Source organism: Phascolarctos cinereus, unplaced genomic scaffold (assembly GCF_003287225.1).
Source record: "Phascolarctos cinereus isolate Bilbo 61053 unplaced genomic scaffold, phaCin_HiC Scaffold_4;HRSCAF=312, whole genome shotgun sequence".
NCBI classification, from domain to species: Eukaryota; Metazoa; Chordata; class Mammalia; order Diprotodontia; family Phascolarctidae; genus Phascolarctos; species Phascolarctos cinereus.
Window position 1 is genome coordinate 367,580,726 of NW_027555847.1, and position 144,179 is coordinate 367,724,904.

The 144,179-nt window shown below is 40.0% G+C and overlaps 1 pseudogene; it reads right to left on the reverse strand.

The window, feature by feature from the left end:
• Positions 1–12,742: 12,742 nt before the first annotated feature.
• On the reverse strand, positions 12,743–13,770 carry LOC110213865 (aurora kinase A- and ninein-interacting protein-like; annotated as a pseudogene).
• Between the last annotated feature and the right edge of the window lie 130,409 nt (positions 13,771–144,179).

Here is a 144,179-nt window from a genome sequence, read left to right on the forward strand (position 1 = left end):
GGAGAAATCATTTTCTCATATTTCTTCATAGGTCAGCCAATCTACTAGAATTTATTAAGTGTCTACTCTGTACCAGGCACTGTGTGCTAAGCACTGGGGATACAAAAAAAGGCAAAAATCAGTCCCTACTTTCAAGGAGATCACAGTCTAATGGGGGAAACAACGTGAAAATAACTATTTATAAACAATCTATGTGCAGGATAAATTGGAAATAATCAACACAGCATGGGGCAGAGGGAGCATTAGAATTAAAGGAGATCAGAAAAGTTATCTCAGTGACCATCTAGTCCAATCTCATTTTCAGAGGAGGAAACTAAGGTCCCACTAAGTCAAGTGACTTGATCGATGTCTCAGAGTTATTATGCATCAGAAGCAAGATTTGAACCCAGGTTCTCTGACTCCAAAGACAAAGTTCTTTTCACTGTACCAGATCCTCAAAGTCAAGAATGAGTTCAAGGAAGAAAAAAAATGGTGGGATTTTAGCTAGGACTTGAAGGAGGCCAGGGAAACCAGTCAGTGGAGATGAGGAGGGAGGATCATATGGGCAAGTTCTGTCCTAAGTAATTTATGTTTTGTAGTTTATCTAATACTAGATTACTGAAATCAATTATTTGTGGTAATTAATTGCTTTTAAACTAAATAAAAGACTAAGGATTCCAGGCTAAAGTGGAGTAAATGGGCAATCAGACTGAGAAAAATTCACCAATTGTTACTTCACCAGGAAAGTAATGAGCACATGGGAGGGAGGTAGAGCCACTTTCAAACAGTTTCCCTTCCAAGAATTATTTTTATCCTTTCAAGTATCTATGATTTCCCCAGTGCAGGTCCTCCTTCCCGCACCTTAGTCATCAACCAACTTGCAGGTTTCTGTGACCAGAAGAATTCATTACTTGATGGCCAGACTTCTGTGGATGAGCCTATCAAGCCTCATTGGGCTGGTCACTGAGACCTATCCCTAAAGCCTTGTTTACTCGGTAAGACCCGCCAAACTGTGCCCCACACAGTCATAGCCTTTGAATATCTAGAGTCTCTTCCACACTGCAGTGGGGTGTTGTAGTGAAAATAAATTTGAATAACTCAATAAAATAATAGGAATAAAACTGTCAACTTAGCATATCTGACTATTTCATTTTAAGCCTCAATTTTGTGATTTAAATGTTTTAGAAAGCTATTTTTTATAAGTTGTATTTCAAAAATAAGATAATCACTTGTATGTTCTTAAACAACTGATAAAAATATGTGAACTCTCTTATAGAACAGACCACCAAGAAAAAAATATAAACAATTATTAATTTAGAAGTAATATATCAATGAAATTATATGGGTAAACAACTTAGAAACACTCATAGCTGTAAGGATAAAAGTATAAAAAAACCCACCTGAGGTCCCAGCCCTCAACCTTTTCCTAAGTCGTGGCTGGGATTGCCTCATGCATTCCCTACACTTGAGACTCAAGCAGCTGGAGCTGGCTTGAGGGCAGTGCTGACTGACAGAGACTTGCTAGATGACTGACCTTCTAAGAAGGAGACACATGACCTCTGTCTGGGCAGAGAGGACTTTGTCTTGAGTCCAGTATAAATGAAGTTTATCAGAACCTCTAAGAATCAGGTGGGTGGTTTGTTCTTAGAGACAAATATTACTTGCACACTTTGAGAAGGATAAATCTAATCAATGTTTCTATTAACTAGTTAGCATAAAAAATGGTGAATTGGCTATACACATTGCATTACAGGCATGAACAAACATCTTTAGTGGAGATGGAAGGCTAAGAGAAGAAATAATTATTAAAACAGTTGAGACAATACCTTGACATTTTTATAACATCAAGCAACTAGCCTGAACATGGCAAATGTACTTGCTTTTCTTCATCAATAGGTAACATTTCTATTTGTTTCTAAGTGACCTTTTTGCTCACATTTTCATCCAAAATTTTCCTGTCTCAATATTACTACCAATGCTTTATCTTTGTCTTTTGACTGGTACTCTTTCAATTGTAGTACCCTTTTCCTGAAGAGATTTTACATTCTTATCAATCTCTTCTCCTATGGCTCTGAAGTCATGCCCTTCAGGGAGAAACGAGTTCTCCACCAAGGCATTGTAGTTCCATGTCAACTCTGTGATTATCTTGAACAAAACTTATCAGATTATAAATTCCTTGAGTTTATTAGGTCTATTCTTTAATAATAATAATTATTTAATAGTCCTGAGAGATCAGTATCAAGATATGTGACCTGCAGACAAGAGTTGGCAACTCTTCCTTGAATATAATGCAAAGATTGGTCTAGATGACATCAGAGGTCCCTTCTAACTCTATCTCTGATCTTAAATGTCAGAAACCTAAGTCTGGAATATTTTTTCCCATCATCCCATTCTGTTTGTAAAGACTCACAATTCTTCTGGCAATTTCCCAAATAAGGAGCCATGGGCCAGTGCCACTGAGTTTGATAAGCATGCCCTTTGTGATGATTATTGAATAGACTCTATTGCTGTTGTGTTCATATGACAGTCAACAGATATTGTAGAGAGGAGGCCCTTGGGTCATTAAGGCTAGAGTATTAGTTTTTTAACACAAGAATTAGATTCACCCTAAATATTTTTCATTAAAACTGAAGTTTCAAAGCATTTGTTACTACCATCTTATTAGGTTTCAATCTGAAAGCCTGTCAACTGTCCAAGGAGTATCCTGAACCTGTCCTTGTGTTAATACACTTCCTAGTTGTGGATAGGATCACTCAATCTAAACAGGGTCCCTGACTACCACCTGTTCCTCAAGACTGTGTAACCATCACTTCAATGACTATATCCTAGCTAGTCTGACAGGGCAGCCTGGTGTAGCCATGACAATATCAGCTCTGCACAAGGTGGGCAAGTATCTAGGGAAGTGTCTCCACAGGTGAGGCACATTCTGTTGCAAGTGCTCCAATAGAAAAATTGTAAAGAGCTGTATGTATATTTCTCTGTGAATTCCCACACTGGAGCTAAGTTTGTGATGTGCTAATTGACAAGGTTAGTCAAATTTGTTAGGAGATGATCCTATGGTGGCACTATGCAATATAATGCTAGACATGGCAACTAACAAATAGTAGGCATTCAATAAGTATTATTGATTAATTGATTGACCTAGAAAGAAGATAGGACCTTTTTTTGTAATATCCTGTTAAGATAAGGTCCCACTAATGGTTTAAATACTCAGGTGTGTTAATAGTGCTCCAATTTTTTTCCTATTTATCTTGAAGGACCTTTAAGAACTCAAGAATTTCATATTAAGCTGTTCGTTACCTCTTGCATCTGAGATTTTGGAAGCTTAAGAAAAATTTTGGAAGGATTAGGAACCTGCCATAAATTAATAATGAGGCATCTTCACAGGCTGGAATGTCATTTGCCATTCTGGGCTCCTCCTCTTGGCTTCTCAAACTTCAATTATTCTAACCAGAGAATCCTAAGCTAACATTAAGAGGGGGTGGGAATCATCCTACCCACTTACTATGCAACCCAGCAATGAAAGGCTGGCGTTCAACAGCTGTTATTGATTGAACCCCTTTATTATATGGGTTCCTATTCATTGTGGTACAACAACAATAACAACAACAACAAATAACAACAAGCAGCAAGTGAAGGAAATAAGCTCAGAATTCTAATAGCATCTAAGGCAGAGGTTCTTAACCTCTTAACCCGTGAACCCACAGGAAGTCTGTGGGTAGATTTCAGGTATTCTGTGACCTTAGGGGGGAAACACACACACACACACACACACACACACACACACACACACACGCACATCTTTATTTCAATGTAATTGCTTTTCTTTGTAAACCTATGTACTTTATCTTATACATTTCAAAATGGTTTTCTTTTCTCCTGAGAAGGGGTCATAGGCTCCACCAGACTGCCAAAGGGGTCTCATCTGAGACCTCAAACAACAATAGTGCTGACCAGAATGCTAAAAGATAGATCATCATATGCAGGAATCTTCTCATCTGTGAGCTGTGTGTGACTTAGAGATAAGGACTGAACCAAATTATTCTCGGGGGCCATCAGTGGCCATTCTGCCTTAGTCTGACAGAAAAACAGAGACTATAATGTTTGGGGTCTGGAGTTGGGAAGGAGAAATAAAATGGATGATTCAGGGAGACTGATTCACCTTGAGTTATTCTAGCCTCAGTGATTACTGTACTCAGGAGTTTGTCTCCATCGCTTTTATGAATCGGCCCTGCTCTGGAGCAGCCATAAATTGGGGGCAAGGGACATCAGGGTGGAATACTTCTTGATTCTTCATATTGAATCTCTGAGAAAGGAAAGATATTCCGATGTTCATTTAAAATGAACAGAGAAGGGAAAAAAATTGGACCCAACCCATGGGATTAAAAAAACCCAACACCACCTCTGAGCCTAGGGCATAGGCAGGGGTGGAATCTCACACATTAATCTATAGTGACTTGTGGAAACTCTGGTCAGGCAAGGGGGGATATGGGCCACACACAATTCTGCTTCATAAGCTTCCTGCCCATTATTGTACAGATCAGAGGCCCTTTCTTATGTCTGCAAAGGTGTCAATGTGCCCTCTTAGGGAAAAGAAAAGGCAGAAAAGTGATCTCAACAAGCTTCTAGAATTAGAACAAACTATTGTCAGTCTTGACAAACAGAATGGCATAATGAGAGAAAAGAATATGCTGGACTTAGGTTTGAATTCCAGTTTCTGATATTTAAGATCAGAGATAGAGCTAGAGGGATGTCATCTAGACCAACCCTTGCATTTTACAAATGAAGGAAATGTTGAGAGAGATAGGGGGACTTTCCCAGGGTTCCATCGGTAAGACTTTGACTCCAAATCCAGCAGTATATGCCCTTCACGGTGCTGTACAACCATGGACACAACCTCCCTGAGACTCCCAGTTCTAAATCAGGCATTCACTATGTGAACCTGTGTGACTCTGGGAGAGATTCAGTCACTTAATCTCTTCCAGCTTCAGTCTCCTCACTGTAAAATAGAGATAATAATAGCACCCCCCCGGCATGATTTGAAGGACATGCTATAACATTATATAAAGCACTATGTAAATGTTGATTATTGTTATCATTATTATTAGCAACTAAAAGGACCACAAAACTAATTTTCATATATGCTTTTTTGCTTTGTTTTTATTGCTACCTCTTTTACATTGCCGTAATTTCTCTTGATATCTCTGCCCCTTCCAGGGAGCTATGCCATTTGACAAATATTGTTAAAGACAATTTTTACTTTTTTTTCAGGAGATATTATTTTATTTTTTCCAATTACATATGAAGACAATTTTTGGCATTCATATTTTATGTAAAAGTTTGAGTTCCAAATTTTCTCCCTCCCTCTCTCTCCCTCCTCCCTAAAGAGGTAAACAATTTGATATAGGTTACATATGTACAATCATATATCCATATTAATCATGTTGTAAAATAAGAAACAGAACAAAAGAAAAAACATAAAAAAATAAAGTGAAAATAGTATGCTTCGATCTGTATTCAGGCCCCATCAATTCTTTTTTTTTTTCTTTCTGGCAGTAGATAGAATTTTCCATCATGTGTCTTTTGGACTTGTCTTGGATTATTGTATTGCTAAGAAGACCTAAGTCTATCATAGTTGATCGTTACACAATGTTGCTGTTACTGCATACAACATTCTCCTGGTTTTTCTCACTTCACTCTGCCTCAATTCATGTAAGTCTTTCCAGGTTTTTCTGAAATCCCCCTGCTCATAATTTCTAATGGAATAGTATTCCATTACATGCATATACCACAACTTGTTTAGCCATTCCCCATTTGTTGGGCAACTCCTCAATTTCCAATTCTTTGCCACCCCCAAAAGAGCTGCTATAAATATTTTTTCTCATGGAGGTCCTTTTGCCTTTTTTATGATCCCTTTGGGATATAGACCTAATAGGGTATTGCTGGATCAAAGGATATGTACAATTTGATTGCACTTTGGGCATAATTCCAAATTGTTCTCCAGAATGGTTGGATCAGTTCAGAACTACACCAATAATGCATTAGTGTTCCAATTTTCCCACATCTTCTACAATATTCATCATTTGCCTATTAGCCTATCTGGTAGGTGTGAGGTGGTACTTCAGAGTTGTTTTAATTTGCATTTCTCTATTCCATAGTGATTTAGATCATTTTTTACATGACTATAGATAGCTTTGATTTCTTTGCCTGAAAGCTGCCTGTTCATATCCGTTGACCATTTATCAATTGGGGAATAACTTGTATTCTTATAAATTTGACTCAGTTTTCTATATATTTGAGAAATAAGGCCTTTATCAGAGACACTTACTGTAAAGATTGTTTCCCAGCTCTCTGCTTTCCATCTAATGTTGCTTGCATTGGTTTTGTTTGTGTAAAAATTTAAATTTAATATAATCAAAATTATCCATTTCATATCTAATGCTCTCTATATCTTGTTTGATCATAAATTCTTCCCTTCTCCATAGATTTGACAGGTAAACTATTCCTTGCTCTCTTAATTTGCTTATGATTTCACTCTTCATATCTAAATAATGTATCCATTTTGACCTTATCTTGGAATATGGTAGAAGATGTTGGTCTGTACCTACTTTCTGCCATACTGTTTTCCAGTTTTCCTAGCAGTTTTTGTCAAATAATGAGGTTTTTGTCCCAGAAGCTGGGGTTTTGGGGTTTATCAAGCCCTAGGTTACTATGGTCATTTACTGTGTCTTTTGTACCTAATCTATTCCATTGATCTACCACTCCATTTCTTAGCCAGTACTGAATAGTTTTGATGATTGCCATTTAAAATTTAGTTTGAGATTTGGTACGGGTAGGCCACCTTCCTTTGCATTTATTTTCACTAATTCACTTAATATTCTTGACCTTTTATTGTTCCAGAAGAATTTTGTTGTAATTTTTTCTAGCTCTACAAATAAATTTTTGGTAGTTTGGTATGGCACTGAAAAAGTAAATCAATTTAGGTAGAATTACCTTTTTTGTTATATTGACTCAGCCTACCCATGAGCAATTATTATTTTTCCAATTGTTCAGATGAGACTTTATCTGTTTGAAAAGTGTTTTGTAATTGTATTCATAGAGTTTCTGGGTTTGTCTCAGCAGGCAGACTCCCTGGTATTTTATATTGTCTACAATTATTTTAAGTGGAATTTCTCTTTTTTATCTCTTGCTTCTGGGCTTTGTTGGTAATATATATAGAAATGCTGATGATTTATGTGTATTTATTTTATATCCTGCAATTTTGCTACAATTGTGAATTATTTCAAGTAGTTTTTTTAGTTGATTCTCTAGGATTTTCTAAGTATACCATCATATCATCTAAAAAGAGTGAGAGTTTTGTTTCCTCATTGCCTATTCTAATTCCTTCAATTTCTTTTTCTTCTGATTGTTAAAGCTAACATTTCTAGTATGACATTGAATAACAGTGGTGATAATGGGAATCCTTGTTTCACCCTTGATCTTATTGAGAAAGCATCTAGCTTATCCCCATCACAGATAATGCATGCTGATGATTTTAGATAGATATTACTTATCATTTTAAGGAAAGCTCCATTTATTCCTATGCTCTCTAGTGTTTTTAATAGGAATGGGTACTGTATTTTGTTACAAGCTTTTTCTGCATGTATTGAGATAATCAGAAGATTTCTTTTAATTTTGTTATTTATATGGTCAATTATTCTGATAGTTTTCCTAATATTGAACCAGCCCTGCATTCCTGGTATAAATCCCCTCTGGTCATAGTGTATGATCCTTGTGATATATTGTTTTGATCTCCTTGCTAGCATTTAATTTTAAAATTTTGCATCAATATTCATTAGGGAAATTGATCTATAATTTTCTTTCTCTGGTTTGCTTCTTCCTGGTTGAAGTATCAGCACGATACTTGTGTCATAAAAGGAATTAGATAGGACTCCTTCTTTGCCCATTTGCCCAAACAGTTATATAGTATTCAAATTAATTATTCCTTAAATGTTTGGTAGAATTCATTTGTAAATCCATCTGGCCCTGGGGATGTTTTTAGGGAGTTCATTGATGGCTTATTCAATTTCTTTTTCTAAGGTTGGGTTACATAAGTATTCTATTTCCTCTTCTGTTTATCTGGTCAATTTATATTTTCATAAATATCCATTTCGCTTAGATTGTCAGATTTATTGGCATACAATAGCTCCTAATTATTGCTTTAATTTCTTCTTCAATGATGGTAAGCTCCCCCTTTTCATTTTTGATATTAATAATTTAGTTTTATTCTTTCTTTTTAAAGAACAACTTAATTATTGGTTTATCTATTTTATTGCTTTTTCATAAAACCAACTCTTAGTTATATTTGTTAATTCAGTGGTTTTTCTAATTTTAATTTTGTTGATCTCTCCTTTGATTTTCAGGATTTCCAACTTGTGTTTAATTGGAGATTTTAATTTTGTTTTTTTTCTAGCTTTTTTAGTTGCATGTCCAATTAATTGATCTGTTTTTCTCTGTTTTGTTGATGTAAGCATTTAGAGACATAAACTTTCCTCTAAGTACTGCTTTGGCTGCATCCCATAAATTTTGATGTGTTGTCTCATTATTGTCATTCTCTTTGATGGAATTATAGATTGTTTCTATGATTTGTTGTTTGATGCATTCATTCTTTAGGATCAAATTATTTAGTTTCCAAACAATTTTAATCTATCTTTCCATAGCCCTTTAATGTAATTTTATTGCATCATGATCTGAAAAGAATGCACTTAATATTTCTGCCTTTCTGCATTTGATTATGGGGTTTCAATGCCTTAATACATATTCAATTTTTGTGTATGTGCCAGATACCACCTGAAAAAAGTTGTATTTTTTTCTATACCTACTCAATTTTCTCCAGAGATCTATCATATCTTTTTTTTTGGGGGGGGGGCCTAGGCAATGGGGTCAAGTGACTTGCCCAGGGTCACACAGCTCGTAAGTGTCAGGTGTCTAAGGCCATATTTGAACTCCTGACTCCAGGGCCAGTGCTCTATCCACTGCGCCACCTAGCTGCCCCCCTTTTCCTTTTTTTTCATATCTAACTTTTCTAAAATTCTATTCACCTCCTTAATTTCTTCCTTGTTTACTTTGTTTATGTAGATTTATATAGTTCTGAGAGGGGAAAGTTGAGGTCCCCTAGTAATATAATTTTACTCGCTATCTCCTCTTGGAACTCATTTAACTTCTCCTTTAGAAATTTGAATGCTATGCCATTTGGTGCATACATGGTTAGTACTGATATTACTTCACTGTCTATGATACCTTTTATTAAGATGTAGTTTCGTTCTTTGTCTCTTTTAATAAGATCTGTTTTTCCTTTTGCTTTGTCTGAGATCATGATTGCTATCCCTGCTTAATTTTTTTTACTGCAACAAAAGTAATAGATTTCTGCTCTAGCCCTTTACTTTTGCTCTGTGTGTGTCTCTTTACTTAAAATATGCTTCTTATAAACAACATATTGTAGGATTCTGGTTTTAATTCACTCTGCTATCTACTTCTGTTTTATGGTAGAGTTCATCCCAATCTTATTCATAGTTACGATTATTGACTTTGTATTTCCCTTTATCCTATTTTTCCCCTTTTTATACTTTTTCTTTCTCCTTTCACCCTGCCCCTCCTCACCAATGTTTTTCTCCTGCCCATTGCCTCCCTCAGTCTATTCCCTTTTCTATTACTCTACCTTTTTTTTTGCCACCTTCCCCTCTTACTTCCCTATAGGATAAGATGGATTTCTATATCCAATCAAGTGTATACATTTTTCCCTCTTTGAGGCAAGTCCAATGAGAGTAAGGTTCAAACAATGCTCATCTTCCCCTTCTTTCTCTCTACTGTAATAGATCTTTTGTGCCTCTTCATGTGATATAATCTACCCCATTCTGCCTCTCCTTTCCCTCTTCTCCCAGTGCAATCCTCTTTTTCACTCCTTAATTTCTTTACATTATCCCATCAAAGTCTAACTGCTATAACAGACATACAGTTTTTAAGAGTTACAAGTATTGGGGCAGCTAGGTGGCACAGTGGATAGTGTGCCAGACCTGAATTCAGGAGGATCTGAGTTCAAATCTGATCTCAGACACATAACACTTACTAGCTGTGTGACCCTAGGCAAGTTACTTAACCCCATTGCTTAGCCAAAAAAGAAAAAAAGACAAAAAAAGAGTTACAAGCATCATCTTCCCATGTAGAAATGTAAACAGTTTAATCTTATTGATAAACTTATGATGTTTTTTTTTTCTTTCTTGTTTACCTTATGATTCTTGAATTTGAAAATCAAAATTTCTGTTCAGGTTTTCATCAGGAATGTTTAAAAATCCCCTATTTCATTGAATGTCCAATTTTTTCTCTGAAAGATTATGCTCAATTTTGCTGGGTAGTTGATTCTTGGTTGTGATCCAAGCTCCTTTGCCTTCTGGAATATCATATTTCAAGCCCTCTGATCCTTTAATGTAGAAACCATTAAATACTGTGTAATTCTAACTATTACTCCTCAATACTTGAGGAGATATATCTCACTCCTTGCAGTATTTTCTCCTTGACCTAAGAATTCAAGAATTTGGCTATAATGTTCCTGGGGGTTTTCATTTTGGGATCTCATTCAGGAGGTGATTGGTGGATTCTTTCAATTAGCATTTTACCTTCTGGTTCTAGGATATCAGAGCAGTTTTCCTTGATAATTTCTTGAAAGATGCTGTCCAGGCTCTTCTTTTTTTTTTTTATCATGGCTTTCAGATAGTCCAATAATTCCTTTTTTTCATTTTTAAAAAAATTTATTACAGATTTAACATTCAACAAACAATATGGAATTGAATAGCAAAGTAAACCATAAAACCATAACTGTACATTTTTTAAAAACAAACTTTCCAAAATAATTTGCTTTCTCCTTCTGATCTTTGTTCTTAAAGGTTTGTTGTCTTTGTGCAAACTGCACATTTACAGACCAGCATGGAATTGGAACAGAGAAGAGATTACAGTTCTATGTCATACAAGTCTGAAACATACTACTTTTCTAAAGAGACTTTGTACTTGGGACCTGAACCACATTCCCACTCCACAAATCTGATATCATTAAGTATTGTGGCTAAGAGATTCTCATTATAATCTTGCATAGCTGCAAACTGTGTGACTATTGGACAAATCACTACATCTCTATCTCAACCTCCTCTCAACACATGCCCTAATAATTTGCCTCACAAAATTGTTGGGTATGTGCACATTTCCGAAACCCAGCACTTCCTATGGGGCTGCCATAGTCCCCAGCAGTTCAAAGTTCTTAAGTTGTTTTGGTTTAGCCTACAATTACTTTATCTTGTATGTCTCTAATCCCAGAAATTGGTTTATCAAAAACAAATTATAAGAAATAATCATGGACCACACTTTCCACCTGAGTTTCAACTGATCCTCAAAGCCCTAAACTAGTTCTCACCCCAGGATAAAATTAACACAAAGTTCTTATGCCCAAAGGTCTACAAAAATGTGCATACCCTTTAATCCAGCAATAGCACTTCAGGGCTATATCCAAAAGAGATCAAACAAATGGGAAAAGGACGCACATGTACAAAAATATTCATAGCAGCTCTTTTTGTGGTGGCAAAGAATTGGAAATTGAGAGGATGCCCATCAATTGGGGAATGGCTGAACAAGTTGTGGTTTATGAATGTAATGGAATACTATTGTGCTATAAGAAATGATGAACAGGCTGACTTCAGAAAAACCTGGAAAGACTTATATGGTCTGATGCTGAGTAAAGTGAGCAGAACCAAGAGGACTCTGTACACAATAACAGCCACATTATGCAATGACTAATATTGTTAAACTGAACCCTTCTCAGCATTACAAGGATCTAAGACATCTCCAGAGGCCTCAGGATGGAAAATGCTATCCACATCCAGAGAAAGAACTATGGAAGTCGAATTCCTATCATTTATTTTTACCTTCTGTTGAGTTTTGTTTCATCTTTCTGATGGTTCCTCCTATTGGTTTTAATTTTTACTTACAACTGCACTAATGTGAAAATGTTTCACGGGTATGTAAATGTAAAGCCTATATCAGATTGTGCACTGCCTTGGGGAGGGTGGGGGGGAAGAAGGGGGAGAAAAATTTTCAACTCAAAAGCATATGGAAGTGATTGTTGATAAATCAAAATAAATTAATAAAATTTTTAAAAAATTTAATACAAAGTTTTAAAGAGCAAGGCTTCTGGTCTATGCATGAGGGACATACTGATGGAATTACATCCAGGTGAAATCAAATTGTAACCAAGCTAGAAGTTTGACACAAAGCACTTGAAAGGTCTAAGTCAAACCTTGCAGGTTTTGATCACTCCACAGACTTCTTTGAAAGGAAATGACATATAGGCATACACTGAAAAATAACACCAATGATAGGCCACATTCAGTTTTAATATTAGCTAGATTTAGAAGAAGATTCAGCCTATATTCAAATCAATATGGTAGTTCTCTTCAAAGAAGAGCTAAGAGACCAATAATTATCTTAGAAAGGGTGCCTGCCAACCTGTCTCTTTCAAAACACTCCTTCAACAAATGAAAGTGCTTGTTTTATTTACAGTCACAATGAAAAAGCTCATAAATTAAAGTAAAGCTAAACACTGCCTTCATTTGGCACTGCCTCCATTCTCTCAAATCCAGAACTAGGGCCCATATTGAGAACACCACCTACCCTCACCAAATGACTATACAACACCAGGCTAGTACGGTGTTTTTCTGTCATCTGTCACCAAAACAGAAGTTCAAAAGCAGTGCTTGATAACTCAGTTACCTTGAGAGTCCAGGGTAAAGAACGTATCAGGCTGGGAATTTAACTGAGAGGTGCCCAGGACAGACCTACCCTAGCACTGAACCTGAGAACTGAGGGATGTATGCAGGGGCTTTCTTGGAAGGTTGGCTATATCTTGTAGAGGAGTTCGAGGAGGGTGAGCAATGATCCTCTGGCCCTAGGTCTGGGTCATACCTCTCACTATCCCAAAAAAAGGCCTGACTGGAACAGGGTCTTTGTTCTACTAACTCTGTGTCTCCTCCCCTCCAGGGCTGCTCCCTGTTTTCTCACTTCCCTGCTTTGCCTTCTTGGTGGCCTTGGGGAAGGACAGAGAACGGTTTGTTTTCTTTGGAAAATACTGTCTTTTCCAATTCTGCCCTGTCCACTAGGTACTTGGTCTCTTGCCCTTGTTTATAATGTATTTTCCCACTGTCTCTTCCCTGGCTGGCAAACCAAAGCCTTTGGAGTTCTGGGTGAAGGCAAAACCCACCTCAGTAGAGCCTACAATGTCCAACTGGGGCAGAGGCAGTTTCTGATCTTGGCTACTGAGCACAGCTGGTCTTGCGTCTCTGTAACAGCCAGATACCTCTTTGGGAGATGGAGTGGAGCAGATGAGCTCCTGAGGTTCCTTAGTCACTGAAGCAGCTGCAGTTTTAGGTCACTGGGCACGCTCATCCCCAGGGAACAATGGAGGAGGATCCAACCATATCACATCTCTTTTCTGTTCCTTCTTTCTCTGACTTGCTGTACCAGGTGAAGGCCTTCCCTGCCCACCATCATTTGCCTTTCCTGATGAAGTGAAAAATGGTGCAGTGAGAATCTGCCTGGTACCCACACACTGAGCTCTTCTTTGAGTAAAACCAACAATAATTTCTCTCTCACCTCGAGCTGGAGGCAGCATTCTGGTGATGGGATTGGATAATTTAGTCTGCACTTTCTGATTCTTCAGAGCCTCCACATCCAGTCACAGGCCTCAGCCTCAGTGGGGCCCCTTTTCCTCATGGTCACCTAGAGCTGGCCATCCTGGCCAGGTCAGGCCTCGTCCCCACATAGACCTTCCCCATGAGGCCGAGACCACAGCCACACAACAACAGCCGTTTGTATCTCACGCTAGCATGGAAGGCGGGCCAATAATTCTTAAATTATCTCTTCTTGATCTAATTTCCTGGTCAGTTGTTTTTCCAATAAGGTATTTTACATTTTCTTCATTTTACTTTTCATTCTTTTGATTTTGTTTGACTGATTCTTGATGTCTCATAGACCCTTTAGCTTCTACTTGCCTAATTTTAATTTTTAATGAATTCTTTTCTTCAAGTTAACTTTTCTACTTTCTTTTCCATTTGGCCAGTTCTACTTTTTAAGTTGTTTTCTTCAGTCAATTTTTTTGTTTCCTTTTCTAAGTTGTTGACTCATTTCTTTGATTCTCTTGCATAATTCTCATTTCTTTTCCCAATTTTTCTTCTACCTTTCTTATTTATTTATTTTTTTGCAAGACAATCAAGGTTAAGTGACTTGCCCAGGATCACACAGCTAATAAGTGTCAAGTGTCTGAGTCCAGATTTGAACTCAGGTCCTCCCGACTCCAGGGCTGATTCTCTAGTTGCTATACCATATAGCTGACCCCTTATTTAATTTTTAAAATCCTTTTTGAGCTCTTCCAGGATGACTTTTAGGGCTTCGTACCAATTCATATTTCTCTTTGAGGCTTAAGATATAGACATTTTGACATTGTTGTCCTCTTTTGAGTTTGTGTTTTCAACCTTCTATGTTGCCATATTAGCCTTCTACGGTCAGAGCTTTTTTTGTTTTTGCTCATTTTACTGCCTATTTAGTAACTCTTAAAGTTGAGCTCTGTTCAGGGGCCACTGTCCCAAGCTTCTTCTGCCAGGGGACAGGGGCTTGGTCATTAACTTGCTTTGGTGGTTTGCCTATTGGTCCAGGAGCTCCAGGGTTGCTGTCTTGCCTGTTGCACAGAGATCATCTGGCCTAGTAGCACCTGTTGCACTAGACCTCAAGGGCTGGTGGCTCACCTGTTAAATCTGGACTAGAAGCCTGCTGAGCCAGATTATTGATCTGTGCCGGGCTAGAAGCCTCCTGCTGACTTGCAAGAATACCACCTATGCTGGGCTCCACTCCCCTTTTACCCAAGTGAGACAGACCTTCCTTCTGAATTATCTTGGGATGGAAAGTTGTTTCACCCCTCCTTTTATGGATGCTATCACTCCAGAATTCATTTTGAGGCTTGATTTAAAGTTATTTTGAGGGAAACCAGGGGAGAGCTCAGACAACTTCCTGGCTTTTCTCTAACATCTTGGCTTCTAAAGGCAATTTTTGAAAAAGAAGGGGAAAAATTCAGTATAATTTATCAATACATAAAAAATTCTGAAATATGTACAATATGCAATGTGTATGGACCTACCACAAAGAGGTGGACAGATCTTCTCATATCTATTCTTTGAAGTCATGCTTGTTCAACATTGGTTTTTCATTTTTTGTAGTTGTCCTTTCCATTTACATTGTTGTATTTATTGTTTATATTATTTTCTTGGCTCTACTTACTTCACTCTGCATCAATTTGTGTAAATGTCTCTAAGCTTCTCTGTATTCATCACATTCATCATATCTTAGAATGTAATAATATCCCATTATATTTGTGTGCCACAATTTGTTTAGCCATCTCCCAACTAATCTATACTATTCCCAATTTTTTACTCTAACATGAGTACTGCTTTAAAAATTTTAACACATGTGGGGAGATTCTTATCAATATCCTTCTTATAGTAAAAATCTAAAATAGAATCTCTGGTTCAAAAGGGAAGAATATTTTAATCAATTTTATTTGCATAATTCCAAATAATTTTTTACGAAATGATTATCCAGATTCACAGCTTCACCAATAATTACTAGTGTACCCATGTTCCCACAACCCCTCTCACAATGATATTCTCATTTTTTCATCTTTGCCAATTTACAGTTTTTTATTATTATTAATGATTTGGAGTACTCTTTCTTGTGTATGGTAATAGTTTGCAATTTTTCCTCAGAGAACTGATAGTTTTTGTTCATACATAATAATTGTTTATGTATCTTGGATACCAAACCCCTCATCAGAAAAAATTTCCCATTTCATCCCTTCCCTTCTTATCTTAGATGCTTTAATTTTGTTTGTGCAGAAGCTTTTCAGTTTCATATAATCAAAAGTTATCTGTATTATATTTTATAATTGCCTCTGTCCCTTTTTGTTTGACTACATCCATATCTGTGAGAGATTCATGATCTACTTCTCTTCTAATATTTTTATACCCCAATTATTAATATTGTTTATCCATCTAGAATACATCATAGAATATGTTGTAAGGTATTGGCCTAAGTCAAATTTCTGCCAAACTTATTTCTGGGTTTGCCAGCAAGCAAATTCAGAGTTATTTTCTAAATAATTCATGTTTTCTGGTTTATCTAATCCTAAATTCCATTGCTTCTGGTTCCCTTTGGTTAGTCTGTTTCATTGATCTACCACTTTGTTTTTACATCAACACTGTATGGTTTTGATGACTTCTGCTTTAAGATACAGTTTGAGGTTTAAAAGTGCTATTCCACTTTCATCCTTACATCTTTTCATTATTTCCCTTAATATTCTTGATCTTTTTTCTGAATAAGTATTATTTTATCTAATTCTGTAAAGTATCCCTTTGATAATTTGATTGAAATAGTGTTAAAACTATATTCACTTTGGTAGTATTATTTTTATTATATTGGCACAGCCTATTTCTCTAAGGAGCATTTGATAATTTAATTTATACAAGTATTTTGAGTTTTGCAGATTATCACCAGATATTTTGCATATTTTATAGTTCTTTGGAGTGGGTTTTCCCTTTCTCTTATTACATCTTGGATTTAATTATTATAATATTGAAATTCTGTTGAGTTTTTAGGGTTTATTCGTAGCCTGCAATTTTGCTAAAACTTCTCCTTATCTCAATTAGTACCTTTGCTGATTCCCTAGGTTTCTAAGTAAGCCAAAATATCATTAGCAAATAGGGATAGTTTTATTTCCTTTTTATATATTTTATGTCTTTAATTTCTTTTTCTTGCCTTATTGTTATTATTAGTATTTCTAGACTTTACTCTATAATAATGGGGAGAGTGGACACCCTTGCTTTACTTCGATATTTATTGGGAAAGGTTCTAGTGAACAATACAACAAACATTTATTAAATGCCTTCTATGTGCCAGGCATATGTTAGATGTTGAGGGTAAAAGTAAACATTTTAATTAAGTTAAATAAGTGAATTAAAAGAAATGCAGTCTCTATCCTCAAGTGTTGTTTTTTCTTTGTTTTTGAAGACCAATGACATCTTGAAGGTGATGTCTTAACTTGCCCATGAATTGGATTTAAGTGAGGCAAAGCTGTGCAAAGTCATCAGCCTCACTTTCTCCTCCAGAGTCATAGAAGTCCAGTGGCAAGACTAAAGTTAAAATGACTGGAGATGGTCCTGTCCAAGGATGCAGTGAATGACTTCAGCCTTTCTAAATTATTATTTTTCCCAGGTCTGAATTTGTAGGAGGCAGTGCCCATTCAATGACCGAGGGCTAGGTTGTTGTTGTTATTGTTGTTATTGTTGTTGTTGTTTGTCCTTAGTTCTTGAGTACCTTGACATCAAGAAGGTGATGTCATGACTTGCAATCGCTGGGTAACAATTGAGACAAAAGACAGCCTAATTTACCATCACAAAATAATCAGTCTGGGAGGAGAAGCCTCTCTGAGTTTCTGGCCTGAACAGAAAACAATTGCTATTTACACTTATTCTAAGATATCAAAATTAGACAATGAGCCACAGAGTCTGAGGGTTATTATTGGCCATTCAATGAAAGCTAGAGTGATTTGGATTTAAAGGTATAGTCTAGCCTGGATTCAGGAAGATCTGGACTCAAATCCAGCCACTGACACTGACTCCAGGCAAATCATGAAGATGAAATTATCCTGATTAAAAATCAGTATCTATTATCCTGTAATTAGTCTAGGATTTCAGTGTTAAGCACATAGAAGAGCAGGAATTTTTAACCTAGAGTTCCAGATCTTGATTCAACATAATTGGTTTGCCTTGTAATCCTATTTTATTTTATGCATTTAAAAATATTATTCTGTGAAGGAGTCTAATAGGATTCACTAGACAGTCTTCCCCATTACTGTGAGCTCCTTGAAAGCAAGGATCAGGGTTTTATTTTATTTTTTGTCTTTCTTTGTATCCCCAGCACTCATCACAGTACTTGAAATAGTAGATACTTAATAAAAGCTTGTTGATTTGACTTGACAACATAAAAAAGGTAAAGAAACGCTAGAGGCTCTTGATAGAGTGATACAAATACTTCAATATTTCAGAAACCACTAATTTCATTAGTATTGATATTCTATCCATTATGCAGATTGTATTGGCTATGGCTTAGTAGAGGGTCTTGGAGAGTTGCTGGAACCATACAGTGTCTTGAGATCAATCCAGGGATTAGACTCTCTGGATTTAGGCTAGTTTCAGATAGCAGGCATATGGTCCATCATGATCACTTAAAGCCTTCTTCAGCTTGGTAAGACCTGCCAAAAATTTTGTTCTGTTGGGACTGCCTTTGAAATCATAGAGTGATTTCCATGTTGCCATTAGACCTGTGATGATGATTCCAGTTATGACAGTTTCTGTTGTTGTTTTAATGGGGATCTTAGTGATGGCTGAAAATAAGCTTTTGTGTTATTGATGTTAATGGATACAAGCATAGAAGTACTGGTGAATAACACAGCTTCAGTAATCAATATTTATATGGTGACATATTCCACTGTTATGACAGTTTGTAGTGGTCATAAATAGATCTATCAGTAATAGCTTTGGGTATAGTGTCAAGAAGAGGAAATATGGATGGTCATAGCTCATTATTAATGGCTTATTTTATAACAAGGTTAGCTCCTATGATGGTGATATCTATAAGAAAAGTAACAGTGGCAGAGATGTTGGTGACCATAAAGGTAGGGAAATAGTTTTATATATTGGTAATTAGTGAAGAGGTCATTAGTGAAGAAAAGTAGCAATGATAATAGAAGTTATTATATTAAGGATGCTACATAAAAATATGTTATGAATTTATTTGTGACTATGGCAGCTATGAGAGTTTTTTTGATGGAATAAGGAACATTGTGATGGTGGTGATAGCTGTTATGGGATCTTCTGAAGTAGAGAGAAGAGCAGTGGCTGTGGTGTCCACACAGGTAGACTACAGAACAGTGTGTGTGTGGGTTAGTATTGCAATAATTTGAGAGGGGGTATCAGGATCAGATGTTGCAATGGTGGAAGCTGATGTGATGGCCAGTGAGAAAGATTAAAGTGCAGTGGTTGAAATGGTAATGGCTGTTGTGCTTGCCTCAGGCATACTCTCAGGAGAAGTGGTTGGGATGGTGGTAGCTGTTCTGGTGGCCTCTGAAGTAGTTTCAGAAATAGTAGTTGTGGTGTTGGTGGCTGTTCTGGTTAAATCAGAAGTGGTATCAGCAGCAGTGGTAATGACAGTTGTGGTAGCATCTGAGGTGGACTCAGGAGAAGTGGTTGGGATAGTGGTGGCCTCTCAAGTGGTCTCAGAAACAGTCGTTGTGGTGGTGGTACCTGTTGTGGCCTCAGAGGTAGTATTAGGAGAAGTGATAATGAGAGTGGTGGTGTTCTCTGAAGTGGTTGGGATGGTGGTGGCTATTGTGGTGGCCTCTGAAGTGGTCTCAGAAATAGTAGCTGTGGTGGTGGTAGCTGTTGTGGCCTCAGAAGTGGTATCAGCAATAGTGGTAATGACAGTGGTGGTGGCCTCAGAAGTGGTCTCAGGAACAGTAGCTGTGATAGTGGTGGCTGTTGTGGTTTCCTCAGAGGTGGTATCAGAAGCAATGGTAATGACAGTTGTGGTGGCCTCTGAGGTGGTCTCTGGAGAAGTGTTTGGGATAGTAGTAGCTATTGTGGTGGCCTCTGAAGTGGTCTCAGAAATACTAGTGGTGGTGGTAGCTGAAGTGGTCTCAGAAGTGGTAATAACAGTTGTGGTGGCCTCTGAAGTGGTCTCAGAAGAAGTAGTTGGGATGGTGGTGGCTATTGTGGTAGCCTCTGAAGTGGTCTCAGAAATAGTGGTTGTGGTGGTGGTAGCTGTTGTGGCCTCAGAAGTGGTATCAGCAATAGTGGTAATGACAGTTGTGGTGGCCTCTGAAGTGGTCTCAGGAACAGTAGCTGTGATAGTGGTGGCTGTTGTGGTTTCCTCAGAGGTGGTATCAGAAGCAATGGTAATGACAGTTGTGGTGGCCTCTGAGGTGGTCTCTGGAGAAGTGTTTGGGATAGTAGTAGCTATTGTGGTGGCCTCTGAAGTGGTCTCAGAAATACTAGTGGTGGTGGTAGCTGAAGTGGTCTCAGAAGTGGTAATGACAGTTGTGGTGGCATCTGAGGTGGTCTCAGGAGAACTAGTTGGGTTGGTGGTGGCTGTTGTGCCCTCAGAAGTGGTTTCAGCAACAGTGGTAATGACAGTTGTGGTCGCCTCTAAAGTAGTCTCAGGAACAGTAGTTGTGATAGTGGCAGCTGTGGTGGTTGCCTCAGAGGTGGTATCAGCAGCAGTGGTAATGACAGTTGTGGTGGCATCTGAGGCGGTATCAGGAGAAGCGGTTGACATGGTGGTGCCTCTTGTGGTGGCATCTGAAGTAGTCTCAGAAACAAGAGTTGTGATGGTTGTAGCTGTTGTGGTGGCCCCTGAGGTGGTCTCAGGAATGGTAGTTGAGATGGCAGTAGCTGTTGTGGTTGCCCCAGAGGTGGTATCAGCAACAGTGGTTGTGGTGATGGTAGATATTGTGGTTGCCTCTGATGTGGTCTCAGGAACTGTAGTTGTCATGGTAGTGGCTCTTGTGGTTGCCTCAGAGGTGCTCTCAGGAGCAGTAGTTGTGGTGGTGGTAGCTGTGGTGGCGGCATCTGAGGTGGTCTCAGAAGCAGTTGTAGTGGTTGTGGCTGTTTTGGTGGCCTCTGAGGTAATATCTGTGGCAGTGGTAGCAGCTCCCCCTGTTGTTGCAGTCTGTTTAGTTGTTGTGACAGTTGTGGTGCTTTGTGAGAATTGAATAATAATTTCAGGATTTTTAGTGTTGTTACTCCTCACCAGACTCAGTATCAACACTCCAATTGTTGTTGTAATTACACAGGCCAAAAGACATGCCAAAAATATTTTTAACAGTGACCAGTGATTTTCTCTTCCCTGAAAAGAATGAAAATAAATTGATTAACCTAGAGGGAGATCTGTAGTAGAGGTCCCCAGGGCCTTGTAATGTGCTGTCAAATGTGTTTTCCTAAGCATAGATGTGACCATGTCACTCCTCTACTCAATAAACCCTGTTACTCCTTATTGCCTCTAAGATATTAACTATCTAGCTGTTAAATCTCTTTACAATCCTGCTTCAACTTATCTTTCAAACCTCAGTGTACATAGTTCACCTTTCCTCACTCTGCAACCTAGCCAAGCTAGCCTTCCCTTTGCTCCTCATACACAAAACTCCATCTCCCATCAGCCTTTCCATTAGCTGTCCCCAGTGTCTGAAATGCACTGCCTTCTCACTTCCCAATCCTAGAATCTCTCTCTTCCTATGAGATGCAGCTCAAGCCCCACCCATGAAACCTTTCCTGACCCTCTGAACTTCTAGCTCCTCATTCTCACACTGCCTTGTACTTAACCACTTGCAAGTGCCCTCTGTAAGTTCATATTTCTCTTGCGTTCTCTTGCCTCCCTTGTTAACACTTAAGATCCCCGAAGAGATATTGTTTCATTGCTTATATTTGCATTCCCATCACCTAACATAGTGCCTGACACATAATAGGTACTTAACAAATGTGTGTTGAATTGAACTGAACTGAATATCCATGGGCTATAAGGAGACATGACGTATGACATTGCAGAAATGTCAAACATAACTACAGGCTTAATATGGACTACAACACTCCTAACTTTGACCTGAACCAGATTAAAATTTAGTTCCTAGCTAGGTGGTGCAATGGATAAAGTGCCAAAAATCTGGCCTCAGATACTTTCTGGGCAAGTCACTTAACCCTGTTTGCCTCACTTTCCTCATCTCTAAAATGAGCTGGAGAAGAAAATGGCAAACCACTCCAGTATCTTTGCCAAGAAAACCCCAAATGGGAGCAGGAAGAGTCAGACGTGACTGAAAACAACTGAACACTAACAAACTGATTTTAATATGTTTATTTATTAATAAAAAAAGAAATATATAAACATGTGTTGTTTTCTAGGTTAGTTATGTGGCTCACAGAGATCCTTATGTATGTTTTAGTGGTCCTCATTTCTGAGTTTGACACCATTGCTGTAGTGAGTAAAGAGCTGCTCCTGAAGCCAGGAAGTGTTTGTGTATGTGGTGGGGGGAGGACCAGGAAGGAGGAAAGAGAACACTTATTTATTAAGTACCTACTATGTGCCTATGTACTACGGGCCAGGCACTGCTGTAAGTGCTTTACAAATATTATCTTATTTGATCTTCACAACAACCCTGGGAGCTAGGTACTATTATTATCCTCATTTTACAGTTGAGAAAACTAAGGCAGACAGAAATTAAGTGACTTGCCCAGGGTCATACAGCTGGTAAGCATCTGAGGCTGGATTTGAGTGCAGGAGCCAGATATGAAACACTGTCACTGGGCAAACTTGCTACCACTAATTTTTTTTGGAAGAGGCATTTCTAAGTTACTTGGTGCCTCAAAGTATCATGGAAGTGATTCTGAATCCTTGAGATTCTACTACCAGAATGCAACTTCTGTTGTATCCCACTAAGTTAGAAGGGCTTAGATCTGATCACTAACATGACTGCTCAGGTCTGATGACGGACATGCCTGTTCTCTGAGGTTAAGTGTGGTGAAGCTGAGGCTGATCACCAGGTTGGACACCAGATGATTAGTTTTTCTGTCACAGCAACTCAGTAAGATGTCCTGTACACATTTCAAACTCAATATATCCGAAGCACTACTTATCTTTCCCCAAAAACTTTCTCAGCTCTCATACTTTCCTATTACTATCCAGGATATCATCCTATGCCAAGTCAACTGTTCTAGCAACCTTAAGGTCATTCTCGACTCCCCATTGGAACTCACCCCAGTTATCCTACGTATTGCCGTTTCTACATCACAGCGTCCCTTACACACATCCCCATCTCTCCTCACAAAGTTGTCATGCTGGTTAAGGCCCTCATCACCTCACACTTGAACTTACGCATCCTAACACCCTGCCAGCTGGTTGGTCTTCCTGCCTCCAGTCTTTCCCCATTCCAATCTGTCCTCTACTCAGCTGCCGAGGTAATTGTCCAAAAATACAGATTTACCACATCACCTCCACCCACTTCTTTACTGAGCAGGCTCTAGTGACTCCCTATTGCCTTCAGGATCAAACATTAAATCCTCTGTTGTTCTTTTAAAGCCCTTCACAACCTGGCCCCTCCCAACCTGTTCTTTTTATTCTTCATTCCTCTTCATATTCTCTACAACTCAGTGATACTTTGTTGTTGTTGAATTGTTTCAGCCATGTCCAACTCTTCATAACACCACTTGGAGTTTTCTTGGCAAAGATAGGGGGTTGTCATTTCCTTCTCCAGCTCACTTTACAGATGAGGAAACTGAGGCAAGCAGGGTTAAGTGACTTTGTCCAGGTTCACACAGCTAGTAAGTGTACCAGGCCAGACATGTGGCCTTAAGGTCACAGGTTTCCCGCCCCTCTATTCAATGTGCCACCTAGCTGTGCCAACCTTTGACACTGATTTTGATATTCCTCAAAGACAACACTCTTATCTCCTCACTCCAAACCTTTTTATTAGCTATTCCCCATACTAGAATGCTCTCCCTCTTCACCTCTACCTCCTGACTTCCCTGGCTTCCTTCAAGACCCAGCTCAAACTGTACCTTTGGCAAGACGCCTTTCCTCGGCCTCCTCTTCCAACCAACCCCACCACCCCACTGCTAGTGCCCTCCCTCTAAGATTACCTCTTATATTCACTATATACATCTTATATATAAATACTTTTTTTCATCTTTCTCTCCCCCTTTAGAACGTGAGCTCCTTGATGACAGGATCTATGTTTTTTTGCCTTTCTTTGTAAATGCAATGTTTAGCACAGGGTCTGGCACACAGAAGCCACACTGAAGAAATCATGGTTCCTAGAAGTGTTGAGAAGCCAAAGCCTTCCTAGAGGAGATGGCCAGGACAATGAGGGAATCAGATCATGCCATACAAAGGCTAATTGAGTTATTTAGTTTGGAGAAGAGAAGTTGCCTTCAGGGCTCTGAAGGGCTTTTATGTGGGAGAGGGATGAAACATGCCACTCAGTCCCCCGACGTTAGAACTTGGATCAGTGGTTAGAAGGTGCAGAGGAAAAAGTTCCCCACACTTTTAGGAGAGGCCTTCATGGCCATTTGTCAAGGATACAGTAGGAAGGATTCCTGCTCATATAGAGTCAAAGGTCTAGGTTTGAAAGGGAACTCAGAGGACAGCTGTCAAACCACTGCCTTCATACAGATTGAACCTGAGGGTAAGAGAGGATGAGGACTTGTCCAAAGCTATGCAGGTACCAAGTGCCAGTGCCAGGATAAGAACTCAGGTCTTAGAGCTATACGTTTAGCCTTCCTTCCTCTGTACCACACTGGGCTAAATGACCTCTGAACTTCCTTTTCTATAATTATGGGATTTTTCTCATCATCGCAGAAGTAGTGGGATGGTGTAAGATGCCCCTTTAGGACACACATGTAGTACCCTAGCTTAGCACTTAGCACAGTGTCTGTCACATAGTAGGTTCTTAATAAATGCCAGTTGACTGACAGACTCTAGCCTTCACTGAAGCTAACCACAAAGGCTCTTGTGACTACTGAGGCTACTAGGCAGAGCTTTTGTTGGGTGGGATTGCTGGGGACTAGGGGTGTACTAGAAGGACAAAATTAATGTTGAGGAGTTTCATGTCCGATTACTACTCCTCAGTTTATTCTGATATAAAAAGCCTGGGCTAGTTGGCAAAATAGAAGGGTGGCTAGATGGCACAGCACTGACCCTAGAGTTAGGAAGACCTGAGCTCAAATCCAGCCTCAGACACTTTATTAGCTGTGTGACCCTGGACAAGTCACTTAACTCTGTTTACCTCAGTTTCCTCATCTGTAAAATGAACTGGAGAATTAAATGGCTGACCACTCTAGTATCTTTGCCAAGAAAACCCCAAATGGGATCACAAAGAGTCAGACACAACAATAACAATAATAGTTGATAAAATATGAATCAAACCCCTGAGTGATTTCTCAGATAATATATAGCATCTAGGGGAATGATCAGAAAGAAAAATTATGTCACCAATGCTAGAAACTTGTATGAAACTCAATAATTTATCATGTCTAGAGAATAGGCTTTAGATATGCAGGAAACAGCATAGTGTAGTGGATAGAGCATGGGCCTTTGAGTTAGGATGACCTGGGTTCAAATCCCACTTTAAATACCTACTGACTGTGTGACCACGGGCAAGTCATTAAATCTCTTTGTTCCCCAGGCAATTCTCCAAGACTGTAATTGGGAGAGGATGTGGTTTGACTATATCCTAATGGTGCTTTGACTGTATCAGTGAAATCATAGTCCTGATTTAAATATACACACACACACACACACACACACACACACACACACAAATATATATTTAAATTCAAATTTTAAAAAAATTTAAATAAAAAATTATTATATACCTGTCATCAAAGATAGAACAACATGTAGCTTCTTTACTAGGGCTTCTGGCTTTTCCATAGTAGCAGCTTCTTACAAGACTGTAGAAAACCATGGGAAATCAAGGAATCCATAGGAACATGTGTTTTCCAGCTAGTACTGAATGAGAGCAAGCTTTGAATAGTTTGCAAGTCATCTTGGAGATGGAGGCACTCAAGAGGTCTTATTGATTGATTTATTCCACAAAATTCAGCAACTCGAGAAACATTTATTCAATGTTGACTGCATGCTACCATAAGCTAGGTATTGACAGTGCAGAGAAACATCTTCTGCCCTCAAAGAGCTTACATCTACTGGGAGGTTACAATGTATACACAAGTAAGTAAATAGAATGTATATACAAACTAGTATGGAGCAACTTTGAGAGAGTGAGCGCTAAACCTTTGGGGAGGATTAAAGAAGGCAGAACTCCTCAGTTGTGCTTTGAAGGAAGTTAAGGAATCTATGAGGCAGCAGTGAGGAAAGGAATGCACTACCCTCAAAAAGAAAGAGGCGATGAGAGGATGCCCATCAATTGGGGAATGGCTGAGCAAGCTGTGGTATATGAATGTAATGGAATACTATTGTGCTATAAGAAATGATGAACAGGCTGACTTCAGAAAAACCTGGAAAGACTTGTATGGTCTGATGCTAAGTGAAGTGAGCAGAACCAAGAGAACTTTGTACACAATAACAGCCACATTGTGCAATGACTAATATTGATAAACTTAACCCTTCTTAGCAATACAAGGATCTAAGACATCACCAGAGGCCTCATGATGGAAAATGCTATCCACATCCAAAGAAAGAACTGTGGAAGTTGAATCGCTATCACTTATCTTTATCTTCTGTTGAGTTTTGTTTCCTCTTTCTAATGGTTCCTCCTACTGGTTTTAATTTTTACTTACAACTTCACTAATGTGAAAATATGTTTAATAGGAATGTAAATGTATAGCCTATATGAGATTGTGTGCCATCTTGGAGAGGGTGGTGGGGAGGAAGGGGGGAGAAAAATTTTAAACTCAAAAGCATATAGAAGTGATTGTTGATAAATCAAAATAAATTAATAAAATTTAAAGAAAGAGAAAAGTATCTCACGCACAAAAAAAGAAAGAAGCAAGGTGTGTACTATCACAAACAGGGAGCAGACAGCAAGCTGGTTGATGAGAATAAAGTGAATGAGGAGCAGTAATGCAGAACAAGATGGAAAGGGATGTGGTAGCCAGGCGATAAGCATTTTAAATGTCTGTCTGAAGTGTTCCTATTTTATCCTAAAAGCATGGAAAGGAACCATGGCCAATTTAGATTCAAGAAGTGCTGCAAAGGTAACAAAATTCTTGAGCCATTCTCCCTTTAGCCATCATCTTCTCTCAGTGATGGGCAAACTAGGAGGCAAGTTATATTTCTCAAAAATTCAGGGTTAGGAAAGGAGGACTCAAGGAGGGTCAAGCCTAAGAATCCTGCTCACACTAGGAAGAGGCTGGGTCACCCATTCTTATCTACTGAATCTTGGTACAAATTCACACATGCCTTCACTTTTTTTTTTTTGGTGAGGTAATCAGGGTTAAGTGACTTGCCCAGGGTCACATAGCTAGTAAGTGTCAAGTATCTGAGGCCAGATTTGAACTCAGGTCCTCCTGACTCCAAGGCCAGGGCTCTATCCACTACACCACTTAGCTACCCTGATGCCTTCACTTCTTGTGTCAAGATGAGGTAAGTGTGGCCTTTAAATTATTTACTCAAGGATCCTTAGACAGTTATGATCCCAATCACTTGAGGAGGTAGCGTTGCCTAAGACTTTACCTGATGGCATAGCAGTTCTGTAGCTGAGGACGCTGAATGGTCAAGAACTCTTGGGTCGGCACATACAACTGACGGTCCGGGATCTGCATCTTTATGGCCACACCGTAGAGAGTGAAACACACAGGGCGGGCGGCAAGGTGTATAGCCATCGGGATTTGGGAAGGCCTGAAAAGAGAAAACACAAGAGTAGATTCCCAGAGATCTAATAATTCTGGATATATTTATCATGGTGTAGTGGATAGACTTGGAAGCAGTAAGACCTGAGTTCAAATACTACCATAGATTTACTAGCTGTGTATGACCTATGAGCAGACTACATCACCCTTATTCAGCTATAGCTTCTTCATTGGTAAAATGAGAATAATAATAATAGTAGCACTTATTCATTAGCTTGTTTTGAAGATCAAAAGAGAATATATATAAAGTCTTTAAGAACTTTAAAGTACAATACAAATATTCAGGTTTTTTGTTCATTTCTGTTTATTGATTTATTCTTTTTTAAATTTTAATTTTAACTTATGGAATAAAATGAGCACTTAATAAATTAATAAATATCTGTTATTAAGATGATGGTGATGATAATGGTAGCAGTGGTGGTGATAAGCTTGAGTCCTGAAACGAAGATTTTGGCATTACTGTGATAAAAGAGAAAAGAAATCCCTTTTTTAGATTATAATGAGGAAATATCCTTGGATATATGGGGTAATATAATATGTTCTGGAGAGTAATTTAAGAGGAATTTTTAGGATATGTCCAAGAAAGTAGAGTCCAAGGCATAGTAGCTGCCTCAGAGAGCCTTCCTACTACACTCAACAGGCTTAAAAATCTGCCTACAAGAGAAAGGTGGAAGTGGACAGTGAATCTTCCATCATCACCAATATCCAAAGCCATGTTCTATTCATTGCAACCCTGATTCCTGCCTCCTGAGCAGCGGACTACGGACCCATCACCTACCTTTACCTGAAATTCTGGCAATAGAAGGGTTAATGGGCAGAAGCCACTGGACTCCATCCATATCTGGAAAATGTGGTGCTTCCTATAAACACTGCAAATTCAACTCATGCTATTCTGAACAGTTGTATACTGGGCTCATTAAATGTGAGATTTTTCCCCCCTCTAAATATGGAGAAGGATCATGAATAATTAGAAAGCTAGAAACAAAATCAGGACACTCAAAAAAGAGAACTGTGATAGATTTTCCTGATTTTATCCAAGGTAACCAAAAGCTAAAGTCCTGTGCAGGATCATAGGGTCTGAACTGGAATTTCAAAGATCTTCTTGTCAATCCCCTACTTCGAAAAAGGTGAAAGCAAAGAAGTTGCTCAAGTAGTTAGAAATGTGTTGAGTGTTCAGCACCATGTCCTTTCCTCCTGAATGACCCCTACTGAATGACACTCAATCTCAGCAGACATTCTTGTTGGTCTCCCTACAGTACTAATGTTATTATGAGCTTCAGTTCTCTTTAACTTCCTTAAGACTGATAAAATTTAAATTTTTGTTAATCTCATAAAGCAAGTGGGTCAAAGAACAAATCAGAGAAACAATAAATAATTTCATTAAAGAAAATGATAACAATGAGACAATATACTAAAATTTATGGGATGCAGCCAAAGCAGTAGTTAGGGAAAAATTTGTATCTCTAATTGCTTACATCAATAAAATAAAGAAAAAGCAGGTCAATGAATTGGGCATGAAACAAAAAAAAAAACTTCTAAAAGAACAAATTAGAGATCTCCAATTAAACACCAAATTAGAAATCTTGAAAATCAAAAAAGAGATTAATAAAATTGAAGTAAGAAAACCATTGAAGGAATAAATAAAGCTAGAAGCTGGTTTTGCTTTTTAAAAAACAATAAAATAGATAAACCATTGATTAATTTGATTTGAAAAGAGAAAGAAGAAAACCAAATTACTAATATCAAAAATGAAAGGGGTGAATTCACCACCAATGAAGAGGAAATTAAGACACTTGTTAGGAACTATTTTGCCCAATTATACGCCAATAAATTTGACAATCTAAATGAAATGGATGAATATCTACAAAAATATAAATTACCCAGATTAACAGAAGAAGAGATAAAATACTTATGTAACCCAATCTTAGAAAAAGAAATTGAATAAGCCATCAATGAGTTTCCTAAGAAAAAATCCCTAGGACTAGATGGATTCACAAGTGAATTCTACCAAACATTTAAAGAACAGTTAATCCTAAACTATATAAACTATTTGGAAAAAATAGGTGGAGAAGGAGTCCTACTGAATTCCTTTTATGACAGATATGGTGCTGATACCCAAAACAGAAAGAGCCAAAACAGAGAAAGAAAATCATAGATCAATTTTCCTAATGCATATTGGTGCAAAAATTTTAAATAAAATACTAGCAAAGAGATTACAGCAATATATCACAGATATACACTATATGGATTGGATTAGATGGCTGCTAAGGTCTTTCCAACTCTCAGATTCTTTAGTTCTGTGATTCAATTTTCCTTCTTTTAATACTGTCTCCATGCATACACTATGACCAGTTGAAATTTATACCAGGAATGTGCTGGTTCAATATTAGGGAAACTACCCGCATAATTGACCATATCAATAACAAAACCAACGGAAATCATATGGTTCTCTCAATAGATGCAGAAAAAGCCTTTGACAAAATACAGCACCCATTCCTATTAAAAAAAAAACACTAGGGGCAGCTAGGTGGCACAGTGGATAGAGCACCGACCCTGGATTCAGGAGACCTGAGTTCAAATGCAACCTCAGACACATAACACTTACTAGCTGTGTGACCCTGGGCAAGTCACTTAACCCCATTGCCTAACCAAAATAAAACAAAACAAAACAAAACACTAGAGAGCATAGAACTAAATGAAACTTAACTTGAAATGGTAAGTAATATTTATCTAAAACCATCAAGAAGCATTATCTAAATAAAACCATCAACAAACCATCAATGAATGGGGAGAAGCTAGGAGCTTTCCCAGTACAATCAGGGGTGGAGCAATGCTGCCCATTATCACTTCCATTATTTAATATTGTGCCAGAAAGGTTAGCTATAGCAATAAGAAAAGAAAAAGAAATTAAAGAAATTATGAGGCAATGAGGAAATAAAACTATTGCTTTTTGCAGATGATGTGATGTTATGCTTAGAAAATCCTAGAGAATCGACCAGGATTGGGGGCGGAGCCAAGATGGCAGAGTGAAAGCAGTGACTTGCTTGAGCTCTCCTCCAAACCCCTCCAAATACTCATAAAAAATGGCTCTAAACAAATTCTGAAGCAGCAGAACCCACAAAAAGACAGAGTGAAATAAATTTCCAGCCCAAGACAATCTGGACGATTGATCAGAAAGGTGTATCGCACCAGGCTGGGAGCGCAGCGAGGCATGGGTGCGCATTCCTGCAGCCGGCCTCAGAGGACTGAATCGCAGGCTTCCGTGGAGGTTTCCAGACTCCTCAATCCACAAATGCCAAAGACAACTTAGAAGGTCAGTGGGAAAAGTCTATTTCTGTCTGTGCTGAGACAGGAAGGTGGGGTTTCAGCTCCATTCCCCAAAAGCGTGGCCCTGGGGGGGAGGACAGCTGCTTCCCAAGCTTCTGGCCCACAGACTGAGGGGGAATTCAGTGGCTGATCAGAGACAGATCGCAGGGATCTCTTTTCCAGTGCTGAGGCAGGAATCTCTTGCTTTGCCCTGTTTGGATCTGGGTCACAGTTCTGGGCAGCGTGCGGTGAGGAGGAACGCTGGCGTGGTGGAGCTTGGAGTGGCTGTGGAAAGGAACCCTTCCTCACAGTTACAGGACAGAAAGGAATACTTGTGGTCACAGGCCAGGAAAGGAGTAAACACCTCACCCCTTATCATACCACCTTGGAAGAACTGAAAATTTACAGGTCCCTACAAGTATCTCTGAAAACACTACAAACCCCTGAAGCTTGGGACAGTACATTCTCCACATTGGAAGCAGACTCTTACCTTAACAAAGAGTTTAAAACTCAAGTAATTGGCTGGGATCATGAGCAAGCAGCGCAAAAAGAGTCAGACCATAGAATCTTACTTTGGTGAAAAAGAAGATCAAAATATACAACCAGAAGAAGACAACAAAGTCAAAGCTCCTACATCCAAAGCCTCCAAGAAAAATATGAATCAGTCCCAGGCCTTGGAAGAGCTCAAAAGGGATTTTGAGAAGCAAGTAAGGGAAGTAGAGGAAAAACTGAGAGTGATGCAAGAAAATCACAAAAAACAAGTCAACAGCTTGCTAAAGGAGACCCAAAAAAATACTGAAGAAAATAACACCTTAAAAAATAGCCTAACCCAAATGGCAAAAGAGGTCCAAAAAGCCAATGAGGAGAAAATGCCCTAAAAAGCAAAATTGGCCAAATGGAAAAGGAAGTCCAAAAGATTACTGAAGAAAATACTTCCTTAAAAATTAGAATAGAGCAATTGGAAGATAGTGACTTTATGAGAAATCGACACAGTAGAACAAATCCAAAAGAATGAAAAATTAGAAAACAATGTGAAATATCTCATTGGAAAAACAACTGACCTGGAAAATAGATCCAGGAGAGAGAATTTAAAAATTATTGGACTATCTGAAAGCCATGATAAAAAAAGAGCCTAGACATCATCTTTCAAGAAATTATCAAGGAAAACTGCCCTGATATATTAGAACCAGAGGGCAAAATAGAAATTGAAAGAATCCACAGATCTCCTCCTGAAAGAGATCCCCAAAGGAAAACTCCTAGGAATATTGTAGCCAAATTCCAGAGTTCCCAGGTCAAGGAGAAAATATTACAAGCTGCCAGAAGGAAACAGTTCAAGTACTGTGGAAACACAATCAGGATAACACAAGATTTAGCAGCTTCTACATTAAAGGACCCAGGGCATGGAATATAATATTCTGGAGGGCAAAGGAGATAGGATTACAACCAAGAATCACCTACCCAGCAAAACTGAGTATAATCCTTCAGGGGAAAAAATGGTCATTCAGTGAAATAGAGGACTTTCAAGCATTCTTGATGAAAAGACCAGAGCTGAATAGAAAATTTGACTTTCAAATACAGGACTCAAGTGGAACATGAAGAGGTAAACAGGAAAGAGAAATCATAAGAGACTTATTAAGATTGAACTGTTTACATTCCTGCATGGAAAGATGATATTTATAACTCATGAGACCTTTGTCAGTATTAGGGTAGTTGGAGGAAAAAAATGTATGTATGTATATAGATAGATAGATAGATAGAGGGCACAGGGTGAGTTGAAGATTAAGGGGTCATATCTGGAGAATAAAATTAAGGGAGGAGAGAGGATTATACTCAGAGAAGAAGAAAGGGAGAGGTAGAATGGGGTAAATTATCTCACAAAAAAAAACAGAAAGAAAAGTCTCTTACAGTGGAGGGGAAACAGGGGAAGGTGAGAGAATGAGTGAATCTTATTCTCATAGGATTTGGCTTAAGGAGGAATAAACAACACATTCAATTGGGTATGGAAATCTGTCTTACCCTACAGGAAAATAGGGGGAGAAGGGGACAAGAGAGCAGGGGAATGATAGAGAGGAGGGCAGATTGGGAAAGGGTAATCAGAAGTAAATACTTCTGAGGAGGGACAGGGTCAAAAGAAAGAATAGAATAAATGGGAGGGCAGGATAGGATTAAGGGAAATAGAGTTAGTTTTTCACAGCATGTCTACTATGAACATGTTTTGCATAACTGTACGTGCACAACCTATATTGAGTTGCTTGCCTTTTCAATGAGGGTGGGTGGGGAGGGAGGAAGAGAGAAAATTTGAAACCTAAAGTTTTAAAAACATATGTTTAAAAAAAATGTTTTCACATGCTACTGGGAAATAAGAAATACAGGAAATGGAGTACAGAAGTCTATCCTGCCCTACAGGAAAATAGAAGGGGAAGGGGCTGAGAGAAGGGGAGAGAGATAGAAGAGAGGACAGACTAGGGGAAGGGATATTCAGAATGTATGCCATCTTGGGGTGGGAGGAGGGGGGAGATGGGGTATAAATTTGGAATTCAAAAACTTGTGGGAGTAAATGTTGAAAGCTAAAAATAAATAAACTTATATTAAAAAAATTTTTAAAAAGAAAAAAAAGATATACCAGGATTCTTCCCCTACTAACCCCTCCCCCCAACGTGGATTAGACTAATTTGAGCTATCCCCCCAGATTTAATTGGCCCAGAACTGCATCACCCTTGATGCAGCTTCCTAGGAGCCTTTGGAAGCATTAACATGACTTTCTGGTCACTGAAGTCGCATTCACGTAGAGTCAAAGCCCTTCATACATGGCAATCTCATCTTGAAGTTACACAGGTCACCACACTCTGCTCTGCTGACCAGACACATTTCCTTAAGAAGACAAAGGGGACCTTCTACTTATAAGTGCTACTGTATCCTTGTTGAATATACTTTCTATGATAAGGCTAAATAAACCTCTATTACTAAAAAAAAAATCCTAGAGAATCAACTAAAAAAACTACTTGAAATTATTCACAACTTTAGCAAAGTTGCAGGATACAAAATAAACTCACATAAATAATCAGCACTGCTATGTCTTACCAACAAAGCCCAGCATCAAGAGATAGAGAAATTCCATTTAAAATGTCAGTAGACAATATAAAATACTTGGGAGTCTACCTGCCAAGACACACCCAGGAACACTATGAACACAACTATAAAGCACTTTTCACACAAATGAAGTCAGATATAAACAATTGGAAAAATATTAATTGCTCATGTGTAGGCTGAGAAAATATAATAAAAATGGCAGTTCTACCTAAATTAATCTATTTAGTCAGTGCCATACTGATCAAATTTTTTAAAAAAGTATTCTATAGAGCTAGGAAAAATAACAAAATTCATCTGGAAGAACAAAAGCTCAAGTATGTCACAGGAATCAGTGAAAAAAATATGAAAGAAGGTGGTCTAACCAAAAGAGATCTCAACCTGTATTATAAAGCAGTAATTATCAAAAAAAAAATCTGTTATTGGCTAAGAAATAGAATGGTGGATAAGTGGAATAGATTAGGTACGAATTGCCTTCTACTAAATGACCATAGTCATCTTATGTATGATAAACCCAAAGATCCAAGCTTTTGGAATAAAAACTCATTATTTGACAAAAACTGCTGGGAAAACTGGGAAACAATGTAGCAGAAACTATGTATGGACCAACATCTCTCACTGTATACTAAGATAAGGTCAAAATGAGTACATAATTTACACATAAAGGGTGATACCATAAGCAAATTAAAAGAGTATGGAATAGTTTATCTGTCAAATTTATGCATAAGGGAAGAATTTAGGACCAAAGAAGATATAGAGAGCATTGCAAAATGTAAAATAGATAATTTTGATTACATAAAATTAAAAAGGTTTTGTATTTAAAAAATCCAGTGCAACCAAAATTATAAGGAAAGCAGAAAACTGGGAAATAATTGTTACATTAAGTGTCTCTGATAAAGACCTCATTTCTCAAATATATAGAAAACTGAGTCAAATTTAGAAAAATACAAATCGTTCCCTAATTGATAAATGGTCAAAGGATATGAACAAGCAGTTTTCAGACAAAGAAATCAAAACTATCTATAGTCATATGAAAAATGCTCTAAAATACTATTGATCAGAGAAATGCAAATTAAAACAACTCTGAGGTACCACCTCACACCTATCAGAGTGGTTAATATGACAAAAAAGGAAAATTTTGGATGCTGGAGGGGGTGTGGGAAAACTGGGACACTAATGGACTGTTGCTGGAGTTATGAACTGATCCTACCATTCTGGAGAGCAATTTGGAACTATGCCCAAAGGGCTATAAAACTGTGCATATCCTTTGATCCAGCAATAACACTGATAGGTCTATATCCCAAAAACATCCCAAAAAAGGGAAAAGGACTTATTTTGGGGTTTGGGGTGGTTTTTTTTTTTTGGTTAGGCAATGGGGTTAAGTGACTTGCCCAGGGTCACACAGCTAGGAAAAGGACCTATTTGTACAAAAATATTTGTAACAACTTTTTTTGTGGTGGCTAAGAATAGGAAATCAAAGGGATGCCCATCAAATGAGGAATGGCTAAATAAGTTGTGGTTTGTGATTGTAATGTAATATTATTGTGCTATAAGAAATGCCAAGCAGGATGATTTCAGAAAAACCTGGAAAGACTTACATGAACTGATACATAATGAAGTGAACAAAACCAGGAGAATTTATGCATAGTAACAGCAATAATGTTCCATGAAGAATTGTGAATGACTTAGCTATTCTCAGCAAAACAATTATCCGAAACAATTCTAAAGGACTAATGATGAAGCATACTATCTGTCTCCAGGAAAAGAACTAATAATAAAACAGACTAAAGCATACTATTCACTTTCTTTTTTCTTTTCTTTTTTGAGTCTTCTTGTCCAAAATGACCAATAGGGACATGGGTTTTTTTTGCCTTTTTTTTAGGCAATTGGGGTTAAGTGACTTGCCCAGGGTCACACAGCTAGTAAGTATCAAGTGTTTGGTCTGAGGCTGGATTTGAACTCAGGTCCTCCTGACTTCAGGGCTGGTGCTCTATCCACTGCACCACCTAGCTGCCCCCAATATGGACATGTTTTACATAATTGCATGAGTATAACCTATATCTGATTGCTTATAGTCTCAAGCAGAGGAGAGGAGAAGTAGCAATAGAATTTGGAACTCAAAACTTTAAATGAAATTTTTTTTTAATTGGAGAAAAAAATTATATAGCACAGTGAAGATTCAGCACAGGTGCACTTGCTGCTGTTACTGAATAACACAGGGTCTTAATCCACTTCTTAGTAGACACTCTTGGCTGGCCTTTCTAAGGTGTTGACTTCAATGCTAATCTTCAATTTCCTTCAACTTACCTTCGGCTGATGAACTTGGAAAATCAACTACCCATCTGTAAAAACTCTAATTCACTCACTCGGCTGGTTTTCTAAGGTCTTCATGCTCTGTTGGATATTTGTTCATCCTAAAGAAGCCAAATTATGGAGTCCTAGAACCAGAAAGATACTGGAAGCCACCTGTTGGGGAAACCTTAGAGTGCAATCTATTTTCCTTTCATTATCAACTCTCAGCTCCTTTTTGTAATGCAGCCTATTCCCTGAGATGACTTTCTCCCTTTGGCTTCCCTTCTATGTGGCAAATGTAGAATTTGTGGCTACAGATCTACCTTATTGTTCTTACAGAATGAATACTCTTATTGAATGTCTCTCCAAAGACATTTCAGTAGCCTTTTGGTCTGACCATTTTAGCATGTACCACTTTAACGAATGAATCTTTATTTCTGCAATCCCGGAATATTTGATCAGACATTCTCAGTTTTACAGAATGATGCATAGCAAATTATAGGGGTCATTGCTATCTGCATGGTGATACCTTTTACCTAGAGACTAGGACAAAGTATAATTTAAGTGAATTCTCTTTAATGAACCAGTTATTTAAAAGACTGCTTCTCTCTTGGACCTATAAAAGAACAGGCCAACCAAGGATGCATAGAAATCTCTGAGACTTGACAAACCATTTAAATCTTCCCCTCTGAAGTCATGAATCTTTTCAAATTAGTGGCAAAAAGAATCACAGAAGGTTAGATCTGGAAAAGACCTTTAAAATGTCCTAGTTCCAATTCCCTCCTTTCAGAAATGAATCCCAGAGAGCTTAAGTAACATGCCCATAATCACAGAGCTGGTTGATGTCAGAACTAAGATTAGAACCCAGGCTTCCTTATATCCAGTCCAGTACTTTCCACCACACTATATACATGTAGTACAAATAATCAGAGTAAGCGTAGGTTTCTCCCATTTAGAATGTTAGCTTTTTTTTTAACCAAAAATTGAAAACTCAGGTATCAGGCTTTGCAAGACATGGAATTATTGCAGCTGCTACTCACTGGCTGGGTTTCAGGTTGTTCGATGTCCAGAGGACGTTTCCTATATTTGCCTTCCATTCTGGAGCCGCCAGTATCAAAAACTTAGGAGCAAAAATATGTGCCATTTTGTCCAGTTCCTTTTATACCTGCTTATAGACTAAGAAATACTGGTTGTAATTATTGTTAAGTTAGCAATGATGCATCTATCTAGGGGCGGATCAAGTTGAATAATAATCTTTCTCCATTGTGGACTACACCTTCAGAATGGAACATTCTGAACAATTTAATTATGCAAAACTAAAATATAAACCAATCCAATAAAGGTAAACGTGACTGACCTTTCACAAGCCCGACTCATGGCAAAATAGCTACAAAAACAACAACAAACCATAAAAACAAATAAAACAAGTTCTTTTACCTTCCTGTGCCATAGCCTACAAATCGTTAAATATAAAAGAATAATAGCAGGATAAGGGTTTATCCTAGGACTGTTTCTAACTAAGCCCAAGTAAAAAGATGACAATGAGATAATTGTTATAGCAATAATAATAAATATTTTTATAGTACTTATATGTTTGCAGAGGAATTTACATGCAAAATTGAACTAATTGAACTTTGAAACAACCTGTTAAGGTAGGTGCTATTATTATCCCTTTTGACAGATTTTGAAACCAAAACTAAAGAACTGAGTGATTTGCTCAGGCTCTGAGAAGGGATCCAAACCCTTGTCTTCCTGACTCCACCTCTAGTATTTCATCTTATGAGAACTCATATAGTTTCTCTTCCATTAAAAAAAATGCACTTTTTTTCTAACACCTTCCTTATAGTAATTCTGTGAGAGACAGATTTATACTCACCTACCCCTTGCATTGGATTAGAAGATCCTCAAGGATTGGAGCCATATTTAGAGGAAACTAAATGTGATATTTCAAGGACTATTTATGAATTATAATCCATACTATTTTTCAGGTTATGTTAGTTTGAATATTATCTCAAATATCAACAAATATTAAATATAAAATAAATATATAATAAATGTTTTAAAATATTAACAGGCAGGTAGGTGGTGTTCTGAATAGAATGGTAGACTTTGGTTTGGAAAGATCTGCACTCAAATTCTGCCTCAGACATTCATTATGTGACTCTGAATAAACTCTCTCAGCCTCAGTTTCCTCATCTGTAAAACAGAGATGATAATAGCACCTCCCTCTCAGGGTTGTTGTGAGGGGTAAATTACATAATCTGTATAAAGCATTAAAACCTTAAAGCACTCTATAAATATGAATTATTACTATTATCATCATGTAACAATTTCTTTATAGCAACATAACTAGTGATGAATGTCTTGACTATTTGAATAACAATCTGGTTAAGGAAGTGTGGTGGTTTCAATAATCAAGCACAATTCATTTAAGCCAATTTTGAGAAATGGTCTGGTATGTGCAAATCAGTGGGTGATAAGGAAATAAAACCTGAAATAATATCCTGCAGTTTAGGAGTTTGCCTTCCAGTAGAAGAGATAAGATACATACACAAACAACACCAATTCAAGGCAGAATGTGATGGGTGAAGATGGGTCTGAAAATGCTGTGAAAAACTTGAGGAGGGAAATTTGACTATTAACTGGGGAATCAGGGAAGACTTCATGGAGGAGGTAGCAATGGAGTTGGGGTTCAAAGAGGACAATGAAAAAAAAAGATTAACCCCTTAGCTTCAACCACTACTCCAAGGAACTATCTGCAGCTGTTGAGTATTTACTAGGAATTACTCATGGAAATCCCTAAAGCTCCTTAATTAAGCACCAGGTCCATCCTAAACATCTCAGACCAATTTTTAAAATTTGTTTCCAAAGCCACTTTCCATGTCAAATCTGCTATAAACTCCTGCCACCAATGTGCCACGAATAGCCTTCTTCAATCTATCCTTCACTTAGGAAAGTAACTTTGAAAAAAGTCTTTTTTCATAGAATCATTCAATTTTAGAACTACAAAGGACCTTAGAGATCACTTAGTCCAAATCCTTCATTTTACAGATTTGGAAACTGAGGCTCAAAGAGGGTAATTTTCTCCTTGTTTGTCAAGAAGCTGCTGTCAGACCAAAACATGAAGCCAGGTTATCTGATGCTAGGGTCATGCTTTTTCCACAATAAAAGCAAGGAACATTCACTATTAAATACCTACTATGTTCTAGGCATTGTGCTATATATCAGGAACGCAAATTTTAAAAATGAAAGTCTTTGCCTTCAGGGTCTACATTCTACTTGCACAGATTCTTGGGACTTTTTATTATAATAGAATTAATGACTATTATGATTAGTGATAATCATAATAATAACTCAAGTTTATAGAATGCTTTAATATTTGCAAAACTCTTTCCTTACAACAACCCTATCAAGTAGGGAAATCTGTGTGTGTCTCCTCCATTAGTTTGAAATAACCTAAAGAGTAGGAAGCATTTTCAAAGGAAACCAAATATGACATCTCAAATATATTTATAAATTGTTTTGGGTATATATATATATATATATATATATATACACACATACATACATATATACACATGTATGTATGTATGTATATATATACATACATACATACATACATACATGTGTATATATGAAAACATGCATATTACATACATTTCTAATTCCTATTACTCCAAGCATTAATATACCATATATCTCAAGTAGCAATTTATACATGGCAGAATAATTAGGTTGACTGACTAGATAACATAGTTTATTGGAATTTCAATAACATAAACAATTTCTTTAGCCATATAATTATAATGAACAAGAGTAACATTGAATATTTGGGTGTGGAAAACTGCATATACTGTCAGATTCAGTTAATATTTTGGTTAGTTTTAATAAACTTTTTTCTCCATTTTTATTCTTTGTAACAAGAGATAATTCTCTAATTAGAGGAAAAGGGTACTACATATCTGAAAATGAAGGTGATAAACCAAAATAAATCAACAGCTTTTTTAAGAAAAAAAAAATCATTTTTTCACTTAGAGTATGACCAAATAAATTGTAGTATGTGAATGCAATGTACTACTACTGCATAGAAAAACCTGAGAAAGTATATTAATTGATACAGAGTGAAGTAAAACAATAAACATAATGAGTACAACAATATAAATGGAAACTACCACAACAAAAGAAACTGAGTACTATGTAACTATAATGACCAACCTTCATCCTCCCTTCTTTGTACATGTGAGCTACTATGGGAATGGAACAATGCATTTAGTATTATACGTGGCTAATAGGTTAGTTGGTTTTGCTGAAAAGTTCCGTTTTTCTTCTTTTTAATCTTTGTTATGAGGGATAACTGCTTGGGTAGGGAAGAGAGAGGAATATATTAAAAAATAAAGGTTCTGTCAAAACAAAAGTTTTTTTTTAATAGGATGATGATTTGTTTCAGGTTTTAGCTGGGATGAAATGACATCTTAGAGAATGTAAGGAATATGGAGGCATCCAGGCCAATGTAGAACCCAGATATAAGTTTAAGGTCTTGGAAGAGGAGTTATCATTAGCTCTGGTTAGTAAGTGTGCTAAAGTGTAGTAATACTTTATTTCATTGTATAAAGATACTGAGTTTGATATCAAGCCTTTAAAAACTTGTTCAGAGCAAAAAGAAGTGAAAGAGGCTAGATTAGAAAGAGCCGTGCTCTAGTCCTAGCTCTGCCCACATTGCTCAGATCCTAAATCCAAAAAGTCCATGATGTATAAAAAGCCTTGAGGAGCAACAACCATCTAAAGGCATCAGTCCTTTCAAATACAAGACTGAAGAGATGCATGAAGAGGTAAACAGGAAAGAGAAATGATAAGGGACTTATTAAGGTTGAACTGTTTACATTCCTACATGGAAAGATGGTATTTGTAACTCATGAGACCTTTGTCAGTATTAGGGTAGTTGGAAGGGGAAAAAAATAGATAGATAGATAGATAGATAGATAGATAGATAGATAGATAGATAGATGGCACAGAGTGAGTTGAAGATGAAGGGTGTTATCTAAAAAATAAAATTAAGAGGTGAGAGAGGATTGTACTGGGAGAAGGAGAAAGGGAGAGATAGAATGGGGTAAATTATGTCACATAAAACTGACAAGGAAAGGTTTTTACAGTGGAGGGGAAGTGGGGGAAGGTGAGAGAGAATGAATGAATCTTATTCTCATTGGATTTGGCTTAAGGAGGGAATAACATATACACTCAATTGGGTATGGAATCTATCTTAACCTACAGGAAAATAGAGGGGAAGAGGATAAGTTGGGATGATAGAAGGGAGGGAAGATTGGGGAAGAGGGTAATTAGAAGCAAACACTTCTGAGGAGGAATAGGGTCAGAATAGAGAATAGAATAAATGGGGGGTGGGATAAGATGAAGGAAAATAGAGTTAGTTTTTCACAATATGATTACTACGGAAGTATTTTGCACAACTCCACATGTATAACCTGTATCGAATTGCTTGCCTTCTCAATGAGGGTGGGTGGGGAAGGAGGAAGGGGAAAAAATCTGGAACCCAAAGTTTTAAAAACAAATGTTAAAAATTGCTTTTACATACAACTGGGATTTAAATAAGATATACAGGCAATGAGGTATAGAAATCCAAACAGCCCTACAGGAAAATAAAAGGGGAAGAGGATAAGAGAAGGGGAGGTGATAGAAAGGAAGGAAGATTAGGGGAAGGGGTATTCAGAATGCACTCCATCTTGGCATAGGGGGAGGGGCAAGATGGGGAGAAAATTTGGAACTCAAAATCTTGTGGAAGTGAATGTTGAAAACTAAAAATAAGTAAGTTAATAAATGTTTAATATTAAAAAAGGCATTAGTCCTGCCAAATGGGCCATTCTATATACAGTTTGACTGTGCTTGTTGCTTTTTGTCTGTCTGCAACTACTTGTTCTGCGTTATCTCTGACTCAAGCCGTACTCTTCCCTTCGTGATCCCACATGGGCACGCTTGCTTCCTCCCATCTCTTTGGAAATCATACTTAAGCTTCCCCTTTCCTCAATTCCTTAACTCCCAACTTATGTCCCATCCTGAGGCGCAATTAGGAATTGTAGCACTTGGGGCAAACTTAATTGAACTGGAGGATGTCTACCTGTGTAGTGAGATGGGAGGGAGGTCCCATGAAAAGTGATGTCCTAAAGTATGAATGTTCCTGTGTGTGGTTGAGGTAGATTGAAGACAGAGGTCATGAGATTTGAGGAGGTTGAAGAACTGGTAGGCCAGGGTGTTGAAAAGAGATGAGGGGGTGGAGAAGATTAAGTTCTGAATTTCTTTGGTAGGAGAAAGAATGAACTGTAGGTCCATGAAGAAAAGCAATAATGATATGGGAAACTAGAATAAACTCTAATGGAAGAGAAATGGTTGTCGAGTGATGGTTTGCTGACTTTAAGTATCAAGGGATGTGAGAGGAGACATTAGTCTTGGAGATGATACCAAGTGATGTGTCTTCAGGAGAAGACTAGGTTTCAGTGATTATCAGAGAGCTAAGGAAGCTTAGGGGAAGGTGTCTGAGATTCCCTGACCATAGATTGAGAGATGAAAAGGCCTTGGAAGTCACTTAATTCACATTTCTCCTGTTGCAGAAGAGAACATTGAAGTAAAGGGATTCATTCAAGGTTACACCTGTGACAATACAGAGACACAATTCAAACCTGGGGGCCTTAATTGTAAATCCACACATCTTCCCCCTGCTTCAGAACAGAGGTAAGTTCTCAGAGAATGTCATGAAGAAATAGGGCAATGGGAGGATGGTGACTAGGGGAGGTTTAAGGATTAGTTGACTCCTGACCTGGGATGGCTGGTCTTGAGTGCCCTTTGACAATGATTTTCCCAGCTGACTGCCCACCATCACTGCTCACATTCTTCTAACAAGACAATCCATTTCTCACCCTGCCCCACATGCTCTCCCTCTTCACCTGTGTCTCCCAACTTCCCTGTGTGATGAATGAAAAACCCAAGAGACAGTTTCTGGGTAGCTAATAAGTAATAAATTGATGGTCAGAAGTTTCTCCATAACTACAGACAACTAATGGAAATACTGAATGCCTTAAATATTTCTTTGAAAGAGAATGCCTCTGATGGGAGAAATGAGCCTTGACTGATGGACGTTTAAATGAGGAGGCTCAGCCACCTCCAGCAATCTGGAGAAAGGAATCTATCTCTACCCAGACCACTCTGGTTGGTCTTCTCCTTCATGAGCTGGGTCACCCCAAACTATAATGGAGGAGTACAAGGCCATGAGTTCATTGTTTTGGGGCAGAGATTCACCTAAATCAGATTCTGTTTACATTTTAAACAAAATCAAAGTCTCCTAGTCTTACCCAAGATGAAGGAGCCTGTACCCCAAGGATTACAGCAATCTCCTCCAGCATCTGTGCCCTTCAAGAAGAGACTAGATGGTCTCTGGTCCCTGAATGAGGAATTAAAAAAAGAAAAGCCTGGATCCCAATTTAATAATTGCTTATTAATATAATAGAAAAATAATTCCTCTCACCTGGCTTCCTTCAGGACCCAGCCAAAATCCCACACTCTATAAGAAGACTTTCCCAATCCCTCTTAATTCTAATGTCTTCTCTCTATTGATAATTTCCTATTTATCTTATATAGCTTGTTTTTACATAGCTGTTTGTGTGCTTTCTTCCTTATTAGACACTGAGCTCCTTGAGGGCAGGGACTATCTTTTGCCTCTCTTTGTATCCAAAGCACTTAGCACAATGCCCTGTAAAAATAGATGCTTAACAGATGTTTAATGACTGACTCACTGATGGTAGTATGGGTTAGCAACCCAGATGGACAAGAACTCTGATAGAGGGGTGGAGTGGCCATAGGACCGTGGTGGGAAGACAAGCTTGGCAGTTGAGAGAGCTACTCAAAAGGGCAACTAGTTCTTTGGGGGCAGGGCTAGAAGGAGAGGGAAGAAGAGAGAGGCCTATAGCTTGCCTGGATAACCTAGGATTTAGTTTCCCTTAATGCCTCTACTCATCTGGCTCCCTGGTATGTGATAGATATTTATGGAGTGTGATCTTTATCATAACTGACATTGCTAAGCTTCAGGCAATGAGTATCATCCACTCATCCAAGTTACTGCTACCTTCTGCTGGTCCCAGCAAAGCCTGTGCTTGCAACAATCCAGCACTCTCCTGATTTAACCTATGTGTCATAGGATTAAGAGCTGGAAGGAATCTTAGAGACTATTGAGTTCATAGAGTCATGGGATCATTGATCTAGTACTAGAAAGGACACATTACAGGCCTTCTAATACAACCCTTTCATTTTATAGGTGAGGAAAGTAAGGCCCAGAAAGGTTAAATGACTTGCCCAAGGTTACACAGGTAGTAAAATAGTAGATGCATGATTCAAACCTAGGTCTTCTCACTCCAAAAATAAGTATTCTTTCCACTACACATCACTGCCCAGAGATGTGACTTCTCTGAGATTCAATTTCAAAGCTATAACTGGGAAAGTGTTTGCCCTAGTGTGCCAATATCCATGGAAAATTGATTTCCTCTGAGAGGGGAGAAAAGGGAAAGATAGCATGCATTTATGAAGCACCTAGTGTATGCTAGGCACTGTGCTAAGTGCTTTACAAATATCCTCACATTTGATCCTGAGAGGAACATGCTTCTTCTTCAAAGTCCTCTGTCATTCTTCTCCCCTACTTTCACTAAGCAGGATGTCCCTGAGCTAACCCCACCAAGTTCCCACTATCATGTTGCTCCTCTTTGAGAACCTAACTCCCATAATTCATATAGGAGTATAGGGTGGACTTCTGCGGGACAGGACAGATCGCCCCCTTTCCTGGTATTGCTGTATCTGATGGTAGGATTGTCCTCTGTAGTCTCACTTGCTCTCTTCTCTCTAACTGAAGTTGCCTCAAATACAAGTACTCCTTTTATGACTCTGCTCAGTTTTTCCATTTGTAAAATGAGGGAGATGATTTTACTGATCTTAAGATCCCTTCCAGCTCTAACATTCCATCATTCTAAGGAGCACTGACATCAAATGACATCATGCAACTTTTGTGAGCAAAAGAGGGCACTAAAGCTCATCCCATACCAGTTGAGGTTTGCAGAAGACTCCAGATGAGTAGCTCTGAATCCAAACTATGCTTTGCCATGAACTTTATGCAAAAGTGGATGACTCTAGTTTTACTTCCACCAACCCCTTAAAGGATCTCATTAATACCTGCCTATGTTGCCAAGAGCTCCCTAGTAGGTCTACTTGCCTCCTTTTTCTCATCTCACTCCTGACTTCCAGTCATCCTTCAAACCATAGCATAATTTTTCTTATGCCCAGATCTGGTTCTTACTGTGCTCAAAAAACAAAATTAAGAAACACTCCAGTGGCACCATTTTGGCTTCTGAGTAACACTCAAACTCTTTTGCTTGGCATTCAAACCTCTCTACGATGTGAGAAGAGGTAGGGGTGGGGGGGAATATCACCTTACCTTTCCAGGCTTATTTCATATTACTACCCTCCATGTACTTTTTGCTTCAGCTAAACTGAGTTACCTTCTGCCACCCCTCACACCCACTCCCCAAACTGTGCATGCAATTCACTTTCCTGCCTCTGTCTCTAAGGTTGGAATACCTCCTTCCCAGTACTGGACTTCTACAAGATTTACCTAGTCAGCAGAAATGAATGACCGCTGAAAAGTGCAGTTTTGGAGCAAACGTGGACAAGGGGCCAACAGAATTTTGTTACAAATATTCACAGGTTTTTCTATTCCAAGTTTTCTTTAAAACCTAAATTCCAAGAGTGAGGAAGGCATCCTTTAATAAGCTTTAACTCCCCTCCAAAGTAAGATGAGGAAAGTTAAAAACATAGAATCAATGACAGTAATTGCGGCAAATTAAAGCTGAGTCACATGCCACCCATTTTCTGAACTACCATATGTTACAACCACCACCCACTTATTTCAAACTCTGTAAAAGGTCTATGTGCTAGATTTGACCCAGTTGGTCTAATGAAGAACTCCTGAAGCAGCCTGAGAGAACCCAAATGCCATCAGTTCCTGGAAAATTAGTCATGCTCAGGGCAAAAATGCAAAATTAGGATGATTAAGAGTCAAAGAACAAAATATTAAGTGGATCATTGTGTAAAAGACAGGCTCATATAGGTGCCTCCTCTATCTGCTATACTCAGTCATTGAATAAGCATTTATTAAGCACTGGAGTTTATAGGATATGGATTTGATGTGGTAATACCTGCACTTTATGAAAGTTATGTTGATGTCTTAATGGAGAAGAGACTTATGTTCTCAAGACCAACCAGAAGGCTGTTGTAATAGTATAGGTATGCGGTGATGAGACTCTACACCAACAGGGCAGAATTAGCAAAGAAAAAGGGGGTATTTGACAAATATTACAAAGATGAAATGGACATTCCTTACCAACTGATTTGGTTATGGTGATAAGAGATAGTGAGGAACCAAGGATAGGTTTTGAGCCTGGAGGACTGGGAGGAAGGTAGTACCCTTAACAGTTTAGAAAGTGAGAAGGTTTAAGGGGAAAAATAATGAATTTAGATTTGGACATGATGAGTTTAAGATATCTGCTGGACATCCAATTTGAGATGCCTGAAAGTCCATTGGAGATGCTAGATTAGAGATGAGTAGATAATTTAGGGCTGGATAGGTAGATCTGAAAACCATCAACATAGAAATGATTAAATCCATGGGATCTGGTAAGATTACTAAGGCAAGTAGTACAGAGGGAGAAGGGAATAGGTTCTAGGAGACATCCCTGTGAGTGAGTGTGACCTGGATAAAGATCCATCAAAGGAGACTGAGGAGGGGTTAGATAAGTAGGAGAACTTGGAGAGAGTGGTGTCCTGAAAAGCTTGAGAGAAGAGAGTGTCAAGGAGAGGAGGGTGATTGATAGTGCTAAAGGCTGCAGAGAAGTCAAGAATGAAGACTGAGAAAAGGTAATGGACTTGGCACTTAGGAGACCATTAGGAACTTTGGAGAGAGTAGTTTCAGCTGAATGGTGAGGTCAAGAAGCCAGACTGTAGAGAGTTAAGAGAGTGAGTAGATGTACCTGTTGTAGATGGCCTTCTCAAGTTTATCCACAAAGGGAAGAAGAGATCTAGGACAATAGTATGAATGGAAGAATCAAGTGAGGGCTTTTTTCTTAGGATGGAGGAAACACGAGCATGTTTAAAGGCAGTAGGGAAGTAGAGAGTAATCAGGGAGAGATTGAAGGTAAGTGAGAGAATGAGGAAGACAGAAGGAGCAATTTGCTGGACAAGCAAGATGGAATGGTGTTGCTTGTGTAGGCAGATGTGCCTTGGCAAGGAATAGGTCACCTCTTTGTGTAAGATAAGAGTGAAGAGCAGGCTCCCATTTTAATGAATATCAATATAACATGTAGTCCTCTACAATAAAGCTAATTCTATATCCTGTATATACTAGTGCCATATGGATATGAATTCTGTTTGAACCAGAAATCCTTTATGACTGACACATTCACCTTTTTCTCTTGTTGAGCAGTCAAACAGAGATTGTAGGATTTTAGAGTTTGCAGAGATGTTAGAGGTCACCTAGAACAAATTATTCATTTTACAGATTAGCCCAAGGAAGTGAAGTAATTTTCCTCAAGTCACAGAGGCAGCAAGTATTAGTGTTTTGTGACCTCCCTTAATCCCTTAATCCTTTTGGACCTCCATTTCCTCATTGGTTAAATAAGGGGAGGGGATGGAACAGATGATGAGTAAGTCCCTTCTGCCTCTGAATCCTATGATCCTATGAACTTGAGATCACCTTGAAAATGGTCAGACCAGCCCAGGTGCAATTTTGAAATAATTTATAGACGTGGAGTGTGTGAGGGAATATGGTGAGGAGGCAGAGTTTCCCATTCAGTAGATCATTGATTTTATTTTAAATATTTTTAATTAAACAAGAATTTATTAGCCACCTACAATTTGCAAGGCATATACCAGGTGCTTAGGTTACAAAAACCCTCAAGGAGTTTATACTCTGCTAGAGAATATAAGAGTTGTTGCTGCTGCTGCTGTGGTTCAGTCATTTCAATCATGTCTGACTCTTCACGAGGTTTTCTTGGGAAACATACCGGTGTGGTTTGTTATTTTCTTTTCCAGCTCATTTTACAGGTAAGAAAACTGAGGCAAACAGGGTTAAGTGACTTGCCCAGGGTCACACATGAAGAGGAGTCTTCTTTACTTCTTGCCACTCTATCCACAGCTCATAGGGAGATACCATTCATGTGTCACTGGCACCACTCCCCTCACTGTTGCTCTCCCTTCCTGCAGGGGCTCCTCTTTTCCTTACTAGCTTCTCTGCTACAGCTCTTTCCTGCCCTTCCCTGTGATGTTTCTTGGTAAACAGAACCTCCCCAGAACCATCCCTGCAGACCACATAGAGTCATCATCCAGTGCAGATAATCCTTGACTGCCCTCATTGCCAGGGCCCTGCCTCCACCCAACTGGGTGAGCTCTCCAAGAACTGAACCCATTTTTAATTAAATTTCCTTTTTCTTGCCTGAGCTAAGACCTTCCATCCTAACCTCATAACTCCTAGGCTCTCTTGGGGGTTGCAGTTCCTCCAGAGAGGCATCCTTGGAACTATTTCTGGCTCATGCTTCCTAACTCATCCCAGGCGTTCAACCAGGTTAACCCCCTGGCCACTTTAATACTATATTAATTACTTACTTAATATCACAGAATCATAGATTTAGAGCTAAAGGGAACCTTAGGTATTATCTAACCCAACTTCCTCATTTTAGAGATAAGAAAGGAAGACTGGGGAGGTTAAAAAAAAATACACTGGAGCATATGAATTCCTAAGAAGTAAAACAGATTTGGGGGCAGCTAGGTGGTGCAGTGGATAAAACACCAGCCCTGAAGTCAGGAGGACCTGAGTTCAAATCTGGCCTCAGACCAAACACTTGGCACTTACTAGCTGGGTGACCATGGGCAAGTCACTTAACCCCCATTGCCTAAATAATAAATAAATAAGAAGTAAAACAGATTTGAACTCTATCCCTCTGATTCCAAATCTCTGCAGTGTCCCCCAATGATACTCATTTAGATAAAACCATTCATAAAGCAACCCAAACATTTTCCAGTTTACTTCTATGAAGTGATAACTGGAGCTTTGTTTGTCTATGTCTTTCTCTTCTCGTCTCTCACTTTTCTCATTCTCTCTCTTCTTCTCTGTCTTTCTCTTAATCTCTATTTCTCTCTTTTCTACCTCCCTCTCTCTTTTTGTTCTCTCCCTCCTCCCCCTCTCTCTTTTCCCTTCCTCCCCTTCTCTCTCTTTATCTCGCCCTCTCTTTTCTCTTCCTCTCTCTTTCCCTCCCTCTCTCTTTTCTTTCCCTACCTTCCTCTCTCTTTCTCTCTCTCTGCCTTTCTCTGTATGTATATACATGTATGTATAGTTAGCTACTAGTCTGAATGATAATATCAAGAGAAGTCTTCAGCAAGAAGTACAATTTAAAACATTCCCAACTTTCATCAGAGCCCTATTCTTATGCCTCATTATGGTATAATGTGACAGAGACCCTGGGTCCATCAAAGCTTTTTCCAGCAGGTATGATTAAGCTGGAAAGGCTTCAAGTATAATCCTGGAGATAAACTTTATGTGTGTAGTTCAAGGACCAGACTAACAAAATGCAAAGATGCTCATCACCTGGTTGGATATGTAGTGATGAACTGTCTAGATGTAGCAACTCTCAAAGACCATTTAGCTCAGTTGCAGAAGAGTTGGAATATAAGATCTGTTTCAATGGATGCACACCAATAAAATTTAAAATTGTTGAAGCAGAACATCACTACTACAGAATTTTGCAAGAAAAATTCCAGTTTAATAAGAATAGCATATGTAGTATCCAAATACACTATAAGAAACAAATGAAAACATAGCAGTATTCACCTTCTCAGACATTACCACAATACTGGAAACCAGAAATCTTTTCTTTTTCACAATAGCTTCCAAAAACAATGAAATTTTATTGTTTAAAAATATAATTCACACCTAAATTTATTTTCTGCAACTATCTAAAAGAACAAACTGAAATATGTAGATATATTTGATCTCATCAATTTAGACATTTTCTCCCTCCATGGATGGAAATTACCATCCATCCATGTCTGCTGATCCTCTGCAATGCTTCTCTATTTCCTATCATAAGTTTGCAATTGGGGTAAGGAAGGTTCTTCCAGTATATTGTGTGTGTGTGGTGGGGGGGGGGTGTCCTTCCTCAAATTCTAAACATTAGGAGGATACTAGTGGAATGCTGGGCTATCTACTGATTGTCCTTCACTCTTAGCTTATTTTTAATTGTATTGGTGGCCACCATCATAGTTGCAGTTGAAGCTATGATGGTAGTAGTATCTCTGATGGTCCCAAGTATAGCTTAGTGAATAGTTGTGTTCTACAGTACAGCTGTGATGACAGTGATGGCTACTGTTGCCTTCCATACTACTATGGAGGTCATAGTGATTGTTATGGTCTTATGTGCAGATGTTAATGTAGTGTTCTTTATTGTAGTCTCTGGTAAAGTCAGGTTGTGCCTATAGACGTGCAGCTTATGTGGTGGTAGTTGTAATGGTTCATATTCTAGTGTTGTGGTGGTAGTGGTAGTAGTATCTTTTGGGCTCTCAGGCACAGTTGTTATGTGACTATAGTGGTTCCAAGTACAGTTTTAGACAGAGCCCTAGATTTCTGGTCAGAAAGACCTGTACTCATATTGGCATCAGATACTTAGAAGCTCCAAGCCTGGGCAAATCACTTCACTTCATTGAGTCTCAACTTCTTCATCTATAACATGAGGGAATTGGAGTCAATCAACTCTAAGTCAATGATCTTGTGGTATCAGTTGCTGCAATTGTTGCTATGGTTGTTGTGGTCCCCAATGTACTATGCTGGTACCCATGGTAGTCTTAGGTGTGACTGTAATGGTAGCTGTGATTGTAATGGAATTATTCTTGCTCCTGCAATGGTCTTAAAAACATTTGTTGTGGTGCTCTTGGTGGTGATCTTAGGGATAGTCAGTTGTGCTGGTGAATTTATTGGTCTAGGATATAGCTGTAGTGGTATTTAAAGTGTTCTCAGGTATAGTTGTGGTGGTAATTGCTATAGTGGCCTCAGCAGTAACTGTGGTGGTACCTATAGTATTCTCATGAGAAGTTATAGTTAGTGGTCACTATAGTATTCTCAGTTACAGCTGTAGTGTCAATAGCTATAATGGCCTCAAATGTAGCTAGGGAGGTTCATGTACAGGTCTCAAGAGCAACTATAACAGTGATGGCTCTCATAATCTCAGAAGGAGTTCTGGTGGTGTCTCAGGAGTTCCTCTGGTGACTGCTTGTAGCCTCAGGAATAGTTATGGTGGTGGTGTCTTTAGGGACCTATGTGGGTAGCTATGGTAGTACTTGAGGTTGTCTCAGAAACAGCTTTAGTTGTGGCGTATGTAGTGGTCTCAGGTATATTTGAGGAAGTAGCAGCTATAGGAGGAGATGTGGTGGTGGTGGTCTTAGTTATATCCTTAATGGTATTGTGGACTCAGTGGAGGCTAGGGTGAGAGTTATAGAGGTCTGAAGGTATAGTTGTGGGACAGTAGTGGCTACAATGAACTTATTTGAAGATGTGACATTGCCTGTAGTATTCTCAGGAATAGCTACAGTTGTTCCTGATCTCAGCTGTAACTATTAAGGTGGTACAACTATAGGTGTAGTAGCTACTGTGGATTCAGTTGTAGCTGTAGTAGTCTTGAGAACCAATGTGGTAGTGGTTGAAATTCTCTCAGTTGAAACTCTGGTAGTCATTATGGACTCATTCAAGCTGGAGTACTTCCAGTAGTAGTTTCATTACCAATAGTAGTGGTGGCTATAGTGCTTTCAGTTGTAGCTGTAGTGGTGTCTCAGGAACCATTGTAATGGTGACTGAAATGGTCAAATGCTCAAAATGAAATGGCTAAAACTGTGGTGGTGGTGCTGGTGGTTATATACTCAGTTGTGCTTGTGGTTTTACCTGTGGTAGTCTCTGGATTAGTTGCAGTGCTGGCTGTAGTGCTTTTCATAGTAGCTGGGTTGGTGTCTGTAGTAGTCTGAGGCACCACTGTAGTGGTGGTGGCATGGACTCAGTTGAAACTGCAGTTGTGTCTCTTGTGGTCTTAGGATTAGCTGCAATGAAAGCTGTAGTGCTTTCAATTGTACCTGTGATTCTATTAGCAGAAAAGGTTAAATTGCTGGTTGTTGTGGACTGAGTTACAGTTATGGTGTGCCTACAGTTGTCTCTCTGCCAGTTGTACTGGTGGCTGTTGTGCTTTTAGTTACAACTGCAATATTGTCTGTAGTGCTTTAACTTGCAGGTTTAATGACTGTTGTTGACTCCATTTGAAGCTATGGTTGTGCCTACAGTGGCCTAGGTACAAGTCATAGTTGTAGCTAAAGTGTCAATTATAGATGTAGCGGTACCTCTACTGATTTCTCTTCTAACCATGGTAGCTGTTGTGGATGCCATGGAACATGTGGCTATGCAGGTGGTGGTCTAACTAGCTCTGGATGTACTAGTAGTAGCATCAGTAGTAGTTGTAGAAGGGGCTGTAGTGCTTTCTGTTGTAGCTGTTGTGGACACAGTGGCAGCTGTGCATGTGCTGATAGTAGTCTCAGGAGTGGTTGTGGAGGTGGCTGTGGTGCTCTCAGTTGTAGCTGTGGTAGCTGTTGTGGACTCAGTTGTAGCTGTGGTGGACTCAGTGGTAGCTGTGGATGTGCTGGTAGTAGTCTCAGCAGTGGTTGTGGAGGTGGCTGCAGTGCTTTCAGTTGTAACTGTGGTGGACTCAGTGGCAGCTGTGGATGTGCTGGTAGTAGTCTCAGGAGTGGTTGTGGAGGTGGCTGTAGTGCTCTAAGTTGTAGCTGTGGTAGCTGTTGTGGACTCAGTTGTAGCTGTGGTGGACTCAGTGGCAGCTGTGGATGTGCTGGTAGTAGTCTCAGCAGTGGTTGTGGAGGTGGCTGTGGTGCTCTCAGTTGTAGCTGTGATAGCTGTTGTGGATTCAGTTGTAGCGGTGGTGGACTCAGTGGCAGCTGTGGATGCGCTGGTAGTAGTCTCGGGAGTGGTTGTGGAGGTGGCTGCAGTGCTTTCAGTTGTAGCTGTGGTGGACTCAGTAGCAGCTGTGGATGTGCTGGAAGTGGTCTCAGGAGTGGTTGTGGAGGTGGCTGTGGTGCTCTCAGTTGTAGCTGTTGTGGACTCAGTTGTAGCTGTGGTGGACTCAGTGGCAGCTGTGGATGTGCTGGTAGTGGTCTCAGGAGTGGCTGTGGAGGTGGCTGTGGTACTCTCAGTTGTAGCTGTAGTAGCTGTGGTGGACTCAGTGGCAGCTGTGGATATGCTGGTAGTAGTCTCAGGAGTGGTTGTGGAGGTGGCTGTGGTGCTCTCAGTTGTAGCTGTTGTGGACTCAGTGGCAGCTGTGGATGTGCTGGTAGTGGTCTCAGGAGTGGTTGTGGAGGTGGCTGTGGTGCTCTCAGTTGTAGCTGTTGTGGACTCAGTTGTAGCTGTGGTGGCTGTTGTGGACTCAGTTGTAGCTGTGGTGGACTCAGTGGCAGCTGTGGATGTGCTGGTAGTGGTCTCAGGAGTGGTTGTGGAGGTGGCTGTGGTGCTCTCAGTTGTAGCTGTTGTGGACTCAGTTGTAGCTGTGGTGGCTGTTGTGGACTCAGTTGTAGCTGTGGTGGACTCTGTGGCAGCTGTGGATGTGCTGGTAGTAGTCTCAGCAGTGGTTGCAGAGGTGGCTGCAGTGCTTTCAGTTGTAGCTGTGGTAGCTGTTGTAGACTCAGTTGTACCTGTGGTGGACTCTGTGGCAGCTGTGGATGTGCTGGTAGTGGTCTCGGGAGTGGTTGTGGAGGTGGCTGTGGTGCTCTCAGTTGTAGCTGTGGTAGCTGTAGTGGACTCAGTGGCAGCTGTCTCAGGAGTGGTTGTGGAGGTGGCTGTAGTGCTCTCAGTTGTAGCTGTGGTGGCTGTGGTGGACTCAGTGGCAGCTGTGGATGTGCTGGTAGTAGTCTCAGCAGTGGTTGCAGAGGTGGCTGCAGTGCTTTCAGTTGTAGCTGTGGTAGCTGTGGTGGACTCAGTGGCAGCTGTGGATGTGCTGGTAGTAGTGTCAGGAGTGGTTGTGGAGGTGGCTGTGGTGCTCTCAGTTGTAGCTGTTGTGGACTCAGTTGTAGCTGTGGTGGACTCAGTGGCAACTGTGGATGTGCTGGTAGTGGTCTCAGGAGTGGTTGAGGAGGTGGCTGTGGTGCTCTCAGTTGTAGCTGTGGTAGCTGTGGTGGACTCAGTGGCAGCTGTGGATATGCTGGTAGTAGTCTCAGCAGTGGTTGCAGAGGTGGCTGCAGTGCTTTCAGTTGTAGCTGTGGTAGCTGTGGTGGACTCAGTGGCAGCTGTGGATGTGCTGGTAGTGGTCTCGGGAGTGGTTGTGGAGGTGGCTGTGGTGCTCTCAGTTGTAGCTGTGGTAGCTGTTGTAGACTCAGTTGTAGCTGTGGTGGACTCAGTGGCAGCTGTGGATGTGCTGGTAGTAGTCTCAGCAGTGGTTGTGGAGGTGGCTGTGGTGCTCTCAGTTGTAGCTGTTGTGGACTCAGTTGTAGCTGTGGTGGCTGTTTTGGACTCAGTTGTGGCTGTGGTGGACTCAGTGGCAGCTGTGGATGTGCTGATAGTGGTCTCAGGAGTGGTTGAGGAGGTGGCTGTGGTGCTCTCAGTTGTAGCTGTGGTAGCTGTGGTGGACTCAGTGGCAGCTGTGGATATGCTGGTAGTAGTCTCAGCAGTGGTTGCAGAGGTGGCTGCAGTGCTTTCAGTTGTAGCTGTGGTAGCTGTGGTGGACTCAGTGGCAGCTGTGGATGTGCTGGTAGTAGTCTCAGGAGTTGTTGTGGAGGTGGCTGTGGTGCTTTCAGTTGTAGCTGTGGTGGACTCAGTGGCAGCTGTGGATGTGCTGGTAGTAGTCTCAGGAGTGGTTGTGGAGGTGGCTGTGGTGCTTCAGTTGTAGCTGTTGTGGACTCAGTTGTAGCTGTGGTGGACTCAGTGGCAGCTGTGGATGTGCTGGTAGTGGTCTCTGGAGTGGCTGTGGAGGTGGCTGTGGTGCTTTCAGTTGTAGCTGTTGTGGACTCAGTGGCAGCTGTGGATGTGCTGGTAGTGGTCTCAGGAGTGGTTGTGGAGGTGACTGTGGTGCTCTCAGTTGGAGCTGTTGTGGACTCAGTTGTAGCTGTGGTGGCTGTTTTGGACTCAGTTGTGGCTGTGGTGGACTCAGTGGCAGCTGCGGATGTGCTGATAGTGGTCTCAGGAGTGGTTGAGGAGGTGGCTGTGGTGCTCTCAGTTGGAGCTGTTCTGGACTCAGTTGTAGCTGTGGTGGACTCAGTGGCAGCTGTGGATGTGCTGGTAGTAGTCTCAGGAGTGGTTGTGGAGGTGGCTGTGGTGCTCTCAGTTGGAGCTGTGGTGGCTGTTGTGGACTCAGTTGTAGCTGTGGTGGATTCAGTGGCACCTGTGGATGTACTAGTAGTAGTCTCGGGAGTGGTTGTGGAGGTGACCACAGTGCTTTCAGTTGTAGCTGTGGTGGACTCAGTGGCAGCTGTGGATGTGCTGGTAGTAGTCTCAGCAGTGGCAGCCGTGGATGTGCTGGTAGTAGTCTCAGGAGTGGTTGTGGAGGTGGCTGTGGTGCTCTGAGTTGTAGCTGTGGTGGCTGTTGTGGACTCAGTTGTAGGTGTGGTGGACTCAGTGGCAGCTGTGGATGTGCTGGTACTAGTCTCAGGAGTGGTTGTGGAGGTGGCTGTGGTGCTTTCAGTTGTAGCTGTGGATGTGCTGGTAGTTGTCTCAGGAGTGGCTGTGGAGGTGGCTGTAGTGCTCTCAGTTGTAGCTGTGGTGGCTGTGGTGGACTCAGTGGCAGCTGTGGATGTGCTGGTAGTAGTCTCAGCAGTGGTTGCAGAGGTGGCTGCAGTGCTTTCAGTTGTAGCTGTGGTAGCTGTTGTAGACTCAGTTGTACCTGTGGTGGACTCTGTGGCAGCTGTGGATGTGCTGGTAGTGGTCTCGGGAGTGGTTGTGGAGGTGGCTGTGGTGCTCTCAGTTGTAGCTGTGGTAGATGTAGTGGACTCAGTGGCAGCTGTCTCAGGAGTGGTTGTGGAGGTGGCTGTAGTGCTCTCAGTTGTAGCTGTGGTGGCTGTGGTGGACTCAGTGGCAGCTGTGGATGTGCTGGTAGTAGTCTCAGCAGTGGTTGCAGAGGTGGCTGCAGTGCTTTCAGTTGTAGCTGTGGTAGCTGTTGTAGACTCAGTGGTACCTGTGGTGTACTCGGTGGCAGCTGTGGATGTGCTGGTAGTGGTCTCAGGAGTGGTTGTGGAGGTGGCTGTGGTGCTCTCAGTTGTAGCTGTGGTAGCTGTTGTAGACTCAGTTGTAGCTGTGGTGGACTCAGTGGCAGCTGTGGATGTGCTGGTAGTAGTCTCAGCAGTGGTTGTGGAGGTGGCTGTGGTGCTCTCAGTTGTAGCTGTTCTGGACTCAGTTGTAGCTGTGGTGGACTCAGTGGCAGCTGTGGATGTGCTGGTAGTGGTCTCAGGAGTGGTTGTGGAGGTGGCTGTGGTGCTCTCAGTTGTAGCTGTTGTGGACTCAGTTGTAGCTGTGGTGGACTCAGTGGCAGCTGTGGATGTGCTGATAGTGGTCTCAGGAGTGGTTGAGGAGGTGGCTGTGGTGCTCTCAGTTGTAGCTGTGGTAGCTGTGGTGGACTCAGTGGCAGCTGTGGATATGCTGGTAGTAGTCTCAGGAGTGGTTGTGGAGGTGGCTGTGGTGCTCTCAGTTGTAGCTGTGGTGGCTGTTGTGGACTCAGTTGTAGCTGTGGTGGATTCAGTGGCACCTGTGGATGTACTCGTAGTAGTCTCGGGAGTGGTTGTGGAGGTGACCACAGTGCTTTCAGTTGTAGCTGTGGTGGACTCAGTGGCAGCTGTGGATGTGCTGGTAGTAGTCTCAGGAGTGGTTGTGGAGGTGGCTGTGGGGCTCTGAGTTGTAGCTGTGGTGGCTGTTGTGGACTCAGTTGTAGGTGTGGTGGATTCAGTGGCAGCTGTGGATGTACTAGCAGTAGTCTCGGGAGTGGTTGTGGAGGTGACCGCAGTGCTTTCAGTTGTAGCTGTGGATGTGCTGGTAGTTGTCTCAGGAGTGGCTGTGGAGGTGGCTGTGGTGCTCTCAGTTGTAGCTGTGGTGGCTGTGGTGGACTCAGTGGCAGCTGTGGATGTGTTGGTAGTAGTCTCAGCAGTGGTTGCAGAGGTGGCTGCAGTGCTTTCAGTTGTAGCTGTGGTAGCTGTTGTAGACTCAGTTGTACCTGTGGTGGACTCGGTGGCAGCTGTGGATGTGCTGGTAGTGGTCTCGGGAGTGGTTGTGGAGGTGGCTGCGGTGCTCTCAGTTGTAGCTGTGGTAGCTGTGGTAGACTCAGTTGTAGCTGTGGTAGACTCAGTGGCAGCTGTGGATGTGCTGGTAGTAGTCTCAGGAGTGGTTGTGGAGGTGGCTGTGGTGCTCTCAGTTGTAGCTGTGGTAGCTGTTGTGGACTCAGTGGCAGCTGTGGATGTGCTGGTAGTGGTCTCAGGAGTGGTTGTGGAGGTGGCTGCGGTGCTCTCAATTGTAGCTGTGGTGGACTCAGTGCCAGCTGTGGATGTGCTGGTAGTGGTCTCAGGAGTGGTTGTGGAGGTGGCTGTGGTGCTCTCAGTTGTTGCTGTGGTAGCTGTGGTGGACTCAGTGGCAGCTGTGGATGTGCTGGTAGTGGTCTCAGGAGTGGTTGTGGAGGTGGCTGTGGTGCTCTGAGTTGTAGCTGTGGTGGCTGTTGTGGACTCAGTTGTAGGTATGGTGGATTCAGTGGCAGCTGTGGATGTACTAGTAGTAGTCTCGGGAGTGGTTGTGGAGGTGGCTGTGGTGCTCTCAGTTGTAGCTGTGGTAGCTGTAGTGGACTCAGTGGCAGCTGTCTCAGGAGTGGTTGTGGAGGTGGCTGTAGTGCTCTCAGTTGTAGCTGTGGTAGCTGTTGTGGACTCAGTGGCAGCTGTGGATGTGCCAGTAGTAGTCTCAGGAGTGGTTGCGGAGGTGGCTGCAGTGCTTTCAGTTGTACCTGTGGTGGACTCTGTGGCAGCTGTGGATGTGCTGGTAGTGGTCTCGGGAGTGGTTGTGGAGGTGGCTGTGGTGCTCTCAGTTGTAGCTGTTGTGGACTCAGTTGTAGCTGTGGTGGACTCAGTGGCAGCTGTGGATGTGCTGGTAGTGGTCTCGGGAGTGGTTGTGGAGGTGGCTGTGGTGCTCTCAGTTGTAGCTGTGGTAACTGTAGTGGACTCAGTGGCAGGTATCTCAGGAGTGGTTGTGGAGGTGGCTGTGGTGCTCTCAGTTGTAGCTGTGGTAGCTGTTGTAGACTCAGTTGTAGCTGTGGTGGACTCAGTGGCAGCTGTGGATGTGCTGGTAGTAGTCTCAGCAGTGGTTGTGGAGGTGGCTGTGGTGCTCTCAGTTGTAGCTGTGGTAGGTGTTGTGGACTCAGTTGTAGCTGTGGTGGACTCAGTGGCAGCTGTGGATGTGCTGGTAGTGGTCTCAGGAGTGGTTGTGGAGGTGGCTGTGGTGCTCTCAGTTGTAGCTGTTGTGGACTCAGTTGTAGCTGTGGTGGACTCAGTGGCAGCTGTGGATGTGCTGGTAGTGGTCTCAGGAGTGGTTGTGGAGGTGGCTGTGGTGCTCTCAGTTGTAGCTGTGGTGGCTGTAGTGGACTCAGTGGCAGCTGTCTCAGGAGTGGTTGTGGAGGTGGCTGTGGTGCTCTCAGTTGTAGCTGTGGTAGCTGTTGTGGACTCTGTGGCAGCTGTGGATGTGCTGGTAGTGGTCTCGGGAGTGGTTGTGGAGGTGGCTGTGGTGCTCTCAGTTGTAGCTGTGGTAGCTGTTGTAGACTCAGTTGTGCCTGTGGTGGACTCGGTGGCAGCTGTCTCAGGAGTGGTTGAAGAGGTGGCTGTGGTGCTCTCAGTTGTAGCTGTAGTGGCTGTTGTGGACCCAGTTGTAGCTGTGGTGGACTCAGTGGCAGCTGTGGATGTGCTGCTAGTAGTCTCAGGAGTGGTTGTGGAGGTGGCTGTGGTGCTCTCAGTTGTAGCTGTGCTGGACTCAGTTGTCGCTGTGGTGGACTCGGTGGCAGCTGTCTCAGGAGTGGTTGTAGAGGTGGCTGTTGTGCTCTCAGTTGTAGCTGTGGTGGACTCAGTGGCAGCTGTGGATGTGCTGGTTGTAGTCTCAGCAGTGGTTGTTGAGGTGGCTGTGATGCTCTCAGTTGTAGCTGTGGTGGCTGTTGTGGACTCAGTTGTAGCTGTGGTGGACTCAGTGGCAGCTGTGGATGTGCTGGTTTTAGTCTCAGCAGTGGTTGTCGAGGTGGCTGTGGTGCTCTCAGTTGTAGCTGTGGTGGCTGTTGTGGACTCAGTTGCAGCTGTGGTTGTTGCTGTTGTTGAGGTTGTTGTCGTGCTTTCTGGGAACTGAATGATAACTTCAGGATTTCTAATATTTGTATTCCTCACCAGACTCAATATCAGCACTCCTATTGTTGTTGTTATTACGCAGGCCAAAAGACACACCAAAAATATTTTCAGAAGTGACCAGCAGTTTTCTTTGCCCTGAAAGGAATGTAAATAGCCTGATTATCCTATGATCCTTATCCTTTTCTCAGGGGAAATTGCCAGGGCCTTCTGTTATAAGAAATCTTCTTTAAAATCAATGATTTGTATTAACCCATGGCATATTTGTCATATTGAAAGAAGAGAAGACTGAGAGGGATAGCTAATCCATTGGATTATGTGGTTGGGATGTAACAACAATCCTGATGTCATTCCTACCTCTAAGATTAAATACTAACTCTTCAGCCATGCTAAATGCCTTCCTTCCACAAAGTTATTCTTACCTACTCATGGAGCCATATTTCACTATGGCCCCCTGAATACACCTTTTGTTTCTGTCAAAATGACCTCTCACACCTTTCCCCAAAATCAACATGTTACCTTCAGCCTCCATGAATTCATATTGGCTTTCTTAAATTATACATCCTTGATGATCCCTAATGCCTTAACTCAATTCAATACCTAACTAAAAGTTTTCACTTGAAACCAAAATTTTCCCAGGACATTTTTTACTACTACTATCACTTCTACTACTAATACTACAACTACTACTACTGCTGCTAATGATGATGATGATGATGATGATGATGATGGTAACAATAACAGTAATAGTAATAGTAATAGTTATATATTGTTTTAAGGTTTATAAAGGCCTTCAAATATGTTGTATCATTTGGTTCTTAAAACAACCTGTGAGTTAGGTTCTATTATTATTTCCACTTTACAGATAAGGAAACTGAGGTTGAGAGATATCAAATGACTTGCCCAAGGTCGACACTTCCATCTCATCTCAATATAATAACATTATATTGTAACTCTTTACAGGTCTTTGCTTGCTGTTAGATTGTAAGCTCTTTGAGGGCAGACACTGTGTCATTTTTTAACTTTATATCTCAAGTACCTAGAATACTGCCTTGTAAGAGCAGACCCTCAATAATTTTTGGTTGAAGTGAATTGAATATTAGCAGGCTAGAATTCTGGGATAAATCAAAGAAAAATAAATGTAACTGAGAAATGTAAAAACCTCCTCAGTTTCAAAAAAATCATCGTGGGAAAGATGTGCCTAGACAAGTTCTTTGGAGAAAAGGTCTAGAATTTTTTAGAGGACTACGAGTGCAATAAGAAGCAATAGTGTGCTAAGGCAGCTAAAAAGGGTAATGCCATCTTAGGTGGTGGGCAGCTAGGTAGTGCAATGGACAGAGTGCTGGACCTGAAGTCCTGAGTTCAAATCTGTGCTCAGACACTTATTAGCTATGTGATCCTGAGCAAGTCACTTAACTTGGTTTGTCTCAGGTCCATTATCTGTAAAATGAGCCGGGGAAGAAAATGACAAACCACTCCAGTATCTTTGCCAAGAAAACCTCAAATGGGGCTACAAAGAGTCAGACACAACTGAAATGACTGAACAACAAGGCTCACTTAGCAGGCTGGATCTGAGGAGGAACATAACAAAATTCAGGGAGTCTTATCATTAGGTTGGTCACAGCATGATGGATTTTTCTCCCATGACAATTTACAAGGATTATCTATTAATCCATAGAAGAATTTATATCTATGTTGATGTAGGGAGAACCTACAGTGAAGATGGGTGAAGATGCTGGAAGAAATGAAAAGCTGGGGCCCTTCTAAAGGAGGGTGACCAGGAGAGTGGGGGGACTTTACACCATGCCATATAAAGAGTGACTGAGAAACACAAGATGTTTATCCTGGAGAAGACTCAAGAGGAATATGACAGTTGTCTTCAAGTATCTGAAGGACTGTCCTATGGAAGAAGAAGAAAACAGGTGTAGCTTGGCCTGAGAGAGCAGAACTCAGAGCAATGGATGGAAGATGCCAAAAGGTAGACTTAGGCTCTATGTAAGGCAAAAATTTCCTAATAATTATGGCTGTCCAAAAGTGTAATGAGCTGCCTTAGTGAGTCCCTTTTTATTAGGAGTCTTCAAGTAGAGATGGGATGACCACTTGCCAAAGATATTGTGGGAAGTATTTCTGATTATACAGAGCAGCAGGGCTAATTTGAGGGGTTTCTGAGATAATTAACTTGGGACATTACAGGAAGGAACAGAATTAAAGAAAAAAAATACTTCATCACTGCTATTTGCAATTCTGTGATTTATCAAATCTAAAGAAGAGGCTTGATACCATAGACAAAACTAAAACCTGACCTTCTTGACTAGGTTTCTGGCTTTTCTCTGATAGCACATTCATTTCTATTTACAATTCTTAAGGAAGCTGGAGGAAACTGCAGTTTTCAGTTAGTCCAGAGCAAGAACAGGCTTAGTGTCATTTACAATTCATCTTGGCTTGGAGATAACATCTCTCAGTTGGTCATATTGTCTGATTCTTCCCACATCATTCAACAGCTCAAGAGGCATTTTATCCATTGCCTGCTGTGCTCAGGGCTAGGCATTGTGTTTATACAAAGACAAAAATGGAATAGTTCCTGCCCTCATGAGCTTATATCACCTAGGGGAATACAATGTATTTACAATGTAAATACAATGTATTTACAAGGAAATCAATACAAATCATGTATAGTATATTAAGTACATATATAGTATATTAAGTACACACACACACACACACACACACTTACATAGCATATTAAGTATAGTAATACAAGTAATACAAAGCAATTTTAAGAGGGAGAAAATGCTTTTAAAAAAATCTAGGGGCAATCAGAAAAGGAAATATTGGAAGTCAAACCTGAAATGATCTTTAAAGAAAGTTAGAGAGTCCATGAGAGAGTAAGGAGGAAGGGAAGGTATTCCTGACCAGGGACAGTACTTATACAAAGGTGCAGAGGTGGGAGATGTGCTGTGGAGAGAGAACATTCAGCAAGCCAGTGTGATAGGAACAGAGTGAAGGGGAATGATAGACAAAAGTGACCAGGAAGGGATGTGGGAGCCAGGAGGTAGGATGATTGAAATGCCCCAGTGAAAAGACATATTAAAGAACTACAGAGTACTGAGACCAAGATGAAGCAGGGTAAAAGAATCCTTGGCCCCTTTTCAGACATCTTCTAAGTGTGATGGCAAGATAGACTTCCCAAAAGCTTATTGTTAGGAACTCAGGAAAGGAGGCAGAAGTGTGCCAGTAAATGTTTAACGACTGAAAGAAAGAGAAAAAAAAAAAGGAAAGCCAAAAGCACTTGTAAGTTTAATCTATATTATTAACATTTTCTCCATCACTTTCTTAAGCTTAGAGCCTAGGCAATCAGTAAGACAACAAATCAAGCACTGATCTGTAACATTTGTCAAATTCTGAGGTATAAAGGCTCACAACGATAATTTAACAATCAGTTCTCAAGGCATCTCCAGCACACCGCTGAAAGGAAGCGTCAAGACTACGAATCCTGTTCACACTAAGAAGAGGCTGGATCATTCACCCACAGCTACTAAATCTTAGTGCATGCATTCATCTTTTGTGTCAAGGTGAGATAGGTGCAGCCTCAAGATATTCTAATCAACAACACTTGGACAGTTAGGGAAACATGCCAACTACCTGAGGAAACAGTGTTGCCCAAGTTTACCTGATGGCACAGCAGTTCTGTAGTTGAGGATGCCGAATACCCAACAACTCTTGGGTTGGTACAGACAACTGACAGTCTGGGGTCTACATCCCTGTGACCGTGATGTAGTGAGTAAAACCCACCAATTGGGTGGCAAGCTGTAGAGCCACTGGGATTTGGGAAGGACTGCAAAGAGAAAACACAACAATATCAGATTCATAGAAATCCAGTAATCCTGGATACATTTGTCTTGGTGTGTGTAGTGGATAGAGTTGAGGGCGACTAGGTAGTACAGTGGATAGAGTGCCGGGCCTGGAGTCAGGAAGACCTGAGTTTAAATCTGTCCTCAGACACTTCCTAGCTGAGTGTCTCTGAGCCAGTTTGCCTCCGTTTCCTTATCTGTAAAATGGGCTGGAGGAGGAAATGGCAAACTGCTTCTGTATCTTTGCTGAGAAAACCCCAAATGAACTCACAAAGAGTCAGACACAACTGAAGCGACTGAACAATGACAAGGCTCACTTGCTGTAAGATTTATTCTCCCACCACCCCTAAAAAAAAAATGAAGATGTATTATGAACAATGGAAAAGAACCAGACAATACTCAGCAAAATAGAAGCACGATAGCGTTCATGTTTTTGTTATTGTTTTTTAAGTCTATGATGACCAAAAAAACTTCTCATCCTAGTCCAGATCCCTCATTTCACAAAAGGGGAAACTATGGCTTAGAAGTTATATTCCTCAACTACGGTTGCATAGGTAATAAATAGTGTGACTTGGATTTGGAGATGGGTATTCTTCTTGCTCTGTTACTAAACAGCCCATGGTCTCACTCCACGGTCTCACTCCATTCATTATCCTTAGCAGACACTCTTGGCTGACCTCCCGAAAGTGTTGATTTCATTACTAATCTTCAATTCTATTCAACCTGCCTGAGGATGATGAAACTTGGAAAAACAGCTACATGTTTATAAAAACTCCAACTCACTTGTCAGACTGGTTTTCTAAAGCCTCCCTGCTCTATTGGATACTGGGTCATTCTAAGGAAGCAAATTGTAGAGTCCCCAAGCCAGAAAGAGGCTGAAACCAATCCAGAAACCCACTGGGGAGACCCTACGGTAAAGTCTATTTTCTTTTTTATATCAACTCTTTTAGAGCCTTTTTGGGATGCAGCCCATTCCCCAAGGTGACTTTCCCTCTTTGTCATCTCTCCTCTGTGACAAATGTTGAATTTGCAGTGATGGATCTAAGCGGTTGCTCCCTAAGAGAGAAATGTTCTCCAAAGATATTTATTTAATTTGTCATTTAACTAGTAGTTCTCGCTGCATGGATGAATACATCCTTATTACTGTAATCAAGCACTGTTTGTTCAGATATTCTTGGTTATGTAGCCGTGATGAGAAAGAGGACTGCATCTGTGATTTCAGTGCTATAGGAAACTTCCAGATGAGGAAATTGCTTCTACTAATGCAGGACCATCTTCTCTGCATCTTAGAATCTCATAGGGCTTCCTGGAGCACTGAAAAGATAAAGTGATAGTTCCAGGGTCGCACAATCAATATGGGTCAAAATCAAGACTGGAACTCAGGTTTTCCTAGCTCTCTGTCTGCTCCACCATTCTGGCTCTCATCCATGCCCATGTAGCGATGGCATCCAAAGATGCCATACATGTGGAAATATCTTTAGCAGAATCTCAGACAATAAATAAATGAACTTTCTCTAAATGATCTCATTGTTTAAAAGGCTGCTTCCTTCTTGGACCTATAAAAAACCTACCCAGGACTTGCCAATCAATGAAGCATAGTGAATTGACAAACCATTTGGTTGCTCTACTCAGAAATAATATATCTTTTCTCTTTTGTGAACCATAAAATGCTACAGATGTATGGGACCTTAGAGATCCTTTAGCTCTAACTCACTCATTTTAGAGATAAGCCCATGGGAAATTAAGTGACTTTTCTTCACACACAATAGCTGGTTGGTGGTAGAACTAGGACTAGAACTTAGGCCTTCTAATGATTCTAATGCTCATTACATTATACAAATAGCCATGGTAAAGACAGATTTCCCATTCAGAATATAAGATTTTGCATAAAGTTGAAAACTCAGTTATCAGGAATTACAAAACATGGAATCATTACTGCTTCTACTCACTGGCTGGGTTTCAGGTTGTTCAATGTCTGCAAGGTGTCTCCTGTATTTTCCTTCCATTCTGCAGCCATCAATATAACAAACCTAGGCCCAGGAATATTTGCTATTTAGTTTAGTTCCTTTTATACCTTCCTGAAGATTGTGAAATATTAGATATAATTAATGTTAAGTTAGCTATGATACACCTGTCCAAGGCTGGATTAAGTTGAATAATAATTATTTCCCATTGTAGGCTACACCTTCAGAATAGGACATCCAGAGTAAATTAATTATGCAAAATTAAAACCCAGAGCAATCCGTCATCAAATGGGAAATGTGATAACTTTCAAAGCCTGCTAAAAAGTGAAATACTAAAAAAAAGATCATAAAAATAGATGACATTTACATAGTGCTCCAGTCTTTGCAAAGCACTTTGAATGATTATCTCATTTGATTTGTATGAGAACTTTGTAAGGTATGTGTCCCCATTTTACAGATGAGGAAACTGAGGTTGAGAGATTTAGTGACTTGCATGGGGTCACTGAGCTAGTAAGTCTCTACAGTGGAACACAAACCCAAGTTTTTCTCCCTAGAAGTCTAGCACTTTCTTTCCTATAAGGACTATGAGAACTTTCTGGCTCCTCCTTCATAAAAATAGATGTGCTTATTCTAAAGCTTTCCCCACAGTAAGCCTGTGAGAGAGGAAGAACTATATTTGTCTGCCTCTCCTGGTGGATTAGAAAATCCTCAAGACCAGGAGCCACATTTAGGTGAGGCCAAATATGGTATTTCATGACTATTTAACAAATATCCATTGATGATATTTTCCTACCATATGACATACATGTGTTATACAAGTACATCTAAGCATTTAATATCTGAAATATTTTAAGTGGCAATGTCGGCATAGCAACACAATTAGTGATGAATGTGTTCACCAACTGACTGAACACTGCTAAGGATGGGTGGGAGTGTTTTGATAACCAAGTTCAATTCAACCCAAATTTCATTAGTGACCTGTTATGTGCAAAGAAGTGGGCTAAGTGCTAGAGATACAAGCCTGAAGTAAGATCCTGCCCTCAATAAACTTACCCTCTAGTAGAGAACATAATCTATGTTCCCAAATAGCTCTATTGCAAGGCAGTATATGATCAGTGAGAAGAACTTTTTTTAATTGCTCAGAAAAAATTGAGGAGGGAGATCTCACTACCAGCTGGAGAATCAGGGAAGGTTTCGTGCAAGAAGTGTCACCAGAACTGGAGCTGGAAGGAAAGGACCATGGGAATAAAAGAGTTGAATTTAGGTTTGACTACTAGTTTCAGAAAACATCTGTTTGCCTTTGTTGAATATTTACCATGGATCATCAATATAGAGCACAGGCTTCTGAGTGACCATCAGGTTTGGTTAATCCTGCCATCTCAAACAGGTAGGCTTTGATTGATTTCTTTTCTAAAAAACTTATTTTATTCTGAACTTAAATAAAACAAACATTTCTGTAATACAGTAAAATAGAAAAAAAAGACAATTATACATGAAACTGCTAATCTGTTATGTACAACTTGCTATTCTTTTAAAATATATAATAAAGTTATCATGTAACTTTTTTCTTCCCTCCCCCCTTCTGCTATCATAAGACATCAATATGTATATACATGTAAAACCGTTGTATACATACTTCTCTTTATCAGTTCTTTCTCTGGATGCTGATAGTATCTTCCTTCATATGTCCTTTGCTGTTAATTTGGGTATTTATAACAGTCAAAATGACTTAGTCACTCAAAATTTTTCTCAAAACAATTGTTTTTCTTTTTATTGTATACAGCGTTCTCTTGGTTCTGCTCATTTCACTCTTCATTATTTCACACATGTCTATCCATGCTTTTCTAAGATCACTGAGTTCATCATATCTTGTGGCACAGTAGTATTCCATCATGATCACATACCACAACTTGTTCAGACATTCCCCAATTAACAGGTATCCCCAAAGTTTCCAGTTCTTTGCCACCACAAAGAGATTATTTCTTTTTTTCCCACTTAATAGTATTTTTTCCAATTACATGTAAAGATAGTTTTCAACATTCACTTTTATAAGATTTTGAGTTCCACACTTTTTTCTCCTTTCCTCCCTTCCCCAAGAGGGCAAACAAAAATAAGCTATACGTGTACAATCGTATTTTTAAAATTTCCACGTTAGTCATGCTGTGAAAAAAGAGTCAGAACAAAAGGGAAAAACCATGAGAAAGAAAAACCAAAAGAGAGAGAAAATAGCATGCTTCAATCTGCATTCAGGCTCCATGGTTCTTTCTCTGGATGTGGATAGCATTTTCCATCATGAGTCTTTTGGAATTGTCTTAGATCATTGTGTTGCTGAGAAGAGCTAAGTCTGTCAAAGTTGATCATTGCACAGTGTTGCTGTTACTGTGTACAATGTTCAAAGTGATTATTTCTAAAACCACTTTTCATGTCAAGCCCCCTGAAAAAGCCTACAACCAACTTCCCTGTCTTCTACTGCAATAAATCTTTCATCTAGAAAGATACTGCTTAAATATTGATCTTTTTCATAGACTCATAACATTATTAGCTGGAAGGTACATTAAAGTTTACTTAGTCCCTTCACTCATCTTAAAGAAGAAACTGAGGCTCAAATGAGTTAAGTTCCTTGCTCATGGTTGCTGGTGCTAGAGTTGGAACTAGAAGCCAGGTTGCTTGACATCAGGACCATGCTCTTTCAGCAACCGTAACTATTTATTTTTAAGTGCCTAATCTGTGCCATGCATTGTGCTAGATGCTGATGATGCAGAGAAAGACAAAAATGAAACAGCCCCTGCTGCCTGTAAGGACCTTGTTACTTTTATTGTTGCCCAGTCATTGTGTCTCATTCTTTTTGACCCCACGTGGGATTTTCTTGGCAGAGATAGTGGAGTGCTTTACCATTTCCTTCTCTTGCTCATTTTACAGATGAGGAAACTGAGGCAAAAAGGGCAAAGTGACTTGCTCAAGGTCACACAGTTAGTAAGTAAGTGTAAGTGTCTGAGGCTGGATTTGAAACTTCCTGACTTCAGACTTAGCACTCTATCCACTACTCCACCTAGCTGCCCTTAAGGAGCTCACACTCTACTTACATAAATTTTCAGGACTTTTTATTGTAATAATACTATTGTGTGGTATATTAAATAAAGAGAGCTGTCCTGAAAGACAGAAAGTCCTGGCTTCGAGTCCTTTCTCTGACATATACCGGCTGTGTGACCTGGTCAAATCACTTAAATTCTCAGTGTTCTCAGCAATTCTCTAACACTCTGAATTCTGCACAAGTCAACCTGTATTGGTAGAGTTTCCTTATCTGAGAATTCCCTATATCAATGAAATTATAGGTCCCTAACCCTATTGATAATTCATTTTAATAAAAATCACATTAATAATTGATAATAACAAAGGTTTACTTAGTACCTTATTTTTTTACAAAACATTGTACTCAAGTCAGGTCTATAAAATGTAAATATGTGGCTAGCTCCTTCACTAGATTATAAAAAACTAAAGGATGGAAACCATTTTCAAGATAAGCCATGATATGTGGCATTTCAATCTCAATTAAGCATCTGTTTTTTCTATTATATAGCATCATTTGCACAATATCTAATTTGTATTAGTCTAAGTATTAATATGTCACACATTTAAAGTAGCAATTTCTGCATAATACTATAATTAGTGATAAATATGTTGACTGACCAGTTCATGAAGTTTTAATGAAGAGTAGATTTTGAATAACCTAAATCTTTCAAAATGATTTTGTTTAGGTCTATTAACTAGAGAATGGAAAAAACCAATTTTGATAGTCAACTGTAACATAATATTACTTCACTGTAAGAAGCCTAAATATGAAGAATTAAGATTCAGATGAAATTAAAGAATTGTTATGAATTGTTGCAGAGTACAGAGAAGCAGGAAACTTATACCTAATGGCTACAATGATGTAAACATAAGTAACAACAATAAAACAAAACAATAAAACAACAATAAACAAAATCCGGGGCAATTGTAATGACCAAGCTCAGCCATAGTTAAAAAAAATTCACCTCCCTGCCTTTTTTTTTTTTTGGTTAGGCAATGGGGGTTAAGTAACTTGCCCAGGGTCACTGGTAAGTGCTATGTGTCTGAGGCTAGATAAGTGACTTTCCCAGGATCACACAGTTAGTAAGCGTTATATGTCTGAGGTCGGATTTGAACTCAGGTCCTCCTGAATCCAGGGCTGGTGCTTTATCCACTGCGCTACCTAGCTGCCCCCACTCCCTCCCTTCTTTGCAGAGGTCAGGGACTAGGGATGCGAAACCTTGCCTCTACTGTCAGTCATGACAAGAGAGTATTGTTTTGCTTTATTTGCTGGCTTTCCCCCCCCCTTCTTTTTAAATCTTTGTTACAAGACATGATTTACTAGTCATGAAACAAGATGACGTATTTGGAACTAAAGTTGATGTGCAAACAAAAGCCATCAATAAAAATAAGACAAAAATAGTTTCTTGTAATTAGAAAGACATGATTTCATAAAGAGAGTGAGTAAAGGGAGAGCTATAGGATCATTGAAATAGACCTAGAAGAGACCCCAGATATCTAGTCCCAGCCCTTCATTTAACAGATGAGGAAACTGAGGCCCAGGGAGGTTATGATTTATCATAGGTCACACAGGCAGGAAGTACCAGAGGCGGGATTTAAACAGAGATCTTCTGACTCCCAAGCCTTCACTCCTTTCTCTACACAGCATGACCTACACAGCTGAGTGGATTCTCAAGGTCTCTATTTCAGAGTCCAATATCTAGTCCATATCTATCTAGTCAAGACTTTGCATCAGGTTGCCAACTTTGAGGGCATATTTTCTCCCAAAAGCGACAAGCTTCATCCTCAAAATCCACTGCCATCCTATCCCTATTCCTTCAAAAAACCAAAATATCTTCATGCCGCTACCCTCCAGGCCTCTCTTCTAGAACCTGACTGCATCTCCCCTATCCCGTTTAGGGAAGTAGAGTGGAGTTTTTGAGGGAGGGGCAGCCCCTGCTCCTGGCATAGCTATATCTCTATAGGGTGTGCTGCACTTCTGTGCTCTCACCCCCTTCTGAAGTTGTCCCAAGTAAAATTATTCTTAGTTATGACTGCTCAGTTTCCCCATTGGTAAAAGGACAGTAGCTGATCCCTTAGGTCCCTTCCAGATCTAACATTCTATCTTTCTAAGCAGCTTTGGCACAAAATGACATCCTATAGCTTTCACACACAAACTATGGCCCCATTAAAGTAAAGAGACTCAAGAAGGGGAAGCTGTGAATCCAAGGTCTGGGTTTGCCCTGACCCCATGTAAATTTTGCAACATCATAAAGCCTCTTGGTTCCTCCTCATGAGAAAAATAAAAGACGTAAGAAACATGAATAGCCTTAGCTCCCATTCCCCATTCTTCCAGACTTCTCAAGGAGTTGTCTTTCCCTCACATCAAAGAAATAGCCTAACTCGTGGATAAGGCTAATCCCTCACCCTTGATCCAATTTCTTCCTGAGACATTCACCTCTGTCCCAGGTGTCTTTGATCTCTCTTTCATCAACATATTCTAGTCTCTCCCATATCCTTAAATAAGTAAAACCTTAAAAAAAATTCAAAAACAACCTTTCCTTGACCCTTCCATGTCATTCTTCTACTGTCCTCTCCCCCTCCCCTTCCCTTTACTGGTGAACTTCTTGAGAATTGTCTATACCTAATGCCCACCAACTACATACTGTCTCCTCAACCATTTGTAGTCTAGTTTTCTCTATTGAAACTTCTCTCTGAAATTGTTCTCCCAAACCTAATCTCACCTACACTTGGGGTGCAGCAGAAATAGTGTTAGATTTAGAGTGAAAGGACCTGAGTTCGAATTTCAGTTCTGACACTTACTGTTTTTGTGACTGGTCAAGCCACCTCTCTGGGCCTCAGTTTCCTCATCTGCAAAATGAAGGAGGTCGAGTTAGATCAGTGGTATCAAACTCAAATAGAAACAAGGGCCACTAAATTGTCCATAAGGATCCGGGTAGGCTGCATATTGACTTAAATACATATATTAACACATTATTAACATAATCTATGTTGAGGGGTTTTTGGTTAAATAGTTTCCAATTACATTTTAATCTGGTTCTACTACATTCAGGGATCTTGTGGATATTGAACTAGGTGACCTCTAAATTATCTTTCAGATCTAAGTGTATGATCCTCTGCCTTCATAATCACCAAATTAAATGATGATTTTTCAGTCCTCACCCTTCTAAATCTCTCTGTAGCTTTTCACACAGTTGACAACTTCCTTGTATTGTACATTCTCTCCTTCCTTGTATTACAGAATCCACACATTCTCCATCCCCTTACTACATTTGTTTTATTTTTTACTATAACAAGTTACTCAGCATAGGAGCAATGAAAATTAATAATACGTAAGTAGAAAATAAAATAAAGCTACCAAATGACTATAAACCTACACACTCAACTAGACCCACCTGTTCCTAGATATAGGATTGACCTGAACCGAGGAGTTCTAGGAAATGTAGTTTGAGTTTCCTTAGTGCCCCATAGGAATTTTCCAATGAACAGGCAAAGGAATGCTTATTCACTACTTTATTGACCCATCATCATTCTAGTAGGGCCATTCTGATCAAGAAACAGAAAATATGCAAATAAGATCATGGCTCAGCCTGAGGTATGGAACTCGGGATCTGGTGCAAACTAGAACTCATGAGGGTCGGTATTTTTCTCAGTTTGGGTGCAGTGGATAGAATGTTGGACTTGAAGTCCGTAGGACCCGAATTCAAATCCTGCTTCAAAGACTATGTGAATCTGGGCAAGTCAACTTTTCTCAGTCTTAGTTTCTTCATCTGTCAAGTAAGGATAATAATAGATCTGCCTGACAAAGTTGTGAAGACTCAGATAATACATATAGAGTGCTTTGCATGCCTTAAGAACTATATAAATGTTTGTTGTTGTTGTTGTTAAACGTCCTTGTCAAGGACCTCTGAAATTTTCTGGTCACAGCTAAGTCATCGCTCATGGAGCAAGATAGATAGGCCAAATGGCACATTCCAGCAAGGGGAAGCCTGGTTGACCTCATGTCTCTCTCCATCTTTTACTGTAGTACCTCTCTCTGAGTTTTCTGTGAGACAATACTACCTTCTGTCATCATTTCCTCCCTCATTCTCTAGTCTGAAACCCTGCTCATAGGAGCAGATGTATTTTTTAAATTTATGATACTGAATAGTATTAATATTGGTATTTATTGATCCTGAATATTAGCAAATAGTTGTGTTCAACCTACCTTTCTAAGCACTTCTCCTCTGTTTCCTTTCTGGAGCTTCTTCTTCTTCTGAACTCTTTAATGTTCCCCAAGAATCTGCCCTTAGCCCTCTTCTCTTCTTTATCCATATTCCTTTTATCTTTTCAATAAATTTCATTAGGTTTTGGAACCAGAAGACCTCACTTCAAATCCCATCTCTGAAACTTACTATGTGACCTTGGGCAAGTCAGTTAACTCTGAATCTCAGTTTCTTCATCTGTAAAATTAAGGGGGGTTGGGGAGAGTTGAATTAGACAGCCTCTGAGATCTCTTCCAGCTCCACTGCGATTACCCCAAAATAATCCTAGGCAGATGACTTTCAAATCTGTTCCTCCTTAAATCTTCTTAAAGCTTCAGGTGTGCATCTTCAGGATAATTCTGCATCAGGATAATTCCTCCTAGAGGTGCTACTGTACCTCAAACTCAACATGTCTAAAACTGAAAAAGTTATATCTTTAGCAAAGGCAGCTCCTCCTTTGGTCTTCCAATAATTGTCATCCAATAATTGACCACATCCTGACAAGTCCATCTTGGCCACAATTCTCCAATCCATTCTCTTCTCAATTCCTTCTCCCACCAGCACTGCCTGACTGGCCTTTTGCGATAGCCTCCTAACAGGTCTTGTCTCCCCTCTCTTTCCCCACTCTAGTTCATGGACATCCTTCATACCACAGTCAGAACAATATTTCAGATATGATCACTTCTCCTTTGCTCAAAAAGCTTTGGTGGTCATCAATTGGGGAACAGCTGAACAAGTTGTTGTATATGATTATTATAGAATACTATTGTGCTATAAATGATGACAAGCAGGATGCTACTCTCAGAAAAACCAAGAAAGACTTACATAAACTGATGCAGAGTGAAATAAGAACATTGTATAAAGTTACAGTAATATTGTATGATGATTAATTGTGAATGACTTAGCTGTTCTCAACAATATAATGATCCAAGAAATTCCAAAGGATTTATGATGAAAAATGTTACCTGTCACCAGAGAAAGAACTGGAATCTGAATGTAGATCAGACCATAATTTTTCTTCACTTTATTTTTGCTGGGTTTTTGTTTGTGTTTTCTTTTACAACCTAACATGAAAATATATTTTGCATGATTGTACATGTATAACCTATGTCAAATTGCTTGCTTTCTCAGTTATGGGGAGGGGATGAAAGAGGGGGGGAGAGAATTTGGAACTCAAAGATAAAAAAAAGGTCAAAATAGGTTTTTTTTCATGTAATTGGGGAAAAAATAATAAACTAAAAAAAATACCTTTGATCATTCTATTTTGGTGTCTGACTAAAATTTAGACTCCTTTGCTAGGTGCTCAAAACCCACCCCAACTTTCCAGGCTTATTTCACATTACTCCCCTCCACATACTCTACTTCAGCTAAAGTAGGTAACTTCACTCACTCCTACTCCTCACAATGACCATGTAATGCACTTTCCTTCCTCCCTCCATTTTCTCAGACAACTTCCTAAGGCTTTCCCTTCCTCAGTTCACCTATTGGATTACCAACCATCCTTTAAAGTTCACTTCTCCATCTAGCTTTTTCTGAGCCTCCCAGCCGGTGACTGTCTTTCCTCTCTAGCCTCAGATAACTCTTTCGTTTTTTTTTGATATGCACTTATGTACTGATATAATATTGCGCTTTAATGGCACTGGTCTCTTGTTCCTTGCATAAATTCTAATCTGCATGGAGGCATGAACCATGTTTTGTTCAGACTTTGTACTCCCTTGTGCCTTGCCCAGTGTTCTATACTTAGTAGGTTTGTTCTTGATAATGTGGAGTCAAGGATTCTGGATTTGAACTCTTGAGTTGTACTCTCTGAAACGGATGCATTGGCTGCTTGCTGTCTGGTGCTATTTTGGAACCTAACTCTACCTATTGCTGGCTATACTTAGCAATGAATAAGGTTATACAATACAATTTATACTGCAACAACAACAGTATTGTAAAGACAAACAACTTTGAAAGCTGTTAGAATTATGATCAATACAATGACCATTCATGACTCCTGATGGTGATGAAGCAGGCTCCCCACTTCCTGACAGAGAGGTGATGGATTTAAAGTGAAGAACGAGACATTTTTTTCTAAGATTTCCAATGAGGGATTTGTTTTACTTGACTATGCACATTTGTTAAAATTGATGCTGCTTATAGACTGCCCTGAGCCTACCTTTCTTTCTTCCTTCCTTCCTTCCTTCCTTCCTTCCTTCCTTCCTTCCTTCCGTGACGCAATCGGGGCTAAGTGACTTGCCTAGAGTCACACAGCTAGTAAGTGTTAACGTCTGAGGCCAGATTTGAACTCAGGTCTTCCTGACTGATAGGGCCAGTGCTCTATCCATTGTGCCATCTAGCTGCCCCACCCCCTTCCTTCTTAAAATATGAGTACAAGTTAAAGAAAGATTAGCTCCCAATACTGATTTTCTCCCTAATGTAGTCAGCACCAAATGAGTATAAAGTAGTATAGAGCTTTGGAGAGAAAGTAGACAGCATTTTGAGTTGCAAACACTTAGGCGTTTGATTTTTGTTTTGTTTTTTTTTCCTACTTGAGTGTTTCTCTAAAACCTCCCAAGAATGGAGAAGGTATTTTTTAATAAGCTTTAATTCCCCAAAGGGCTAGGCCCTGGTAAACATCACGAACACTGGGAAAGGTAAAAACATCCAGCCAAAGACAGTAATTGTGGCAAATCAAAACTGAGTCACAGGCCACCCATTTTCTGAACTGCCATATGTTACAACCACCACCCAATTGTTCCAACCTCCTGCAAAAGTGTTGGGTCTTGGACCTGACCCAACAGGACTAATGAAAAACTCCTAAAGCAGCTTGATAGGGCCTAGATGGCATAATTCCAGGAAGTTTGACTCTACTTGGAGCAGAATGAAGAAGTGACAAAGGAAACACCCAAAGAACTCAGTGGGTGCTTCTCATATGTAGCACAGAGAATCTATCTTGGTGTCAAATATTATATAGTGAAGAGATAACAGAGCTAAGATTTAACAGGGACTTTGGAAACCATCTAGTCCAATTATTTTACAAGTGAGGAAACTGATACCTGTAGAGTTAAGTGACTTGTACAAAGTCACAAAGCTGGGAAGTGACAGGGCCAAGATTCAAGCCTATCTTTTATGACAACAAAGCCTTTTTAAAAACAAGCCTTTTTTAAAAATGTTTTTTATTTCTTTTTAAAGTTTTACTTTTTAATTAGCAGAAATATATTTTCTTTCCTTTCCACTACCACCCCACTGAAAAAAATAAAAATAAATTCTTTTTAAAACAAATAATGCATAGTCAAGCAAAACAAATTCCCTCATTGACCATATTAGATATATATTTATTTATTTAAAATACATATTAAATACATATTTCTATATGTGTGTGTATGTATCTACATATACATACATGTACACATGCACATATATTTCTGTACCCTCAATCCAACAACTCTCTGTCAGGAGATGGATGACATGCTTCATCAGTGGTCTTCAGGAATTATGAATGGTTATTGTATTGATCACAGTTCTTAGATCTTTCAAAGTTAGTTGTCTTTATGGAATTGTTATTATTCTATAAATTGTTCTCCTGGTTCTGCTCATTCAATTTTCATCAGTTCATAAAAATCTTTAAAATTACATGTTTTTATGATATTGATATTTGAGTATACACTTTTCTTCTAGTTTTGATTACATTACTCTGCATCAGTTCATATAAGTCTTTTCATGTCATTTTGAAATCATATATTTCCTTATTTCTTATAGCAAAATAGTATTCCATTGTATATATATATATCTACATAAATATGTATACATGTGTATACAAATATATATGTATGTGTACATGTGTGCATATGTATGTACGCATGTGTGTGTGTGTGTATATTCAGCTGTTCCTCAATTGTTGGACATTCTCTTAGTTTCCAGTTTTTTGCTACCACAAAGAGAGTTGCTGTAAATATCTTTGTCCACACAGAACCTTTCCCTCTTTCTTTGATCTCTTTTGGTTATGGACCTAGCAATGTTATTCTTGGATCAAAGAGAATACACTGTTTAGCAACTTTTTTGTGTGTAATTCCAAATTACTTTTCAGGATGCCCATATTGTTCCTGAAGCATTTCACCTGCTTACAAAATTGTGTGTTAGAGATATTAGGCGGCCTTGATTCAGGGGTGTTTATGTTTCTTTGGAGGGAAGGGAAATGAGACAGGTATAGTTTCAGGAATCTGAACATATTTCCAGGTTCTAAAATGATAACTAGAAACATGCTGTGACCTTATGCAGTCTATGGAGCCCTCCACTCTGGTCTTCTAAGGCAGGAAACTACTCAAGTCTCTTGTGAAGTAAAAATGCATTTTGCACTCATCACCCAGTTGTTGGAACTTTAAATCCATCACCTCTCTGTCAGGAAGTGGGGAGACTGCTTCATCACCATCAGGAATCATGAATGGTCATTGTATTGATGATAATTCTTACAGCTTTCAAAGTTGTTTGTCTTTACAATACTGTTGTTGTTGTGGTATAAATTGTATTGTATAACCCTATCCATTGCTAAGTATGCCAGCAATTGGTAGGGTTAGGTTCCAAAATAGCACCAGACAGCACTAAATAGGAAAATCAAATATCCACTTTAACCATTCTTGAGACATCCAGAGGATTCTGCCAGTCCACATCTTATAGCAAATTTTGCACTCTTGTAACTATTGCACCAGCAGCCCTTGTTCTCCCTTCCAGAGCCCCTCTTTTCCCTACTAGCTTCTCCTGGAAGCTCTCAGCTTCTCATTCCAGCTCTAGAGACCTTCCCAGGACCTCCACCCCCCTGGAGGCCACGTGCAGAGTTTCTATCGTGAGGGTGCCCTTGAACTGCCCACGCCCCTGACAGAGCTGGTACGGGATGGAATCCCAGTTCCACTAGAGGTTGGGATGTTTTGGGTCATTGTTGTTTTCTCAGAGAGCCATCATCCCTGCAGTTGATTCTTGCACACGCCTTCTCATTCACCTCTGACCTCCAACTACTTTAACCCTCTGGCCACTTTAACACCACATTATAATTTAATAGCATATAATTATATGTAAGGTATTCCAGCTCTTAGACATTATCTGTTCTAATACCTTTATTTTAGAAATGAGGAAATAGCCCAGAGAGGTCACAATTAGTTCAAATTCACAGAGACACTTAAGGACCCTGCTCCTCTCATTCCAAATCCAGCACTCTCTGCATTACATCACTCTGCTTACATTTAGATATAGCTATTCACAACACAACATGCATCCTTAACAGTTTATCTCTGGAAAGTTGACTAGAGCTATATGTGGTTGGCTATTAATCTGAGTACCAATATCCACAGACATCTTTATTAGAAAAGTACAATTTACAAAGTGCTGACTTCCACCAGAGCCATACTCAGATCCCTCATTGAGCATGACAGTGACCCTGGGGTTCATCAAAAGCTTTGCTAACAAGGCTTCAAGTACAGGCCTGGAGGTGGCTGTGTGTTGTTCAACAACCAGTCTAACAAACTACAGAGATACTTACCACAAGATTGGTTGCAGGGCCATGAACTGTCCAGATGTAGCAACTCTCAAAGACTATCTAACTCAGTTGGAGAAGGTTTGGGGTCTGTATCTCTGGACAGAATATTCACATCAGTGAAATTTAAGATCCTTCAACTAACAAGCATATCCATTCAGCACATCACTAATAAAGCATTTTGTAGGGAAAAAAATGAGTTTTATTTAGAATAGCATACATGCATGCAGGCAATCCATTTTGTGTCCTTCACTCATGCTGTGTGAATAGCCTATCTTATATTGTGGTGGTACTGGCTATTGTGGTATACAGTATAGCTGTGGTGATGGCATTAGTGCTGGTGGGCTACAGTGATCCCTGGTACAAAAGTTGCGGGTTTGTTGTTATTGTTGCTATTGCTGTTGATGTTTGCTCAGGAGTGACATCATCAAAACTGTTTTTTATTTAACTTTTTTAATTATCAAATATCCTCCCTCCATCTAGAGGGAAAAAAAGGAAGGAAGGAGAGAAGGAAGGAAGGGAGGAAGGGAGGGAGGGATAAAGGAAAGGAGGAAGGAAGAGAGAGGGACGACTCAATTTACATAAGCACAGTCAGCCAAAACAAATTCCCATAACATTGGTCATGTGGTGGTAGGGACTTTTGTCCCTACCATAGAAAGTATAATATTATTAATGGTAATGGCAATATACTTAAGTACAATATTATTGGTGGTAATAACTGTCACCACAGTTGCAGCTGTGATAGTAGTCATGGCTGTAAGAGTTTTGCTTTACGGTGGTAGAGGCTACAATTGGTTTTAGGAGGAAGCTATGGTGGTGGCTGGTATAGTTTCTGGTACAGTTGTAGGAGCAGGGGATTTTATGGTGTTTGATTCACCTGTGGTGGTAATTGTAGTGGTTGAAGTTGTACCTATAGTGGTGCCTATAGAAGTAACAAGAGCAATTGTAGTGGTGTTTAGAGTGACCCCAATTGAAGCTATGCTGGTACCCATTGTGGTCTCAGTAGTAGCTGTGGTTGGGGAGGAAAGGAGAAGAAAATAAGCATGTATCAAGCTCCTACTATGTGCCAGGTACTGTGCTAAGCATTTTACAAATATTGTCGCATGTATCTTTGATCCTCACAGCATCCCTGGGAGTGCTATTATTATCTTCATTTTAAAGTTGAGAAAATTGAGGCAGACAGAGGTTAAGTGAGTTGTTTATGCTCACACAGCTAGTAAATGTCTGAGGCTAGTTTTGAATTCAGGTCCTCCTGACTCCAAGCTCAATGCTCTTTCCATGGTGCCACCTAGCTGCCTCTAGACATGTACAAGGACCTAGGAAGCAGATGCTATTGGTGCACTTGTAGTTATGATGGTGTCCACTGTGGTCTCAGTGCTAGCTGTGGCCACAGCAGCTGAAGTGGTCCCAGGAACAGTGGAGGCAGTGGTTGAAGTGGCCTCAGATGACGTGCTGAGGGTGGTAGAGGAAGTGGTCCCAGAAACAGTGGAGGCAGTGGTTGAAGTGGCCTCAGATGATGTGCTGGGGGTGGTGGATGAAGTGGTTTCAGGTGTTGTTGTTATAGAGGTGTCTGTTGTATCTGCTGTGGTCGTGGATGTTACATCAGATGTGGTAGAGTCTGTGGAAGTGATGGAAGCTGTTGTTGTGGCAGTGCTAGTGGTTGTTGTAGGTACAGTGCTTTGTGGTAACTGAATGACAATTGAGGAATTATTATTACTCCTCACCAGACTCAGTATGAGCACTCCTATTGTTGTTGTAATTACACAGGCCAAAAGACAAGCCAAAAATATTTTCCATAGTGACCACGGGTATTCTTTACTCTGCAAGAAAAGAAATTGAATTGGTTAGCTGAGTCTTTTCCCTTATAAGGGAGTCTCTAGTGGAGTTCCCTATGTACTCTGCTCTTTTACATTTTATCAATACTTTAGATTAAGCACAAAAAGCACATTTATCAAATTTGCAGAAGAAACAAAAATGGAAGGGAGAGTTAATGAATTAGGTAACAAAATCAGGATTAATAAAACAAAAACTTGGGGCAGCTAGGTGGCATAGTGTAGCCACAGTGCACTAGCCCTGAAGTCAGGGGTATCTGAGTTCAAATCTGGCATCAGACCAAACACTTGACACTTACTAGCTATGTGCCCTTGGGCAAATCACTTAACCCCAACTGGCAAAAAAAAAAACAAACCAACCACTCTTTGGTTACTGTCTGTGAATTCTCGGATGAAATACAAACTCCTCAGCCAGGCCTTCCTCAGTGTGACTCAATGTAGCCTCATTTCCCACTGATGTCTTTTACATACTGCATGTTGCAGTCAAAGTATTGCCTATTTTTCCAAATCAACATCATGTCCTCTCCATCCTCCATGAATTTACACAGGCTGTCTCCCATACCTGGAAGGCACTCCTTCTTCATTTCTGCATTCAGAATCCTTCTATTTCCTTCAGGTTCAACTCAGTTATTACCTCCCAGGTGAAGTCCTCCCTCAAACTTTCCACCTCCATTCCAGCTGAAAGTGTTCCCTCCTCAAGTTTTTCTGAGTATTTTGTCTGGATTTCTCCATTGCCCCCATCATACTCTACATTAAATGAAACTATTAGCATATAATCATTTTATGGTTCATACAATAACAAGAGCTTGTCTGTGATTACATTACAAATTCCTTCAGTGTAGTGACTGTCATTCTGGTATTTTTTTCTATCTTCAGCACCCAGCATACTGCCTTCCACATAGTAAGCCTTTGATTAATTTTGGTTGAAATGAACTGAATTTGAGCAGGATACAATAATGGCCTGAATCTAAGAAGAAATGTGAAAGAGATAAATGTAAAGACATATAGTGGGTGCAAAAAGCAATTGCTCAAGCATAACCGAGAAGAGAGACCTGGCTAGACAAGTGTTTGTGCAAAAAGGTCTGGAGATTTTAATGAACTACAAGATCAAAATGAAGAAACATGTGACAAGGCAGTTGAAGAAAGAGAAAATGCTAATCTTTGGGAGGATCAGGGAAGGCGTTGTGCATGAGGTGGTGCCTGAGCTGGGCTTTGGAGGAAGTGATGGAGTCTATGGGGCAGCAGTGAGGAAGGCACATATTCCAATCATGGGAGAACACAAGCAAAGGTACAGACAGGCAGGAAATGTCACACCACAAACAGGGAACAGGCAGCAAGCCAGTTTGATAGGGATAGAGAGTGAGTGCAGGGGAATAATGCCAAACAAGATGTCTGACTCAAGAAATTGCATTTTATCCTAGAGGCATGGAAAGAAACCATGGCATAGACCTAGGTGTAGCATGGGTAACAGAACTCTTGCATTCTTCTCTCTTAATTCAGCATCTTCTTTCACTTGGTGATGGGCAAACTAGGTGGGCAGTCAGGTTAGACTTCCCCAACACTCAGTGTTAGGAAAGGAGGACTCAGGGAAAGAGGGGCCAGGCCTGGGAATCCTGCTCATACTAAGAAGAGGTGAGGTGACCCACTCTCAGCTACTAAATCTTTGTATAAATTTACATGTCTCGTGTCAAGATGAAGTAGGCATGGCCTTTAAATTAATGAATCAAGAGCACTTGGACAGTTGAGGATACAGTCCAACCACCTAAGGAAGCAGTGTTGCCCAAGACCATACCTGATGGCATGCTGTAGTTGAGGATGCTGACTGCCCAAGCACTCCTGGGTTGGTACACACAATGAATGGTCTGGAATCTAGGTCACTGTGACCATGATGTTGTGAGTGACATACTGCTTGTGGTTGAAAAGGTGCTTGTCCACAGGGATTCTGGAAGGACTACAAAGAGAAAACACAACAATAAGAAGATTCCTGGAAATCCAGTAATCTTGTAGATATATTTGATACAGGGTAGTTCCATGGTATCAATCACAAATAGAAATGTTTGAGCCCATTGCAGGCCCCATGGGGCAGCAGGGCCAGAGTTTGACTCCTCTGATGTAACGAAAAGACTTGGAGTCAGGAAGACCTATGTTCAGATCTTGTTTCAAAAACCTACTAGCTGTCTGACCCTGGCTAATTTGCTTAACCTTTTCTCAGCCTCAGTTTCCTCATCTGCAAATTGGGGATCATAATATATACAGTACTTATTTTAAATGTTTCACGTGAAGATTCAAGTAGAATGTAAATAAAGTATTTTGAAAACTTTGAAGTATGACGTATCTGTTATTTTTCATGAATAATGATAATGCTGCCGATTGAATAGCCAGAGTAATAACAATTGAAATTGTATCTAAGATTTTAAGGCAGCTAGGTGGTCCAGTGGATAGAGTACTGGGATTGGAATCAGGAAGACACATCTTCCTGAGTTCAAATCCAGCCTCAAACATTTACTATCTGTGTGAGCCTGAGCAAATTACTTAATCCTGTTTGCCTCAGTTGCTCATCTGTAAAATGAACTGGAGAAGGAAATGGCAAACTACTTTAGTCTCTTTACCAAGAAAATACCAAATGGGGACACCAAGAGTTGGACACAATTCAACAACAACAACAACCACCGAAGGTTTTGGCGTTACTACTGCTAAAGAAAAATGAAAGCAAACTCTTGGTTGGATTATAATAAGGACGCATCTATCCCTGAGCAGAGGGGATGGCTACTCTGGAGGGCAAGTGAGAAGGGCAGGTTCAATCGTCTGAGAAGGTGGACAGCAGGTGTTCTAGAAAGTCTTCCTGCTACACTCAGCAAATCTGAAAACCTGCCGAGGGCAATGGTCGGTATACCTGCCACCATCGCCTATGCCATCTCAGAACGTGGCTCTTGATTAATCCCTTATGGAGACACTACTTCATATAGTCTAGTCAATGAACAAAGGGCAGTTTCTCACTTCTGCCTGATAACATAGTTTCCTAGGCAGGGAAAAAAGGACTCTATGGGGAAAAAAGCAACAACAACAGAAAAGAAACAAAGAAAAACCAATGCATTCAATCCACATCCATAGAATGATGGCACTTCCTGTTTTTAAAAATTGCCTAGTACTATTTTGAACTGTTATATACTAAGCTCATTAATTATGTTTTCTTTAAAAATATAGGAAATAAAAGCCATGAATAATTAGAAAAACAAAAGCAGGAAGACACAAAAAATTGAACTGATAGCTTTTCTGATCCAATGTGAACTGAATAAATCAAGGTCATACAAAAAAATCATACATTCTAAGCTGGAAGGTATCTCAGATATCATCTAGTCTAACTGACTCATTCACAGAAGGGAAAACTGAGACCCTAAGGTTGCCCACAATTATACATATAACAGCACAGTGAGGATTGAGTTCCAGACCCTTATTCTGCTCAGTTACTGAATAACTCAACCCACCCAATCAAATCCCCTTAGCCATCACTCTTGCTGACCTCCCTGGCATGTTTATTTATTTATTTGTTCATATATTTATTTTACTAAACTTTAATTGCTTTCAACTTGTCAGAGGCTGGTAAACTTGGAAAATCAGACACACCAGGTGAGATCTGGAAGAATTCAGATATTCAAAGGCTACTTTTCCAAAGCCTCCTTGATCTGTTAGACACTGAGTCATCCTAAAGAAGCCAAAGCATAAACTCTCAAAGCCAGAAAAAGTATGGAAGCCACCTGTGGGGAAATTCTGAAGTATAATAATCTGTTTTTCTTTCATATTGATTCTCCTCAGTGGTGACTTTCTCTCCTTGGCATCTCCTTCATGGTGAGTATAGAATTTGAATTCTCTAAGCTATTGTTCCTAATGGAGGAAAGTATTTTAAAAAAATTTTTATTAATTAATTTATTTTTAGTTTTCAACAATCACTTCCATAAGCTTTTGAGTTTTAACTTTTCTCCTCCTCCCTCCCCAAGACAGTGTGCAGTCTGATATAGATTCTACATATACATTCCTATTAAATATATTTTCACCTTAACTAGCTGTGTGACCTTGGGCAAGTCACTTAACCCCATTGCCTAGCCAAAAAAAGAAAAAATATATATATTTTCACATTAGTCATATTGCAAAGAAAAATTAGAACCAATAGGAGGAACCACAAGAAAGAAGAAACAAAACAAAACAGAAGAAAAAAAAGAGCAAATAGTATGCTTGGATCTGCATTCCAATTCTGTAGTTCTTTCTCTGGATGTGGATAGCATTTTCCATCGTGAGACTTTTGCAGATGTCTTAGATCCTTGCATTGCTGAGAAGAGCTAAGTCTATCAAAGTCACCACACAACGTGGCTGTTACTGTGTACAACCATTCTCCTGGTTCTGCTCACTTTACTCAGCATCAGTCCATATAAGTCTTTCCAGGTTTTCCTGAAGACCGCCTGCTCATCATTTCTTATAGCACAATAGTATTACTTTACATGCATATATACCACAACTTGCTCAGCCATTCCCCAATTGATGGGCATCCCTTCAATTTCCAATTCTTTGCCACCACAGAAAGAGCTGCTGTAAATAATTTTGTACCTGTGGGTCCTTTTCCCATTTTTATGATCTCTGTGGGATACAGCCCTAGTAGTGGTATTACTGGGTCAAAGGGTATGCACAGTTTTATAGCTCTTTGGACATAATTCCAAATTGCTCTCCAAAATGGTTGGATCAGTTCATAACTCCACCAACAATGCATAAATGTTCCAGTTTTCCTACATCTTCTCCAACATTTATCATTTTCCTATTTTGTCACGTTAGCCAATCTGATAGGTGTGATGTGGTACTTCAGAGGAGTTTTGATTTGCATTTCTCTAATCAATAGAGATTTAGACCATTTTTTCATGACTAAAGATAGCTTTAATTTCTTCATCTGAAAACTGCCTGTTCATATCCTTTGACCATTTATCAATTGGGGAATGACTTGTCTAATGGAGAAAACTCTTACCAGAGACATTTCATTTGCTCTTTAAAATGAACATTGCAATTTGGAATTGAAAATAAAAATCAAAAATAAGTTTAATTTAGTTTTTTAAAATAAAATTATCATTGCAGCTTGTACTGCATTGTTAAATATAACTTTGTTTCTGCAGTCTGGTGCTAATGGGATTATTGGTTTGTAGATCTAAAGTTTGAAAGCAACTCAGAGGCCATCTCCAGCCTCTTCATTTTACAGATGAGGCAATTGAAGCTTAGCAACATTAAGGGAATTGCCCAAGATCATGCTGGTGATAGGTAGAATTGGAAGCCAAGTCCTCTGATTCCAAAATGTCTGCACTTTCTCAGACATTCTCAGTTCTATGGCTGTGATGCCATAATAAATTATGCAGGCTATGATTTCTGAGTCAAAATTACTTTTGTCTATAGACTAAAATAAGACATAACTCAAATGAACATTTAAAAAATGAAATAGATAAAGATTTCCCACTGTGGATGTATTAAATTGTACCTGCATTAGCCATTCAAGGATACACAGAGACAACAAACCATCTGTAATCTCTCCTCTGAAATCACGCTTCTTTCTCCAATAAACAGTTAAAAGAATATAAACATTAGAAGCAGAAGGGTTCTTAGAGATATTCTTTCCAACTCACTATAGAAATGCAGAATAAGTGATTATAACAAATACAGATTTCCCATTCATCATGTTAGTTTTACATGAAGATTGAAAATAGGCATCAGACATTGCAGACCATTCCTGCTGCTACTTACTAGCTGTATTTCAGGTCGTTCAGGAGTCAAAGGATGTTTTCTGTATTTCCCTTCCATTCTGGAACCACTAATATCACAACCTGGGCTCAGGAATATTTGACATTTTGTACAATGCCTTTTATAGGTGTGCATAGACATGGAAATACTGGTTATAATTAATGTTGTTAGCTATGATGCATAAATCCAGCAGTGGATTAAGCTGAATAATCATCATTTCCCCTTGTGGACTACACCTTCAGAATGGGATGTCCAAAGTAAATTAGTAACACAAGATTAAATTCCAAATCAATTTAACATCTCATGGAAAATATGACTGACCCTTCACAAGTCAGCCTAAGCAAGCACAAATTATAAAAAATAATCATAAAGATAATAAATGTATGTGTATATATATGCATTTATACATATAGTTCTTTAAATTATTTATATTTGCATTTTCAATGACACTGTGAGGTGGGTACTATTACTATTCCCATTTCCCAGATGAAAAAACTGAGGCAACAAGGCTAATATATGCTTTGTGGAACCAAGTTAGTTAAGTTTCTGAGGCAGCATCCAAAGCTGTATCATCCTGAGTCCAAGCCTGGCACTTTCTAAACTATGAGTATTATTTGACCTTATGTGGTGTTAGGTGCTGGACCAGACTTAGGTGGGGTCACCTAGTATTCTAAGTTCAAAAATGGAATGAAACAGACCTTGTAATCCATCTAACAGTTAACAGAATTTGGTTCACTTAGCCATAGCAGGCAAAGGACATTCAGAGCTAGGAAGGGATTTTTGTTCATGATAAATAATTGATCCATTTGAGCAGAGTTTCCCAGGTCATGGCTCATGATGCTGGTTGTGGTTATACGCCAAGACAGCAGCTCCCTTCCTTGTGTCTTGACTGTTTTATATCTAGATGACCTGGAAGTCATATTTATGGCCTAAGCCTTTGTCCACTGAACCAATTATATCAGGAGGATATGATTTACCTCATAAAACACCTTTTAAGAAGAACTAGCCTAACCTGTAGGGGGAAGGGTGGGAGTTATTTAGGGTACTACTCCTACCACACTCCACCCCTTAATGATAAAGTCTTAAAGCAGTAATGCCAAAGTCTTGAAGCAGTGATGCCTTAAAGCAGGGCTACTAGATCTTACATATGACTTGGAAAACCACATATTAGTCTATGTTCTATTGTGTTTTTATTTCTTTTATTAAATATTTCCTAATTACATTTCATTTGTCACCTCTGTTCTAAAGGATCATCCATCCCTGAAATGTCTTTAGAGCTATTACCAGAATATTCTGAACACAAGATGCAAGAAGCCCAATATAGGCAGAATTAAAGGAGGAAAGCAAAAACTAAAAACCCGAAAAGCAAATCAAAACGAAAGAATATAATATCCTCCTGAGAGATAAATTGAATGTGGGAGAATGAAGATTAGAAATCCCAGGCATTGCCTCTTCCCTTCAGAAAAACTGAAACCAGAATCTAAGTAATCAGGTCCACGTGGTAGATGATGTCAAATCTTTGCAGGTCATGGTGTATCTCTTCAAGTAAAGAAATGACCTCAAGGTCATCTGTAATAAGAATTATTTAATCCATTTTTTTTTCATTTAAAGAAAAAGACCATTACCCTCTTACAGGTAGCCTGTTTAGTGCTAAGGGAATACTGAGAACTGCCCTATAAGGCCTATACCATTAGCCATTTAGAGTTTCATAACTCACTAACCTTCTTCTCCCTGAGAGTCTCATGGTGTGAAGGGTGTAGGGTGAGGGTGGGGAGTATGTTCAGTACCAAATCTTTGCCTACTAAAAGCCTCTGATTTCTCTTCTTATATGGAGGTTGGTTAGACACTTTTGCTTCATCCTGATCCCTAGAAAGGAAGTCATCTGCCAACAATAATACTGCTTGCTCCTCCAATCCCTCCCTAGGGAAGAATTGTCTAATTACCACTGGGTGTTATATTGGTAGCTATACAGAGGGGCCAATCAGTTCTGGATTACAGTAAGCAAAAGGCTACACTGGTCCTGATTTTGTCATTGTCTATGCTAACCCTCCTTTTGCAGACACCCATGTCTGCCCCCTCTGCTACCAATGAGGTCTGTACTGCTCCCTGCTACCACTGCTCCTGGGTTCCAGAGAGCCATCCACTCTACTGCCTGCTGCTTCGGGGTCCTGCCCCCATGTTCTCCATCCCCCTGAGATATGTAGCAGGTATGGCACACACACCTCCTGTGCCAGAGCAGAAGTACTGACATTACTGAGCCTTGACTCTGTCTCCCATAGGCTGGAGCCTGATTCTGCCCCACTGTGATAGGACCTCATGTTGCCATCCCATGCTGGGCTGCAGGCCCAGGAGTACTGCCCCACTGCTATTGCTGAGGCTGGACTCTGCTTCACTATGCCTGGCCAAGTGCTTCTATCCCATTTTTTAAAAAAATACATTAATTCTAACACTTTCTGCACAGCATCCTTGTGAGATTATAGCTAGTATTTACATGCTGCCTTTTGTAGGCCAGGCACTGTGCTAAAGTGTTTTACAAATATTATCTCATTTGATCCTCACAACCCTGGGATATAGGTGTTATTATTATTATTCCAATTTTACAGTTGAAGAAGTTGAGGCAGAGGTTAAATGACTTGCCCAGGGTCACATAGCTAGTAAGTGTCCATGGCCCACCATTCTCTCCATTGTGCCACCTATCTGCCTAGTTAGAGTTATATCCATCTGTTCTCCCATTGGATTATAAGATCCTCAAGGATATGCTTCAGGGGAAGCTCTTTTTTTAATATTTAAGAACTATATATCAGTTATGAATCTATGATATTTCTTCCTGCCATCTTTAATAATACAGGGTGTCTCAAAAGTCTTAGTACAATTTTAAATAGTTTTAAATTGCACTGAGACTTTTGGGACATCCTATATATATTATATGAATCAATCTAAATAAATTAAACACTTAGCATCTCAAATATTTTAAGTAGCAATTTTTGCATAGCAACATAATTAGTTCTGAACATGCTGACTTACTGAATAACAACATTACAAAGGAAGGGTGTTAATGCTTTAAAAGGATAGAGACCAGACCTGAGATTTCACTGGTTTAGGGAACACCCAGGTGAATACATTCCTTCTATCAATGTAGTTCTTCATCTTTTCTGCAACACATAATCTTAGAGAGTTCCCAAGAGCTCTGAAAGGCTGTGACTGGTCCAAGGTCACACATCAAGGATAAATCAGAGGTGAGACTTGAACTCAGGTTTTCCTGGCTTCGATGCCAGATCTCTAGACCACTATATCACATTGCCTTTCTGCACATATGGAGAAAACACAGAGTTTTGTTATTATGTCCAACAAGGGACACTTTCCTAACACTATTTTCTGGGCAGCATAGTAGACAGAGTTCTAAACTTAGAGGTAAAAAGACCTGAATTTGAATCCTGCCACTGACACTTACCAGCCATGTGAACTTTACTTCTCTCTGCCTCAGTTTTCTCATCTGTAAAATGAAGGAGTCAGACTTAATATCCTCTAAGGCTCCTTCCAGCTCTAAATTTGTGATCCTATGAAATCCTCTCCTTTCCTTACAGAACTGGAGACTGTGACCAGGATATTTCATGTACTATCAGAATCAATTGGTGTGTTAGTTGGTTTTCTCTCTCTTTTTAAATCTTTGTCATAGGATAACTCATTAGATAAAGGAGATGAAGAGATGTGTCTGCAAATGAAAATGTTGTGAAAACATGTGAAAAACAATATCAAAAGGAAGTGATGTGTTTAAAATTATAACCAGGAATAATTGACTTCTTAAAGAATATAAGGAATAGGAAAGTAATTTGGAACTATACCCCTAACTGTACATACCCTTCGACCCAGTGATGCCACTGCTAGGTCTGTACTCCAAAGAGATCAAAGAAAGACAACAAAAACACACATGTACCAAAATGTTTACAGCCACTCTTTTTGGAGAGTCAAAGAACTGACGATTAAAGGGGTGCCTATCAATTCAGGCAGCGGAACAAATTATGGCATATAGATGTAATAAGATATTATTGTGCTATAAAAATGATTAGAGAGACTTTATCAACTAATGGAGAGTGAAGAGAGCACAACCGGGGGAACAGTTTATAAAATAATAACATCATAAAGCCAATTGACAAAGACTTAAGAACTCTGATCATTACAATGACCAACCAGGGTTCTAGAATACAGGTGATAAAACTTGTTTTTCACAATCTCACAGAGAAGTCATGAACTCAAGGTGCAGAATGAAGCTGGTATCTTCGAATCCCCAATGTAGGGATTTGTTTTGCTTAATCCTGTATATTTGATAAATGGGTTTTGCTTTTCTTTCTCTCAGTTCTCTCAGTTTCTCTCAGAGGAGGAAGAAGAGTAGAATAATATTTAAGGTTACTAAAATGAAAGAAAAAAGTCAGGCACCATTAAGAAGCCTGAGGCCACAGGGTCTGCAGACTTTGGCCAACCCTTTTCTTTTACTTGTTGTCATGGTTTGTCCTAAGTTGGTGGCTCTGGACCTGCCAATCTTCTCAATAGAGGAACTAGACAATTCTATTTGGGTCTTTAATTTACCCCCACCCCACCCCCAGCAACAGTCACCATCATCGTTATCAATTTCCCAAGGACTGAATTGATGGAGGAGTAAAGACTAATTTGAAGGTTCATGGATGATAGCCACTAAAATCTAGACAGAATGGAGTGATCCTTCAAGAAGGTGAAAGCTGAGGGAAGAGCCTAAAACAAGGAATGGTGCATGAAATCCTCCTTTTGGCTTTGTATATCTGTGAGTGTGAGAAAACTAGCAACCCTTGTTGGAGAGGATGCCAGGAGAGGTATCTTTAGGCAAAAGATAGGATTTTATTTTGGTTTTTGCTTTTATGGTTAAAGAAATCCTGCAATGAAAGGTACTATATTTGCTAGACTCTAGTTAAAGATATTGTACAGAATAAAGGACCATGTTAGCCTTTAAATAGATTAAAAAAAAAGTCTTATCTCAGATTTAATCAGGATGTAACTTATATTGAAGACAATTTCATACATAATAAAGATTATGACAATAAAAAAAAAGAAAGGATTTTAGTGAGCACTAAAGAAAGAGTCTGAGGGTGAGATCTAGGATAGTGTAACTTTAAGGCATCATTCCTTTCTCACATTTACAGAAAAGAGCTGGAAAAGAACATTTATGTGAAAAACAGAGAAAAACAGCTTAAGAAGAAACATAAGTAGTTCCCAAGACCTGAGAGAAAACAGACCCTTAGATAAAAGTGCTAAGAGGACCTGAATGAAAATATCTCAGGAGCAAAAATATTTATTGATATGAAGGATGGCTGCAGGGCTTTATTTCCCAGAAGCTAATTTGAGTAAGATTGCTTTGAGGACATCAGAGTCTACCATTGAGAAAAGATGAATCAAAGAACTGCTTATTTAAAATTTGATAACTGTATATGGATTATCTTTGATAAAACTGACAGAAAAGTAGGTTTTGTTTTCTTCTCACCCTGAAATAAAGGTGTCTCTGATTTTAGGCAAGAAAGTTGATGAGAAGCCATGGCTTGCAAAGCCAGTAGAGAAGACTCAGAGAAGCCAGTGAAAGAAACTGATGCTGCTTACAGAAGACAGAACCAAGAAACTGAGGGAGATGAGAAGTCAGAAAAGAAGTTGAAGAAGATACGATGATAAGACAATAGGACAGCTAATAGTTGCTTCTTGGGAACAAGCAGGCTGTTCTTTTGAGGAAGGATATGACCTGATGGGAGAAAAACTGATACTGGAAGTTGATTGAAGAAGACAACATCCTAAGCGCTAGGATAAGAGCTGGTTGGTATGATTGGGTGCTTGTGCTTGTGTTTGGACCCCAATTTCTCTCTAGCCTCAGAAACACTGTCCCAGGAAGTTTCACCACAGCCCAAGGACAGGGTGCCTAGCAATTACTCATGAGTGGGCCCCAGCAAGACACTACACTTATCTCTCTCCCTGGTGCAGTTACAAACAGTACCTGAAGGAATTATTAGTTTGACCTGGCTTTGCACTGGGTCATAAAGTTATTCTACCCACTGGACTATCTATACTACCGCCCTACCTCATTATCTACATCCTGGACTCCTCATTATCTATATTCTAGACCTAAGAAATATGTATACTCCCTACATCTATCTTGTCAAACAAGACATTGACTGGTGGCAGACTAGACAACTGTCAGTTACCCCTGACTGCTAGTTAACTTAGTGACATAGCAGGCCCAAAACTGAACCTCCGTGCCCCCCCCCCACCTTTTCCTAGTGGGCTCTGGGTAAAATGCCTGCACAGTAAGATACAAGAAGTGCATGTTCCTTTAAGAACTGACCACTCCTTAATCACTCCCTAATCCCGCCCTAAATCACCTAGTTAGCATATTTGGCACATGTTTCACTATATTTTATCCTATATAAACTTTAACTGTACCCCTCTATGGTCACAGGTTCCTTAAGAATCTTTGCCTGCTGTAAAGTGTAACAATAAACTTTTTGCCACCTTGACTTAAAGAATGCTTGAGCCTGTGGGGCAGCTAGATGGCACAGTGGATAAAGCTCCGGCCTTGCAGTCAGGAGGACCTGAGTTCAAATCCCAGGCATCAGACACTTGACACTTAATAGCTGTGTGTGACCCTGGGCAAGTCACTTAACCCCAATTGATCTCTAGCACTATATGCAACAAAAAGTGGGGAACACCCCCCAGACTTGACTATGTTGTCCTTTACTATATTTCCCTCTCCAACTCAAGAGGGGAAATTCCCCTCCAAGCCTGTAGGATGCAATTTTGAATAGCTTTGCTATTCCAGGACTATAGGGAAGAAACTGCCTTTCACTGAAAAGGTGTTAGCTAAAACCAACTGCTTAGGGACTGGCAGCTCTCACTTTCATGAATGACTTTTGTCCTGATTGGAGTACAATTTGGTAGTGGTAATTGATTGGAGAAGGCAACATCCTGTCCTCTAGGATAAGAACTGTTTGGGGAAGCTTTGCTTCTAGAACCATCTACAGTTAAGAGAGGGGAAATTTTCACCCCAAGAGTTGACTATGTTGCTCTTTATTTCCCCTTCTCTCTATAGCTTGAGGGGATATCCCCTCAAAGTCTATAAGAAGAAAATATGAATAATTTTGCAGATGCCAGGATTGAAGAAATTGCTTTTCACTGAAAGAGTGTCAGCTGATAACTTTCTGCTTAGGTACAGGCAGGCTCTTCACTGGATGAAAGGATCTGACCTGACTGGAGCAAAATTGTGATACTGCTGTACTCTAGGAATAAAAGCTGTTTTCAAACAGGCAAGTTGGCTTCTTAGCACCATCTATAATTAAAAGAGGGGAAATCACCCTCTCCCTCAGAGGCTTGCCTATGTCATCCTTTATTTCCTTCTGTAGCTTAAGAGGGAAAATCCCTTCAAAGCTGTAGGCTCCCTATAGGGATGCAACTTAAATCTAAGGGCAATATCAGACATCACCTGAGTGATGTCATGGGACCTCTTGTAACAAGAAATCTGAATAGTCTTGCAGATTCCAGGATTAAAAAGAACCTCTTGGGGCAGCTAGGTGGCACAGTGGAGTCAGAAAGACCTGAGTTCAAATCTGATCTCAGATCAGACACTTGACACTAGCTGTGTGACCCTGGGTAAGTCACTTAACCCTAATTGCCTCATGTAAAAAAAAAAAAACCTCTTTTCACAAAAAGTGTCATACTGATTGTGGTTAGACAAGGAAATTGATCTGGGAAAGATCTTAAGATAGATCCCAGGCTTAAAACTGCTATTAGCCAAAGAGTTTACAACTGCTTCAGCAGCCTGAGAGTAGCAGAGAGGTGACTTTGGCCACCTGGAGAACAGAGAAACTGGGAAAATAAGCAAGTGGCGAGTGGCACAGACTGATTACAGTCAGTCTGTAGCTTTTTTATTAAGGGCTTACCAGGAAGGCTTTCAGTACAGTCATAAGTTGGCCCAGAAGCATGGGTTTCCTAATTCATTTCTCTCATCTCCTTTTCCCTTTGGGCAGAGCACCCACAGGTATGGGTGTGATACCCTATGTGAACAGAGGGGAAGAAAGAAAGTAATAGGGGGCAGCTAGGTGGCACAGTGGATAGATCACTGACCCTGAAATCAGGAGGACCTGAGTTCAAATGCAGCCTCAGACCAAATACTTGACACTTACTAGCTGTGTGACCCTGGGCAAGCCACTTAACCCCAACTGTCTAAAAAAAAAAATACAATACTACTGTGCAATAAGAAATGATGAACAGACATTTCAGAAAAACTTGGAAAGACTTGTACAAACTGATGCAAAGTGAAATGAGTAGAACCAGGAAAACACTGTACACAGTATCAGCAACATCATGTAATGGTCTCTATGAATGACTCAGCTTTTCTCAGCGACACGATGATCCAAGACAAGTACAAAGGACTCATGCAGGAAAATGCCATCCAGGTAAAGAAGTGATGGACTCTGAATGCAGATCAAAGCATTTTTTTAATGTGTTTTTTTTTATTAGAAATGTCCTTGGTATAAAAACAATCATGCTCTACACATTGTCATCAATAATCATAAACTTCCAGGCACTGAACTCCATGTTGTTTGTGGGTGGGCAGGACACACAGCAGACAGGCTTCAATTCCGTGGGTTGGGTCACACAAATGGAGGCCACCAAGAGGACTCAACACTTTGCAACACACTTGAGATTTATTTTTGTTTTGATTTTTTTTTCCTTTTTCTTTTTTGCAACACATAAGGTTTGTTACGTGGAGGTAGGGGAATGAAATAGGACAGAAATGAGAGAAGGAAGGAAAGACAGGAAAGCAAAAATGCAAAAGGAATTGAGACAGAGGATAGAGAGATTGAGAGCTGCAGCCCGCTTAGCCCCACCAATAACATCCCGAGCATTTTTTTTTTCACTTACTTTCAGACAAGGGAAGGGGAGGGAGGGAGAAAAATTTGAAAGTTGAAATCTTGCAAAAATGAATGCTAAAAATTTTCTTGAAATGTCATTGTGGGGAGAAAATAAAATACTATTTAAAGTAAATGTTAAAAATAAATAAAGAACATTGTGACCAAATTCAGAGCTTCCAGGCCAAAGTAAAAAATATCGCAAGCAGCCAGAAAAAAAAAAGAATTCAAGTACAAAAGAGTCGCAGTAAGAATACACATATGATTGAGCAGCCATTACCATAAAGGAGCAGAGAGCTTGGAATATGATATGCCCAAAGAATAAGAAGAAGGGTAGTTAAAGGAAGGGAGTAGGTGTAAGCAAAACAATATCTAAGGATGTACAAAAAATATTTGTAGCTGTGTATGTGTGTGTGTGTGGTGGTACCAAAGATTTAGAAAGGGCAGTGAGGTGGTACAGTGGATACAGCACCAGCCCTGGATTCAGCAGGACCTGTGTTCAAATCCGACCTCAAACACGTAACACTTACTAGCTGTGTGACCCTAGGCAAGTCACTTAACCCCATTGCATAGCCAGAAAAAAAAAACAAGCAAAGGTTTGGAGACAGGAGTGCCCATCAATTGGGAAATGGCTGAACAAGTCATGGTACAGAAAGGTAATTGAATATTATTGTGCTATAAAGAATAGTGAAGGGGATAGTCTCAGAGAAGGCAGGAAGATTTGAATGAACTGAAGCTGAGCAAATTTAGTCGAACCAGGAGAACAATTTATACAAGAACAACCATGTTGTAAAGAAAACCAACTTCAGAAAACTTAGGATTAATTCAAAGTTGATCAACTCTGACCGATGAAATGATCAACCACAATTCCAGAGGATTCATGATGAAATATGTTCTGTTGTTGTTCAGTCATGTCCAACTTTTTATGACCCCTATTTCGGGTTGGTGTGGTTCGCCATTTTCTTCTCCAGCTCATTTGACAGATGAGGAAACCAAGACAAAGTGGTTAAGTGACTTGCCCAGGGTCACACGGCTAGTAAGTGTCTGGGGTCAGATTTGAACTCAGGAAGATGAGCTGTTCTGACTCCAGGCTTTGCACCACCTAGCTGTCCAGTCTTTGCAAAGTTCCCTCTAGTTTTCCTTCTCAACCTAGAGGTGGCAGCAGAGAGCAATAAGCCCTTATGAAAATCTTCACTCCTCTGGAACTCTAGGTGGTGCTAAAGAGCAATAAGTATCCCTTAAGTTTTGCTGTCCCTTCTCCAAGGACAATCAGCAATGGTTCACTTGAAGCCTCTCAGTTTACAATATTCCGGCTGTTGTTGTTTGTCCTTTGCTCTTGAAGAGGACCAATGACATCAGGACGGTGACGTCTTGACTGGTAAATGAATTGGATTTAAGTCAGGCGGGGCTGTGCAAAGTCATCAGCTCCACTCTCTCCTCCAGAGTAGTCATCTAAGTCCAGTGACAAGACATAGACAAGGAAAACTGGAGATGGCCTTGGCCTTTTTAAACTAAGGTATTTCCCAGGTCTCAGTTTGTCTGAGGCAAAACCCATTCAGTGATGTAAGGCTAGGTAAGAAATGAGGCAAAAGATGCCCTCCTGGGGCAGCTTAGTGGCACAGTGGATAGAACACTGGCCTTGGAGTCAGGAGGATCTCAGACACATAACACTTCCTAGCTGTGTGACTCTGGGCAAGTCACTTAACCCCAATTGCCTCACTAAAAAAAATTTTTTTTAAGAAGACGTCCTCCTTTGCCTACTCAACAAAACAAAACAAAACAAAAAAACCTGTCTGGGAGTGGAAGACCCCTAGGGTTTCTGGCCAGAACAGAAACAATGGCTATTTACACTCACTCTGAGCCATCGAAACCCAAATAATGACCAGCTGTGGCTTGGGCTGGGCTAGTGGGGGATAGGGAATGAAGTTCAGACAATGTGAAAATGCTCATCATTGAGTGGGAGGTGCCATGGTTGTGGTCTGTCCTTTGTTCTCAAAGAGGACCATGACATCAAGGAGATGATGACATGACTTGCAATTGACTTTGATTTGAGTGAGGGAGAGCTGTGCAAAGTCACCAGCCTCACTTTCTCTTCTGGAGCCATCTGGGCCCAGAGGCAAGATATAGATCAGAACAACTGGAGATGGCCCCTGAGTGAAAGGGGGAGAGAAAGAGTGAAAGAGAAAATGAAAGAGAGCAAGAGGGAGAGACAGAAACAGAACACGCTCACACTCACTCACTCTCACTCTCTCTCTCCCCATATATATATATATATATATATGTATGTATATATATACACACACACACACACATATATGTATATATACACATATATGTACATATATATAGTCTCACAATGTGAGGGAACTCAACAAGTATGCATAATAACAGTGCAAATGTTGAAGGCAATCTTTTCCTGAATCATTACATCAAGAACCTATGTAAAATAATAAAAATTACTAAACAACATTTATGTCTTCAGAAAATAATATAGGATGCCTTGAGGATAAATTCAAACATGAGAAACAAAGATAATCAGCATATAATCTACGGAAGTACCCAGGTTCAATTAACAAAATGTTTAAAAGAATGATGAGGGTAGGAGTAGGAGCTAGAGAAGAACTGACATTAAACAGGGAATACTGGAGGATGAATAACTTGAGCTGGGATTAAAAGGAGAAAATTATCTCATATACATGGGAGAGCCTAGCCCTAGACACAGCTTTGGGGGAAGACAGATGGGGCTGAAGGATGGGGACCATCAGAAAATCAACATCTTGGATAAAATACAGTATAGGGTAGAAGTCAGGCATGGCTTGGGGCTAGTCAGAAGGCACATTTGAAGGTAGCAGTCAGAAGTTGCTCTTGTTACAAGTTACAGTGGGAAGCTCCCCTAGGGTTGATTAGTGGAGTCCCCTGTTGAAGTAACAACTTTTGAAAAGGATCTAGCAACAGTGTGCCAAGTGTTTGGGAGTGAGGTCAATAAGGAAATTACCATTGCACCCCAAGCTGCATTTCTGCTATACATTGTTCTTCCTAACCCTTCTCACCTTTCTTAAACCAGAGGGGGGTACAATAATGAGAAAATAAGTCAATTGCTTGGCTTCTCCATCTTACAAGACCCAAGAGTTCTTTTCAGTATGTTCTACCCATAAACAATGATTCAATCCTCCCTTTGGCCCTGAGGGTACAGAATAGATGTGGCAATCCAGTTGGTACCCACCATGATTTGACCTGTTTTAGCGATATTTAGGAGCTCAAAGTTGAAGATGAGGAAGAAGGCTACTTAAAAATCAAGTTGAATGAAATAAAAATAAGGGTGAAAATGGGGTCATTAGTATTTTCATTACATAATAATGCAATAATGGATGAACAAGCATATTTTCATGTTTCTGTAGCATTATGATTGAGAAAAGTACCACAGCTCTGGTCCCTCTAGTGTTTATAATTCACATTTCTATGGAAGTATTTTATTTTTTCCCCACAATTACATTTCAAGAAAATTTTTAGCATTTATTTTTGCAAGATTTCGACTTTCAAATTTTTCTACCTCCCTCCTTTTCCCTTGTCTGAAAGTAAGTGGGAAAAAAATGCTTGATGTTCTTGGTGGGGCTGAACAGACTGGAGCTCTCAATCTCTCTTCGATACTCTTTTTAAAAAAAGAATAAAACTGAAGAAAGTACAGAAGAAAATACACTTAAGACAACTGGAAAATAAACATTGAATTAAATACTTTTTTTAAAGTACATAATGAAAGTATAATCCTCTAAGTTGTACTTCGTATGTGGCAGGGGTGGATCTGTGAAGTTTGGATTCAAAGGGCTGCACTTGGGGACTTAGAGGGCCACGTGCGGCCTCAAGGTTGCAGATCTCCCCCTCCCCATATATGGCTGTTTTTTTCCCAATGTCCATTGACTTCTGAATAAAACAGTTAAAAGATCACTAAGAAAATAAGACCATGGAGTGTAAGCTAAACATGTCAGCATTGTGATTTGACAGCTAAAAAAATGCAAGTACACTTTAAAAAAAAAGTCTTCAATAGATCTTGTCCCGTCAAGCTACAGGCTTATCTCTCTTCCTTTTCTCTGCCAATTTTTTTTTAAACAGGCTTTATACATTCATTACCTCTACTTCCTCTCTCCTCTTTGAAATTATCACTCAACTAAAACTATTTATTCCAAAGACAACAGTGACTTTTTCTCAATTCTCACCATTGATCTTTTCACAGGATTTGACACTGTTGACCAGCCTTGTCTTCTGGGTGCTCCTCACTCTAGGTTTTCATGATGCTCTTCTGACTTTCCCTATCAATGGGACCATTCCTTCTCAGAATCTTTTACTGGATTACCATCCCTGTCCTGCCCCCTAACTGCTGGCACATCCCAAGGTTCAGTCCTGGTCTTCTCCTCTTCTCTCTCTACATTCTCTCCCAGTAATATCAGTGGTTCCCATGGGTTCCATTATCATTTCTATTTGCATAGCTCCCGGATCTACATCCAGGCCTACCCCTCCAGTCCTTCTGCTAAAATCCATTTCTAATTCACCATCCACCTACTGGACATTCCCACTTGAATATTCTGTAGATATCTCAAACTCAATGTGTCCAAAACAATTCATCAGCTTTGCCTAAAAAGCATCCTGCTTCCTAATTTTTCTATTTCACTCAAAGGAACCACCATTATTCCATCAGGTTAATATCCTCACAACTATTCTTGACTCTTTACTCTCCCTCGGGGCCCATTTACAATCAGTGACCAAATTTTGCCTGTTCTACCCCATCTCTCATATATGCCCCCTTCTCTCCACTTGTAAAGCCACTAACTTGGCGCAGGTCCTCTTTCCTAGACTGTTATGATAATCTCCTAATTGATTTCCCTATATCAACTCTCTTCCCTCTCTAATCCTTCCTTATAGAGCTGCCAAATTGATATTTCTAAAACACAAGTCTGACCACATCACTCCTTGTAACTCCAGTGGCTCCCTCTTCTTTTTAGGATAAAAAGCTCCTCTATTTGATTTTTAAATCCCTTATGATCCTTTACAGAATTAATATACGTTGTTCTTCACCCACTCTATGCGCCAGCCAAACTGGCCACTAGACATGCTAACTCCCAGCTCTGCAACTTGGCACAGACCATCTTCCTCACCTGGAGTTCACTCCTTTCTCATTTCAGACCTCAACTTGAACATTATTTGGTAATATCTCCCTCCAAAATAATACTTACACTTGATTTGTATAAATTTGTCATTTACTTGTTTGTGTAAACACTGTTTCCCGAGCTAAGAATACAAGTTCCTAGAAGGCAGGGATTGCTTTGGTTTTGTCTTTCTGTCCCCAGCACCTGGCACGGCGCTCAGCAGAGCAGTCACTTACTTGTGTGTTAAGCCCATTGCTAAATGTCTGTTATTATTCAGTTTGTCTGATGAAAATAAACATAAGAGACTTCAATTCACTCACTGAGCTAGTTTTTTCAGATGTTTCTTGCCTCTTTGAAAATTGACCTTTCCCAAAGGAGGATGATTACAGAGCAGAGGTTTAATTTATACCAATAATAGAGATTGTAGTCCAGAAAACCACATCTGGTTAGTTGTTTGTAGTGGTTTCATGGAGGAGCTTAAAGAATTTCCATTGTGTTATGCTACTCTGCTTGTTTCATGGAGGTTGAAGCCTCTAATGATTTGATGAGCATTTGAGGAGGTGCAAATAATGGTTAATAACAGATAGAATAACAGCAAATGATTAAAAATGCTAAAGCTCTCAGATCAATCAAATAGCAATGTGTGCCTTCTGACTAACCCTTAACTTCCAAATCTAGTGGGGCCATTTTCTTTTTTCTTCCCATTCCCTCTTTCTTTTCCTCTCCATTGTAGGTTTTTCTCTTCCTCTGCTTTTCCCTCTCCATTCTCCTTCTCCCTCAATATATTCCTCCTACTTTCTTCATTTCTTTTTCTCTTCCATTCTTGACAGGCATAATAAAAACAGAAATAAACTACCAAGTATGTTATATTTATCAGATCCTCAACTGTGACTCAGCTACTTAAGACAGTGATTCAAGACAATTCCAAAGGATTAATGATAAAAAATGCCATCCATCTCCACAGAGAGAAGAATGATGAACTCTGAGTGCAGATTGAAGTATATTTTTAAAGTGTCTTTATTTTTCTTGCCTTTCAATTTTTTGCCACATGGCTAATATGGAAATATGTTTTACATGACTTCATATGTATAACTGATATCATATTGCTTGCCTTCTCAATGGGTAGGGGGGCTGGATGGAGAGAATAAAAAACATAAACTTTAAAAAAAATGATCTGACAGAACTTGGCCTTCTCCAGTGATAATTAGAGAGAGTAACAAAAGGAATACATATGTGTATACATACACATATACACATGTGTATGTGCACATATATACACATATGTATATGGACATGTGTTGTGCATACATAATTTTTTCCCTACTAAATCCCTACTGAAGAAGACCTAACTCTGTTAAATCCTAACCGGCAGGTCTGAAAGACATTAGGCATAGGGTACTGGGCTATCTCTATTGGATAAGTAGAGAGAGATATTGGGTTGGTTTCCAGGTGATGAATTTTGTTCTAAAAAAAATTCATGTAACCATATAACTTCAAGACATCAAGTGGTGATCCGTGATTTGCAGAGATGAAAGACTATATACATAAATGAAATTACGATCTTTACTGAACCCTTGGGATGACACAGTCAAATAGCTTTTATATGTTAATTTATATCAACTTTTACTAATTTGAAAAGGTAAAAACTGAACAATTAATATTTATCTATGTACTAAGACATATGAATTAAGGGTTTTTTTCTTTGTGGCCCTGGATTTCCCCTTCTGTACATCAGTTGTCCTCAACAGCTAGACTGAATTAGAAGAAAAAAAGTTTCATTAACCTTTGTTTTAAAATTTTCTGATCCAGTAATTCTCATATCTGAGCGGGTATATATGTATACATATATATATACATACACACACACACACACACACACACACACACACATGCACATTATCTGGGACAGAATATTTGGGAAAATCTGTATCTGTCATTATCTAAAGAAAATGTCAAAAACGACCGACTCCGTAATAGATTAAATTAACCAAGTATTCTGACATTATAAAGAGAGAGTCTTAACGCTAGAAGAGACCCAGTTGCCAGCTTGAAGATCTCCAGGGAGAGAGAATTCAGTCTCCTGAGATGGACTATTCCACATCTGAACAGCTCTAATTAGCAGGAAGTTTTTCCTATCAAGTTGAAATATGTCTTTTCTGCAACTTTCACTCATTCTCAGTTGTTCCTTCTGGAGCCAAGGAAAACAAATCTAAGCCTTCTTTCACATAACAATTCAAATACATGAAGACACCTAGTAGTTCTTCAAAGTCTTTCCTTCTCCAGGCTAAACATTCCTACTTCCTTCTTCCAGCCCCAGCACCTTCCTAGTCACTCTGATTTACAGGTCTCTCTAAACTATTGCTTTTCCCAGCCCTAAATACAATACTCCAGCTGTAGTCTGTCCAGGGCAGAGTACAACTGGGAAGACCACTTCCTTTGTTCTGGACACGAAGATTTGATTAACGTAACCTAAAAGCACATTAACTTTTAGGGTTACTGAGGTACACTACTGAATCATACTGAGCTTTTAGTCCACTCAACTCTACAAGTCTTTTCCAATGGTTGACTGACCATGCCTCTCCCTTATTCTGCACTTGCACAGCTAAATTTTTTTTTAATCCAAGTATAGGACTGGACAGCTCTCCTTTTTATAGTTCCATCTTGCTAGAATCAGCTCAACAATCCATCCCATGAATATATATGAAGGGTAGCAAAACTTTCTGGCTTTAAAAAAATTTATAGAATTGTGAAATTCAAATCATAAATATAGAAAGTAAAATGGTATTCCTTATGAAGCAACCTAAACCATCCCTTAATGACAGAGATTATTGTCACAGAATCAAATAATGTCAGAATGCAAAGCAATTTCATGGATCAACAAGTAAGGCCCATACTTGAAATGTGCTCTTCTCTCCCTTAATAATATCCAGGCTAAGGGAGTAGCTAGTGTGTCTTGGGTAGGAGGGTCTAAGGTTGTTTATCTAATATCGTCTCCTCTTTATGTTGTCACATCCTTAGTGGAAGTGGAGGGAGTTAAGTCAATAATTTTCATTGAGTCCTTATGGGCTTCTAACAAAAACTACCATTCTCAGCACCTGTAGCTTTGTTTTCCTGAGATTAAATAGAAACTATTAAAAAAAAATCTCAAAAACTACTAAGCATTCACCTCCATTCTCTCCCTCCTTGCTTCAGTTCCTGATGAAGATAAGATGAATACTTCCCTTCTCCAAGTCCACACCCCTCCACTTGTGCTATTGATCAGAACCCCTTTCATCTCCTCCAACATGTGTGCTTTTGCAATAAGCCCCCTCCACACACCCACCATAATTCCTTTCCAACTTCGTACAAAATTTGTCTACTCTCTTTCATCTTTAAAAAGCCTTCAATCGACCTCATCTCACCAACCTATCATTCTACATCTCTTTCACAGCCAAATTCCTAGAAAAAGTAATATAAAATTCTTGCTTTCATTTCCTCTCCTGTCACTTAGTTACTTTTCAAATCCTTGCAGTCTGTCTTCTGATTTAATCATTCAACTAAAACTGTTCTCTCCAAAACTGTCAATGATCTCTCAAACTGCCAAGCCCAATGGCCTGGATTTTCATGACAAAGGGCTTTCTTTACTATCATCTCAGGGATACACAATCCCCGAAATGGCAAAGAACAAGGTCTAGTTCCCTAACTCCAGATGTCTGCTCACTCATTCCTGTTCATCTCAAATCTCATCTCATGATGTCTCACTCTGGATCTGCCTACTTTTCTCCTATAACTTGGGAAACTCTCACTCTCCATATAATAAACTTCTTTTCACATTTGAGACATTTTTTCTATCTTGCTAGAGACACAATGGGTGCAGCTAGGTGGCACAGTGAATAGAGCGCTGACTCCGAAGTCAGGAAGACTCATCTTCCCGAGTTCAAATCTGTCCTCAGACACTTCCTAACTGTGTGACTCTAGGCAAGTCACTTAACCCTGTTTGCCTCAGTTTCCTCATCTGTAAAATGAGCTGGAGAAGAAAATGGCAAACCAGTCTAGTATCTTTGCCAAGAAAACCCCAAATGAGGTCATTAAGAGTCAGATACAACTTAAAAACTTAAGGAGATAGAATGGCACAATGGATAGAGCACCTGACTCAGAGCCAGGAAGAACTGAGTTCAAGTCCCACCTCAGATACATACTGGCTGTGTGCCCCTAGGCAAGTCATTTCACCTCAGTGCTAAGCAACTCTTTAAGAGTATTTTGTTGTTCAGTTGTTTCAGTCATGTCCAATTCTTTGTGACCTCATTTGGAGTTTTCTTGGCAAAGATAATGTACTGGTTTGCCATTTCCTTCTCCAACTCATTTTATAGATGAGGAAAGTGAGGCAAACAGGGACAAGTGACTTGTCCAGAGTCACACAGCTAGAAAATGTCTGAGGCTGCATTTGCAATCAGGTCTTTCTGACTTCAGGCCTGGCACTCTATCCATTTCACCACATAACTGCACTTTTAAGAGTACTAAAATTTATAAAGCGTGTCAACCTGCATTGGTTAGGGTAGTTTCCTTATTAAAAGGGTCAGCACACCAATGAAATCACAAGCCTAGGACCTATCCTTATCCCTTGCTCCTTTCATCTGGGACTCAACGAAATCTAGAGCTCTTCTAATAAGACTGCTTCAAGGCCATCCTTCCCAACACTAGTTGTACCCTCTTCTCGTATATCTTGATATACTGTTCTAAGTAGTAGAATCAGAATACTCTTTACTCCTCCCATTATCACTTCCAGACTCTCCTTCTACCACCATTAATCAGCAATTTTAAGAGGACACAGTCATCTAATTCAGATCCAAATTGAATCCAGATCTTGGTGGCATTTATGTTGAAGGAAAAAAAAAATAATATTGTACTTTGTGATTTAGGTTCATCTGCAAAAACCAATTTGATTTAATATTAATCTTCTTTTCTCTCCTCAACACTCCTTATAGTACCCTCTCTACCTACCCTTTTCAGCATGAGTTTGATTTTTTATCTTAAAAAGTCATTTGCCCTAAACTGCCCTTTCCCCACATTTCACATTCCTCAGACATCATTCCCTGCTATCTCTTCCTTTGTCCAGTCTCTGACGCAGAGCAGCCCTTCTCCTTGCCAAGGCCAACCCCTCTCCATATACCTTGGATACCATGCCCTTCTGTTCTCTCTAGCAGACTGTCCCTATTATCATTCCTCCCTTCTCTCCTTATCTATTAGAGCCTTTCCTACCTACAGATATATCCAAGTCTCCCCCATTCTTAAAAAATAAACAAAAATACCTACCCTCTCTCACTAACTCCTGAAATTCCTGCTAGTTATTAGTCCTACACCTCTCCTCCTCTTGTCAGTTAAATTCCTTGGAAAAAAAAAACAAACACCTATAGTTGGTGCCTTTTCTTCTGTCTTCTAAACCCTAGACAATCTGGCCTTAATATTCAAATGAAACTGCTCTCTAAAACCATTGGTGATCTCAATCTGATGGACTTTTCCATTTTTCTTATTTCTTGATCTCCCTTAAGCATCTAATGCTGTTAACCACCTTCTGCTGCATCCTCTCTGCTTGCTGGGTTTTCATGACACTGCCAGAGGTGGCACTGTGTCATGATGTTACTGAGAGTACATCAGAGTGGATGTGGCACTGGACTTTGAGACAGGATGACCTTAAACCCTTCCTCAGATATTTATTAACCAAGTGGATCCTGGCAAGGCACTTAATCTTTGTGTGCCTCAGTTTCTATAAAATGATAGGGTCAGACTTGATGACCTCTAAAGACCCTTCTCACTTTAAATCTATAAGCTTATGATCCCTATTTCTTTGTTCTCCTCTCACTTGTCTGGGCACTCCTCAGTATCCTAAGATTTTCTTTCTTCTTTTTGGAGGCAATTTGAGTTAAGTGACTTGCCCAGGGTCACACAGATAGTGAGTGTTTTGAGGACAAATTTGAATTCAGGTACTCCTGACTTCAGGGCTAGTGCTCTATCCACTTAGCAGCTCCTCTTTGCCAGATTTTCAACCATTTATAGACCACTAAACTGGGTGGACCCCAATTTGCATGGTCCTAGATATTCTTCCCTTTTCTCTCAAGATTCTCTCATTTGGTGATCTTGTCAGCTCCTATAGTGGTTCAGTTATCAATTTGATGAAAATGATTCCCAGATCTATATATTCAATTCATCTGTCTGTGGGACTCTATTCCTGTATCACCTATTAAAGTGAATTGGGTTCAGGGTGGATACAACACCGGCCCTGGAATCAGGAGGACCTGAGTTCAAATCCAACCTCAGACACATAACACTCACTAGCTGTGTGACTCTGGGCAAGTCACTTAACCCCAATTGTCCTCACACACACAAAAAAAAAACAAAACAAAAAGTACTTAATGTATGCCAGGCACTGTGCCAAAATACAAAATCCTGTGTAGCATTCCAAGGCCCTGCTTCATCTACCTTTCCGTTCATCATACATCTTACCTCCTGCCATGTACTTTTCATTCCAGTGATGCTAACAGTGTATCTCAGCTCTGGGGTTTTTCCCCTAAGCCTACAATGCTCTCCCTCCTCATTTCTACCTCCTGGTTCCCCTGGACTTTCCTGGGTCCTTCTTCAAGGCCCAACTAAAGATCCCACCTTCTACAGAAAGTTTTTCCCACCCCTCTTAATTCTAGTGCCTTCCTTTCTTAATTATTTCTTCCTATTTATCTTGTATATAGTTTATGTGGACAGATTTGCTTGCCTGTTGTCTCCCCCAGTAGACTGGGCTTCTTGATGGCAGGGATTGCCTTTGGCTTCCTTTTGTATCCCCAGCACTTGCCCATTCTCTGGCAGGTGGTAGGTGTTTAATAAATACTTGGTGACTAAGTGGTGCCTGAGACTTGGAACATGTAACACATGAGTTCAGACCCTACTTCCAACACTAGCTCTCTGACTCTGGACGAGTCAGGAAGATGTAACTTCAAATCTGGCCTAAAATATTTACTAGCTGCTTAACAGATGGACAAGGCACTTAACCTCTGTCTGCCTCAGTTTTCTCATCTGCAAAATGGAAATAATAGTGCACCTTTTTAACCAGATTGTTGTGAAAGCCAAGTGAGATGACATACATTAAATGCTATGCAAACCTCAGCACCTGGTGCCCAGAACCAACAGCAGGAGCACTTCAGGGTCTGGGCCTGAGGGATGACTGGCAGAGCCCATAATCCCATTTGGATTAAATGCCACTAAAGATGCCTAAAGAAGGCCCTGGAAATGATGAAAATTATCATCACAAAGAACAGAATGGCTAAAACAAGCACAAATCAGACCACATTCCAGACCCAGCATGTGGCTTCTCAGATGAAGTACAAGTTTTCTTAGCTTAGCATTTAAACCCCTTCACAGTTTGGCTCCAGCCTACCTTTCCCAGTTTATTTCACATTTTTTTCTCCATCACACACTCACTGACCTACCTGTTTGGCCCTCAGATATGACTTTTCCTCCCCTCTGCCTCTTAAAACTCTTGAGCTCATTTCAAAGTTCTGCTCAGTTCTTTCTTCCTACCTGAGGCCAGCTGAGAAGTTCCCCACCTGAAGTTAATTGGTATGTATTTCACATTTACTTATATATCCTCATAGGACACAACACCATCTGCCACAAAGTCTAGTCACTCGCCTCCTTTAAAAGTCCAATCCCTATCCGCTGATTCTGCCAGGATACAATCCTCAATGCTTAGCGTACCAGGGCGCCCCCCCCCATCATCTTCCTGTCCCAGTGATACTGAACTCCCATCTGCTAAACAAACCTCCTTCTTCAACCCCAGCTGCCCATTCCCTCATCCTCATCCATCTGACCCCCAGCTTGACAACATCCCCCTCCGGATCTGCTGACCCCTTCAACTGTGCAATCTGGGTTGCCCGCCGCCTAACAAAGCCTCTCACCTGAAACTTTTCTTGCTCCCTGTACCTTCTGAAATTCACTGACCACACTGCTTCCCCAGTCATCCCTTCTAGCACTGGACATACTTTCACTCCAATCCCCAGTAAATGAGATGGGGAGATCTCCCTCTACCACCCATATTCAGCAGCCTGTTGTCCTTTGAGGTTCATGCTATTCAAATTTATCAGACAATCTGTATGCTCCTGCCTCCCTCTCTCTGTCACTCCCCACCTCTCTCACTTTCTTTCTGTGTGCATGTGTCTCTCTGTCCCAGTCTCTGCCCCTACTCCTACCCTCAGTAGGAAGCTTGATATTCCCTCACATGCTCCATTCTTCGGTATATTCAGCCCCTACTCTTCCTCCTCCTTCACTGTACCTCAGATACACATTTCATATTCATCAACTCTAAAATCCCTTTATCTAATCATGAACTTCTACCATTCTATCTCTCCTTCTGCATCACAACTTCTAACTCGATTTTGTGTTCTCACAACCTCTGGTCCCTCTACCCCAGGTACTTTCTCAGGTTATCACCTCTGCATTGACTACCCTTTCCTTCCCAATCTTGGCTTCTTGATGAACCAGCTCAACGCTACGTCATTTTTCGCTGTTGACCGTCTTGCATCCCTGACCTAATGCAGTCACAACTTGCCAAACTGCAACTCCCACCGTCACCTCCTTCAAGCTAAGTGTACATGCTACTAAACAGCTAGAAGATGGGACCAATCAGTGGTGACTGGGTCCACTGAAAATTGATGCTACCTCAGCTGGTCCTTAATTTCCATAACACAATCCTTGTCTCAATCATTTCTGTATCTCATGCACCACAGTAGCTGATCCAAAGCCTCTCTTCACTCCTCCCACAGCACCCCACTCCCCCACACTCTTAGCTGAGGACCTAACCTCATATTTCATTAACAAAACGTCCAGGTCATGTAGCAAGAGGTCCCTTTTCTCCTCATCTCATATCCCTCAGAAATCATTCCCTACTATCCCCTCATTTATTCCATTCTCTGATGAATATCAGAGTGGCCCTTCTTCCCAAGGTCAACCCCCTCCAGCCACCCTCAAACCCATCCCTCTCCTCTCTTCCCTAGTGGTCTGCCACGCTAACATTTTTTTCCCCTTTTTTTTCCATCTTCAACCCTTTCCTTGTTGGAAATGGCTCCTTCCTTGTTTCTCTATGAACATGCTCAAGTCTCCCCTATCCTTAAAAACATTGTTATCTCCATTATCTCAGGTCCCATTTCTCCTCCCTTTCTCAGCCAAACTCTTGCAAAAAGCCAACTACAGTGGTGCTTCCACTTTGTCTTTTCCTTTTCTTCCAAGCCCTCTGCAATATGGCTTCTGAGACCATTTCTCTAAAATTATCAAGTTTCAACTACAAAAATCTAGTAGACTTTTCTCAATTTTCCTTCTTGATCGCTATAATACTTCACACTGCTAATCATGGTTTCTTGATTCTTGGTGATCTCATGAGCTACCATGTTCATTTTTTCAATGAAAAAATTCCAAGATCTGTATATCCAACCCTCATTTCTGTCCTGAGCTCTAGTCCAACATCACCAACTTCCTTTCAAATACTTTGAATTAAGGGCAGCTAGGTGGCACAGTGGATAGAGTACCATCCATGGAGTCAGGAGGACCAAAGTTCAAATCCTGCCTCGGATACTTGAGGCTTACTAGCTGTGTGACCCTGGGCAAGTCACTTAACCAACTGCCTAAAAAAAATTTTATTAGCTGTAAGTCTCAGAGCCACCTCAAACTTAATGTCCAAAATAGAACTGCATTTATCTTTCTGAGAGTTTCTAGGCAGCTAGAATCAGGAAGACCAGAGTTCAAATCCAGCCTCAGGTACTTACTAGCTACGTGATGACACTGGGCAAGTCACTTGACCTCTTTTTCTGTTTCCTCAACCGTAAAATCTATTGAATTTCTTTTGAGATGGAATAGTTGGATCATTAATAAGAATCTCAAAGACAAATAGAATTGGATTATTCTGTAACAATGTTTACAAGACAAACTCTCCCCTATTACTTGGTGGGCTGTCAGCATAGGCTGGCAGTTCCCAAGTGCATGTTTGACTTCCCTGCTTAATAAGTACCTTTAATTTCACAGGCATTGTCATCTTTTCCTCTAATTTTCTTCCCTTTAAGGAAAAGGGGGATATAAATCTGGAGAACCACCCTCTCTAGGATTATTCCCCTTTTGGGGAAAGGGCTCTAAATTCCCTCAAGAGGGTTTGCCTCAGTTTACAGCATACATACACATAAATATACTATGTATATTACACACGTTTATAGAGAGATTTCACCCCTCACATAAGGCACTCTCTGAGTAAGTTCACCCACTACAACCAGTTTTCACATTAACAGGTTCCCAGAGATAGATTACCACCCTGCCTTTAAGATTCAAACCCTCTCAGGATCACAGGGATACTTGAAAGAAAAGGTTCCTAGCTCTTCCGTCTCTATCCAAAAGCTTATCTATTCTACCAGCCGCTTATAATAATGACACTTGAGATCTCAGACATAACCATTTATTTAACAATTAGGCCAAATTCCACAGATATTAAAGCAAAACGCATAATTACCACACACGTCACGCTCTCCTAATATGCACCATAACCTGCTATTAAATGTGCATGAAGAAACAATTTTCAGATGTCCACATTCAGATGGACAGTTTTGAGACTGAAAATGACCTGTGCCTAATTTTTTAATGCTACAGCACCTCACCTGAGAGGTGGTGAAAACTAGATACACATTAGAGGGATTTCAGAGAAGCAGATAGACATGGGAGTCAAACACATGGGCTTAAGAGTAAAGCACAACTTTGGATTGCAGTTCACCCTCATCACTCCTCATCTTCTCCATATGAAGACAGCATTTTTATAAGCCCTTTCAATTAACCCCTCATCCTTTAAAGGGAGTTTAGAAAACCTCAGGTTTTAGGGGCAGCTAGGTGGTGCAGAGGATAGAGCTTCAGCCTTGGAGTCAGGAGGACCTGAGTTCAAATCTGGCCTCAGACACTTGACACTTAGCTAGCTGTGTGACCCCTAGGCAAGTCACTTAACCCCAATTGCCTCACAAAAAAAAAAACACCTCAGGTTTTAATAGTGTTAATATCCTTCTGTTTACACCAGGAGGACTGCAAAATTTAATCAAACTATCTCCAGCCAATTATTCACTCAAACGATTGCTGCCTCATCCAGTCAGAACAGACCACCCAGCCACCAAGTTGAGGTTGACCTGGCTAACAAGTTGTGGAAGCCTTTCTTTACCTGCTCCAGCAAGAAGATGCAGCCCAAGTATACCTGCTATGAAGGCAGAGTACAGCAAATGAAGAAAAGAAGACCACAGGCTGATCTGCCCCCCACAGCAGCAGAACACACTAAGCAAAGCAGTAGCCAACTCTCTTTGGTCATGGATAGTCCAAGCTTTCTCTCAGGAATACCCTCAGCCACAGTATGTACCTATACACCAGAAGCAAAGAAGGCTCAATATGCACACTAGCCCCCCCCTCCCCAGTGGCCACAGCAGCCCCTCCAGCAAGCTCTCTCAAGGTAGTTTCCCTGATAAAAGCTAAAAAAAATAGATTTAATCAAAACATTTAATTGTCGGGAGGGAGATAATTTGTAACCCAAAGTTTTAAAAACACATGTTAAAAAAAATAATTTTTAAAAGAAAAAACATAACTGTCCAAGATGATTGCTACTCACTCATTTTTTTTCCTTAAGTGTCGGCTGAAGCATACTATACTCCATACCTCCCATTTTAAAATGTGTTTCTTATAAAAATGTTGTCAGGTTATTTTTTGGCCCATTCTACTATCCATTCACATATTTTATATATAAAATATATATATATATATATAAATAAAATAAAATATGTATATAATATATGTATATTTCCCTACATTCCAGGGCTTCAAAGAAGTTCAGGGGAAAAGCAGGTGTCCTCAAGGGGCCAGACCCCACCCGCACGGTCTTCAGTGCTGTTGACCCCAGCTCAGCACCAGGTAAGCTACTAGACCCCTGTAGCCTCTAGCTACCAGCACTTGAGGTCTCAGCACATGCTTAAATCCAGGGAACAGGTAAATAAGGAGAAAAAGCAGAAAGGGCCGATTCAAAACACAAATTCAGAAGGGGACAAGACTGTCAAAATTTCCACATCCAAAACCTCAAAGGGTTTTGAAATGGTCTTAAGCACAAAAAGCTTTTCTGGAATAGCTCAAGAAAGATTTTAAAATGGCCAAGAATTAGAAATTGAGACGATGCCCATCAAAAGGGGAATGGCTGAGCAAGCTGTGGTATATGAATATAATGGAATACTATTGTGCTGTAAGAAACGAACAGGCCGACTTTAGAAAAACCTGGAAAGACTTATAGGGTCTGATGCTGAGTGAAGTGAGCAGAACCAAGAGGACTTTGTACACAATAACAGCCACATTATATACAATGACTAAGATTGTTAAACTGAACCTTTCTCAGCATTATGAGGATCTAAGACATTTCCAGAGGCCTCGGGATGGATAATGCTGTTCACATTCAAAGAAAGATCTATGGAAGTCAAATCGCTAATCACTTATTTTTACCTTCTGTTGAGTTTTGTTTCATCTTTCTGATGGTTCCTCGTATTGGTTTTAATTTTTACTTACAACTTCACTAATGTGAAAATATGTTTAATGGATATGGAAATGTAAAGCCTGTATCAGATTGTGTGCCATCTTGGGGAGGGGGCAGGGGAAGAAAAGGGAGAAAAATTTTCAACTCAAAAGCATATAGAAAAAAATAAAAATTTAAATTTAAAACAAACAAATAAATAAAAGAAAATGTTAAAGAAAAAGAAAGATTTTAAAAGTCAAAATAAGAGGTAGAAAATTTTGGAAAGAAATGAGAAATATGCAAGAGAGTCAACAGCTTAGAAAAGGACAAAAATTAACTGTAGAAAACAAGTCCTTAAAAAAAAATACAGTTGGCCAACTGGAAAAAAGTACACTAAAGAAAACAAATCCCTAAAAAATACAATTGGTCAAATGGGGAAGGAGGTACAAAACCTAATAGAAGAAAACAATTTGTTAAAAATCAGAATTGGGCAAATGGAAGCTAATGACTCAAGAGAGCAAGAATCAGTCAAACAAAAACAAAAGAATGAAAAAAAATACCTCATTGGTAAAACAACTGACCTGGAAAAGTCAGTCCAGGAGAGACAATTGGTCTACCTGAAAACCACGATGGGGGGGGGGAAGAAACCTGGACAGTATTTCAGGAAATCATAAAGGAAAACTGCCCTGAGGTCCTAGAACCAGAGGGACCAGAGGATAAAATAACCATAGAAAGAATCCCCTGATCACCTCCTGAAAGATCCCAAATTGAAAAGACCAAGGAATATAGTAGTCAAAATTCCAAAATATCATGGAACCACAATCAGGATTACACAGGACCTTGCAGCTTCTGCATTCAAAGACCATAGGGCGTGGAACATGATATTCCATAAGGCAAAGGAGCATGGATTACAACCAAGGATTAACTACCCAGTGAAAATGAACATGATCTTTCAGGGGAGGAGATGGATATTCAACGAAATAGGGGACTTCCACACCTTCCTGATAAAAAGACCAGAGCTCAACAGAAATTTTGATCTTCAAATACAAGACTTAAGAGAGACATAAAGTAAGTGGGACAGAAAGAAACATGTTATTAATAAGGGCAAACTGTTTATATCCCTACAAGGTAAGATGACACTTGTGTAACTCTTGAGAATTGTACAATTATTACACCTTGTTAGAGTATACATAAAGGGGCTGGATAAGTTGACTTTGATGTAATGATAAAAAAAAATCTAATCAAGTGGGTTAAACAGATCCAAGTAGATGGATTAATCTGATCTAAGAAAAGGTAGGAGGCAGACGAGGGTAAATTATATTACAGTTAAAGACACAAAAACCTATTACAGTGTTGAGGGCCAGTCCTGAAGAGTCCGATCTGGGTTAAAGATGCAGGACAGAGTTTGACTCTTGCCTAGTCTTGTCTTGACCCCTAAGACTCGCATTCTTAGGAAGCTGGCTCACTAATCTCCCATGCAAGGGAGGTTCTTAGAATGTTCCTTCCTGCTCTTTGAACCCTTAGATTTATATACCATGCTTCTGTGAAGGTGGTGCCAGGGAAGGTCTTGGAATATACTGCCCGACCTATGAACCCTGATAATAAGGAGGCATATGTTGTAATGTCACGTATACAGAATATGCATGGGGAGTGTCTCACAGGAATGACTCTTTGAAGTTATGTTAGGTTTCTCTATGTATACACACTGTATGTAACCCTCAGATGAATAAACGGCTCAGTCCTTACTGATTTGCCTGGCCCACAGCTCTTCATTTCGAGCTTTCCTGTGAGGAGCCTCACTTGTAGTAGGCTGCATTACAGCAGAGGGAAAGAAGGAAGGGAGATGAGCATTGTTTGAACATTACTCAGATTTGGTTCAAGAAGGGAATAATATAATCAGTTAGGTATAGAAATCTAACTTGTCCCTTAAGCAGTAGGAGGGAAAAGAGGAAAGAAAAGGGAGGGGGCTAATAAAAGGGAAGAGGGACTAAGGGAGGTGGTGGTCAAAAGCAACACTAGTGAGGAGGGGAAAGGAAAAGCATAAACGGGGGGGGGGAGGATGGAGAGAAAGACAGCAATCAAAACTGTGAAAGTGATATATGAATGTAATGGAATACTATTGTGCTATAAGAAAGAATAGGCAGACTTCAGAAAAACTTGGAAAGACTTGTATGGTTTGATGCTGAGTGAAGTGAGCAGAACCAGGAGAATGTTGTACACAGTAAGTCACATGACCAATATTGATAGATTTAACCATTCTCAGCAATACAGGATCTAAGATATCTCCAAAAGCCTCACGATAGAAAATGCTATCTACATCCAAAGAAATAAGAACTATGGAGTTTGAATGCATATCAAAGCATGCTACTTGCTATTTTTTTTTTTGTTTCCTCTTTGTTTCCTTTGTTTCCTCTTTCTGGTGGTTCCTCCTATTAGTTCCAATTCTTACGTACAAACATCATTATTGTGAAAATGTTTAATAGGAATGTATGTGTATAATCTATATCAGATTGCACACCATTTTAGGGAGAAGGAAAAAAATTTTAAACTCAAAAGCTTATGAAGTGATTGTTGATAAATAAATTTAATTAAAAAAGATTTTTTTAAGCAAACTGAAGAAAACAAGTCCCTAAAAAAATACAACTGGCCAACCAGAAAAGGAGGTACAAAATTTAATTGAAGGAAACAACTCCTTAAACATTAGAATTGGGCAAGTGGAAGCTAATGACTCTATTAAGACAGCAAAGCAACAGTCAAACAAAATCAAAAGAATGAAAAAATAGAGTACCTCACTGGAAAAATTGACCTAGAAAATTGATCCAGGAGAGAATTATTGGTCTACCAAAAAGTCTTGATCATAAGGGAACATAGAAAGCATCTTTCAGGAAATCAAGGAAAGCTACCAAGTGTAAAATACTACCAATCACCTCCTGAAAGAGATCAAATTGAAAACATCAAGGAATATTGTAACCAAATTCCAGAATTATCATGTCAAGGAGAGAATACTGAAAGCAGCCAGAAATAAACAATTTAAATATTGTGGAACCAGTTAGGATCATGCAGGATGTTGCATCTTCTAAATTAAAAGGACTTGGAATGATATTCTGAACAAAGAGCTTGGATTACAACCAAGAATCAACTACAGAGCAAAATCGAACATAAATCTTTCAGGGGAGGAGATTTACGGAACTGCCAAATCTTATTGATGAAAAGACCAGAGATCAGAAGATCTTCAAATATAAAACTAAAAAGAGGTATAAAATGGTAAACAAGAAAGTTATTTTCATGTTATTCAATAAGAACAAACTATTTACATCTCTATATGGGAAAATACTTGTTAACTCTTGGAGAACTATATCTTTATGACATTTAAAAGGGGTATACATAGAAGGCATGAGTATAAGTACTAATTAAGTGGTGGAAAGGGGTAAAGGAAAGGAGGAGGCAGAAAAGTGTAAATTTCACCACATGAAGAAGCACAAAGACCTACTACAGTAGAGGGAATGAAGGGAGGGGAGATAAGCGTTGTTTGAAACTTACTCAGATTTGACTCAAAGAGGGAATAACAACCAATGGGGATTCATAGAAGGGAGGGAAGAAGCAGTAAGAATAAAGATGGAAAAAAAGGGAAGGGTACTGATGTAAGGGAGGGTAGGCTGAGGGAGGCAGTGGTCAAAAGCAAAGAGAAGAAGGAAAGGGAGAAAGGAGAGAGAAAAGTATAAACTGGGGAAAATAGGATGGAGAAAAATAGATAGTAATCATAAATGTGAATGGGATGAACTCTCCTATAAAACAAAAACAGCAGAGTGGATTAAAAACCATAATCTCATAATATGTTTACAAGAAACACATCTGAAGCAGACTTATACACAGAGTAAAGGTAAAAGGCTGAAACAGAAAATACTATGCTTCAGCTGAAGTTTAAAAAAAAAAAAACAGGGGTAGCAATCCTGATCTCAGAGCACAGCCAAAGCAAAAATAGATCTAATTAAAAGAGCTAAGGAAAGAAACTACATCCTGCTAAAAGATATCACAGATAATGAATATTACTGTACATATACATACCATATAAGGAGATGAATAGAATTTTAGAGAAGCTAAATAATGTTGACCTCTGGAGAAAACTGAATAGGGACAGAAAGGAATACACCTTTTTCTTGGTAGTATATAGCACCTACACAAAACTTGACCATGTACTAGGGCATAAAAACCTCACAATCCAACGCAAAAAGCAAGAAATGTTAAATATACCCTTCAGATCACAATGCACATGTAATAAAGGGCCATGGAAAGACTAAAAAATTGGAAACGGATCTAATCCTAAACAGTAAGTGGGTCAAACAACAAATCATAGAATCAATAACTTCAAGAGAATGACAATGAGACAACACACCAAAACTTATGAAATGCAACAAAAGCTAAAGCTAAGAGCTGGTTTTCTGAAAAAACAAGAAAATCCAGAGCCAGACGTGAATTGAAGTGATTCAAGTGAATTCTATCAAACATTTTTAAAGAACTAATTACAATACTACATAAAGTATTTGGGAAAATAGGTAAAGGCAAATACATGGTACTGATACCTAAAACCAGCAAGAGCCAAAACAAAGAAAATTATAGACCAATTTCCCTTATGAATATAGATTAAAAAATTTTAAATGAAATTAGCAAAGAGATTATGACAACTTATGTCAAGGATGATACACCATGACCAGATAGAATTTATTTATAGCAGCAATGCAGAGCTGGTTCAATATTAGGAAAACTATCAGTATAATTGATCATAACAACAAAACTAACAGAAACCATGATTGGACTTCAGCCTCTAAGAGCCAAGATAGCTGAGTAAAGAGGTAGTCATTCTCACCCTCCCCTATCAACCCGAAACCCCAGAAAATATTGCCCCAAGAAAAACCCTGGAACAGCTGAACCAGAAGTTAGATGGGGAGCAGCAGTCCAGTAGCCAAGGTAGCTTGAGGGATTAATGGGAAAGGCCACAGCACAGAACCAGGTGTCCCAGAAAGCTAGCTGAAAGCCCCACATTAGCACACCAAGAGGAGATCCTGAAACCTAGATGGTGGAGCAGGCAAACACCAACACCTGGACCTCCTAGTGCCTCCTAGGGCTGCCTCAGTGAGGGCAGGGAACCAGGGGAAACCAGGTGCCTTGTCATTCTTCAAACTGGTCTCCCAGTACCTCAGCAAAAATAAGAGAAGCAGCACTACAAAGGGACCAGACAGATAAACACCCTGCAACGTCCATCTGAAAGGAGCTGAAGAAAGCAAAAGAAAAGAAACCTAGAGTTGCCCTAAGAGTTCCAGCATTGCTGATTCCAGTGCAACACCAGGTAAGCTGACAGAACCCTACAGCCTCCAATTGCCAACATCGGAGGCCCCAGCACACAAAGCCAGTGACCAAGACCTAGGCTCCCAAAACAAGAAGCTTGAGTCAGTACTCACTGGTCCCCAGGAGCACTCAATCTCTTTAAAGGCCAGGGAATAAGGAAACATCATGAGCAAAAAGAAACGTACCATAGATTTATATTATGAAAACAGTGAAGATCAAGGCAGAAATTCTAAAGAGGACAACATTGTTAACATACCCACATCTGGAACCTCAAAAGAGGCTATGAGCTGGTCTGAAGCCAAAAAAGCATTCTTAGAAGAGCTCAAGCAGTTTAAAAGTTAAATGCATTGGCTTTGTATAGAAATGAAACAAAAATTAATGTTCTCTATCTCTTGTTTGGTTATAAACTCTTCCCTTTTCCATAGATCTGAAAGGTAAGTTATTCCTTGCTCCCCTAGTTTGCTTATAGTATTTTTTTTTCCATATGACTACAGATCTTTAGTTTCTAACTCTGAAAACTGCCTGTTCATATCCCTTCCCCATTTAACAATTGGGGACTGACTTGTATACTAATTTGTATTTTAGAAATGAGGCCTTTATCAGACACCTAAAAATTCTTTCCCAGTTTTCTGCTTCCTTCCTAATAACAGGACTTGGATTTGAAACCCAGTGTTGGGATGCCAAACCTGGAACTCTTCATGCTGCCTCCACTTTTGAGGACTCCCACACCCTACACCAATTATTGTCTGAGATTCCCTCACCTGAGTCCTCTCCCATCTAAAAATAACATCTGATATCACGCTAACTTAACCCTCTCCCCAATCAATGCGCCTTTGATACATCCAAGACATACTTCTCATTAAGAGAAATGAAGGCAGACATGCACTCTTTGGCAGTAGATAGAGAACAAAATTAAAAACAGGCTAAACTTCTTCAGGCTGCAGAGATAGGTGGAGGGCTGCCACAGGAAGGGACAGAAGCCATCGCACTGTTGCTGCTCATCTAACGGTGGGCATCAGCTGTGTTGGACATGTGGCTGCACTCACTTTGTCCCTGTTCAAGGCCAGTAACTACTAAAAACACAGCAAAAAGATGTAACTTTGGCACCTCTCAGACCAGAGACAGACTAGTTGCCAAGGGTGACAAGAGTACACAGAGGCAACCCACCTGCCAAGTTATACAACTGGCACAAAGGTGACTAGTGGAAGGCCGGTTAAGCTGGCATGGACAAAGCACATGTTATGCCTTTACTTTCTTTACATCCTCTATTTTTTGTGGGCAGCCTGAAATCCTTTTTCACATATGTTGTACAGGCCTAAATTAAAGTTACCTTGCTTGACAGCCTGGGCTCAATCAAGCAAGAAGCAGGGATTAGCAAAAGAGTGAAGAGAACATCAAGGCCTTTGTTGTTGCCCTCCACGGTTCAAGTGACCTTGCCAAAGTCCATTCTGTACTGTCTCTCCAGCAGGGCTGCTTTTCATGGAGATGCTTCTTGGGGTCATAGATCATAGGAATTTTAAACCATGAACACCTTGACTGCCCCTATCAGGGCCTGCCATTGGGAAACCTTCCCCCATCTTCTGGTATGTGTATTTCTTTGTTGGCTTCAGAAGTGATGCCAGTCCAATCCTACAAGTATAAAAAACTCCATTAGAAAACAAGGAATAGAGGAGGCTTGCAATTTCAAACTTGCCAAATTAAATACACAGACAAATCCATTTCCACATACACAGCATAACATAAAGAGAATTCACTATTATTAAGCCATGAATTGACATTTCACCACACACACACACACACACACACACACACACACACCCTGTCTCCCTTTCTTTCTCTGGAAAGGGATGGTTGCACCTCACCTTTTGGGCAGAAAATTTGTGAAGATTATGTGGTGAAACAGTATTTCATACAAGTCTATCCAAGGTTTTCTAAGACAGAGGTCATTTCTTTTATCACAGTAGCCTTCCATACTAATCATATACCACAGTTTCTTCAATCATTCCCCAAATTGACCAGAATCCCACAATTTCTAGTTCTTTTCCACCACAAAAAGAACTGCTATAAATGTTTTAGAATACAAAAGTTCTTTTCCTTTTTACCCTCATCATAGTATTGCTGGGGCAAAGGGGATAGGCAGTTTATTAACTCTTTGGGGATAATTCTATTGCTCTCCAAAACTGGGTGGATCACTTCACAATTCCCATACATTAGTGTCCCAATTTTTCACATCCCCAACATTTGGCTAAAATGATAGAAGGGGAAAGCAACAATCTTCACATTTCTCCAATCCAATTGCCTATTCATATCCTTTTGACCATTTATCAACTGGAAAGACTCCTATTTATACATTTGACAAAGTTTTTTATATGTGGGAGAGACCTTTATATCTGAGAAGCTCTAAAAATTACCTCTCCCTTTTTCTACTTGTTGGCTACGTTTGTTTTCTTTGTATAAAGAAAAAAAACCTGTTGTTCATAAACTGTTTAGCTATCCAATCAGGTAATCGTTTCATGTCCTAGTTTTCTTCGAATATTTCCCTTTATATCTAGAAAGTTCAAATATCCATTCAGAGCTTATTTATTTTGATAAATGGACACTGATCCATGACCAATTTCTGCCAGACTGCTTTCCAAATAGTTTTAATACCAAATAAGGAATTCTTATACCCTAAATTAGACATTCTACTTCTCAAACACAAGGCTACTAGAATCATTTGCTGCTGTGTCTATTGCTCCACTGATTCATCTTTCTATTTCTTATCAAAGGGCTCCTTGTAAACATTGATTCCTAATCTATTTTGCTATGCAATTCCATTTTATGAGCAAGTTCATCTCATTCATTAGCCTTATCCTATATATACCTCCTCACAAGTCTAATGTACTTCTAACCACTACCTCCTTAATCCACAACCTTTAAAAATTCCTCCCTCATCCTTTTCCCTTGAGGGTAGTCCCTTAATTTGCCCACTTCCACCACTCCCCTGCCCGCCCAGACATCCTTCTAGATGCTGTTCCCTCTTCAACCCAGATCCAAGGAGAGTAGAGCACCACCAGCCCTCCACCACCACGTTTTGTTGCCAGTTCTTTCCATGCCTCATTTATTCAATTGTTCCCTTTTACCTTTTTTAGAATGAATCCATCATACACAACTCACACCTCCCTTTCAAACTATAGGAGGAATGAGTCTGTTAAGACTACACATAATATTTGCACATTCAAGTAAACTGTGACCTTATTGGGGTCCCTTATACTTCCATCAACGTTTCTCCTGGTCTTAGATGTCCACTGAGTTCTGGTCCGTCACAAATGGCACACTTTCAGTTTGGTAACCTCATTTTTTTTTTAACCTATTCAGGTTTACACTCAGCTTTGCTGGGCAAAGCCCTACTGTTTTTTTAATGTAGGTAAAAGCTGCTAGGTGTTGGCGTTATCCTAACTACCATAGAGCTGCAATATTTTTTCTTCTTCATGTTCTCGGTATTGTATTTTCTCTTTTCAAGGAAGCTTGAAACTTGGCTAAGAATTTTCATCCTGGGATTTCTTTCAAGTGGCAAAAAAAGAAAAATGCTTAAACCCAATAGCATTTCCTGACAAAGAATATCAAATGAAGAAAAATTACTACCTTGAAGTCCCAACTCATACCCTTTGAATTGGCTAAAGATTATAAAGGGTTGAATGAAGTCAATCCCTCCCCCCTCAGAGGTCTAGTTTATTTCTGACCACTGCACCTTTACCTCCCTAATCTGCAAACTTTCTAAGAGTCCCTCCCTTATCCTATCCCCATGCCCTCCCATTTCTCTAACTTAATAAAACTTTTGTACCCAACTAGACATATCTTTAAACCCAGTTCTAAGGAGATTAGGATTCCTGTGCTGTCTACCCTCCTCCCACACCAGATTTGCTCCATTTTACCTTTCTTTACCCAATTTTTTTTACCTCAATCACAATCAACTTAAACCCAATCCCTCTATGTAAACTTTCTAACTATCCTAACATGTCATTTAAGAGTTATATCTTCCCACTTAAGACAATAAATTTAACTTTACCAAGTAGCTTGTGATTTGTCTAATTTACCTTTTTAGGTCTCTTCTGATTCTTAAATTTCAAAGTCAAATTTTCTATTCAGGTCTGGTCTTTTCCTCAAGTCTGAGAATCCTCCAATTCATGAAAGGACACACACGCACTTTTGCTGCGTCAGGTAGGGGCCTGGGAGGGAACCATTCTTTCCTGATATTGGATCCAGTTTACATCCTCCATGTTTTTAGGGACACATTCCCAAACCAAGTTCCTTGAGATGCTTTCTCAGATGCTTTATTCAACAGGTCTTCATAAGTAGAACAGGTCCTGGGAAGGGACTGCAAAAATTCAAAAAATTCCCTGTACATGGACATTCCCATCTTTACCATTCAAACATTTCCATAATCCATTCTCATATGCCTGTGACTTGGGTATCCTTGGTCTGTGGACAGGTCCTAAATTCTACAAAGTCTATGAACACTAAATGACTGCCTTATTTCAAGCCATGTACCAGTTAACAGCTTAGAACCTAGGTTCTAGGATGTAGAACCTAAATTGCAAAGCCCATATCTGACTTTATGACCCCATGGACCTTAGCATATGAAGCCCTCCTATGCTTCACTATCCCCAAACCCTTGTTAGCTCATATTCATGGCTTCTATGACACTGTCATCTAACCCTAACCCTTTCTCCTTTAGCTTTCAATCTTTCCCAACACCAGAGTCTTTTCCATTGAGCTAGGTCTTCTTACTAGCACTTAAGCTTCAATTTTTGACCTTTCAATCCAATCCATAGCCTAGTATAGGGGTCGGGGAGTGCAGAAGTTGTTACTGTTCAGAAGTTATTCTTAGATGAGAGAGGGCTCAGGGGAGAAGACAGTAATTGGTGGTGGTTGGGGATTTTTTTTTGGGGGGGGGGAAATAAAGAGTCCTCCAAAAGCGGGGTCAGCATCAAGAGCTCCAGGTTTGGCTTTCCAACACTGGGTTTCAAATCCAAGTTCTATTATTTACTCCTTTTGTTCTCATGTGACAACCATTCTGAATTCTCCAATTCCTATCTGGAAAAAAAAAAAACTCAGCATTGCACTAGATGCCTTCTGAGATCCCTTCTGCCTCTAGATCTATTGATTCTTTAGAAGGGATAATTGGACCTGTGATTTAACTAACTATCCCTCCCAATGGCACAGTTTCCTTCGTATATCTCCCTTTCTTGAGTGTTAGCTCTAGAGTTTTCATGACTTGTTCAAAGCCACATAACCATATTTCCCTGAATTTAGACTCTCAGACCTCTTGACTGGAGGTACTTTGTCCAAGCCAGTAAGTACTACTAAAGAATATGCCAAGTATATATACTAAATTGCATATGCACCCACTCACCCACACTACATATGGTCATATACCTATGTATATAATACTCAAACACATATGCAAACACACATACATATATAGGGATCATCTTAGTTGTGAAAATATAGTTTTAGTAGTTAGTCAATGACTCCCTTCCACCAAAGGCATGGAGAAGCAAATGGGGATTCTCTGATCTCATCTAAGTAGGGAGCCCAATATCACAGCCTCAATTACATTAAAAGAGGAGACATGTCTTTTATGAGGCACAAAAATTTCTAGCTGGAAAAAGGTTGATGCCTCTGTAGAGCCACTCAGTTCCCCAATTTTAAAAGGAAAGCAGAGCAGAGGCAGGAGGAACTTGAAATGAAGGAGACAAGGGCAATAAAAGAAGGGAAAATTATAAAAGAAACAGAACACAAAGGAAACATATCAAGGAACAAATTTAAACTTAAAGGGATGACAAACCCCAAACTGAGGAGTGGGGTGGAGATCAAGTGAGGAGAGAAAATGAGAGGCGGGCCCCAAGGAAGGAGCAGATCAGGAGGTTTTCCCCCAAAGGGGCAGCTCTGCCCCATGCTTCGGCTTCACCTGAGGCTGGGCTCCGGCTCCTGCTCGCTGATTTCTGCTGCTCAGCTTCTGCTCCTTAACTCCTGCCCCGCTCTGAAGTCCACAACTTAAACAGCTTCAGGGCAAATCAGCTTGCGGTCTTCTTTTCTTCTTCATTCCCCTACTCTTCTCCTCCGGGGCCGACTCTGAATAGAATTCTGCCTCTTGCTGCACTGCTATTTATACTGCTCTTGACTCCTGCAGCAATGCAGGCAAGGCACCCGCCTTGGCCAGGCTTCCCCCACTCACGCCTTGGCCACAGGTGCACATCTACCCTCTTGCCTTGGCGCTGCACGTGGGGTTTGCGGCAAGTGCCTTCCCACGTGTTTCTGCCTGCCGGTGGAGGTAGTTCAGCTGGGGGAATGCCTCAGTCCTGGTTATTTTTGGCCGGGCAAACACACAAAATAGGAGAGGGGATGGCTCTGGTTCTAATTAAAAAATAATTCTTAGGGGCAGCTAGGTGGTCCAGTGGATAGTGCTCAGGCCTTGAGAGTCAGGAGGACCAGAATTCAAATCTAGTCTTTCACCAGATACTTGACGCTAGCTGTAGTAACCCTGAACAACCCACTTAACCAAAAAGGGAAAAAAAAAGATTTTAACTTGTAATCTGAGTTATTTTAAATATATATACATTGATATCCATATTTCAATAATTGAAATGCATTTCAAATATTCAGATATCTCAATACAAAAAAATTAGGAAGTTGGGGTGTGTGGTGGAGTTGAGGTCTAGAGGTTTAAGGGTGCTAGACTCCAAAATGACAGGCAAGTCCTCACAAATTAATTCAACCCAAGCCTTCTTTCAGGCAAATACAAGATACATTAAAAACCCACCATATTGGCCAGACTCTTAAGGAATCTAAGCATTTGCATCACTAATGCAAGTGGGCCAGATTTTAAGAATTTGAGCAAGAAGGGAGGCAAGAAGGATCTTATATACAGAAAAACTGTAGGAAGGATCTAGGAGTGGCCAAGTAGTGTGGGATGTGCTGGAGTGACTGGAGGAGGGTCTAAGGAGGAACTGGATGAGAGTGGCCAGTGAGCTGGTGGGATTGTGAGGTAACAGAATGCCAGGGACCATATTGGCCAGACTCTTAAGGAATCTAAGTATTTGTGTTACTGATAACAAGTGGGCCAGATTTTAAAAATCTGAGCACCTTGAAGGGAGGCAAGACCCCAAAAGGGAAAAGCCCTGGCCAAATCTCTGATGTTTGCCTGAGGCTATAATCCACTCAACTGGCCTTTCTTTGTGAGGGCACCCTTGGGGTGAATGTGCAGGCTGGAATGCTATACATGCCTTGATCAGCCCCTATTCAAAGCTTGGGAGGGGGAATCTGTGTGTTTGCCTCAACCAGCCCCCATTGAGATTTGAGGGCATTTAGAGGAGTGTACAACTTGTGCCTGTTTCAGTTGACCCCATCTCGTCATATTGCCTCCCCACTTCACACTGGCCCTACGAGAAGCATTGTTAGGGAATGCTGTGGGTGTTGGTGCTCCCATTATCAGCAAACTCCCTTTGAGAAGACTAGACTAGAATAAAGTAAGCTTATTTAACCCCTTATTATGACTCCATTCCTGTCTGACCAGATCAAAAGCGAACCTGCTAGTGAGAGGCACCAGAAGAGAAATGTCCGTAGTTGGCATGTTTACTTGTCCAACAAGCTTCCACCTTGGACTTATCGGGTGTGCTTTCAATAAAACACCCTCAATTCCAGAACAATTCTTTGCCTCCCCTTTTCTGTTCTCTTTGCTTATCACCTCTGGAGCACCCGTATCCCAGACATTTTGGAGCTATGCTTACTCCTCCCATTCTCTTGTCCCTTTCCTCCTATTTCATGAAACTGTATTTAAACCATACCTTTGACCTAGCAGATGGGGTAGGGCCCAAGCCTAGACAGTTGCGCTTTGACCCAAAGAGAATTTGGCTCCCATTTGTCTATGGGCCCCAGAAAACTCTTAAACTTTTATTACTCTGATCTCCAAGGGTTCCTTATAGACTCTTCCTTATCTCCCTTTGAAAGCCCTAGTTCCATCTTTTGATCTTACTCAAATTCCTTTCAAACTTCTTCCTTCCAGTTCCCTTCATTATCTATTCCCATTGTCTATTTAATCTCTCAGACTTTCCAATTTGAATTCTCAGTAAGTCACCTAGACCCTTTTCCCAGCCTCTCCTCTGGTCACCCAAAATCCACCCTGGCCCCCATTTAAACGCTCAAACTTTCTCATCCCTGCTGGTCCCTATGAGCATCACTAACGGTCAGATTTCTTAAGAGTCTGGCCTGTATGGTTTATCTCTAATAAACTTTTTCTCTGGCTAAAAGAAGATTTGGGTCGAATTCATTCACGCAGGGCCCCCCGTGTCGCAGCACCCCTAACCTCTAGACCTCCTCATAGCTAACTGCCTTTGCCTGCTATGGGAAGCAGGGGCCACTCTGATCCCTTAGGGGAGCAGGGCCTACAGCCTATGCTGTGCCTCCCATGCTGAGTACAGCCCACTGGGTCTCTGCCTCACAGGGAGCAGGCCCACTTGAGTATATCACCCCAATAAATGCCTTTCTTTAACTAGGAGACTATCCGAGTGAATTCTTTCAAGGCACTAGTACCCACACAGCTATTCCTCATCATTTCAGGCAGCACCCCAACATTCTTGGAGTCCACTTTGAACTCATTACTAATGGCTACAGAGGTCTAAGTGAATTCTTTCACACCTGAACCAGCTCTCCCAACCTAACCTCAACAGTATCTTTTCTTCCCCCTGAATGGGATGTCCCAGTGAAGATTTCTCAGTGTAATTAAGGTAATGAGTTCAGAAGGTAGTGTGAGAAATGAACTCTCAGAAATGAAGGTTCCTCAAAGGGTCAAATAATTCTTGATTACTACTTTCAAAATCCTCCCCCACTCAGACCCTGTTTTTAAGCACTTAACAGAAAGAATAAGCCCCACCCCACCCCCAACCTGAGCCGTTTGTCCTTGGCTTTGAATTTCGGGTGCCTAGAATATAAGCCCCACCTCCCGGTTAAGGGGATAGGAAGAAACTTTCAAGCTTAGAATGTAAGCCCACCCCCAGTTAAGGGGGTAAGGGGTAGTGGTGGGTGGAGACTTGTTTTCATTTAAAACTCAAAAGCTTATGGAAGTGATTGTTGATAAATCAAAATAAATCAATTAAAATTTAAAAAAAAAACAATACAAGTATTACTCTCACCCCCATTAAGCTGCAGATTCCCTAGGAATCTTTCCTCTCCTATTGATGGTACAACAAACCTTATCATTTGACTGGAAGAAGTTTTGAGTGCATGAATTCATTCCATGTGCATGCTACCCTGTACTCTGACATTTTGGGGTTCCCTGTAACCCCAAACTCTTTCTCTTTCTCTCTAGTTTTAGAGCACCTTGGGATTTTTAAAGGTGCTATGTGATTTCTTTTTTTCCCCTCAAAATTTAATTATTATCATTATTTTATAATTTAGAAATTGCTAAATACCAACAAATGTGAACTTTTCCATACCAGAAGCACCAGAAAACCAGGACTGTATAGGAAACTGTAAAAATCTCTATTGTTGTATAGCTTGTTTTTTTAAAAAATCATATAGCAAATTTACTTTAGTTCCAAAACTGTCCTGTTTCTGTGTTTTCCTCCAAATTTCTTTCTGTACATTTAAAAGTATGCTTTGGTGATGCTTTTCTTTTCTTTTTTTTAAAATATAAATTAATTTATTTTTAGTTTTCAACATTCACTTCCATAAGATTTTGAGTTTTTAATTTTCTTCCCCTGCCTTCCCTCCTCCCTCCCCAAGAGGGTATGCAATCTGATATAAGCTCTACACATACATTTATATTGCAACATATTTTCACGTTAGTCATATTGTAAAGAAGAATTAGAACCAATGGGAGGAACCACAGGAAAAAAGAAACAAAACAAAACAACAACAAAAAGAGAGAGCAAATACCATGTTTCAGATCTGCATTCATAGTTCTTTCTCTGGATGTGTATAGCATTTTCCATTTTTCAGAGTTGTCTTAGATCCTTGCATTGCTGAAAAGACCTAAGTGTATCAAAGTTAGTCATAGCACAATGTTGTTGTCACTGTGTGCAATGTTCTACTGGTTCTGCTCACTTCACTCAGCATCAGTTCATATAAGTCTTTCCAGATTTTTCTGAAGTACTGCTCATCATTTCTTATAGCAAAATAGTATTCCATTACATTTATATACCAGAACTTGTTCAGCCATTTCTTTTTTTTTTTTTACATTTTATTAATTTATTTTGATTTATCAACAATCACTTCCATATGCTTTTGAGTTTAAAATTTTTCTCCCCCTTCCTCCCTACCACCCTCCCCAAGTGGCACATAATCTGATATAAGCTATACATTTACATTCCTGTTAAACATATTAGCCGCTTCCCAATTGATGGGCATCCCTTCAATTTCCAACTCTGGGCCACCACAAAAAAGAGTTGCTACAAATATTTTTGTATAGGTGGTCCTTTTTCCATTTTTATGATCTCTTTGGGATACAGACCTAGAAGTGGTATTGCTGGGTCAAAGGGTATGCACAGTTTTATAGACCTTTGGGCACAGTTCCATATTGCTCTCCAGAATGGTTGCATCAGTTCACAACTCCACCAACAATGCATTAGTGTTCCAATTTTACCACATCTTCTCCAACATTTATCATTTTCCTGTTTTTTTATATTACCCAGTCTGATAGGTGTGATGTGGTTCCTCAAAGTTGTTTAGATTTGCATTTTTCTAATCAATAGTGATTTAGAGCATTTTTTCATATGACTATAGATAATTTAATTTCTTCAATCTGTAAACTCCCTGTTCATATTCTTTCCCCATTTATCAGTTGGGAAATTACTTGTATGCTTACAAATTTGACTCAGTCCTCTATATATTTTAGAAATGAGGCCTTTATCAGAGACACTGGCTGTAAAAATTGTTTCCTAGCTTTCTGCTTCCCTCCTAATCTTGGTTGCGTTGGCTTTGTTTGTACAAAAACCTTTCAATTTAATGTAATCAAAATCATCAATTTTGCATTTCATAATATTCTCTATCCCTTGTTTGGTTACAAATTCTCCCATTCTCCATAAATCTGAGAGGTAAACTATTCTTTGCTCTCCTAGTTTGCTTTATATCTACATCTTGTACCCATTTTGACTTTATCTTGGTATATGGTATAAGATATTAGTCTATGCCTAGTTTCTGCTATACTCTTTTCCAGTTTTCCCAGCAGGTTTTGTTAAATAGTGAGTTCTTATCCCAGAAGCTGGGGTCTTTGGATTTATCAAACAGTAGATTTCTATAGTCATTGACTATTGTGTCTTGTACACCTAAACTATTCCACTGATCTACCACTCTATTTCTTAGCTAATACGAAATCATTTTGATATTACTGCTTTATAATACAATTTAAGATCTGGTACAGCTAGGTCACCTTCCCTTGTATTTCTTTTCATTAATCCCCTTTATATTCTGGACCTTTTGTTCTTCTAGATGAATTTTGTTATTTTTTTCTAGCTCTATAAAATAATTTTTGGTAATTTGGTTGATATGGCACTGAATAAGTAAATTAATTTAGGTAGAATTGTCATTTTTATTATTTTAGCTCAGCCTGCCCATGAGCAACTGATATTTTTCCAATTATTTAAATCTGACTTTATTTGTGTCAAAAGTGTTTTGTAATTGTGTTCATAGAGTTCCTGGGTTTGTTTTGGCAGGTAGAATCCTAAATTCTTTATAATGTCTACAATAACTTTAAATGGAATTTCTCTTTATCTCTTGCTGTTGAACTTTGTAAGTAATATATAGAAATGCCAGTGATTTATATTTTTATTTTATATCCTGCAACTTTGCTAAATTTGTTTATTATTTCAAGTGGTTTTTTACTTGATTCTGTAGGATTCTCTAAGTATATCATAATATCATCTGCAAAGAGTGATAGCATTGTTTCTTCTTTGCCTATTCTAATACTTTCAATTTCTTTTTTTCTTTTATTGCTAAAGCTAATGTTTCCAGTACGACACTGAATGACAGTGGTGATAATGGACATCCTTGTTTCACCCTCAATCATTACTGGAATTGAACAGGGACAAAGTGAATGCAGCTACATGCCAACCCAGCTGATGCCCACTAGGTGATTAGTGGCAACAACTCCAGGGCTTTTCCCCCTCCCTTGTTGCTTGGCAGCCTTCCAAGTGAGCTGCTAAAAACCTATCTGCAGCCCAAAGAAGTTTAGCCTATTTTAATTTTGGCGCCTACCTACTGTCAAGTTGCACAGATCTGCCTTAATTCTTCCTGTATGGTACAGTGACTCTAAATCAATTAAACTCAGAGACTTCTCAAGGTGGAATCAAGTTATTTTTATTACAATCTCACAAGAAGGGGCATCTTCTCCCCTGGTACACTTCCTGGAGGAGAGAGGCAAGGCACAGAAAGCAAAATGAGATTATATACCCTAACACAAACAAACCTCCACCCACCACTATCCCTTACTCCCATTGGTTGGGAGGCGGTCTTACATTCTAGGCACAAAAATTCAAAGACAAAGAACAAGGAAACAGGGCATAACCAATTCAAACATACATGTCCTTATTTAGTAAACCTAATGGTGGTGTGGCAATCAGGAGGGGGTTTAGGGCTGAATTCCTATAGGTTTAGGTAATTTCTAGGAAACCAAAACTTACTGCAATTTCACCTCCCTAACCCCCTTCTCCTTATCCCAGAGACAAGATCAGGCGGGAAGCTTTTCAAAGGGCAAGCAGTTCAGGTTGGGGGCAGGGCTATTCTTTCTGCTAAGCATTAAAAAAAAAAAACCAGGGTCTGAGCAGGAGGAGGGTTTTGAAAGCAACAATCAAGAAATATTAACAAGAACTATTGATCCCCTTGAGGAGGCTTCACTTTTAAGAGATCATCTCTCACACTCCTAAGAGAAGTATGTCTTAGATATATTAAAGGAGTTGAGTCTTTGTCTTCTGTAATGACCAGTTCAGTGGCAATACTATTGGAGACTGATCTAGTCCTTTGAAAAATCACTCCAGTTCCCCAAAAAGAAACCCAAGAAGTGAATGTTCTGTGGCCCTCCCTGAAGGGTAAACCTTAAATGGATTATCAGACTGTTACTTGATGACAAAAACAAGGCTTTATTTTATTTTATTTTATTCATTTATTCACTTATTTTCATCTACTTATTTGTTTTATTCATTGATTGATTGATTGATTGATTGGTGGGCTTTCCCTTCCCTCAGCTTCCTACTAGAGAGAATGTGCCTCAGATATACCAAAGGTGTAGACTGATAAAACTGGATTCTATTTAAAAACTAGTTTCTTAGGGGGTACTTAGAAGCTTTAATACCCTACTGCCTGTACAACTCCTCAACTAGCAAGGACTCCTTCAGGGTTCCAGAGGAAGGGGTACTGTCCTCAAGACTAGGCATGCTTGGTGATTTGGAATCTGACCCTCACATCTTTCCCTCTGTTAAAGAGGGGAAAAACATTCAGAAAGGACTAAAATGAATTCTTGGTACCAGTGTATTTAGAAACCATTGGCAGGAAAACAGTTTGTAGTTTTGCCAGGGCCATGCCCTGAGGAAGGGCTTCTGTATTCTTCATCCAGGAACAGCCTCTTCCTTAGCCACGTTCTTAGGGTCTCATCTTTTACCTGTAGTCTAGAATTCACTTCTACTCAAAAACATAATAATTTTCAGTTTAAAAATAGTATTTCTCTGTTTACTTATAGGGAGATGGGGCAGGAAAGAGGGTGTGCCTGCATATAAGGAAGGAGAGAAGTGATGTTCAGCTAACCACCTAGCTACTAGAAAAATTATAAGCATGTAGTTATTCATTGCTACATCATACATACACATACATTGTCAAAAATGGACAATCTTCTTACTTAACACAGTGCTACGTCAGGACATAGAGCCTAACAGTCATCCTTCCAGCTTCTAGGACTTAGCTGGGGTTGGCCCTAGCAGAAGACAGTAGCAAAGGATGAGAACAAGTGGGTAATGGGCCCTGGTAAGCACTAGTCAGCCCAAGTATATGTGGGTATGATGCGCCAGGATCTACACCCCAAAAAGCAAAAACCCTGGATTTTCCCACATGGCCAAATCTCTGTCATTAGCCTGAGGCTATAATCCCATCAACTGGCCTTTCTTCATGGCTACACCCAATCTCCCAATTTTCTATTACCCTTAACCCAGCCTAGACCACTCTATGTCCCCAGGCCACTTCCCACCCTCAATCCTATCTCGGTTCCATTGTCTCTTGGCCACCCCTGGAGTTCTTATTATCTCCTAGACTACTTGACCACTCCTAGATCCCTCCCATAGTCTCTCTCTCTCTCTCTCTCTCTCTCTCTCTCTCTCATACACATATACATATATATATATATATATATATATATATATATATATATATATATATATATATGTATATATGTAGTCCATCTTATCTCCATTAAGATGCTCTGATTCTTATCTAGCCAATAGCCCACAGATGTTTAGAGCCATTTTTTTTCAGGTATTTGGAGGGGTTTCCGGGAGAGCTCAAGAAAGTCACTGCTTTCACACCACCATCTTTGCTCCTCCCCTCACCCACAGATGTTTAGATTCCTTAAAAGTCTGGCTAATACGGCAGATCTTTAATAAACCTTGTTTTTGGCTGAAAGAAGGCTTGGGTTGAATTCTTTGAGCCAGGACCTGTGTGTCATGATCTTGGGGTCCCAGCACCCCTAAACCTTATCAGGTAGATCAGTTAATACTCCACATCCTGGGTTTGTTCTAAGAAGTACCTGTTTCACATTTGTCTGGTTTTCAGGTGCCATCTAATGGCCAGTTATAGCACTAGTTTTTTAAAAGCAATTGTCAAGGATCAAAAAAAATATATATCTCTTAAGGTCATAGTGAGTGAAGCTGCTAGCTTCATTCTGTTTTGGGAAGGACAAGGAAACAATTAAATTATGTTCAACATGAGAGACTAAGGCTCGATATTAAGAACGTGATTACAATGAAGATCATAAAAATCAGACCTGGAACGGACCTAGATATCGCAGATGAGAAACTGAAGCTCAGATGTTGAGTGACTTGGCCAAGATCACCCAAGAACAGCTAAGTTTAAATCCAGATCCTGATTTGAGATACATTGATATTTCCACTGCACATTCTTATCTAGTCAGTTTATGCCCTTGATAGGATTTCTCACTAAGTCAAATACTTAAGCAGTTTTAAAGGGACCATGATGACCTGAGCTAGAGAGTTCCAAACAATTTGGTGTATTATACTCTTGGGGAAACTACCAAACAAATGGGATGAAATATTTTGTACATCCTGAGCTCTGCATCTGCATTATATGTAGTTTTGGTCCCAAGGTCTTCTGTTATACCACGAGACCACAAGCAAAATGTGAAGAAAGAATATAGAATCTCAGTTGAAAGTGACTAGCCTTGTCAAACCCATATCTGAATGGGAATTGCCCTCTAAACCATGCCAAGGTGTTGCTGTTAACATCATCAGAAACAATAGTGGTGATGAGTAGCTATAGTGGTTTTGATGGGATAAGCACAGCAGTGGGAACTGAGGTGGCTGGTCCAAATAGGTCTAGCCTAAATGTAATTATTTCAGTCATGAAGCTAACATTTATCTAGCATTTGCTATGTGCCAAGCATTGTACTAAACACTTTGTAATATTTAATCACAACAACCCTGGGAGATAGGAGCTAATATCCTCATCTTATTTATTTATTTATTTTTTGGCTAGGCAATGGGGTTAAGTGACTTGGCCAGGGTCACACAGCTAGTAAATGTTATGTGTCTGAGGCCAGATTTGAACTCAGGCCCTCCACAATTCAGGGCTGATATTCTATCCACTGCACCACCTAGCTGCCCCTTAATACCCTCATTTTATAATCAAGGAAACTGAGGCAAACAGATTTAAGTGACTTACCTAGGGTTATACAGCTAGTGTCTGATTCTAGATTTGAACCTGACTTTTAGCCCAGCACTGTATCAGCTATAACACCTAGTTGCCCCTGAAGATATATAAAAACTGAAGCGAACAGCTGCAGTCATCCTTCTATTCTTTCTAGTTGTGTCACTTCTACCACTAAGGGAAACTGGAGTGATAGGAATAGCTGTAATCCCAATGCTGTTGATTTAACAGTAGCGGTTGTTATGGTTTCAGATGGTGGTGGAAACAATCCCGGAAGATCTTACTGTACACTGTACACTGTAGTTGCCAGCATTGTGTAGTCACTGTATTGGAGATTGGTTTCAGTATACACTGTCTTGGAAGTAACACTAGTGTTAACAGAATTGTTGGCAGTTAATGTGGAAATAGCAGTGGGAGCAGCAGTAGCATTTGTATTGAGGTGAAAGCTGAAATGTACTGGGGGAAATGGTTAATAGATTATTAACCAATGCTGGAGTAAACATCTGTAGGCAATGTTGAGGTCTTCATATTATTTTTGTCAACACTAATAGAAATAGAGCTAGTAGATGTAGTACCAATGTCAATAGATGCCTGTGTGGGCTTTCTAAAGGTGGTGGGTACCTCCATAGACAACACCGAAGGTCCGTCTGTGTCCAGTCCAATTGTAAATCAGCTGCACTCAACAATTCAGAGCATCATTATAGTCCCCTAGTAATATTACCTGTTGTGCCAGTGTCAAGAGTAGTATATGTATTGGCTGTTGATGCAGCTTCAGATGTGGTAGTTGACTGGGTACAGTCTCTGAAAAAACCCCCTCCACCTAAAACTCTCCTTGAATTTTCCTACTTGATCAAGTAAGTCTCTGGTATTTGCCTGAGGCTATAATCCTCTTAACTGATCTTTTATTATCTCTTATGAACAATTCTGTTACCCTTAACCTAGCCCAGCCCTTCCTTATCTATTGCCTCCAAATCACCTTCCCACCTTTGACGCTATCTAGACCCTATTCTCTTGGTCCAGTTGTTCCACCTCAGATCACCGCAGCCTACTGCCCACTCCCATCAAGATCCTCCCTAGACCCCTCCTCCAGTCACCCAAACTACTTGGCCACTCCTAGATCTCTCCCACTGTCTTTCTGTATATGAAATCAATCTTGTCTCCATTAAGGGGCTCAGATTCAATCTAGCCCTCTTGTCAATACTAGCATCACAAATGCTCAGATTCTTAAAATATGGCCAATGGCTCAGATTCTTAAAATCTAACAAATAGCACAGACTCACTAGGAATCTTGCTCACCTCAATCAGTGTTCTAATGAACCTTATCTTTGGCTGAAAGAAGACTTGGGTGGAATTAATTCAGCAGGACCCACATCTCTTGCTCTCACTATTTCAGGGTCCCAGCACCCCTAAACCTCTAAACCTCAACAATAGTGGGTTCCATGAAGGAGGTAACCCTGGGAGATTCCACTGTGGCCTGTTCAGCTGTTGAAATGTGATAATCATTTAAGATCAATTGAGCCCCAATAAGGGCCAAAAACCTGAATTAATCTCTTCTCTCTGAGTGAACTAAAAATACCTCTTCCTGTGTCAGCAACTACAGGACCAGATGGAACTGACCAGCATTCTTCCTGTTTGTTATCACTAAGGACAGGATACCTGGGACCAGACACTCTCTTGAATGGTGGGACTTTTCTTATCTTGGTATCCCGTGGACATATGTAGGGGAAACACAGATATCCTGGATCTATAATTTCAATTGACACTTTGGCAACCTATTCAACTAAGAAACTTCCTTTGCCATGCTATACGTTAAAAAAACATATGGAGGCTGTATTTTTTTTTTAGTAACACAGACATCCTGAGTCGGTTTAAATGTCCTCCAAAAATTGCTTGAGTCAATCAGAGTTAAAGCTCTGATTCTGTGTACATGCGCTACTTAAAGGAATAAAACAATATGAATTTACTTATCACCTAGCTTGTTGTCTCTTTAACCAGCTTTCAGGTCAACAAATGTTATGTAAAAACTTTCAGTAGAGCTTATTCTAGATGTGTCACCAAAATGGGCAGTAGTGGTGGAAGGGAATGTAGAAGTAATTTGGGGGAAAAAATTCTGAGGTAAAAGAAATAGTGGTATTGATCATTGAGTTATTAGCCAAAGGATCTGAGTCAGCATTTGGGATCATCACTGTGGTCTCAGATGTGATGATGATAATAGGAGTAGAAAGAAGAGTGCTAAGTAATTGTAGACCCAATCTCATTGGATGTATCTGTGGTAGTTGCTGCTATGGAAGCAAAGATGGTGGTGGAAACCAAGGGAGAGAAAACACTGGAAGACACACTGTTTGCAGGGCAAGTATAGTTACTAGAGTTGTATAAATAGCTGTAACAGTACAGGTGTCAGTAGAAATTATCCTCAGAGTAGTACCAGTGTTGACATGAGTGCTGACAGTAGATGTAGAACAGGGGTGGAGAACCCGAGGCCTCCAGGCCACATGTGGCCCACTAGGTCCTCAAGACTGGTTCTTTGACTGAATCCAAACTTCACAAAACAAATCCCCTTAATAAAAGGATTTATTCTATAAAATTTTTTGGACTCAATCAAAAAGCCACATGTGGCCTTGAGGCCTCAGGTTCCCTACCCCTGATCTAGATCTAATTTTAGGGTAAAGGGCCTCTTGGATTCCCTGGTTTCCTTCAAGTTCCACCTAAAATCCACATACAGGAAGCCTTTCCCAACTCTTCTTAATTCTAGTAGGCACTTATTAAATGTTAATTGATTGACAGTAGTTGTGTTAGATACTTAAAGAAAATAAGTGGTGCTACTTGATTTACTAAAGAGAACTAATTCCTGGTGTAAGTAGACATAGACATCAGTTGTATCCATCTTGAAACTACTGATAGCAGGTATTGTAAAAAATAACTGTAATACCTGTGTCTTTGGATATATATTTAGTGGGTCTTGCAGTGTGTTATAAGATTAGGCCTGGTGGTCTTGAGACCACCATAACAGTCTCCACTGAAGGGAGGTGTTAAGCTTATAGAATATACATATAGAGTATAGAAAAGTATTGACAGTGTCTTTCAAAGGTTAGTACAGCTGAGTGTCCCAAATATTCTATCTACCACCAGTTTGTTTTCTCCCTGAAAACAAGCCTCAAAAATAATATTTCTGATGCCATAAGCAAATTGGCCAGCTCTAGGGGGGCATCCAAAATCACAGTATAAGAACCCTACTCCCTCTCCCTCCAGCAGGAGCACACCTTGCCGCTGGATGATGCCCTTCCTGCTGGATAGCTCTGGATCTCTGTGCTCCCCAACAAAGCACTGACCTTCTGTAAGTTACACTCTATGTTAGTGTGTCTGTCTGAGCTGTAAATTGGATCCCTTTTTCCCTTTCCCCTTCAACCTCTTCCCTATTGCCTACAATAAAGCTTTGCCTTGTTTTACATGTATTTTTAGCACCTGCACTCATTCAGAGATTGTCTTCCTGACATCTCTGGATGGCCCATGTGCCTCTTCTTACACATAAACCTGACAGTAGGACAAGAGCTTAACCTGCTGATAGCTGCACCTACACGAAAGGAGGATGAAACGGAGCTGATTTGGAGAAAGCAAGGGTCAATAGGGGCATACTGTCCACCCAGGAAGGATTCCCTTATGTGGAGCACTGTCACAAAATGCAGTGGTTTCAAAGGCAGCAATGTTTATCATGGAAGTTTCCATTATGTCTGATTTAGTTGTAGTTTTGAGAATTACAGAGCGAACTATAGTAGAGGAGCTTTCAGTAGAATCTGCCCTGGTGGCACCACAGAAGGAGTGGGTGTAGACGTCCTTGTATCTGGAACCCAAAGTAAGTTGAACTGTGTGTGGGAGAAATGTCTGAGTCTGAAGCTGAACGAGTAGTGTTGGTACTAAATAAAGGACTAACCAGAGGTAGCAGTTGTGGCCATCATTGTGATCCCTAGCAGCTAAGTATTGCAGTGACTACAGCACTGGCCCTGGAGTCAGGAAGACCTGAGATCAAATCCTGCCTTAGACACTTACTAGCTATGTGAGCCTGGGCAAGTCACTTAACCTGCTTGATTTAATTTCCTCATATAAAGTAGGGATGATGATGGCACTCACCTCTCAGAATCATTGTGAGGAGCAAATGAGATGTATTTGTAAGCACTTAGCACACAGTAGACACTTAATTAACACTTGTTTCCTTCCTTCTTTCTCCTCACTTCTTTCCTTCCCCTCTCCTCCCTTCCTTCTGGAAGAAGGAAACAGCAAACCACTCCAGTATCTTTGTCAAGAAAACCTCAAATGGGGTTATGAAGAGTCAGATACAACTCAAAGAATTAAACAACAACAGAAAAAACAGATGCTTTGGTAAAGGTCTTAGCAGAGCCTGCTCTAGAAACAGCACTAAGATTGTCAGTTGTGCTTGTAGTAGATCAGAGACAATTGCAGTGAGAGGAGAAAAAGTAGCAGTTGTAGTGTTCCCCTCCTGGATCACTGCCTTGTTGTGATGGAAGTCCATCATGAGGCAAGGTAGTTCCAGAAAACAAAAAACCATCTACTTCTGCCTCATTGACTGCACTAAAGTCTTTGACTGTGTGGATCACCATACAGTAATATGGCAAGTGTTCAAAGAGATGGGACTACCAGATCATGTTACTTGTCTCCTGAGAAGCCTGTATATAGTCCAAGAAGCAACAGTTAGAACCAAACACTGAATTAACTTATGTGCAGAGTACATCATATGAAATGCCAGGCTGGAATTAAGATTGCCAGGAGATATGCAGATGATAACCACTCCGACAGAAAATGAAGAAGAATTAAGAAGTCTCTTGATGAGGGTGATGGAGGAGACTGTAAAAGCTGGCTTGAAACTTAACATCAAAAAACTAAGATCTTAGCAACTGGTCCTATCACTTCTTGGCAAATGGAGGGAGAAGAAACAAAAGCACTGTCAGATTTTATATTTGGGCTCAAAGATTGCTGCAAATGGTGACTATAGCCATGAAATTGAAAGATGCTTGGTCCTTCGAAGAAAAGCTATGGCAGATCTGGACAACAACTTGGAGCATGAGTGGGAGAAAATTCTGAGATAGATGGTGGAGTAGAAAGACCAATGATACTGATTACTGAGGGACTATAGAGTTAGCACTTGTGGTCCTAGTTGTATCGAGGTTAGTGCTAGTAAACACAGGAATGTCCCTGTATTTGTTTGTGGTGACTAATGCAAAAATGGTGGTGGAAGCCAGGGTGGAAGAAACACCAGAAGTTCCATTTGTATCCACTGCAGTTGCAGGTACCAGAGTCACATTGTCAGCTGACTTGGTAGAATATTTAATAGGAACTCTACCAGAAGATATGGCAGCATTGACGGTAGTGGTGAGAGTGGATGTTGGCCAGTTATCGTGGACAGAGCCTCTGCAGTTGTGTTAGAAGTGTGTGAGGTGGAAGCTGAAACAAAAGTGCTGGTTTTGTTGGCTAAGGTATTAACTAAAGTTCTGGAGTCAGTAGCTGAGGGCATTGCCGTGGTCAGAGTTGTGTTAGCATTACTAGCACTGGGGACGAGGTATCTATGTTGTTTTAATGCCAATGTCACTGGGCTTATTTGTGGTAGCTGTTGATGTGATTGCAAATGAAGTGTCAAAGGAGGTGGTCAAAATACGTCTAAAAAGTTCTCTACTTGTAGCAGTAGTGGTGGTGGGAGACACAAGGGTCAGACTTGCTCTGGTTGTTTCCATGACATGAGCTGTGGTTGAAGTTGCAAGACTGGGGACAGTCATCGTAACTTTTAAAGTTGCTGTTTCATCTGGTGAGTTATCAGAATTTGAAAAAGCAGGGCCACCAGCTCCTATAGCAGATGTCACAGAAGTAGCATTGTCAGTCTGGCTAGTGTCTTAGTGGGGCTTGTTATTATTCTGCTACTAGTGACTCTGGGTGTTCTTGTGGCTGATGCGGCTATGACTGGTGCAGTAGTTGCAGGGTTAGCACTAGTTTGAGGAGCTTGTGTGCTGGCTGCTGGGTAATAGTGTCCTTACTGAAACTAGCTGGTAACATTATCAATATTCCTAAGACCGTGATAATTACATGTGCCAAGAGACAGGACAGAAAGCTGTTGGGGTTTTTTTTGGTGAGGCAATTGGGGTTAAGTGACTTGCCCACAGTCACACAGCTGGTAAGTGTCAAGTTTCTGAGGCCAGATTTGAACTCAGGTCCTCTGGCCTCTCCAAGGCCAGAGCTTTATCCACTGTGCCACCGAGCTGCCCCAGGACAGAAAGATTTTTCATGGTGCCTAGATGCTTTCTGTTACCTGCAAGGGAGATTTGATTTATTTTTACTTTATACTAATTTGAGCTGTACATATTGAGTATACTTTAAAAACTTGTTTGCACCAAAAGTTATTTGAATAGTATTTAAATTTCAAGACCCTCTGTCACTTAGCCTTCTTAGGTGAATAAGAGGTAGGATCCCAGTTTTACCAATATAGAAAGGGAGGCAACAGAAGATTCAAGTCATACAGAAAGTGACTGTAGATGCTTCTTCTAGAATTTTTCTCCTCTCTCTTTGCTAAAAGAAACTTCATCTCCCATGCTAGTTCAATACATGCCAAATGTAACTGACACACAAATATTTTACAATTCATCAACTGCCTTTTAGACATTTTGACCTGGATTAAAATATCCAAAACCAAATTCGTTATCTTTCCTCCAAAACCTTCCCTTCTTCTAAACTTCCCTGTTACTTTTGATGATCCTGCCATCATATTCACTCAGTCTTCCAGGCTCTCAACCTTGGTATCATCCCCAGCTCTTCATTCTCCCTCACCCCACATATCCAGTCTGTTGTGAAATCTTATGATTTCTCCCTTCACAAGATCTCTTGTATAAGTCTCCTTCACTACACTCACATAGACTCTATTGCAATAGCTTACTAATTGGTCTCCCTGCCTCATCTCTCCCTCCTCCAATCCCATCCTCCACATAGTGGCCAAAATGATTTTTTCTAAAGTATAAGTCTGACCGTGTCACCCCGCCCCCACCCCTGCTCAAAGTCTGGTGACTCTGTTGCTTCCAGGAATAAGTATGAAGTCCTCTGTTTGGCATCTACAGATAGTCATGACCTCTTTCTACATTTCTAGTCTTGTACTCAGCTGCCCTCCATGTTTTCTATGTTCCAGCTAGACTGGCCTGCTAGCTGTTCCTCACACATAACACTATCTCCCGTCTCCACACATTGCACAGCTGACGGGCTTGAGCCTGAAGTGTTCAAACTTCCTTAACTCTCTGCCTGAGTTACAGAATCAATCAATCAGTCAATCAAAGGCATAAACTAGATATGACTTGAGTGAAAGCAGATGATGACACACAGGAAATTAATGCCTTGTGATGATTGAAGAGAAGCAGTCAGGCCTTGTAGATGTGAGATAAAACAGCAAGCCAATGGCAGGCCAGTCTAATGATGGAGCAGCTCCAGCAGACTCTGAGAGGAAATTACTTGGGGAGGAGAGAGTCCTCTGTCTCCTTTCTCTACTCTTGACAGAGGAGTGATATTGAATATGTTAAACTTCTACTTGAGGAATATCCATTTTCCAACTGTGTGCAGGATGGATTGGAGATGGGAGCACTTGGGGACAGGGAAACCAAATAGCAGGCTGTTGCAGTAGTCTAGATAAGAAGTGATAAGGGCATGAACTAGGGAAAGGATAGGGAAGGAATAAACAATTGTATAGCACCTACTATGTGGTAGGACCTATGGAAAGCATCGAAAATAAATGCTGTTATTACCCTCATTTTACAGCTGCGGAAGCTGAAGCAAACAGTGAATCAACCTTGTCCAGGGTCACACAGCTAGTGGAAAAAAGGAAACCAATGTGATAAACGTGGAGGTAGAATCAATAAGTTTTGACAACTTATTGGATCTGGGAATTTATGGGAGACACAGGTTGGGTATGACTCCTACATTGTAAAAGTGGATGATTTGAATTATACTCCCAACAGGAGTAGAGAAGTTAGGCCTGAGGAAGTATTGGCAGAAAAGATAATGAGTACTGTTTGATTTGCCTGTGCACATACTGTTAGAAATGTCCTATAGGTACTTGGTGATACAGAATAAGAGTTTATCAGTGAGAGTAGGGTTGGAGATACATACACATATATGCACATATATACATATGTGTGTAAATATACATACATATACCTATGTATATACATATCTCTACATATATATCTGAGAGTCACTTGCATAGAGATGCTAATTGAACCCATAAGAGCTGTTGAGATCACCAAGAGAGAATGTAGAAAGAAGAGGTACAGAGACAGAGCCTTGGGGTACATACACAGTTATGGAGTGGAATTATACAGCAAAAGAGAATGAGTAATGGCTAAAGAGGCAGAAGTACCAGGAGACAGCAGTGTCATGAAAATTTAGCAAGATCTTATCTAGGAGGAAACTAGCTGAGTCCAATACTGCAAAGAGCTCAATAAGGAAGAGGATTAAGAAGAGTTTATAGGATTTAAGAATAAAGAGATTATCAGTGATTTTAGAAAGGGTAGTTTGAGTTGAGTAATGAAGTAGGGAGCCAGATTGCAAGAATCCAAGAAGAGAGAAATGCAAGTAGACACAATTAAGGGAGAAAACTTATTTTCTGGGAGTTTGACCACAAAAGGAAAGAAAGAAAGAAAGAAAGGATGATAGCACACAACAGAATAATAGGGTCAAGTGAAAACATTTTAAGGGTGGGGGAAGCTTGGACATATTAGTAGGCAGCAGGGAGGTCATCAGTAGATAGGAAAAGATTAAAAATTTGAGATGGAGAGAGAGGGAAGATGATTGCTAGAGTAGTCTGTCAGAGGAAACAGGAGAGAATGGGGTGAGGGGCACAAGTAGAGGGATTAGCCTTGGTGAGAAGGACCACTCATCCAGAGATTGGAACAAAGGAGAATTGAGTGGAAGATGACCATAAGGTCATAGATTTAGAGCAAGAATGGACCTAAGAAATCATGTAGTCCAACCTCCTTTTACAGATGAAACTGTCAAGGTGTTTTGAGGTGTAATACAGGGGGAAATAATAGCCATCTTTAAATGACGTGTAAAGATGATGTGTTTCGACTTGTTTTTCAAAAAGTAGCTATATGCTACTTAGCACAATCCACACTCCTTCACCTGTCTACCTGATGGCTAGTGACAAGCTTTTTATGGGCCGGTGATGAGGGCTGAGTACAGTTTAGGGCCCAGAATAAAATGTGTCTTGATGTGACTGAAAGATCCCCTTTTGAGCCTTCATCTCATCAATACTATCCTCTCACCAACTGCCCTCAGATAACCTGGGGGTATGGACAAAAGGCCGTCTCTACCCTCAACAAGCTCACAATCTAATGGGGGAGATAATATGAAAACAACTAAGTACAAACAAGCTATATACAGGATAAATAAGAAATAATTAACAGAAGGAAGGCTTATGCTAATTCTCTTGGAATTAAGAAAGTTTGTGAAACGCTTCTTATAGAATGTGAGAAATAAAAGGGATTACATTTCAGGCATGGGGGACAGCCAAGGAAAACGCCCAGATTCTGAAGATGGGAGTATCTTGTTTGTGGACCAGCAATGGATCAATAGACCAGTATCAATGGATAAGAGAATACAAAGTATTCAAAGTATATTCTTGCTACAAGAGTAGCAAGGTGTAAGGAGACTGGAAGGGTAGGGAGTGGGACTAGGTTATGAACGCCAGACAGAAAATTTTACATTTGATTCTAGAGGTGATAGGGAGTCACTGGAGTTTATTGAGTAGCAGTATGACTTGGTTGGACCTAAAGCATAGGCTTTAGGAAAATCACTTAGGCAGCTGAATAAAAGATGTACTAGAGTAGGGAGATACTTGAGGCAGGCCGAGCCACCAGCAGGCTCTTAAAATAGTCCAAGCATGAGGTGATAAGGACCTGTACCAGTGCTGGCAGGGTTAGAGTATTAGAGAGATACTGCAAAGTTAAATCGACAGACCTTGACAAGGGTTAATTATGGGAAATGGGAAATACTGAGGAGTAGAGGATGACATCTAGGTTGTGAGCCTGGAGGACTAGGAGGATAGTGATGCTCTCAGCAATAATAGGGAAGTTGGAAATGGAGAGGATTTAGAGGGAAAGATTGTGAGTTGTGTTTAGGACATGTTGAGTATAAGATGTTTACTAGACATCCAATTTGAGATGTGAGACTGAAGATCAGCAAAGAGTTTAGGGCAAAATAAGTATGTTTGAGCATAGAGATAACATTTAAATCCCTAGGAGCTGATGAGATCACCAGGTGAAGTAGTTTAGAGGGAGAAAAGATCAGAGAACAGCTCTATATGTAGAACACCTATGGTTAGAGGGTGTGATCTGGAAGAGGATCCAGCAAAGGAGACTGAGAAGGAACAGGTAAGAGAGGTAAGAGGAGAACCAGAAGG